This window comes from Podarcis tiliguerta, assembly GCF_965153285.1.
Source record: "Podarcis tiliguerta genome assembly, chromosome: 8".
Classification (NCBI taxonomy): domain Eukaryota; kingdom Metazoa; phylum Chordata; class Lepidosauria; order Squamata; family Lacertidae; genus Podarcis; species Podarcis tiliguerta.
The window spans coordinates 72,869,473-73,008,038 of record NC_139541.1 but is presented as its reverse complement, the minus strand read 5'-3'; the positions used below and the strand labels follow the sequence as shown (position 1 = coordinate 73,008,038).

The window sequence follows — 138,566 nt, the reverse complement described above, 5'->3', positions numbered from 1 at the left end:
ACCAGGGGTCCCCAAACTAAGGTCCACGGGCTGGATAAGGCCCGAGGGCCTTGTTTTTCTGGCCCGCAGCAACCCCCGCCACCTGCTGCTGCCACCTGCTCTTACCGGCACTGTGCTGCGCACTTCCGGGTCGGAGGAGCACCGGAAATAGCTTGTGCACATGTGCAAGTGTTATTTGGGCATGCGCATGTGCAAGCGTTATTTTTGCATGCACAACCATTATTTCTGGTGCACATCTGGGTCGGCGGAGGCCCATACACATGCACACACACTATTTCCAATGCTCCTCCAACCTGGAACTGTACCAGAAATAGCGTGTGCACATACATATGGGCACACACTCCCCCGCCCTCCGGCCCGCCGCGCGATCGATGCTAGAGACACCACCCTGAGGCATGGTAAGTTTGCTGACCCCTGGCATAAACTGATAACAACATGCAACCAATCAGCTACAACCAGCCATGCCCTGGCACCCGCTGATCTTTCGTTCCACTGGCAAAAATGAGAGACCTATCCACGGGACACTAACACAAAAACTCATACACTATGTAAGGAAACGAAAGTTTACTGTTGCTCCTCCTCCTTTCTTTTTCATCCTCCCCCCCCCCCCAATTTCTCTTTTCTCCACAACTCCACATTATGAACTTATATAATTTCCCCAAGTTGTAACGATAACTTCTCCAACTGAATGGCATAATTCAATTCACTACAATTTGAAAACAGAGACACTGAATACTACTGTTGTTACTCACGAAAACCTTTCATGAATACTGAATACTACTGTTTTCATTCAGTGAATACAATGAATACTACTGTTGTTACTCATGAAAATCTTTTAATAGAAACAAATTGGGCAGGGGAAGAGGCACCCTAGATTAAACTACATAAGGTCTAGTTGACAAGAACACAGAGACTCTGGCAGTTTATCTCAAGGTGTGCTTAGCTCCAAAGGAAGCCTGTTGAGCAAGCAGGGAGCAAGGGGGGGGGGGAAAGCTTTGCTATTGTGAGTATCTTTTTGTGCTACGTTATGCTATATACTTAGTAGCAAGAGACGTGTGTTTTAGCTATTGCTGGCCCACATGCCCTATTTGCATTGGTGAGAGTAAGTTAGAGAGTAAGCTCTGAGGTTTTTGTTTTTACAAGCAAGCGGTATAAAGATCTTACAAGACAAGTGGAGTGGAGGACTCCCTGGTCCTGAATGGGGTAACTGTGCCCCTGAAGGACCAGGTGCGCAGCCTGGGAGCCATTTTGGACTCACAGCTGTCCATGGAGGCGCAGGTTAATTCTGTGTCCAGGTCGGCTGTCTATCAGCTCCATCTCGTACATAGGCTGAGTCCCTACCTGCTTGTGGACTGTCTCACCAAAGTGGTGCATGCTCTAGTTCTCTCCCGCTTGGACTACTGCAATGTGCTCTACGTGGGACAACCTTTGAAGCTGGCCTAGAAACTACAACTAATCCAGAATGCGGCAGCTAGACTGGTGACTGGGAGTGGCTGCTGAGACCATATCACACCAGTCCTGAAAGACCTACATTGGCTCCCCGTATATTTCTGAGCATAATTCAAAGTGTTGATGTTGACCTTTTAAAGCCCTAAACCAGGTGTAATGGTTGCTCATGCGTAAGTTGCCGCCACTCCTGGCTAGGTTACCTGGTTGAACCCATTCTGTCAGGACAGCCTCAAGTTTCGTGGCTGCCTCAGTCGCTGGCAGAATCCGTCAGTGGGCGTTTCTTGAACCTCTTCCAGCATAAAAGCTGTTTGACGCTCAGTCTCCTCCTAGTCTCCCTGTGCGAAAGTCTTCTTCGCAGAGAGGGTGTGGGCAGCGGAGTACCCGTACTTTCTTCGCTGGTCTCCGGCGAGGAGTCCTGGAGCCACCTCTCTGATTCCCCCATCTGCCCCCCTTCTCCACTGGTGTTACGCTGATTTCCTTCTCCAGCGGATGAGCTGCCTCTCTCCCTAATGGGACCCTCTCCGGCATCCCTCTGGAGCCTTCTCTCCGCCTCCAGCTCTGATGGCAGTTCCCTGACACCAGGGCTCGGCAAACTTTTTCAGCAGGGGGCCAGTTGACTGGCCCCCCACAAGGTCAAGGAACAGACTATATTTTGGGGGAAAAGTATGAATGAATTCCTATGCACATTATGTGTTATAGCTAATGACTTGCAGTTCAAACCTCCTCATGTGTACAGTGGAAGTGGGCTGGATGCCAAAGCACTGTTGCTGTTGCAGCCAAGACAGATGTTCAACAGAACATCCAGTACATTTCCGAGCACAATTCAGCTGGACTTCTGAGAGATTCCTGCCCTGCTCCTGCACGCTCGCAATTAGGAGTGGGATCAGGCAGCTCAGCTTGGGAGAGCGAAGCCTCCACTCCACTTCTGAGAGATCCCCGCCTCCATTCCTGCTTGCACACAAGTAGGAGTGGGATTGGGCAGCTCAGCTGAGGAGTGCCTGGCTGCCTTCAGGTGCTGCAGGGGCTCTCAGCAACGATTCAGCCTGACTGCCTTCAGGGGGTTGCAGGGGATCTGAGGTGGAGGTGGGGGCTCCTTTAAACTTCTCCCTGGAGGGGAGTGCAGCTGCGAACCCCTCAATGGAAAGTGTGATGGAGCCTGCACCTCGGCAGTTGATGAGCCCCGATCCAGCTCTTGTTCCCATGCAGAAGTGTGGCACCCAAAACAGAAGTAAAATTACAATATAAAAAAACGACAAGATACATAATGAAATAAAGCTAGATCAAGCCTGATGTTTTCCTGCACAAACATTATTGAAACATTCTTAGTAGTGAGGTTGTGGTCGACGCAAGTTAAATCCTGTTAAGAGCTACCATCTACCCCAGTGGAGGCTGCGTTTGGACAGAGCACAATTTCTTTCAGGAACTGGCTGCTAATACACCATTTGGGAGTTCCCTCAGAACGAAATGTTCTTGCTGACAAGCATCTGTTGCTTCCACCTAAGCTGCTCATATTGTAACAAAACAAAGGGAGGGCTGAACTTAACAATAAGCCAGTTTTTCATAATGCAGAACTCAGGCCCCATCCAAACAACACATCTAAACAGTCCTGAACACAGGACTGTGGCAGTTTATCTCAAGGTGTGCTTAGCTCCGAAGGAAGCCTGTTGAGCAAGCAGGGAGCAAGGGGGGGGGGGGGCTTTGCTATTGTGAGTATCTTTTTGTGCTACATTGTGCTATATACTTAGTAGCAAGAGAAGTGTGCTTTAGCTATTGCTGGCCCACATGCCCTATTTGCATTGGTGAGAGTAAGTTAGCTCTGAGGTTGTTTTTGTTTTTACAAGCAAGCGGTATAAAGATCTTACAAGACAAGTGGAGTAGAGTGGAGGACTCACTGGTCCTGAATGGGGTAACTGTGCCCCTGAAGGACCAGGTGCGCAGCCTGGGAGTCATTTTGGACTCACAGCTGTCCATGGAGGCACAGGTTAATACTGTGTCCAGGTCGGCTGTTTACCAGCTCCATCTGGTACGCAGGCTGAGACCCTACCTGCCCGTGGACTGTCTCACCAAAGTGGTGCATGCTCTAGTTCTCTCCCGCTTGGACTACTGCAATGTGCTCTACGTGGGACAACCTTTGAAGCTGGCCTGGGAACTGCAACTCATCCAGAATGCGGCAGCTAGACTGGTGACTGGGAGTGGCTGCCGAGACCATATCACATCAGTCCTGAAAGACCTGCATTGGCTCCCCGTACATTTCTGAGCACAATTCAAAGTGTTGATGCTGACCTTTTAAAGCTCTAAACCAGGGGTCGGCAAATTTTTTCAGCAGGGGGCCAGTTGACTGTTCCTTGACCTTGTGGGGGGCCAGACTATATTTTGGAAAAAAAGTATGAATGAATTTGTATGCACATTATGTGTTATAGCTAATGACTTGTAGTTCAAACCTCCTCATGGGCACAGTGGAAGTGGGCTGGATGCCAAAGCACTGTCGCTGTTGCAGCCAAGACGGATGTTCAACAGAACATCCCGTACGTTTCCGAGCACAATTCAGCTGGACTTCTGAGAGATCCCCGCCCTGCTCCGGCACGCTCGCAATTAGGAGTGGGATCAGGCAGCTCAGCTTGGGAGAGCGAAGCCTCCACTCCACTTCTGAGAGATCCCCGCCTCCATTCTTGCTTGCACGTAAGTAGGAGCCGGATCGGGCAGCTCAGCTGAGGAGCGCCTGGCTGCCTTCAGGTGCTCTCAGCAACTATTCAGCCTGACTGCCTTCAAGGGGTTGCAGAGAATCTGAGGTTGAGGTGGGGGCTCCTTTAAACTTCTCCCTTGAGGGGAGTGCAGATGTGAACCCCTCAATGGAAAGTGTGACAGAGCCTGCAGCTCACCAGTTCTTGTTCCCATGCAGGAGTGTGGCACCCAAAACAGAAGTATAATTACGACATAAAAAACACACAAGATACATAATAAAATAAAGCTAGCTCAAGCCTGAGGCACAAACATTATTGAAACATTCTTAGTAGCGAGGTTGTGGTCGAGGCTGGGTTTGGGCAGAGCACAATTTCTTTCAGGAACTGGCTGCTAATACACCATTTGGGAGTTTCCTCAGAACAAAATGTTCTTGCTGACAAGCATCTGTTGCTTCTGTCTAAGCTGCTCATATTGTAACAAAACAAAGGGAGGGCTGAACTTAACAATAAGCCAGTTTTTCATAATGCAAAACTCAGGCCCCATCCAAACAACACAACTAAACAGTCCTGGCTTCCCCCACAGAATTCTGGGAGCTGTTGTTTGTTAAAGGTGCTGAGCGTTGTTAGGAGACCACGGCTCCCCTTAAAGAACTACAGTTCCCAGAGTTCCCTGGGAAGAGCAGTTGTTAAACCACTCAGAGAAACATAGCTCCATGAGGGGAACATATGTCTCCTAGCAACTCTCAACACTCTTAATGAACTACAGTTCCCAGAATTCTCAGGGGGGGGGGTACTGCTTTAAATGTATAATGAAGATGGGGCCTCATTGGGCAGAAGCCCCTTGATAATGAGGAATAGGGATGGAAAGATTGATCTGTTTCCGTTTCTTTCTGTTTCTCATTTATCCAGCCTTCAGTTCTACACTTTTCTGTACCAATTCAGAATTTAGCAGTGTCAAAATACAGACCAACCCCCCTTTCCAGGAAACTGCCTGGCAGAGGAGCCCAATAAACGAGAGTTTTGTTTCTGGATTGCAGTGGGAGAAATGTAAGATAAAGAAAGAAAAAAAAGTTGAGTTCTGCAAGTAGTTTGCAAGCTGGAGAAAGGGGTGTCAGAGCAACGTGAGCAGGCAGCTTGAACCCAACATTACATCCTGGGACTCATTTTGGATTCACAGCTGTCCATGGAGGCGCAGGTCAATTCTGTGTCCAGGGCAGCTGTCTACCAACTCCATCTGGTACGCAGGCTGAGACCCTACCTGCCCAAGGACTGTCTCACCAGAGTGGTGCAAGCTCTAGTTCTCTCCCACTTAGACTACTGCAATGTGCTCTACGTGGGGCTACCTTTGAAGGTGTCCCGGAAACTGCAACTAATCCAGAATGCAGCAGCAAGACTGGTGACTGGGAGTGGCCGCCGAGACCATATAACACTGGTCCTGAAAGACCTACATTGGCTCCCAGTACGTTTCCGAGCACAATTCAAAGTGTTGGTGCTGACCTTTAAAGTCCTTAACAGCCTCGGCACTGTATACCTGAAGGAGCGTCTCCACCCCCACTGTTCAACCTGGACACTGAGGTCTAGTGTCGAGGGCCTTCTGGCGGTTCCCCCACTAAGAGAAGCAGAGTTACAGGGATACAGGCAGCAGCCTTCTCGATAGTGGCGCCTGTCCTGTGGAACACCCTCTCATCACACGTCAAGGCAATAAGCAACTATCTTACTTTTAGAAGCCATCTGAAGGCAGCCCTGTTTAGGGAAGTTTTTAATGTTTAATGCTGAATTGTGTTTTTAATGTTCTGTTGGGAGCCACCCAGAGTGGCTAGGGAGACCCTATAAACTATTATTATTATTATTATTATTATTATTATTATTATTATTATTATTATTTCCTGGTGTTCCTCAATTTTCTAATGTCCTTCTTACCCTGCAGTACCTATTGCATTATAGAACTGAGGCATGTTGTCCTGAATTTCATTCACACCAGTGGCCAGTGTCACTGGACAACATCACTATTCCATCACTCTTTCCACATGCACCCAGAAGGAACTTAGTGCAAATACACTGCCTCAAAGTTTGTCACATTACTCCCACAATTTCTCTGGATGCAGCATGAGAGGAAGGGACTGGGAAGGAAGGGGGCCAAGCAAAGCAGGGAAGCCCCGGGCAAAAAAAGAGAGAGGTACACTGTGCTGGCATGTACCCCCTCAAAAAGCCAAAGAAATTCTTCTAGCCAAAGAAATGTTGGCTGGCGTGACATGGCCCACCGTCACTGCAACATGATTTAAAAGCAAGGAATTCTGGTAGGTCTTGTGAGCTATCCATATTCAACAGTAAGATTTTGGCTCCCAGAAGTTCTCATAAAAAACAGAGGGGTCAGAGGGCAGATGTTTAAAAATCTGGAGTGAAGTATAGCAAAAACTCACAAAGAACTGGGTTTGTCCAAAAGTTGGCTGCAGTAGTAGTTGTTGCATATTTCTCAGATTGACTTGGATGTGACCCTCGGGTTTCTGGCAATGCTCAAAACGGGGATTGCATTGTAGTAAAACAGAGAAACATTTTCAGAGGAGGTTTCAATTCAGAGAATTTAGAGGCAGGGCGGAGAACAGAAAGCAGAAGCACTCACCCTTCTTGGAGCCAGGGGTTAAAAAGTGTGAAGACGGGCAAATCTTTTTCTAACTTCAGAACAGCACAGTGCATTTCCGGAGAGAAAGCTTGTGCACTAATAAGCTTTCCAGTTGTCATAAGCCGCCTCGTTTTTGTTACAGGAGACCCACGCAGCTACTCCTCTCTAAATTGCTGATCACAGGCCTAGGAGACTTCCAGAACAATGGAGACGCCACTGCCTGTCTGCTTCCTTTCAATCTTCATTGTGACAGGTGAGTAGGCTATGCTGAGAAACTTTTGAGGCTAACGGGTTTTCAAGTCGTCTAAGAATAAATAAATAAACTAAGACACAGATGTTTCCTCAACAGAGCAAGCTCAGAATTAAACAAGGCTTCATATACGGCACACACTGAAAACACAAAACTTCACTGAGGGCATCCCCAGAACTGAGAACTGTAACTCCATGAGGAGTAAACTACAGTTCTGAGGATTTGGCATTGGGGATTCAGTACACAAAGTGTTCTTTAAATATCTGGTGGGTACGCAGCTGGAGATAATTTAGTTCTGAATGAGTTAGCTGATTAGTATTTGTGCCAGTATATTGCAATGGGGATAGGTATTGGCACTATGTCACATGAAGGGGTGACTTCAGGTTTGCCTACACATTACATTGAATGTACAATCTCTCTTTCTCTCTATGAATAGTTGAGCTGTATACTTGTATTCATATGTCATGTTGAACAAGTGTGGACTTGGTCTGCCTGTGTACACAATGGTTGAGCTGCACAAATATAGAAGAACCACACAACCACTTGTATGGTACATAGAGATGGCATGTATCTTATGGTTACCAGGCATCCCAGTTTCCCAGGGACAGTTCCCGGATTTACAAATCTGTCCCTGGACAAAATCTGTCCCCGGAATGTCCCCGGATTTCATTTAATGTCCCCAGATTTCTATGTTAAGTGGTGTAGATTTATTAGTAGGGAATGAATGTTGCGTGATTGGTTCAACGGCACAAGACACATCATATGGGGACTTCCGGTGAGGCAAAATGGTGGGTGCCACAGCAGTGAGCAGCTCCTGAAGCCAGCCAGAGCCAACTGTGCTACCAGGCAGGCTCCGGGCTGCTGAGACGGTCACTGCCACTGCCGAGGGGGACTGGGGATATTTCTGGTACATTGCCTTCAAATGATTGTGTAGGAGGTGGCTGATAAACTGATGCTGAAAACAATAATAGACTTTAGGTGACCCCCTTGAACGATTCTGGTTTGCATGTGAATGAGGTTCTCAGGATGGTTCTTCTGATTGGTATGTTTGCTCAGTTGTAGACCATCAAGACTAATTTCATATAGCAGAAGGTAACTGGTTTAGAACATTAGAAGTGCCTGCTGCTGGACCAGAGCAATAGTCCTCTTGATACTATCAGCCCTAGCATCCTTCTGGACTGCCTCTGATGGGTTTTCTTCTGTTGCATTTTGAAATGTCAAACTTTCTAAATTCCCCTGAAACAGAACTTGATGATGGGTGGTATTCAAACATTTAACAGTGATAAACACACATACACAACAAAGTAAACACAATCAGATTTAACTTTCTTATTTCCCCTGATTTTAGGGGCTTCTCTGGAATGCGAGACTTGTGCAGGCGTTGGGAATACCTGCAATGGACCTATGGAAACGTGCTCTCCTGGTTTTGACATGTGTGCTGTTACTCTGGCGGAGGCCAGACTGGGTAAGTGAATGGCACCACCAGGGTCCTGTGGACAGAGAATGGCTCCAAATACTTTCGCAGCTTCCTCTTCCATGGCCAGGCCCAGTTTCATCATTCACAGTAGCAGCTCTGCAGCGTAGTAGACCAACGCAACTGGGGCAATAGCTTTGGCTTGATTATCAGGAGTTTGTGTGCCCATCCTCCTCTTTTAGCACAGGGTTACCTTCCCCAATCCTAAAACAGGGAACTAAAAGCCGCTCCTTCAATTTGAGAGAAGTTAACATCATTGGTGGCCTAGACAGTATGAGGACCAGGACTTTCACACTGGTATTTATTATTATTTATCTAATTTATCTAATACCCTTCATCAGGAGACCACAGGGCAGTTTACAACACAGGACACATAATAAAAGGTCAATATCCCTACACATAAAAAGGCCTTAGATTGATTAACAACCAATATATAAAAGGATGTCACATAGAGGAGGGAGAAAGGTTGTTTTCTGCTGCTCCAGAGGAGCGGACACGGAGCAATGGATCCAAACTACAAGAAAGAAGATTCCACCTAAACATTAGGAAGAACTTCCTGACAGTAAGAGCTGTTTGACAGTGGAATTTGCTGCCAAGGAGTGTGGTGGAGTCTCCTTCTTTGGAGGTCTTTAAGCAGAGGCTTGACAACCATATGTCAGGAGTGCTCTGATGGTGTTTCCTGCATGGCAGGGGGTTGGACTCGATGGCCCTTGTGGTCTCTTCCAACTCTATGATTCTATGATTCTATGATTCAAAGTCCTGGTTAAAGAGGAATGTTTTCACCTGGTAGCTTCATTACCAGGTGAGCCGCCCTGGGGAGAGCAGTCCACAAATGGGGAGCCACAGGGATAAGTAGAGAAACAAATCTAGTTTGTAGTTGCTTTTGTAATTAGGCTACATTTGCAGCATATATTTAAGCACTTTAAACAGTTACAGGCTCTCTCCGCCCAAATAATTCTTTGCTAAGGATATGGAGAGTTGTTAGGAGACACCCTCCCTATTCTCCTTCCTCTGGGCTACAATTCCCAGAGTTGCCTGTGCAGAGGGATTGATTGTTAAATCGCTCTGGCAATTGTAGCTCTGTGAGGGGAATAGGGTCCCATAACAACTCTCAGCACCCTGAACAAAGTACAAGGGTATCATAGAGCTTCAGATGTATGCCCTGACAATAGTGCTGGTCTCACCCATGAAACAGTAGTAAAATCAAGTAATATCATATTATATCAAGTAAGAGTGCTCTGAAGACATACAGTAGGCTGGATCCAACGGTAGTCATTCAAAACAAAACCACCAGGATGCATCCAACTAAAATTCATGGCCCTATGGTAGTGATATCCAACCTCCCCACTCACTTAGAAGAGCCTGGATGAGAATAATAGAGGCTATAAAAGTCAATTTTCTGGAGCCCCAGTTCCATGCCACCAATTTCTAGCATCCCATCTGTAGTTATCCTTATGCCTCCCTCCATCCTTTGCCTGATTAGAATGTAGTTCGACCATCCCTTCAAGGAGCCAGGATGACTCTCTTCTTAATAACCTATTGCACCACCCTAATGCCTCATAAAAAAGCTCCAGCTAAAAGGATAGCACACTGGTCATCTGGGAAGGACCTCTGTCCTGGACCCTCAGTATCTTCTGCCACCAGCTGGACTTTCCCAACCTGGTGGCCTCTAGATGTTTTGGATTCCAGCTTCCATCAGCTCCAGTCATCAGGGTTGATGAGAGTTGAAGTTCAGAAATATCTGGAGGACACCAAGTGGTGGAAGACTGCAATAGCTTTGATCGACCAAGGAAAGTGAAATGATGACTGAAGCTGGAATCCAAAACATCTAGAGGCCACCAGGTTGGGAAAGTTATTGCTCAAGATACTGAGAAGTAGGGTCAACACCACTGTGATTCTTTTTCACACATCCTGTTCTTCTTTTAATGCTTTCAGGAATGAAGATGAACTCCGTTGTGAAACACTGCGTGCAATCCAAATCCTGCAAAGATGGCACCTCCATCATCAATTTGGGCAAGACAGGAGGACTACTGAGCCAAGTGTTTTGCTGCGTTGGAGCCGAGTGCAAGACAATGACCCCTACCTGTATGTTGCTGCCATGCTCCTCTTGCCTTTCCTCACTCTTATCTTACTTCTTTTCTTTTCTTTTCTTTTCTTTTCTTTACTTTACTTTTCTTAAACAGAAACAACAATCAAAACCTAATTCCTCTATTCCTTCACTCTCACAATGCTCCTGTTTAATCCAATGAACTCAATATTGGTGCATTTCATTTATTTATTTCTGTTCAATTTAATAATGGCAGAAGAACCCCCAAGTACAATTCCGTAGGGTGAGTTTTGGGATCATTCTTCTGCCCCTTGAGAATTGTATCCCTTATTCAAGAAGCAAGAGCCCCCTCAAGTCCAATTTTAAGGGTTGTCAACCTTTGGGGGCCAGTGGGCATACCTGGAAATTTTAGGAAGTGCCATGGATGACAGCCATAAATGGCTGCCATGGGGAGTGGAATGTCACAAAATGGCTGCCGTTGCACAAAATGGCAGCTTCATCACAAAGAGCAGATAAAGCAACAGACCACAGAATAGTGCAGATGTGTACCACCCACCATCCATGGGGGGGAAACAAACCACCTATAGCAGCTATCATTAGGTATATTCATAGAGAGAAACTCCTCACAAAGAAGTGAAGGCAAGGTGGTTGTCTGATCCTCGGATCCTATGACATGTCGCCATGTTTAAGGAGGCATGTTTAATGTAGGAGAGGCTGAGCCGGTACAAACAGGAACCATGCAAAAATCGCAAGTTCTGAAGAAGACATTTAAAGAGATTTTTTATGGGCCCCAAATGAGATACTGGCAGGCACATTGGAATGTGTGAGCCTCAGGTTGACAGCCCCTGCTGCATTTAAATTCAGCTTGCTGGTCATGAGCAAAGTGAGGACTGGTTTGGAAACAACCCTGTTCCCCCCTCAAATGTTCCGACCAACTAAAACAGAATTATAAAATGTCTGGTCAAACAAGTGTGTGACATTGTCTTCCTGATTATCTTGGTGCTGTTTTTCTGTCATCCCAAATGTATGCAGTGACACACACAAGAAGCAAACCAAATGGGAAGTTTTGCCCAGCCTGCTATGCTATGAACAGTGAATGTGAGGAGGAATGGGTTGAATGCAATGGAGAGGAAAACTACTGCCTTGATGTTTCCGGAACTACAGACCTAGGTACCTAAACACATATGTATATACAGAAGCAAATCTATCACAGAAACTCATACTGACCATTTTTGTTTCCCCATCCCAAACAGTATAGCACCCAGGATCTCAGGCATTGCCAACATTTTTGGACTTGCTTTAAAAAAAAAGGGGGGGGGATGAAAACTCAGAGTCTGGGAAACCTGACAGTAAGTGATACCTCTGATGAAACATTTCCACTGTCTTGCCCATACGCTACAGGTCGAAGGATCTCATATTTGGTCTAGGACACCTCAAAAGCCTCTTCTATCCCAGCTCACCACTGAGATCCTGTGGAGGAGAGTTGCTAGTTGTGCCCCATGATTCAGAAACCTGACTGAGGCTGGATCTACGTTGGTCTTCTAAATGCCATTGAATAAAACATTCTATAATGCTAAATGGGCAGTTTTCCATTGCCAGTGGCTCGCAGCTCTACAGCGCCCTCTGGTGTCACATTTTAATGATGCAGTTTTTTACGTTATAAGTGTAGATCTGCCCTGGCTTCAACTAAAAGTTGGGCATGTAGCGTTGCCCAGCGGTGGAGCAAGCCGATTGGGGCGGGGCCAGCTGTCTGCGGGGGTGGGGCCATCCGCCCAGGGGGCCTCTGAGGAGTCTGCCTGCCTCCTCCCACTCAGCCGCCCTACAGCTTAGGGGGAGGCGGCTGGTGGACTTTGGGGGGCAGCAAGGAGCCTGCAGGCACCCAAGCCACCGCGTCACTCCCAGGAGAGACACATGGCTTGGGCGTGCTGCAGGTCCCACGGTGAGTGCCGCCTGGCATTTTGTCACCCCCCCCAGTGGTGACACCTGGGTCAGCTCGCCCCCTTCCTCCCCCCCCCCTGGTATTGCCTAGTCCAGTACAGAATCAGCAGGCATTCTAACATGCAGAAGCCTTTTTAAAAAATGTCAGCAGTCCTACTTTTAAGATGAGCTAGCCATTTCTTAACTGTTATGAACTGGATTTTGGTATGGGGAGATGCCCGGTAGCATTTTGACGAGGTTGGCATCAGGCGGATGTGGCGACAAGCCTTGCAAGCGTGAACAGCACTGAGTCCACAAGAAAATGTGACGTGGAAGTTAGGTGTGATAGCTTTGGTCCTCTCTGCCATGCCCAAAATCAGGAGAGATTGGACTTCTCTCAGTTCAATTTGTATCCCATCACCATAGGAAAGGGGTAGATGGCTATCACAGTGCATCACATATTGTTGACTGGCAATCTTCTGCAACCCTCTTTTTAGGAACATTAGCTGTTAAGACCACCATGAAGGGCTGCACGAACTCTCCAACCTGTGAGGAACTGAAAGAACATTCCGGCTCTATATCTGGGATCACTGTTACTTCCTCAAGCAGTTGCAGGCCAGCTGGCAACACCTCCGGAGGCCACAGAATCGTTCCAGGATCATTTGGACTCTTCCTTGCAGCCCTTGCTGGCTTCCAGTTTGTGATGCACCTCCCATGATTTTGCCCCCTAGGGTGTTTGGCTTGAGGAATTCCTTGCTGCCGCTTGCTTGCTTGCATATGCAGACTATAGGCTTTCCAGAGCTCTCACTGACCTCAGCAAACACCAGGGATAGGGCACCAAATATGGGCCTTCTAGGCCTCTCTATGTGGCCCTTTGCTCCCTAACCTTCTTGAGTGTTTTTGTCTGTCTGGAATGAACTTAGCTCAAATACAGCGGCAACACGTGGCTAATAAGTATGGTAAATGTATTATTAGTTGTCGTTAGAATATAATCCAAAATTTACAATTCATAAACATCGTTATATAATGTATGTATAAGTCCATAAACAAGAAATAATCAACATAATGAATTGCTGTCAGGGAACACCACGACGCAGGCAGAATCCCTTTCAATAGATAATGTCCAACAGTATTGTACTGGTGGTTGCTCCCGCGTGTAGAATTCAATAATGAATAGCAAACAAGCAGAACAGTGTTTCTGGATTAAATCAACTGTTTCGAAAATGAATCTTCATCAGCTAATAATAAAATTAAATACGTTACATACAATGTATGAAAACAAAAATAGTAGCGACCAACCTGAATATTAGATAATAAATAAAAAATGAACAAATGTGGAATACATACCAAATAATTTCTAATAAATTATCCATTCAGGTAAATGTGATACTTATAGACCAGCGCTCACTAACCAGTGTAGCCAACTGATGCTGGTAATACAGATGTATTGAACTTTTAAGGCTGTTTACAGGTGTATCAAATAACATGCAGTTAAAGGAGATTTAAAGCTACAGTGTATCAAATTTGGCATCACAATGCAAACTAAAACCATATGTCACAGACTTTAAATGAAATGGAATGAACTTAGGGCCTGATGGTGGATAGGGAAGGGTGAATAAGTATGTGCAGAGAAATTAACTGAATGTACTATGGTTCATACCCACTGCACTGCCCATTCTTGCCGCAGCTGATATGTGGTCCTCAGAAGGCTACCCAGAATGGAATATGACCCTTGGGCTGAGAAAGCTTCCCCACCAATTCTTTGGCTGACCACTTCTGGCCTCCAGCGATCACAGATAATGAAAAGGGTGGTTCTTGTTTTCAGGCTGTAACTGAGCAGTTATCTACCAGCGGTTCCTAAATATCAGGTATAGCTGTACCTTGGTTCTCAAAGAGAATGCATTCCAGGAGTCCATTGGACTCCCGGAATCATTTGAAAACCAAGGTATGGCTTCTGATTGGCTGCAGGAGCGTCCTGAAAATTGTTCAGAAACCGAAACACTCACTTCCAGGTTTCGCTCATTCTGGAGCCGGTTTGTTCGGGAGCCAAGGCATTTGAGATCCAAGGTATGACTGGACAATGCACATACCCAGTATTTTTGTTGGGGGGGGGGCAGGACTTTTGTTAGAGGGGCAGAGTCGACATGATTGGTCAGTTCGTTCAGTATTTCTATTATTTTACTTGAGGGGGGGCAGCTGCTCCCCTGCCCCCCCCCGTACTGAACCAGGAACTTTCTGCAAACAGTACATGTGCTCCATCATAGAGCTGCAACTCCACCCCCCCCCAGTTCTTCTCTACCTGCTGCTAACTGCACAAACTAAACTCACAAACTAGCAAATCAGCTGTTAACCTGTCAGACATTCCAGTGCAAAAAGCACACAGTTGGCATTTGATACTCATGTCCATTGGGAATCTAGGGGCAAATTCATCTCAGCCCTGTGCTCATCATGTTGTACCCAATGTAGTGTTAAATTTAACTCAGTGGTGCATTTCTTGCACTAGTGGGATGCTTTTGTGCAAAGGGAAAGATTGTTCTGCCAGAAGCTTCCACTAGCAATCTTGCTGCATTGGATTCCCTTGAACACATCCTTTAAGCTCCACCATCCTCTATCGCAATAGCTCTTGGCTACCTGGTGATTACTAAATACTGCCCATCGCTTTCCCCCTCCAGGCTGACTGTTTTTCCTGAGTGCGAATGTGGATTATTATTATTTCTGCTTTCTTTTGCATTTTAATGAGAAACCACACAATTTTCAATTCATGAGCCAGTGTGTTAACCAAAACAAATCTTTTTGAAATTTGTACTACCCTGAATTTTGCAATGCAGTTTTTCGCCCAAATTTATGTGCACAGCAATGCTTACATTAGGTGTGTGTGTGCATATATTACATATATTCATGGAAAAATGCCTTGTATTAGGGAAAATTGCTTGTAAAAAAAGGTGTATACTAGGGCAAACTACATACAAAAATGTATATATTGGTCAAAACTGCATACAAAAATGGCTATATTAGGAAAAGCTTTCATAATCAGGCAAATAAATTTGCATGTTTTTTGTTGTTGTTGCTGCTATAAATGCAAACTGCTATGGCAATGTGGAGAACAGAATTAAAGATTGGGAAAATGAGAAACAGATTGGCCTGCCACCTGCTTTTGTGGAAACCTCCCTCATGATTTAGAACTTTGGAGCTTGGAGTTTTTGGGCAGGAATATTGAGAAGGAAAAAATGCAACATTTTTGGTTTCCATCACGGTGTTCCGTTGAGCCAGAAGCGGTTTAGTCATGCTGGCCACATGACCCGGAAAGCTGTCTGCGGACAAACGCTGGCTGCCTCGGCCTGAAAGTGAGATAAGCGCCTCCACCCCAGAGTCACCTTTGACTGGACTTAACCATCCAGGGGTCCTTGACCTTTTTTTAAAAAACCAGTGGTTAAGTACACACCATATACCATATTTTTCGCCCTATAAGACGCACCAGACCATAAGACGCACCCAGTTTTTGGAGGAGGGAAACAAGAAAAAAAATATTCTGAATCTCAGAAGCCAGAACAACAAGAGGGATCGCTGTGCAACGAAAGCAGCAAACCCTCTTGCTGTTCTGGCTTCTGGGATAGCTGTGTAGCCTGCATTTCCTCCATAAGACGCACACACATTTCCCCTTACTTTTTAGGAGGGAAAAAGTGAGTCTTATAGAGCAAAAAATACAGCAGTTAAAGGGCACACACACAAAATCCTGGGAACTATAGCTTAGCCATCCCAGAGCTACAATCCCCAGCACCCTTAAACAATTTAAAGTTCCTAGGATTCTTTGTGAGATTCCTGCATTGCAGGGGGTTTGGACTAGATGATTCCTGGGTCCCTTCCAACTCTGCGATTTAGAACTCCATGATTCTATGATAATTGTGCAATTTAAGCAGTGAGGTTTAAACGTGGAAATGTTTCCTAGTCCTGCATATTTGGCCTGCACTGCTGCTCATCAGTTAATATTTCTTTTCCCTGTATACAAACCTGGGCAAAGTGCAAAGGACATGGAAGAATCTATTCTATGAGGACCAGGGTGGATGGAACTGCATTTCTGGTTTTCGGATAACTTGGCCCTCCCCTCCCCCACCCCACCCCCCAGCTGCCCAGTTCTTCTGCAAGATAGCATTCAGTGCATTCACATGTGAAGAATATTGCATTCGTTTTCCGGATTATGGGGCTAGTGTTCCTGTCTCATTTAATAATGCTCTTCTCAGCACTGGAGCACTTGTTGCTTTATGGAACTGTGGCATTTCGTCCTGAATTTAATTCCCACCAATGGGCATCCTATGGTGCAACAACGAACATCATTGGACGACATTGCTTCTTTCGCTCTATCCACACATGCATATTTCTGTCCCCCCATCAAAACATCAGAAAGGAATGCTATGCTGATATAGTACCTCCATCTATTAAAAAAAACTACTCCCACAATTTTCTGAATTAAATGAATTCATTTTTTTCTGGAATCAACCTAGCAAACTACATTCCACTGGTTTTCTGGGCTTTTACGGCCCATGAAAGCTCAAATATAATGTGAAAATCAACAGTTGCGGAACAGAGTGACAAGCTGTAGTTAAAAGCGTATTGTTGATCACTTCTCTCTCTCTCTTTAATAATAATAATTTTAATCAACGTTGGCTGGCGTGACGTGGCCCACCATCACTGCGACATGGTTGAAAAGCAAGGACTTCTGGGAGCTCATGGGAGCTATTCACATCCACCAGTAAGGCGTCGAGTCTCAGATGTTCTCATTGAGAGCAGGGAGGGCAGGGAATGGTTCTTAAAAAGTCTGGACTGAAGTATAGCAAAAATTCACAAAACTGGGTTTGTCCAAAAGCTGGCTGCAGTGATAGTAGTCATAGGAGCCAAATCCTAGGGGCTGGGGGGTCTTCACCTCTCAATAAAATATTTGAGGGGCCCACACACCCCAAGTTAATGGATGTTGCCATTGAAATAGTGTGTGTGTGTGTGTGTGTGTGTGTGTGTGTGATGTGATCAATTATGTGGGGTGGGGCTTACCTGCCCCCCCCCATTTTATTCAAATTGGCACCCCTGGTTGTTGTTGCATATTTCTCACATTCACTTGGAGGTGACCCTCAGGTGTCTGGCAATGCTCAAAATGTGGATTGCATTGCACGAAAATAGAGAAACATTGGTATAGATTTCTCAGTTGACTTTCAACTTTGGCAGCAGGACAGAGAATAGGATTATTATTTTTTTAAAGTGCCCTTGCCCTTTCTGAGAACTGTTTGCTCAACTTTGTAGAACACCCTCAGCTGAGTCACACAGAGCCAGTGGCTTCGCTAGATTCAGAAGAGCACTTTGTGCTTTGAAAGACATGGTTTGTAGCCCACAAAAGCTTCTGCCCTAATAAACTTTTTTTTTTTTAGGTGGCATAAGCCTCATTTTTGTTATAGGAAACCCCCGTGGCTACTCCTCTAGAAATTGCCGGTCCCAGGCCAGGAGACCTCTAAAATCATGGAGACCCCACTGTCTATCTTCCTCCTTTCAGTTTTCATCACTACAGGTGAGTAGATAATGCTAAGAAACCATTGAGGCTAATGAGTTTACAAGCCTTCCAAGAATAAACTAATTGCTACATCTCTTAAGAAAGGTCCATAGAAATAGAAATAGGCTGTGTACACGTCATACATTTAGAGGGTGCTTGGAAATGTAGTTCTGTGATGGGAAAACTACAGTTCTGAGAATTATTTGGGGGAAGTGGACACTTAAAATGTGCTTACATGCCTGCCGTTTTTTGCAATCTGAGATATTTGAGATCTGAATGATTAGTATCTGTGCCAATGTATAGCCATAGGGATAGTATTGGCACCGTGTCACATGAAGAGTTGCTCGTACATTGTATTCATCGAGGGCACAATCTCTCTCTGCGCACACAAATAGTTGAGCTGTACACTGTACAGCAATCCACATGCCATGTCTAACACATCCAGGTGATACTTTTTCTTTACCCTGTTTTTAGGGGCCTCTCTGGAGTGTGAGATTTGTGAGGGCCTTGGGCACTCTTGCAGTGGGCCTACAAACAGATGCCCCCCTGGTTTCGACAGATGTGCCGTTATGCTGTCAGAGACTACAGTGGGTAAGTCCATGGCAAAAGCTCAAAGACTGCCTCTTTCCATACAAACCTACCCAGTCCCTGAGATCATCTTCTTGAGGTCCTCCTTCATGTGCCTCCTCCTTGAGAGGTCTGGAGGGTGTCAACACGAGAATGGGCCTTTTCTGCAGTGACTCCTCGTCTGTGGAATGCTCTCCCCAGGGAAGTTCGCCGGCGCCTTCATTACACACCTTTAAGCGCCAGGCAAAAGCGTTCCTTTTTAACCAGGCCTTTGGTTAATCCCATGCCCTTTTAAAATGTGGCTTTTTTTGGGGGGGGGGTGCTATTGGGTTGTTGTTTTTATTCTGGTTATATATACAGTGGAACCTTGGTTCTCGAATGGCTTAGTTTATGAACAAATCGGCTCCCAAGTGCCAACAACCTGGAAATAAATGTTCCTCTTTTCAAACGTTTTTCGGAAGCCAAACTTCCGACGCAACTTCTACTTGAGTGTAGGAACCTTCTGCAGCCAATTGGAAGCCTTGGTGTTTGAACGTTTCAGAAGTTGAATGGACTTCCGGAACGGATTATGTTTGAGAACCAAGGTACCACTATATTGCGGGTTGTTGTTTTTTAATCTTTTCTGTGAACTACCCTGAGAACTCCGGGTATAGGGCAGTATAATAATAATAATAATAATAATAATAATAATAATAATAATGGCTAGGAAGGAGACTGACTAAACATTAGGAACAACTTTCTCATGGTAATAGCTGTTTGACAGTGGAATGGGCTACCCCAGAAGGTGCTGGTCTCTCATCCACTGGTAGTTTTTAAACAGAGAAGAAGAAGAAGAGAAGAGTTTGGATTTGATATCCCACCTTTCACTCCCCTTCAGGAGTCTCAAAGCGGCTAACATTCTCCTTTCCCTTTCTCCCCCACAATAAACACTCTGTGAGGTGAGTGGGGCTGAGAGACTTCAAGGAAGTGTGACTGGCCCAAGGTCACCCAGCAGCTGCATGTGGAGGAGCGGAGACGCGAACCCGGTTCCCCAGATTACAGGACTACCGCTCTCAACCACTACACCACACTGGCTCTCAGTTGGATGATCATCTGTCAGGGACTCTTTAGCTGAGATTCCTGCAATGTAAGGGGTTGGACTAGATGGCCCTTGGAAGTCCCTTCCAACTCTACAGTAATATGATTCCATGGCACTAACTGCCCCCCCAAAGGGGAACGAATCCAGAATCTTCCCAGTTTCATCTTGCATAGGCTGGACTGGCTTCATTCTTCACACTAACTCCACAGAGTAGGAGTCTAAGCCAATTGGGGCAATTGCTTTGGTTTAATTATGAGTGGGGTTATGTGTCCTTGATGCCCCTGTTAGCACAGGATTTCCTTATAGCTCCCTGCATTTCAGAATACAAAGGCTTCTGCTAAACATGAAACATGGAAAGAAAAGCCGTTTCCCCAACTTGAGAGACATTAGCAGTAATTGTGGCCTAGACAGCATGGACATTCACCGTGGTATAAGTAGAGGGACAAATCTAGTTAGTTTTGGTTTCTGACAACAACAACAACAACAACAACAACAACAACAACAACAACAACAACAACAATTTATTATTTATACCCCGCCCATCTGGCTGGACTTCCCCAGCCACTCTGGGCGGCTTCCAAAAAAATATTAAAATACTGTAATACATCAAACATTAAAAGCTTCCCTAAACAGGGCTGCCTTCAGATGTCTTCTAAAAGTCTGGTAATTGTTGTTCTCTTTGACATCTGGTGGGAGGGCGTTCCACAGGGAGGGCGCCACTACCGAGAAGGCCCTCTGCCTGGTTCCCTGTAACTTGGCTTCTCGCAGTGAGGGAACCGTCAGAAGGCCCTCAGTGCTGGACCTCAGTGTCTGGGCAGAACGATGGAGGTGGAGACGCTCCTTCAGATATACTGGACCGAGGCCGTTTAGGGCTTTAAAGGTCAGCACCAACACTTTGAATTGTGCTTAGAAACGTACTGGGAGCCAATGTACGTCTTTCAAGACCGGTGTTATATGGTCTCGGCAGCCGCTCCCAGAGCTATGAAACAATATTGTAAGGTTGCACCAAAAGTGTAAAGTGGGCTTTATCCAGTCATGTTCATTCGAAGTGGACACACATTAGATTGTGTGTCTTGCTAAAATTAATGGACCTAAATTAGTCATGTCCATTCATTTCAAAAAGTCTACTCTCAGTAGGAGTAACACCGGATTAAAATCCACTGAAGTTAGTGGGCAGCAGTACTCCACAGTACTTCTCCACAGTACTTGTCAGCTGTAGCTGAAGAGGATGGATGAAAATAATAGAAGGAATAGATTTAAATTATCTGGAGCCTCAGTTCCATGCCACTAACTTCTGCCATCCCAGGTGGAATTATGGCAGTGTCTCCCTCCCAACTTATTAAAAATGTAATTTGACCTTCCCTGCAAGGAACAATACGGGCATTCCTCTTAGATTAAGTTGACGGATTATGCCGAAATGGCAAAAATGTCCGGAAGAATCAGAAATCAAGAAGACTAAAATTTTAATAAGGAATGGGGGAAATTTACAATTTATCTTAAAAACCATTGCAAACAGTTAAAACTGTTAGTAGGATTGGAATAACACTTATACAGTGGTGCCCCGCAAGACGAATGCCTCGCAAGACGGAAAACCCGCTAGACGAAAGGGTTTTCCGTTTTGGAGGTGCTTCGCAAAACAAATTTGCTATGGGCTTGCTTTGCAAGACGAAAATGTCTTGCGAGTTCCTGCGGGGTTTTTTTTCCTCCCCCCCCTTTTTTCCCAAGCCGCTAAGCCGCTTAACAGCTGATCCACTAAGCCGCTTATCAGCTGATCTGCTAAACCCGCTAAGCTGCTAATAGCGCTAATCCGTTAATCCGCTAATGGGCTTGCTTCGCAAGACGAAAAAAACCGCAAGACGAAAAGACTCGCGGAACGGATTCTTTTCGTCTTGCGAGGCACCACTGTAGTTTAATGGTAAATTTTGGACATAATGGAGATGCAAAAGATTTGGATTACAGTGGTGCCTCGCAAGACGAAATCAATTCATTCCGCGAGTCTCTTCCTCTAGCGGTTTTTTTGTCTTGCGAAGCAACCCTATTAGCGGCTTAGCGGATTAGCGCTATTAGCGGTTTGGCGGCTATTGGCGGCTATTAAAGGCTTAAGGGATTAGCGGATTAGCTGCTAAAAGGCTATTAGCGGTTTAGCGGCTTAGAAAAAGGGGGTGGGGAGCGGAAAAAAATCTCAAGACTCGCAAGACATTTTCGTCTTGTGAAGCAAGCCCATAGGGAAATTCGTCCTGCGAAGCGCATTGAAAAACGGAAAACCCTTTCGTCTAGCGGGTTCTCCGTCTTGCGAGGGATTCGCCTTGCGGGGCACCACTGTATTATAAGAGATGCAGGAGGAAATGATTAACAATAGAACCCACAAAGGGAAGGAGGGAAGTCCAGGAGATTCTCTGGAATCTTGGTTTTTTTGTTGTATGCTGGATAAGTAATTTGAAAAACCAAATAATTTTTTTTAAAGTAATCGCTTTCCTCTTAATGACCTGGTGGGCCACCATAGTGCCTTATAAGGAATGCTCCATGATATTACATGGGGCATAGGGGAATGACTTCATTCCGAGATCCTTGATATCTTCTTCCATCAGCTGGGACAGAGAGCCTTTCCCAACCTGGTGCCCTTTCAGATTTCCTGGACCAACTTCCATCAGTCCCAGGCAGCATGGCCAATGACCAGGGAGGATGGCAGCTGCAGTTCAGAAACATCTGGAGCACCCCAGGTTGCAGAAGGCCGCAATAGCGAGAATTGGGCTTGATGGACCAACGATCCGATTCACGTGAAGTGACATGACACTTACTAAGGATGCTGAGAAGTAGGGTCAATACCATCATGGTCCTTTTTCAGACATCCTGTTTCCCTTTTGATGCTTACAGGAACAAAGTTGAAGGCCATTGTGAAGAGTTGTGTGCCATCCAGTGCCTGCAACAATGGCGTCACCGTCATCAATATGGGCCAGACAGGAAGAGTAGTGACCCAAGTTTTCTGCTGTGTGGGGGACCAGTGCAGGATGATGACCCCCACCTGTACGTTGCTGCTGTTCTCCTCTTTCCTTTCCTCTCTTTATCTTACTACGTTTAATTAGCTTTCTTTAAAAACAGCAAACAGCCGAACCCTAAATCTGTCATATTCCTCTGCTCCTTGACTCACACCACACTCCAGTTTAATGAGCTCACATTTGGTGTACTTCATTTATTTATCTGCAGTCCATTCAAAAACAGCAGGGGAATCCCTAACGCACAAGGAGCACTCCCAATCCTATACAATTAGTTTTAAAAAATCTTTCTTGTTTGCCCCCTGGGAATTGTATTTTTTATTAGAGAAGAACAAGCTCCCTCTATATCTATTGTAAGAATTGTCAATCTTTTTGGGGGGCAGTGAGCATAATCGGGACTTGGGAAAAGGGACATGGGTGACAGCCATAAATGGCTACCATGGGGACTGGCACAAAATGGCCTCCTTGGAGGAGGCATGGTATGACACAAAATGGCAGCCACAAAGGGAGCAGAGAAAGTAATGGACCACAAAATGGGACAGACATGCCCCTACTGCCCCATTGAGAGGGAAAAGGATGGGAGGGAGGGAGGCTGTCTGATCCTTGGATCCAATGAAATGTGGATATGTTTAAGGAAGCATGTTCAATGTAGGGGATGCTGAGCCAATGCAAATAGGAACCAAGCAGAAAATCCAAACCGTCTCTCCTGCCTGTGGGTTTCTGAGGAGATATTTACAGAGTCCTTTTGGGGCACCATAGGAGATGCTGGCAAACACTTTAGCCCTTGTGAGTACCAGGCTGACCACCCCTGCTGTATTTGAATTGATAAACGACACAGTTTGAGGTCTAAAGCAAAAACAACTGGTACACCTATTATTAAATTCCTCACCTCTTTCCCAAATTTGTACGCTTGTTTTACAAGACCACAACATGTGCCAGTAGGCCCCATTAATTTAATACTTGAATAAAGTCTTGGAGATGGCCTCTTTCCCCCTCAAATATTCTGAATTGAACTCATAATTGGTGAACGCCTCCACCCCACATGAGGGACTTAGAAACTGGCTGCTCAAACAGGGGCTCAAGCTGTGTTTTTCTTTCATCCCAAATGTATGCAGTGACACCCGCAAAGACAAAGCCAAATGGCAAAGTTTGCCCAGCCTGCTATGCTCTGCACAGTCTTGAGTGTGAGGAGGAGGAAGAGGTCAAATGTTCTGGGGATGAGAACTATTGCCTTGACTTGTCTGGAACTACAACTGCAGGTAGCTGAACGCATAAGCATATGAAGAAGCAAATCTACACTGTCACACAACAACTCAGACTGGTCTTTATTCTTTCACTACTTCAGTCAGTACAGCCACATTCTGAAAGGTACCCCATACCTCAGAGGTCACCAGCCCTTTTGGACCAGTGCATATATTTTGAGAAAGTGCTGGGGTGCCAGTCACAAAATGGCTGCCATGGAGTAGGCATGGCATAAGACAACCATCCCCAACAACCTTCTATTTACCATGGGAAGTCAGCTACATCTTGCTGGGCATTGTTATGGTGATCACACACACACACACACACACACACACACACACACAGGTTGTTGTTGTCTCATAAAAACAGCAAGCATTCTCAGTACCAGGGACTACATGCAGGTCTCGCTTACTGAACACAGTACATATCCTGGAAATTGTTTGTTTGTTTAAAGAGTGTTCTCATAATGAGCCCACAATTTCCATTCATTCCCATAGGAACATTTCTAATTGGGGATTTGTCCAATATCTTCCCATGCCCCTCTCTCCATGGTTTTTTGCTGAAATGGCTGCAGCCAACCAGCAAGAGAGAGACAAAGGAAAAACTGATTTGTCCAATCTCTCCTGCTCTCTCATTTGTTCAGTCTTCCTCCCTCTCTGCATATTTGCTGCCCAAAATGGCTGCTTCTGACCAACAAAGCACAAACAAGCAAGGATGTAAAGAAGTGGGCAAACTCTTGATGTTTGGATATCTGAATCCGCAGAGTGTATAGCAAGGGTCAGTCATAATTATTTACATTCCAATAAGTGAATTTTCACATAGTGTGAGGGAATAGCAGAACCTGAGTCTATACAAGATAGACACACCATTCTAATTTCACAGAAATTATTTAGAGGAGCACCTGCACTTTTGCTCCATGACTTACTTTCTATGAGGGCTAGATACTTCTTTTTTAAAAATAAATAAATAAATGAAAGCTGGTTTCCGAGCTGTTACCACATAAAATAAGGTACATTCTCAAGAGACTACACCATAAGATGTTACATCAAAAACAACCTGTTACCAAAAAATGTAAAAGAATTTTGTTTTGTTATGAATACCAAACAAACCCATATTTCATCAGGAATTGCCATCCTGTCATATACGTAACAAATGGCCTTGAAATGGAAGCAAAATCCATAGATTTAGCTACACCCAAAGATATTCTTCATTTATGAGTCAATTTTTCAGAAAGAATGATAAACATTACTTTTACAAACCATTAAAACAAAAACAAAAAAACTGAAGGGCTCTTTCCAGCCCGTGATATGGCCAAACGAGCAGCTACTAATAAATTTTTTTAAGTGGTTTACATATTCAGTCTGTATTTGACCCATCAAAAATTGATAAACAACACAATTTGACATCTAAAGCTAAAACTACCAGTACACCTATTATTTCAGAAATTTCCTGCCTCACCTCTTCTCCAAATTTGTACGCTTGTTTTACAAGGCCACAACAAGTTCTAATCCTTGAATTAATGTGGAGGGGGAAAGATTTTGGATGGCACTTTGATGACATCATGCAGACTGGGCAATAAATTTGCATGCATGATCAGTGCACAGCCCACAACAAAGCACCGTGGAAACAGAGTGTGATAGCCTCATCCCTCTCTGCCACACACAAGATCAGGAAAAGATGGATCTCCTAGATCCCTGCCTCCTCCCATCTTCTCTCAGTCAATACTGTAGAAGATGGGTAGGTGCTTATCACAGTTCATCCTATATTTCCCTGGTATTGATTGTTGACTTGGATCTTCTGCAATCCTCTCTTTTAGGAGCCTTAGTGGTTACAACCATCATGAAGGGCTGTACGAACTCCGCAACCTGTCAGAAACTGAATGAGCATTCCGGCTCTTTCTCTGGGATCAGTGTTGTCGCCTTAAGCAATTGCAAGCCAGCTAACAGCTCTGGAGGCCACGGGATCCTTCCAGGATCATTTGGACTATTTTTTGCAACCCTTGCCGGGCTCTGGTCTGTGATGCAGCTTCCATGATTTTGCCCCGTGGGACAGAGGCTGGGCTGTCGTGACATTCGCTTGGGGCTCTTGGAACCTAGGAGGACTGTAGGCTTTTCAGAGGAGACAGAACCTTCAGCCTACACTAGGGATGGGGAGCCACACTTGCGGGGACCAAATGTCTCCTCTTTCTATATTAGCCTCGGGACTCCCTCCAGGTCACATACCTCACCAACTGTGTTCTGTAACCTTCTCTTCTCCTCTCTTCTGTTCTCTTCTCTTCTCTTCTCTTTTTATTAAAGATTTACTTGGGTTACAGAAGTACATACAGTGGTACCTCAGGTTAAGAACTTAATTCGTTCTGGAACTGTTCTTAACCTGAAGCACCACTTCAGCTAATGGGGCCTCCCGCTTCTGCTGTGCCACTGCTGTGCGATTTCTGTTCTCATCCTGAAGCAAAGTTCTTAACCCGAGGTACTATTTCTGGGTTAGCAGAGTCTGTAACTGAAGCTTCTGTAACCTGAAGCGTCTGTAACCTGAGGTACCACTGTACATCATCTCTAGTTTCAGATCATAAAGTCTTTTTTTACAGATCATTTATATTTGATGTGAGCCTTTGATGCTGTGTGCGGTATAAGGTTGGGGAACAAGATAGGGGGGGGAGAGAGAAGGGGGGGAGAGAGAAGGGGGTGGTAGTCAGTTTTTATTCTTTTACATAATGTATGCGTGAGGTTTTGTGTCCGTGTCATGATGGGTAGGTTCTTTTTCTATGCATTTAATAATTTTCATTGGCAGTGGGGGGGGGCAGGGCCTGGTTGGGTGACCTTCACTTGATTGCATTGGGTTTTGTTTGTGAGAGGGTGGGGTTTTTGGGTCAAGTTAGCCATATCAGTTTGCATGCTGTCAGTGGGTTTATGTTGTTGGGCTGTGTGCCTCACCGGGGTGAAGGCATCCTTTTTTATTTGTCCCTGTGTCTGTTTCAGTCCACACCCAGCCCAAAGTGCACACCAAGATACCCAAAACATTACTATGTTCCTCCTCTGGTCTCTGAGCCCAACATCCCGGTTCCCACAGACAAGGGTACCATCAAAACTAAGCCCATTAGTGTATCAAAGCAAGCATATAGGAACATCTATGAGATCATAGCTATAGCAACTTCCAATTAATTGAAGGGTCACCTTGCCAAGAGGGCTTAAGCACAGCTTCCAGAGTAGTTTAGCTTTGGTACAACACATGCCTTCCCTTGCCTGATTCAGATATCACTTTAAAGAGCCTCGACTGCCTCCAAAGAATCCTGGGAATTTTGCTTTGTGAAGAGTGCTGGGGGTAGTGTGGAGCTATAGTTTTCAGAGGGCTTTGTCCGTCAATCCCACTTCCCAAGGAACTCTGGGAACTGCAGGGCAATTGCTGTGCCTGCAATTTGCAGATAACTTTCTCAGGAAATAAGCGTGGTAGGAGATGAAGTTACTGGGCATACCAACAAATTGCTGGGCCTGAATGGTATTGTTATAAGAAAAACTGCTCCCTTTCCCTTATGGGGTATTCCAGAGCCCATACACAGTCCTTAAGTGGGTTCCCTATCAGTAGGAGAAAATAACAGAGGCCAACCAGAGTATATTGAAAAGCAAAGCGGCTAGTAAGCCTGATCTTTGTTCATGGAACTGTTACAACAGGGTCCCCACTCACCACATGCAGGAGGGAGGAGAACCCTGAACAATGGTGCGCAAACCCCTATATAGACTTTTGAAATTGCCCACCCTGTAGCCCAAGACCACCCCCTAAAACATCATACATACATCACGGAAGGAGGCGGTCTACAGCAGAAACCCTGTTTGCCAGGATACCTGATAATGGTCTCTCACTGCATTACCAGGGCAGCCTGGCCATTCTTTTGTGATGCTTAATACTTTAGCTCCTGAATCCAGGTCACAGGCTCACTCTATTCCTGCACAAATATGCCCTTAAGACAGGATTTGCAAGCAAAAAGACATTGGGAAAGCTTTCCCCATTTGCCTACCTTACTGTAGAGGAATATTTGAGGTCACTGGGAGAGTCAAAATGGCTTCAGGATAGCTCTCCCATACTATTTCAGACACATGGTTCATATATTTAAATGTGTGCATTTATGAATATTTATTCTACACTTGAGACCTTAAGATTCTTATAACAGTATCCACTTGAGAGTTTTTTTTAAAAAAAACCCTCAGATGTGAATATTGTCATATGAACTGCCAATACCGTAATGCCTTTATACAATTCAAACTTGGGATACTGTATACAGCTGGGGGTCACTGCGTTGAACGGCACTGCAATGGGTGCCAACCATAAATTAAAGAACAGAGCCTTAACAACAAATAAATAGGTAAACGGCTGCTTAATGATTCATTGCTGGTAAATTCCCCTGGTTGATGACTTTGTTATATGCAAATATGCATTATGCAAGTTTCGGGTTGCACAACTCAGTATTTGACTTTGCAGTGCTCTGTTGCCGTACAATTTAATTATGGGTCTATGATACCAATGTGAATATTTTTAGCCATTTTAGGGAGATTAATGGCACAATGTGACTGAAGGGCAGAAAGGACGATTAAAGCCATTGTCACGGGCCCTTCTCAGGGTGATCCTATTTTTGCAGACTATGGGAACATCCCTATGCACATATGAACCAACTCCTAGGGGCCAAGGTCCCTTCATCCACCATAAAATATTTGAGGGGACGAGGGGTGGGGGCAAACTTGATCGGCATTGCCATTCAAATGGTGTGCATGAGCCACCATTTGAATGGCAATGGGGCTTACCTGCCCCCCCCCAATATTTCATTCACGTTGGAGCCCCTGCTTTTGTGCATCCACCACACATTTAAAGCACAACTTCCCAAGGAATCCTGGGAACTGTAGTTTGTGAGGGATACTGGGAGCTGTTGCTCTGTAAGGAGCAACTACAGTTCCCAGGATTCCTTGGGGGGGAGTCATGTGCTTTAAATATTCATTGGATGTGCTTTAAATGCATGGTGAGCAGATTTGAGCTGGTGGCAATTGACCAGGAAAGAGATCTTTTGGGGCATGGTGGACAGGTACTTTGATCCACTAATTGGCAGCTGTCAAAAGGAAGAATGCCACTCTGCGGATCGTCAGGAAAAGGACCGAAACTGCCAACAGTGCAATGCTTTCATTCAAATCTATGCCATTGCCACACTTGGGATATTGTGGCCACGTCTCAGAAAGTGTATGCTAGAGCTGGGAAAAATGCAGAAAAGGCAAATCAAAATTATTCAAAGGCTGGAGCACTCCGCTAGGATAGACATTTCATGACTTTTTCATTGAGAGAGGTGGAAAAAGGTAAATAAGATGGGTGTGTGATAGACATACCCATCAAGTGTCTCAATTTTCCTGGGACTTCCCAAAATTTGATCCTGATTTGATGTCCCATTTCCCCCCTCCAGCACCACCACTAAGCTGGGGGGGGGGGGGCAAGCACATCTTTTGGTGCCATGAATCAGCTGGTTCCCGTGTGCTGAGCACTGCACCAAAAGACGCGTGCATTTTGGTGTGGTGCACTCACGCAAGCCAAAAGACCCACATATTTTGGTGCAGCGTGTCTTGATTCACATCAAAGTAATGGTGGCGGGTATGGACACTGATTCTTGATACAATGCAGGCATTGTGCATTATGCAGAGAAAGAGGATAAGAGGCTCTCTCTCTCTCTCTCTGGCTCTCTCTCTCTCTCTGGCTCTCTCTCTCCATCTATCATGGTACTAGGAAAGGGGATAGTCCACTGAAGCTGAATGCTGCAATATTCAAAACAGAGGAAAAAGATGTAGTTGTTTTTTTCTCACAATGCAGCATTAAAACTATGGGATTCCACAAAGAGGTGGCTGCCAAGTTGGATGGATTTAGAAAGCGATTATACAAAAACATGGAGGACAAGGCAATGAGTGGCGGCTAGTCCTGGCTATATGCTTTCAGAATCAGTGAGAGTGTGCCTCTCTGAATGCCCTTTGTTGGGGAACAACAGTAGGAGAGGGCTACTGTGCTCATGCTTTGCTTGTGCATGTCCCCCAAGCATCTGATTGGCCACTGTGGGATACAGAATGTTGGATTGCACGGGCCATTGGTCTGATCCGTCAGGGCTCTTCTGATGTCATTAAGGCATTCTACAGCCTCAGTGCTATGACAGAAAAAGTCATGCTAGCAAGGAGGTGATGGGGGTTGTAGTCCAAAACATCTGGAGGGCACCAGGCTAGTGACAGCTGCTCTAAAGACCCCCACAAAGTCCATATGTGTCACCCACAATTGGCCTAGAATGGAAGACGAGTTGGGATGCTGCTTCGCTAGTGGTATTTCAGGGCAGCCCCCAAACCACAGAGACAATTTTTCAAGGTGGGTTTTGCACAAATGTAAGCCTTGCAGTCAATTCACAGCTGTCCAGGTGAAGCAAAATGAGAGCACACCAAGGAGTTTTTCTATCTCCTGACGCATCGCCTCGTGTTCTCCCTGAAAAAAACAGAGGGTTCCCACCCAGAAATTTATTTCTTATTTCCTTCTTCGTTGAGATGGAAGAGAGTGTCCCAGCTGGGTGATGGATAGCTGGGAGGAGCAGCTGAGGAGGAAAAAATGACATTGCATCTCTACTATAAATAGCCCGAGGAATGGTGCACATTCACTCAGCCTACGCAGTTGACCTTTGGCAACGATCGCTTCTGCTGCAGCTGCTTGGAGCCCCAGGTAAGCTCATCCTTCCAAAGAACAACGGGACCTGCCTTATACTGAGCCAGACCATTGGCCCATCTCTCTCAGTGTTGCCTACACTGGCTGGTTTCAGCTCTCCAGGCTTTCAAGCAGAGGTCTTCCCAGACCTCCCTTGAAATGTTGAGGACTAATCTTGTGGCTTTTTTTGTGTTTTTCATGCGGTCTACCACTGAGCTTTGTCTCTCCCTTTCTTTTATATCCTTCCTTTTCTCCAAGGAACTCTTGGTTCACCCCCACCCCCCACATTTTATCCTCACAACAACCCTTTGGAGGTAGGTTAGGTTGCATGGGTTACCAGTTTGCTACCAGGCCAGGTTCAAGGTTATTGTGTTGAATCACAAAGCCCTAGAAAACTTTGGCTCAGTTTGGTCCCAAAGTACCTTAAGGACTATGTGATTCCTTAAGTTTGAACCTTGATCTTTAAGGTCTAATGTTGGCCCACTTTGGGTGGTCCCACATGCCAGCTGGCCTTTAAGGTAAAGGTAAAGGGACCCTGACCATTAGGTCCAGTCATGGCTGACTCTGGGGTTGCAGTGCTCATATCGCTTTATTGGCCGAGGGAGTCAGCGTACAGCTTCCGGGTCATGTGGCCAGCATGACTAAGCCGCTTCTGGTGAACTAGAGTGGCTCACGGAAACGCCGTTTACCTTCCCACCAGAGCGGTACCTATTTATCTATTTGCACTTTGACGTGCTTTCAAACTGCTAGGTTGGCAGGATCAGGGACTGAGCAACGGGAGCTCACCCCGTCGCAGGGATTCGAACCACCAACCTTCTGATTGACAAGTCCTAGGCTCTGTGTGTGTAAAGTCCCTTCACTGTAGAGTTCCCTGCCAGCATCTCTGTCTACTTTCAAATGTCTGCTGAAAACCATACTGTTTAGATACTCCTTCTGAACGTGAGGTTCTTTGCAAGCACCTTTTACGGATGTGTTTGGTGTTCTTTCTTTCTTTTTTTCATTGCAGCATTAGGTTTTTAGGCTGCATACCACCTTGCTCTATGAAAGGGCAGTCTATAAACAGTTAAAGAAACAAATAAATTCATGGGGAGGAGGCAAGGCAGTGCTGAGAGTGCAGGGGGATCTCTGGGCAGCAGCTCCATGGGCTGCAAATTTGGAGCTTCTCCTGAATTGTGGCTGCTCTGTCACATCACAGCAAATGCAGCTCCAACCACCAGGAGGGGGCTACCATTGCCCCATGCTCCCATGGATTTAATAAGTTGGTTTTTTTAAAAAAAGTAATGGATCTGGGTGTCACTACTAAGGTGTTACTGCTGTGCAGCACTTTTCACAGGATGAAAAGATCGCACAAAAAACCTGGTGGGATTTTATTTCTTAAGCTTTGGACAGCATTCACCATCCATGCCAGTTCAGGAAATGTGAGTGTCTTGATTTATAATGGTATGCTACCACTTCTCCTTCTCTGGCACAATGTAATGCTCCCCTGCTGTAGTTTTTAGCTTCAATTCATTATGCTTCAACTAAACTTTTTTTTTTTAAAAAAGATGGTACATAGAGTTTATATATAAATAATTGGTTGCACGGTCTGTTTATTTCTTATCTCCCTTCTAGGCAACTCTGGTGAACTGAGTGTTTTGCACCTCTTTGTAACAGAAAAATCACCATGTGGTCTCTCCTTGGCTGCTTCCTCCTCGGTGCTTTCCTAGCTACAGGTGAGGAGACGTCTTACCAGTTTATGGAACTGTTCTGGGTTCTGGGTTCTGGGTTCTGCAAGAGTTGGTAGCTCCTGAGATAACAACAAAAGCCAATGCTTCTTTTTCCGGAGTCAATAGATTTGCTGATGGCATAAAACTAACATCTCCACCCATTCTGAGAAATTTGTGCAAGAAACTAGCCACCATTCTGAATATTTTGAATGTGATTCCCAGGTGGGATGGAGCATGGAATGGGACCAGAGAGATGGATAGCAAACCTACAAGTTCTCAACCAACAGCAGCAATGAAGTGTTCTCCAGATATTCCTGGACCCCAGCTTTCATCAACCCTAGTCAGTTTAGTAATTGATCAAGAATGGAGTTGTAGTCCAAATCATCTGGAGGTGCCCTATTCCAGATCCACCTGTGTCATGAAATATTTGGCTAAAACAAAGCCAAAAAACACATGGCTTTGCTTGTGTTCCTCTCTTATAGCCCTTGCTTTTGCCAGATTCTTCCTCCTTTGTCATTTATCTGTGACACTCTGTAAAGTGTGCATTGCATAACAATGGCAAAAATAATCATCTAAATTGTGGGCACAATTCTATGAATGGTAAAAACAGCTAAGTGTTTGTTTCTCCAGGTACTTGTCTTCAGTGTGAGGTGTGCTATAGCGGAGGCAACAACTGTACTGGTGAAATGAAGACTTGTGGTGCTGGTCAAGATACCTGCATTATCAGTCTGACGGAGTATTTACAACGTAGGTATTCTTGAGAGTCTTGGGCTGAGATATCACATAGGTGCTATGCTGAAAATTTCATATGTTGACTATTCATTGGGTGGATGTGGATGAAGCAAACCCCTCACAAAAACTATGTCTGTGTAGAAATTTCTTCAACATTATCAGGAGGGGGCTGCCCTATTCTTGACTCAACCTTTCCCTTCTCAATCACCTGTGCAGCTCCGGTGACAATCACATCTGTCGCTAAGGACTGTGGTTCATCCAGCTTCTGCAAAATTGGTGCTGAAGAGATAAATCTTGGGAGTGGAATGCAAGTGAGATCAAATATCGTCTGCTACAAGGAGAATCAAAGTGGAACAGTCTCATTTCCTGGTATGTACTGTCTTGTCTATAAGATCTAGAAACTTGCATGGCTGCCCTCTAATTGTGAACCCTAGTTCTCCAACATAGCTACAATTGCCAGAGTGGTTTAACAGTCTGTTCCTCTTCTTAGGGAAATCTGAGAACTGTAGCTCTGTGAGGGGAGTACAGAAGTTGCTTAGCAACTCTCAGCACCCTTAGAAACTACAGTTCCCAGGGCCCTTTGGGGGAAGCCATGACTGTTTCAAGTGTTATGATACTGCTTTAAATGTATAGTGCAGATGGGACCCTAGATTCCCAGGAAGAATAATGGGCTCAGTCCATTATGTAGGAGCAGCCAATGTAGAACCCTACTGACACCAACATTGTTGCCACTTACCAAGATGGTGGCAACAAGGTTGGGATGGTGCAGGTGCCCTGATGGGGGAGCATGGGCTTGTTCTCCTGGTATACCTTCACAGACCCAACCTCACCACAGCCCTGACCCACCAGCCCTGCACAGTACTAGTAAGCATCATCAACAACAGTATAGGGATGATGGCTCCACATCAACACCTTCCCACTGTAGCCACTTCTGCTTATAAACCTTACAGCCTTGGAGCCATCTTTAAGAACTCAGCAGCCATGGTAAGCCTCCTTTCACTGAACCGAGAACTGACTGGCAAAACAGGAACTCAACTTCCTAGTGGAATTAAAATAAAATTGCTCAGTGGAGTTAAATTTAATAGACTGGGGCATCACACTGAGACAGATTTCTAATTTGCCAATACCCTCCGATCTGACTGCTCTGCCCCCTAACCCCAGGGATGGAGAAACTGTGCCTCTGCAGTTGAAGTTGGACTTCAACTCTCATCAGCCTCAGTGGGCATGGTCAATGGTCAGATATGTTAGGAGTTGTAGTCCAGCAACACCGGAAGACCCCAGGTTCTCCACCCTGGCTGTAACTCTGTGCTTGTTTGTTGTCACTTCTTAGTGGGGAGGGAGCTTTAGTCCATACAATCTTAAGAACATAAAAAGAGTCCGGTGGATCAAGACAATGGCCTATCAAGTCCAGCATACTTAAATCACCAGCTAGGTGCCTGTGAGAACCCCCAAGGACCTGAACATGAGAGCACTATCCCCTCCTGTGGTTTCCAGCAAATGGTATTCAGAAGCTCTGAGGATGGAGATAGAACATAGTCATCATAGCTACTGGCCACAAAAGCCTTGTTGTCTATGAATTTGTCCAATCCTCTTTTAAAACCATCCAGGTTGATGGCCATGACTGTCTCCTGTGGCAGCAGGTGGCACTGTGGTCTAAACCACTGAGCCTCTTGGGCTTGCCGCTCAGAAGGTCAGTGGTTTGATTCCCCACAACAGGGCGAGCTCCCGTTGCTCTGTCCCAGCTTCTGCTAACCTAGCAGTTCGAGTACATGCCAGTGCAAGTACATAAATAGGTACCGCTGTGGTGGGAAGGTAAACAGCATTTCCATGCGCTTTGGTTTCCATCATGGTGTTCCATTGTGCCAAAAGCAGTTTAGTCATGCTGGCCACATGAATCCAGAAAGCTATCTGTGGACAAACGCCAGCTCCCCTAGGCCTGAAAGTGAGATGAGCGCCACAACCCCATAGTCACCTTTGACTGGACTTAACCGTCCAGGGGTCCTTGACCTCCTTTACCTTTTTAATGGTGCTGCATGAAAAAGTGCTTCATTTTATATGTCCTGAATCTTTCAAATCTTCAAATGTTCTGAATATTTACAAATTCAGAACATTAATATTTAGTATTTAATTCCTCTGGCGAGAAGCCAAGTTACAGGGAACTAGGCAGAGGGCCTTCTCAGTAGTGGCGCCCTCCCTGTGGAACGCCCTCCCACCAGATGTCAAAGAGAACAACAACTACCAGACTTTTAGAAGACATCTGAAGGCAGCCCTGTTTAGGGAAGCTTTTAATGTTTGATGTATTACAGTATTTTAATATATTTTTTGGAAGCCGCCCAGAGTGGCTGGGGAAGCCCAGCCAGATGGGTGGGATATAAATAATAAATTATTATTATTATTATTATTATTATTATTATTATTATTATTTATTATTTCATCAAAAGAGCTGAGGATAGTGAAAAGAGTTGCTTCTTCCTCAGCCCCTTATTGTTTCAGAGCTGAGGCCAGGCATTGGTAACAGACATCTGATGGCTGACCTTCCATTTCTCTCCATAGTGCTGCCACCACCAGACACCAAACCCAATGGTCTCCAGTGTCCCGGCTGTGTTGGGATGTTTTCCACCAAGTGCAATGCAAAGCCTGTTGCCTGCAATGGAGAAGAGACCAAGTGCATCAACATTGCAGGGAACGTCACAGGTAGAGAGATTCAGTGTTTTCAAAATTGTCTTTCCATCATCCTGATCTTCAAATGTGCTGAAGAGTGGGGTAACCAGAGTGATCCCCATGGCAACTCCATAACCACCTGGTTTAGGTAGGCTGCTAACCCAGCAGTTCGAAAGCACGTCAAAGTGCAAGTAGAGAAATAGGTACCGCTCCGGCAGGAAGGTAAACAGCATTTCCATGCACTGCTCTGGTTTCACCAGAAGCGGTTTAGTCATGCTGGCCACATGACCCAGAAAAACTGTCTGTGGACAAACGTCGGCTCCCTCGGCCAGCAAAGCGAGATGAGCGCCACAACTCCAGAGTCATTTGAGACTAGACTTAACTGTCAAGAGTCCTTTACCTTTACCTTTTTTAGACTAACATGTGGGTTAAAGCAGCTATCCTCCAGTTTTCATGCTTCTCCAAATTTTGCATAGAATCCTCAGCTTTTTTTAAAAAAAAAGTACCTGTAAAGTATCTGTAAAATTCATACAGATTTTTTTGAATTTTAATGCATTGAAAAAGATCTGCAGAATGACACAGAAACAGGAAAAAAAGCTTATGAATACATGAGATGATAACATGAACCAGAAACTGACTGTGACCCATCCATTGCTAATCCACATTTTCTCCAAAATTTCATTTTGAAAGGGTGGTGGCAACTATAATGGGCAGAGAGCGCTGTTCATTGCAGGCTTGATACTAACCAACATGTTGGCCATTTCTTGCAGTGGTTCAGACCATGGATTTTTCCTTAAAGGGATGCGCTAATGAGGCTTCCTGTACCATGCTCAAATTGGGGCCAAGAACGTTTGCAGGAATCAGTAGGGATCTGGCTACGGCTGAGTGCAGTGCAGCTGTTTCCACCAAAGCTCAATAACCAGCTGACTCTTACATCGCAGAATGTCATTGCCGCACCACATCTTTCTTGTCTAAATGGCTTGCCCTTCTTCGCATGCTTTCTTATTGATTAGTTGATTAGCTTCTCCCAAAATCATATCAAATCAAAAAATAAATAAGTGAAGAACTAGATTATAAATAAATCCGTGCAGTGCAATACCTGTGTCCACCACTTGAGGCAGCATATGCTCCTTTAGAATGAACCCACCAATATAATAGAGAGGGAGATATTTTGTGTATGGCAGTTTAAACTCTTCCTTGAGTTTAAAAATCAAGTGAGTAAATGACCAGATCAACAGGGAATCACGTTGGATATTCTCTCTGTGTGTGTGAGATTCATTTGTTCCAGAAACAGAGGATTCAGAAGTTTAAAGAAGCAGCAGAATGCTGAGATTGTATTGTCTATGCCAGGACATTTTCTGTGGGAGCTTTTTCTTTGGACATGTGCAGTGTGACCGGAAGCACTGATAACAACAGTTTTGTGTAACTTGTTGTAACTTGTTGTGAGTCTTTTGCTTATGCTTTGTGATGAGAGAAGCAGAGTGAGTGTCTTGGACTCTTGTTGGATTCTAAACCTGCCTTGACAGTGGTGAATGTCTGTGTATCTTTGCTACCAATATGCTTTTATGCCTGTCAAGTAAACCTCTACACTTGACTGAATCTTTAAGGTGTCCATGGGTGTTTATTGCCTCCTTTGTGTACCTTCAACCCCAAAGATGCTTCCAAGGAAGGAGCTGCGTTGAGATGTAACTCTGCTGGGTATGGATACTGACACACACACACGCAGCGAAAGTGATGCCGGACCCAATTCTTCTAAATCATCTATCAGAGGTTGATGGATTGATCCAACAAATCAAAGGTAGCCATGAGACTTAATAATAATTTATGGAAGTAAATGTCCCAACTTAAGAGGGATATATTTTCAGTGCAAATTCTCTGCAACAAAATTCTGATGGAATGGGAAGAGCCACATTTTATTACAAAATGTGCATCTGAGCATACACAGGATGCACTTTCTCAAGAGTAACAACATGTACGTGTGTGCCAAGTATCCTTAACCATGTGCAGAGTGTCTATGATCAGGTATGATCCGGCCAATGATAAGCAACATCCGGAGAGCTGGTGGTTAACCACCTTTGAGATAGAGGCTTCCATCGTATATCAAAGGGTCTCCAAGGTGGGCTAACTGGCAGTGGTGGGCATGTGTGACAACAGCAGCACTCCAATCAGTGTCAAAAGGCTCAGGGAGGCCGTTTAAATTTCCCACAAGTCCCTGGGCTGAGATATGACACCACAGAGGCATTATGGGAAATTTAAATGGCAGCTCCCAGAACCAACTGCCTGGTGCTAATGGCAGGAAGATATTTTGAAGAAGTTTGCTCTGCTCTGCTGGAGAACAAAGTTATCGGCAGGTGAACATTGCTGACATGAAAGAAAACCGCCAAACTGCAGACAGATAGGCATTGGAAGCTTTTTGTGCTGGGACTCTTCAAAACTGATTACGAAGAGGAAGCAAAAGGTAAATAAAAAAAGTGGAGACCAAAGGAATTTACACCACCAGCAATACACCCCTGTGGGGATTACTTAGAGCAACAGAGGTGTGTACAATTATTCAGGGATGTGGAGAATGTGGATAGAGAAGATGGCTTTAAACCATGCTTTACTCAGAGTAGACCCCATTTACTCAGAATAGGACATCAAATAAAGCTGAATGTCGGCAGATGCAAGGCAGACAAAATAAAGTCCTTCTTCCCATGGCACTTATTTACACTATGGAATTTGCTCCCACAAGATGTAGCACCAACTTAGAGGACTTTGGAAGGATCAGATGAATTAATGGGCAATAAGGCTCTCAGTGGCTTCAAGTCACAATGGCTGCGCACACTGCCAGAACGGTATGCCTCTGAATACCAGTTGCTGAAAACTGCAGGAGCAAAGAGTGCTGTTGCACTCAGGCTGTCCTTGCAAGCTTTCCACAGGAATCTGGTTGGCCACTGTGAGAGCAGGATTCTAGACAAAATGAGCCTTTTGCCTGATCCAAGCGGGCTCATCTTACATTGTTATAACAATCTAATTAACACGCTAACTCTAAAACCTGGCACAAACAAATGCTAACTGGGGGGGAAACAAGACAGATGTGGGTGGCATGATGAAAATACAATAATGAATGCAGGCTACAGTGGTACCTCAGGTTACAGATGCTTCAGGTTACAGATGCTTCTGGTTACAGACTCTGCTAACCCAGAAATAGTACCTCGGGTTAAGGACTTTGCTTCAGGGTGGGAACAGAAATCGTGCGGCAGCAGCGGGAGGCCCCATTAGCTAAAGTGGTACCTCAGGTTAAGAACAGTTTCAGGTTAAGAATGGATTAAGTTCGTAACCTGAGGTACCACTGTATTGCTTTTTGATCATCAGAAATGGATTGGAAACGGTGGGGTGGGAGGTTTCAAACTAGTCCAGCATTCTTTTTAATATCCTGCTCCCAAGAGACAGATTTTGAAAAAGAGCAATGAATGAACCCACCAAGCCAACTATTTCCATGAACACAGAATCATAGAATTGAAGAGCTGGAAGGGACCATGTGGGTCATCTAGTCCAACCCCCTGCAATGCAGGAATCTTTTGCCCTAAGTGGGGCACAAACCTATGACACTGAGATTAAGAGTCTCGGAATCTACCGACTGCGCTATTCCTCCAAAGCACAGTGATTGGAGAACCTTGATGAAATAATTCTTTCTCATTGAAAGCTAGACCTGTCTATCAAAATGATTTATCTCCGCCTCTCTCTCTCTTCACTCAAGTTGCATCAGGGCATTTCTCTTACAGTCAGCTTGCTTTCGCTTTTAATAGCCACCACAACAAAAAATTCTGTGACTTCTGTGAATAGTGCGGCATGAAGCTTTGCGGGGGGTAGTTAATCGGTGCAACTCAAAGGACTTTGCTGACATTGTGATCTTATTTGATCAAGTAAAAGACACACACACACACCACAATTCACTTGTGTGTCATATTTCACACAGAGCCAATGCACGGCTATGGAATCCAGCTTGTAATTTCCTTAGCTCCACTTGGAGCTGTCTGTGGTCCTGCTTTTTTGTCTTAGCTCCTACACACCATTTGTCAGAGCTTTCCTCTAGAACATAAGTACATAAAAAGAGCCTGCTGGATCATGCCAATGCCTCACCTAATCCAGCATCCTGTTCTCACAGTAGCCAACCAGATGCCTGTGTGAAACCCACAAGCAGGATTCAAACACAAGACAACTCTCCCCTCCTGTGGTTTTTCCAGCAACTGGTATTCAGAAGCATTGCTGCCTCTTACCATGAAGGAAGAGCAAAGCCATCATGGCTAGTAGCCATCAATAGCCCTCTCCTCCATTAATTTGTTTAATCCTCTTTTAAAGTCATTGTTTTTTCCCTGTGGAAGTGAGTTCCATAGCTTAACGATCTGCTGCGTGAAGCAGTGCTTGGCCTAAAACCTGATTTAAAACAGGATAAGCAATGCCGGCTGCACCCAGTGAACTCACCCAGTCTGTTAGCCCATAATAGACAGCACTCACCACCATCCAGAAGCAGGATTTCAGTGCCAATACTCTTCAGCTACAGCTGATGTATTTTATGTCACGGCTAAAATGGCCGCTGTTTCTTTAATGCTTAAAAAAGCTGGGTCAGCATGAGTCAGCGGCCTGCACCGGGTTGTATATATAGAGTGAGAAATGTTAGTTTGGGTTGATTGGTTGGTTAGTGAAAGCTGGTAGTGTTGAGGTGTGTACAGTTAGTCAGTCGCTTTTGTAGAAAGACTTTTAATAATAAAAACAGAAAGTACTCTGCAAGGATATTTTTCTCGCGGACTCTTTTATGCCGACAAGGGTCCGAGGACCAGGCTGAGGCAACAAAGGGAGGTCAGAACCTTTTTTGCTTTTTACAGACACTGACATTTTATTTGTCACCTACTAGTATTATCAACTGGTCGCTGCTTGATGACATCACTTGAGTGCCACCATGCTCTGCTACTGCTGGAGGTCATGGCGGAACATAAAAAAATAGACACTAGTGTATCTTGGGCAATTTGATCTCTTCATTCACTGTAAAGCCCAAGGCCTATAAATAACTAAAGGCCACAAAGCAAGTAAGGAAGGAGGAAGGGCTCAGGCAGGATCTCTTGGTCTTCGTGCCAGAAGAAAATCAAGGAAGGATCTTCATATGAAGAAGGCAGGCAAGAACTGGGAGAGAAAGTGCAAACAACTCTGGAGTGTAGCCAAGCTTTCCAGAGATGGTCTTCATGGGAAGGCAAGTGCCTTCTCCATGTACATGAACCCCAGCAAAAAATACCATCCCTTTTTTAAAATCATCACAGACAACCTTGTTTACACAGCCCTTGATAGCCACTGGTGGTCCTGTGGAGGGAATAGAAGGAAAGGACAGTCAGCATTTAGGCTAGAAATTGAATCCATCTTAACTGGTTTCTGCTCCAGATTTTGAAGTTCCATATTTCTGAAATGGTGGCTAGGGAAACCCAGCCAGATGGGCAAGGTATAAATAGTTGTTGTTGGTGTTGTTTCCAAGGCAACTTGGAGAAAACGGGAGGAATCAGGTTGGATTCTGGAGTTTCAGAATCTTTCTGAGAGGGAAACTTAACTGCTAAATTTTATAATGAAGCTTCTAATTTCCCTCCTTTATTCTTTGGAAGTTATGAAATCATAGTGCACGCATAAAAGGATGACATGGTGCAGTGACTGTATTTTATCATCGCACCATTTTGCAAATTAGACTTTTTAAAAAATTAAAAAGACTGGGGAAAATGGAACAAGATTCTCTTGGGTCAATTATCTCATGAGAAGCAAAATTCTATAAAGTCTACCCTAATTCATATCCTAGAAAAATGAATCCCAGTGGGAGACATATATTAACAGATTTTTCCCATGCTGTCATAGTAAGTCAGGTTTTCCCAGAATGAAAAAAATCCTTTTGTTATTGTCTCCCCTCCTCATCCTCCTCGTCATCTTGCTATCCATCCTTCCTCCTCTGCCTCAGCTTTTAGCCTCCTTTCCTCCTCCAATCCTTGCCATTGCCTCCTCCTAACTGTCATCATGGTGTCATTCACAGGGTTAGTGCCATCTGTCTGCAGCCATGTGAATTACACCTTGACAACAGTCTTATACAAATATATATATTCGAGAAAGTGTGTGTGTGTGAGAGAGAGAGATTGTGTACTTTACATAGTCAGATTAGAGTAAGTCATACTCAGAGTAAATCCACTGAAAACCAGTATGCATGTTTGTGTATGTGTTCCAATGAAGTTGAATGATGAGAAGTTCAGGGCAGCATAAGGGAGTACTTCGTCATACAGTCCCTAAACTGAACTATGAAGGTGAACAAGATGTGCTGATGGTTGCTAACTTGGAGAGCTTTAAAAGGGGGTTGGACAGGAGGATGTGGCTGTCAATGGCTGCTAGTCGTGATAGCTCTATTAACTTCTGTAACTGAATATCAGCTACTGCGGATCACAAGTGGGACAGAGCTATTGTACTCATGCACCCCTTGTAGGCTTCCTGTAGGCATCTGGTTCACCTCTGTGAATTCTGGAATGGCTGGGCCTCCAGTCCAATCCAGCAGAGCCATTTATGTGGTTACTTACCTGTCCTTGCAGTCCCAGACATGTCAAGGCAATAGTCCTGGTCTCCAGTACAATTGGCAATCACTTCTTCCTTGCATGTATAGTTCTCCAGACCAAAGCAGGCTGGGCACTTTATTCCATTGAATGTAATGTTTATGGGTGGGACTGGGAGAAAGAAGAGACAGTCCAGATTTGGGAGGAAGGAAGAAGAGAGCTCTAAACACAAGGGTGGAAATCACAAATCCACCTTCTCCCACAGAGCTGAGTGGCTAGTAAGTGCAAGCCAGGTTTTCTCTAAGTCCATTAAGTTGTTACAATACAACAGCCTTTGGTTGCTTTGCCTTGATATTCTCGTAGTACTGGAGAATTCAGTGGGGAAAATGCTGATGTGCCTATCGGAGCACTTTGATATGCAAAACTTGCACTTTTACAATTGCCATGTAATATCTATTTGCATTTGGGAAGAATGGTACCTTCCGTGCAGCAACATCCCTGCCTTTGGCCATTCAGGCAGAGGCCCTCAATATTTTGCTCTTGATGCCTGCTCAAAACTTTCCTGCATTTGGAAAGTCTATCCAGACACCTGATTCATAGAATCATAGAACTATAGAGCTGGAGGATCATCTAGTCCAACCCCCTGCAATGCCAGTCATTTTAGACAATATTGAGTTGGGTGTGCAATATTTTAGACAGTTGAATATGGTCAGACTCAGTAGAAGACACCTTCCTATGGTCCTATGATTCAGTGACCAGCTCTTCAACAGTGCTCTCTGGGCCTTGTTAAAACACACACAAGTAAGGAAGTGGCTCGGTGATAGAACCGAGATTGATTTTGCAAATCACTCTTCCCCAGCCCAAGTAGGAAGCTGGTGGTTTTTTAAAAAAATGACACCGTAGAATGTGGAATGATAGAATGGGCAAAGACAAAGGGACACGTCAGTGACTTACCATCAGGAATGTAATCACTGCACTCATCCTCCTTGCAGCAGAAAAGCCTGCTTGATACAATTCCTGACTTGCCCACATTAAATGTGGAAGGGCCTTTGTAGATGCAGTCGCTGGGGAGGTAGCAAAACTTGTGAATAGTCCTTGGTCCTGTTGGGATCAAGGAAGAGAAAGTTTTAATCAGAAGAGAGGTCCCTGGCATAAATGATTAGCCCAGTAATCCAAATTATACTGACCTGGAGAGAAGATGTATGCTACATTTTGGAATATACCTTCAAAGCCATGGCTTCCACCATAGAATCCTGGGAACTGTAGGTGCTGGTAATTGCTAAGAGACCCCTACCCCCACCACAGAACTACATGTCCCAGCGTGTCCTGGGAAGAGAGATTGATTGTTAAAGCACTCTGAGAATTGCAGTTCTGTAAGAGGAATGTAAGTCCACAAACTGTTGAGAGTAAGGCAACAATGGCTGCAACAAGTAACTTGATCCAGTTGGGGGTGACAGACAGAAAGGCAGTCTGGTCTTCCTCCTCCCTGATTCATTCTCTTTTAGTAACTTTTTTTGGTAAAAGAGATCCCTTCCTTCCAGTCTTTACTTCCTTCCTACCCTTTTCCATGTTCATTCATTGTAAGTTTCCATGTGTGAGTGTTAACTTCTTAGCTGCATCTTGGCAACAGGTAAAATCTTAACTCAATGTTTTTGGTTGCCACGAGTAATAAGCCTTATGTTTTCTTTATCCGTTCAACCAGCAGTCTTACCAGCCTATTTCTTTCTGCATACTGCTATAATATATTTACCAAACTCCAGCATAAGCACCCCCTCAGCACCCTCAATCAGCAAGAGTTCCCAGGATTCTTTGAGAGAAACCAGGATGATTGAAAGTGGTATCATGGTGCTTTTAATGTATAGTGTGGATGTTGACCCAAGTCCCATTCACCTCATACATGTAAAGCACTATGAAAAAACTCTGAACAGACAAAGAATTCTGGGAGCTGTAGTATGTTAAGGCTGAGAGCTGTTGGGAGACACACACACCCTTTCCCTTCACAGAGTTACAATTCCCAAAGTTACCTATGAAGAAGGTTTGACTGTTAAACGGCTCTGGAAATTGTAGCTTTGTGAAGGGAATAGGAGACTCCTAACAACACTCTCAGCCCCTTTGACAAACTCAAAGCTCCCAGAATTCTTGGAGGAAACTGACAGTTTAAAGTGGTTCTCATAGCATGTATGGTGTTCATGTGGCCTCGGTAAACTCAATATGGTTGACTTCTGAGTAAATCTTCTTGGGCCTGGTCAGTAAGACCACCCAGTCCATGGAAAAGAAAACTATAGCCTTGCCTCATTCCTGCCATCCACCTTATTGGCTGGAACCTGTGGGTGTGTGACATCTTATGAAACTCACCTGTTGTGTTCACGGTTCGTGCTGTGCCACATTTGATGAGCCCACCAGGGCAAATGATCTTACTGCCACTACAACTGTCCCCAACAGCTGAACATGACTCACATGGCAGACATCCCCCTAAAGCAGGAGCAAGTAAAAGCAGACAAACGGCATATTCACTGTGGCCAGGACCCCTGGAGGGCATCTTTTATCCCTAAGAGCCAACACAATACTCATTGGATGGGTGGGTGGTAGAGGACTCCAACTCCCAACATTCCTGACTATTCCTTGTGCTTACTGAGACTGATGGGAGTTGGAGTCTAAAAAACACCAGGAGAGTCCTGGGCTCCCCATCCTTGCTGTAAGTAAGCCTTTCTCAAACTTGGGTCCCCATATGTTGTTGGACAACAACTCCCATCATCCCTAGCTCCCAGGACCAGTGGTCAGGAATGATGGGAGTTGTAATCCAACAAGATCTGGGCAACTAAGTTTGAGAAAGGCTGCTGTAAGTGAAAACCCAAGTAAGAGCTGGAAGAAAGGCATTCCATTCTCACAATGGTCTACCTGATACAAGCACAAGTCACCAACCTACCAATTGTAGTTTTAGGCTACAATTCCCATCAGCCCCAGGTAGCACCTTTTGTGTCATGTTGGACAGGGATGCGGAACTGGATCTTGCCAGTGGGCCAGATCCTTACCTTCCCCACTGCCCATGAAACAATTTTGACAGGCGGTGAGGCTGCCTACCTGTCAGTCATCTGCCATCATTATGTTGTCGGGCAACACCGTCAAAGGAAATCGCTCTTCAGCAGCCCTCTTTGCTGCATCTTTACCTACCCTACAGCCGATGAGCTATATGGGGCAGGTGAAGATGACCTCATAGGCCAATGGAGAGTCCTGCTAAATCTAATTAGAAAGTCCATGTGCTGCTGGTTACCCACCATTGGTTTAGAAGTTGTATATATTTCTTTTGACTTATTTAATCAAGAACATATAATTCAATTACATAGTAATCTAAAGAAATAAAAAAGAAAACTATGCAGCTAATGCAACTGAATGAAAATCGGACACACAGATAATTTTTAAAACGCCAGTTGAGGTAATTTCGTTCACAATTCCTATGATAAGTAACAATAATTATTTTTGTTGGGTGGGGGGTAGGATCATTTTTATTTATTTATTTATAAAAATGAGGAAGGACCTTGTCCTTGAGGTTTTAGGATATTCTCATTTGAAGCAGAAAATTGATTTTTTTTAAAAAAATCAAAGAAAAAGTCAAATATAGCCACCATGGCTAAGTAGCCGTCAGTAGCCTTGCCCTCAGATTTGGAACACATTTTGTTAGCACAAGGAAGCTTTCAGAATGTTAATATGCATTAATTTGAATCCCTGGATGATCCTCATCTCATAAAGATCTCTGCATTTCAGGGACCTGGACTAGATGATCCCCGTGGTCCTCCCAATGCTGCAATTCTATGATTCTAATAACACCAGGTTCCACCTGCGCTTACCTTTCCTTGTCAGGAATAGTAGCATTCCTGCATGAAACCAGCAGAGGGCAAAAACATGCATCAGAGAAGCCCAGTTCCCTAGGTAAGTCTCTGGGAGCTTGTGGGATCACAGCGCTGCAAGAGAGGTCAGGCATGGCTCACCTTTCAAGGAGTAAAGGCAAGGTACACAGAGATGCATGCCAGCGATAAATCGCTTTGGCTCCCTCTGCAATTTAGTGGGGAGGGAGTAGATATGGAGAAACGGAAGCCATGGACTCAAAATTCAGTCTGACTTACTTTGACCTAGAGCTGGGCTGATATTGTAGCCAGGTTCTCAGATTGTGCGGTTGTTGCCACCCTCTCAACAAATATTCCACTTCTGTCAATGATGAAAGGAGGCACACGTGCTTGAAATTACCAGCACCTGATCACTACAGCCCACCACAGTGGACCACCCCTCCACTGGCGCTTTAAATTATGCCATAATGAATTAGCTAGCCTTTATAACCAATGAACAGCCATGTCATGCTAAATTCCATTCATGCCAGTCGTTGCCTTGTGACACAATGATAACCCTCATTGAAGAACGACCCTACCTCTCCCCTCCGCTTTTCCCACACATGCATGCTTCTGTTTACCCATTAAAACAGTTGGGAAGAATCATATAGCTGTATACTGCCTCAAATTTCATAAATTAACTCCCACCATTTCTGCGTTGATAGTAGTAGTAGAAGTAGTAGTAGTAGTAGTAATAATAATAATAATAATAATAATAATAATAATTATTTATACTCCTTCCAACAAAACACTAAAATGCAATAACCTATTAAACATTAAAAGGTTCCCTAAACAGGGCTGCCTTTAGATGTCTTCTAAAAGTTTGGTAGTTATTTTTCTCTTTGACATCTGGTGGGAGGACGTTCCACAGGGCTGGTGCCACTACCGAGAAGGCCCTCTGCCAGGTTCCCTGTAACTTGGCTTCTTGCAGCGAGGGAACTGCTAGAAGGCTCTCAGCGCTGGACCTCATGTCTGGACAGAACGATGGAGGTGGAGACGCTCCTTCAGGAATACTGGACCGAGGCTGTTTAGGGCTTTAAAGGTCAGCACCGACACTTTGAATTGTGCTCGGAAACGTACTGGGAGCCAGTGTAGGTCTTTCAAGACCAGTGTTATATGGTCTCAGCTGCTGCTCCCAGTCACCAGTCTAGCTGCCGCATTTTGGATTGGTTGTAGTTTCCGGGTCACCTTCAAAGGTAGCCCCACATAGAGCGCATTGCAGTAGTCCAAGCGAGAGATAACTAGAGCATGCAGCACTCTGGCGAGACAGTCTGCGGGCAGGTAGGGTCTCAGAATGCGTACCAGATGGAGCTGATAAACAGCTGCCCTGGACACAGAATTGACCTGTGCCTCCATGGACTGCTGTGAGTCCAGAATGACTCCCAGGCTGCACATCTGGTCCTTCAGGGTCACAGTTACCCCATAGGATTGCAAATGGATATTTTTTCTGAAAGCATTTAACATGGAACTGAGCAATTAAGTGTCCACTACATTCCTTTGTTGTTTTTGATGCAAATAACACACACAATACACATTTACATTGCCCCCTCGTTTCATCCCCTCCAACCTCTTTGCCTCCCCATCTTTTCCTTCAAGAAGTGTGCTGTGCAGTGCCGGATTTACGTACATATAAGCTAAACAAGCTATAGCTTAGGGCCCCACTCTCTTAGGCCCCCCCCCAAAAAAAAAAAAATAAAGGGGAGAAAACCCTAGATGTATTATTCACTATTGTTTTTCACTATTAATATACTTCTTCTTAATTCTATTTCAGTTCAACAATTACTTCGATAAAATACATATTTTGTTATGTGCAAATGGCTTTAGATACCTATTAGGTCCATAAATTACCATATAGCATATATTCAACACAAAAAACCAGTGATAATTTGTTGTTGACAAAGGACAGCTGGAGATATAAAGGGCCCCATTACCTTCAGCAGCTTAGGGGCCTCATCAAATCTAAATCTGGTCCTGGTGCTGTGTTCAGCCTTGAGTCCCGTTAGGGGAAAAGGTGGGGTATAAATAAATAAAGAAGGTTTATTTTTACCATGTCCAAAGTGCCCAGATATTTAGCTCCTCCTTTCTCCATTGCTGGGCATGGGAAGGACTATGTATGCGAGCGTCATTCAGGTGAGCACTAAGGAAGCTGATGGAAGGATGAGCCCCTCTACAAATCTCAAGCGAGATAAGCAGGCACACACAGCCCTGAAAAGTGGTGGCAGCTGAGGGGGCTGAGCTTGGCCAAATAGCACATGGGGCTAGAGGCAGCGGAAGTCTTCAGCAGGTGTGCTTTAGCATCCGCATGCCAGTAGTGGCTGTCACTCCTAAGCTTCTGTTGAAAAAATATGTCAGCTGATGAGCATGAACTCCTATTCTGATGTGATGCCCTCTATTGTGATGCCCTCTCTCTGGTGAGCCAGTCGGCTGGGTGTTTGGCGATGCATTAGGCACAAGCTGGCTTTGGTTTCTGGGCCTTGGGCATGATGCCTGCAGTAGACCCCCTTTCTTAGAGTGACTTCTCCTGCTTGCTGTTGCTCCTGCTGCTGTTGCCCTCCTCCTGACAGCCGAAACTACAGAGCTAGTCATGGGTGTGTGTGTGTAGCAGAGCAGTAGTGGCTGTTGTGATGGGACAGAGCTGCCTTGATACCCTCTCAGGTTCACCCAGTGGCAAAGCTGCATGCTCCAGCACCGGGGGCAGAGAGCAGGCGGGGGCATGGCACGCATCCCGGGCGAGTGGCACATCACCTGTGGGGTGTGGCATGTGTCCCGGAGGTGTGGCATGCCACATGCAGGGGTGTGGTTCCAGGGGCATGGCACGTCACCCGCAGGGGCATGGCATGAGTCCGGGGGCATGGCACCCGGCACGGTGGGGGTTGCGCAGCATGTGTCCGGGGGGGCAGCTGCGATGGTAGCCCCTTTCCCAATGGTGCTGGGGGCAGTGCACCCCACCCGCCCCAACCCCCTTCCTCCACCAGTGGGTTCACCTAGATGGGGCTGTGGCCAGGTTGGGTGATGTTGAGATTGGGGCTGTGCAGAAACACCTGCAGTGCCACCCTAGTGCTTCTGCCATCATGCAGCCCTGATGCGTTATTCATTCATTGTGGAACTTACTAAATGCCTATTTAAAAACTATCTGATCACTGCATGGACTATGCTGAATCATATTATTCTGCGACTCTTGTAAAAAAAGTGCTGACTACATAAACCCATGATGAATGTACCCTTCCTCCTTGAGTGAGGTTATCGGGGCCGCTGACACCTATCAGGAATTAATAGTACAAACAAATTAGGAAATGCACAATAAAGCTATGCAATTGCAGCAGCATCACAGGTGTTCAGGCATTTGCCTCTCCTCTGTGAGGCAGGAAGTGCGATTGGTGCTCGCTGGCTGTGCCTCCTTTGCTGCATCATAATTGGCTCAACTCCACCTTATCAGCACCAGGGTGAAGGTCTCTAAGCAGAAGGCGTGTTCTATAGACATAGGCCCCACCACACATGATTTGGAACCCTTACCGTGCAAAGTTCTAAATGATATCAGGAATGTCATTGCGGAGAACAGGATCTGCCCTTCAGACCATCATATTTTTTCCCCCATTAGCTTTTGTTTGGTTGTTGACAGGGAAGGAAAGATTATTATAGTAGGAATTCCCCTCTTTTGCATATATTTGCCTTCTGACTTAGATTCTGAACAGGCACCTACAGAATAATAAGAGATTCCAACATTTTGGGTTGCAGTCCACCACGCTCTACTTAGAGTAGAACCGTTGAAACTAATATTACCATTAATTTCAGTGGGCTTAGTTTGAATAGGTCTAATGTTAGATGCAACCCATTGCATTCCAGTAGAGTAAACATAGGTAGCAATTGAGATCTTCTCTTGCAGAAGCAGACACCAAAAACATATTTAGAAAGTTCCAGACATATTCTCTCTCTCTCTCTCTCTCTCTCTCTCTCTCTCTCTCTCTGGGTGTGTGTGTGTGTGGAATGTGTGAAGAAAATAGTAATCACTCTTTCTGAAGAATGTGCCTTGAACAAAGTTGCAGAAGAGAATGAGAATTTAGTTGTTTGTGGGATTATTCAATTAGGTAAAAACAGTGCTTTTTCTGGGGGGATGCAGGGGTGCGCATACCCCTAAACATTTTGTGAATCTTTGTACTTTTGTCCAGTTGCTGTATTTATTTTCCCCAATTTTAACTATAAAATGGTGGTTTTCTTGAGTCAAAATGAGAGTACCCCAAAATATATATTTTTAGGTGGGAAAAAGCACTGGGTAAAAAAGGTAAAGGACAGTTAAGTCCAGTCAAAGGAGACTATGGGGTTGCGGCGCTCATCTCACTTTCAGACCAAGGGAGCCAGCATTTGTCCACAGACAGTTTTCCAGGTCATGTGACCAGCATGACTAAACCGCTTCTGGCCCAATGGGACACTGTGACGGAAACCAGAGCGCACAGAAACACAGTTTACTTTCCCTCCTCATGCTTTCAAACTGCTAGGTTGGCAGGAGCTGGGACAGAGCAACAGGAGCTCACCCCATTGTGGGGATTTGAATTGCTGACCTTCTGATCAGCAAGCCCAAGGGGCTCAGTGGATTACACCACAGCACCACCCATGTCCCTTTTTTCATTCAATTACAGAGCAAGAGGACATGGATTTTGATAAGTGATGGCAAATCCAAGTGACCTTACTATGCAGAACAAAGGTGTGGTATGTCTGTGCTGGTGTGCTTGCTAGTATATAAGAAAGAAAAGCCTAGTAGCAGGGACCTGCAACCAAATGCTGTAGTATATCCTTGGTGTGTGGTATCTGAACCAGTGACTGTAGGGCTGAGAGAGCTAAAGTTGCCTCCAAGACCTCCTCTAACTTGGGTCTTCCTTCATGTGCAAGATTTTATTTTTATTTTTACCAAAGTAAAAATTTAAATATTTATTTAACTGTTTTATGTTTGGTCCTTATCTTCTGTGCCACTGAATTGCTACAGTGTTTCAGCTGCTGTGCACAATGAGGCTTTGCTAGCACACCCAAAATCAGAGTCAGGAGACAGAATTGTGAAATAGCTAACTTGTTCTTTGTTCAAACTTGGGTGGTATGTTGGTGGTGAGAGAATGGGGGAAATCAAATTGGTACTGATATAAATGATAAGCTAATCTTTCTTTTGCGTCATGCTAAAGTCGTCGTCTTCTATTTAAGCCTGGGCATGCTTGAGCCAATGCTTCACAAGTGAAATCGGGTTGCCAGGAGAAGACATAACTACCCAGTTTGCAGTCCTTGTGGTAAGTCACATATGCCATCCACTTTGGAGCACCAGACCTGAGCACATTCAGGTTGCATCCACATCATCCATCTAAAGCATTGTGATGCCCCTTTAAGCAGTCTTGGGTCCCCCAAAGACTCCTTATTAAGTGTGCTGAGAGTTGTTGGGAAAACCCTATTCCTATACCAGAGCTCTAATTGCCAAGGTGGTTGAACAATCCGGCCCTCTTCACATGGGTTTCTGAGAAGTGTAGTTTTATGGGCAGATAAAAGAGATGTGTTGGGTTGGTGTTGGTGGGTTGGTGGAGTTCTAGGAAAGTACCCAAGGAACATACACGACACAGTTCTACATGGGGTGGAGGACCCCGCATAAACAGGAGGCGAGTCCTATAGTCTCTCTGTCTTGATTTTTAACCCTTCCCTCCTTGTTTTGGCTTATGAACAAGTCTGGGATAAAAGAAGCTTTTTCCTGAGATGGGCAGGGAGCTTTCCAACACCCGAAATATGTGTTTGGCTCATCCCCACACAAGATCCCTGTGCCACCCAGTGAATTTCTAACAGAATTCAGAGTGGAGGGGCGTTTGTGTTGATGGACCCCAGACCCCAGCAGGAAGTGGCAGACATCTCATTGTACTGAGAGATTTGGCTTTTTTAAAAAAAATCATACATACTTCCTCTCATGATTTATTTATTTATTGCAAACAGCAGGCTAAAATAATTGCTTCACAAAAAAACTGAAACTTTTTGAGCTCATTCCCACTGCGCACTTCTTCCCCAGTGCCATGCCGGTTCCCTTGGGACTTCTTCTCTTCTCTGTGCTTCTAACCCCAGGTAAGCAGTCGTAATCTTCTAGGGCCGGTGTGTGTTGCAGTGGGATGCTTGGGAGTAAGCTATTCAGTCTCTTATGCTTAAGCCAAGAAATTGTCTCTTCGATGATATTCAGCACTAGTAGATGCATCAATGGCACGAGACAACCGAAGAAGGCCAGAAAATTGTGCTCAGGGAGTGTGCTATCCGCCAATCCCAACAAATGGGCCCCCACCAGGGGCGGAACAGCACTCTCTCAACTGTATGGACTGCTAGGGCGAAACGGGGATATAATAATAATAATAATAATAATAATAATAATAATAATAATAATAATAATAATAATAATTTATTTATACCCCACCCACCTGGCTGAGTTTCCCCAGCTACTCTGGGTGGCACCCTGTGTTTTTTATAACTTCATACGCTGGTTCATCAGCACCTCACAGCTACTGGGAACAACATTGGACTCATCTTTTTCTTGAATTTTCTTGAACTTATTTAAAAACAAGAAAAAATGAAAAACTGAGTCAAGAATTTGTAAGAATCTAGTAAAATCAGATATTGCAAGTTCACTTTATTTTATGTAGTTTGGAAGTTTTCGCGTCACTTTGCAAGTAATTGTCTCTTTCTCACATATTTGATAAATGATGTAAAATTATTCTTGAACAACTGTGTGAATATTTCTCGCCATCGTGCTGCATGAGTTGTACTTTCTAACCCCAGGTAAGCAGTAGTAATCTTCTAGGGGTGGTGGATGATCCAAGTTGGAAATTTTGGAAGAGTTGACTGGAAGTGGAAACCACTGTATCTCCTTCATGCTTGTTGAATGTTGCATTACACTGGGGAAGGCAAAGAACAGTGTTGCACTTGACCGACTTTTCTGGGATCCAGTGGACAGGTAACGTAGGGAGATGTCTGTGCATGGACCCTTCTAAAGAAATCTTTTGTCTTCCCATCCACAGGTGACTCATTAGAGTGTGAAACCTGCCCAGGGTTAGATGGCAACTGTAATGGCACTATGGAGCGTTGTAGTGCTCATGAAGAGACCTGCTCTGTTGCTTTTGTGGAAGCTACAGTAGGTGAGTGAGAAGGACCTCTGCCTCTTGCAAAAGGTCTATCAAGATGCCTTATTGAGAGTCAGGCCATCCATCCATTTACCTGCAGTAGTGACTGCTTAGACTCCACATGCACTGGACTACAACTCCCATTATCCTCCACCATTGGTAACGCTGACTTGTGATGATGGTCTAAAGCAGGCACGTCCAACTCCCAAGAGACTGCGATCTACTCACAGATCACAATCAACCTGTTGGACATGCCAGGTTTAAAACATCACAAGCACACTGCCTCTAGGTTTCCACGCAGAAAGCTATATTTCCCAGCCTCTTGCTACCTGAGGTACCTTAACTCTGAGGTGAGGGATTGGTGACCTTCCAGATGTTTCTTTTTTATGTAACAGATTTTTTATTTTATTTTGACAGAGTAATGGTCATAAATAAATAAAAATGTGCGCCCCACCACCCAGAACATTCCATTAAACCTATCCAGCTCCCAAAATTTCAACACCTCTAGCAATGGTTTGACCCCTTTCCATATCTCCTCAAAGTCGTTTCTCCTGCATATTCCCTGTCTTACCTCAATGGTACATGTTAATTTATCATTAATAGCTATACCTCACACCTCTTTATAACATTCTTCTGTTTTATATTCTGCTTGCCCCTTCCACTTCCTAGCTATAATAATTCGTGCAGCTGTCAATAAATGTGTGAGCAAGTCCTTCATAGCTTGTGAACTTTCCACCCCATCGTAACTTCCAGATGTTTCTTACCCTTCACTGTGCTCGCTAGGGCTGAAGGGAGTTGGTAGCCCAGCCAACCCCATGTTGTGGAAGGCTGGCTTAAATACTTTCCTTATGCCTTCTCTGCAGCTGAAGTAACAAGTCAGGAAATAATAAAAGGATGTCTATCCACTCACGCCTGTGGACTCGCACCATTTTATCTGAATTTGGGCAAGATGTTTATTGCCAGAGGAAAGGCTGTCTGCTGTAAGGGGGATGACTGTGCATCTGTTTCTCCTCAAGGTAGGTATAGTTTTGCTCCCATCCTCTTTTCCTGCTCTGTGCCCCAGGGGCCAGGTTGTGCCATAGTGTGCGTACGAGTACAATTCTTCCCCTTTTCTTATACTGTGTCTTTGCTTTTTTCAGTGCCCCCAATAAACAACACGGCCAATGGGAAAAAATGCCCAGCCTGCTTGTCTCTAATGGGCCCCTGCTCTTCAGAGCTGGCAGAATGTACAGGCGCAGAGGACTACTGCCTGGATGGAATCCTCAAAAGTGGTAATTCTGATTTGATATGCTCTTCTGATTTTGAAAAGTAATTGGTCTAGCAGCCAATTCTGTCCCATTTTAAGTCAGAGGGATCTGTTCCATCCTGCTCTGTCCAGTTGTCTGCATTTTAAATCCATTTCAGGTTCACTTTTTACATGAAATGTGCACCTTTTGTGTGCAGAGTTGTAGCCAATGTTAATGGTAGCCAGGGCTGGCCCAAGACTTTTTGGCACCTGAGACGAACCGCAGAATGGCATTTGCCTCCCCACCAAGGAATAAGATGCGAGTGATGATCTACATCAGGAATAAGTGGGCAATAAAGATCTGCATGGGGATCTGATGCCCCTGTGAATTCTTGCCCACCTGAGGTGGTCGCCTCACCTTGCCCCATGTGTGGGCCGGCCCTGAGCATAGCATAGACTAATTAAAATTAATGGGTATGGCTAAAGTGTACTCTGAGTAGAATTCACTTGGAAAAAACGCATGCTTTTCAATGAATTTACCCGTAAGAAGCACATTTTGTGCATGCTTTCTTCACATTTAAATCACCTTACAAAATCTAGAGAAGGGCCCAATCCGTCTGGGAGATGCATTCTAACTGAAATCTAAGTCTAGGTGCAGCAGTTTGGGTGGCTCTATTATGAAAAGTGGACCAAATGAATTTCTCTCCTACCACTGATTTTGTGGTTCTTTCTCCTGGCATGATAATTGATTTTACCTGCAGTCATTGCCAGCTTCAACATTGTGGGAAATGAAAATGCTGGCTCACGGACCCGATACCGGGGTGTCACCATTACAATTAGGACCCCAATGACTTCTTGAGCACCTCCCCTGGCAGGAACTTAGCTGAAAGCTTGGATCTTCTGAGGCCCTTCTCCAGGTCACACCTCTGAGAGAAGCTTGGAGGTGGCAATAGGGAAAAGGAGCCTTTTCTGGCTCAGAAATGCTCTCTGTCGCAAGGTCTACCCTGTCCCTTTGTTGGCACCTTTTCGGTGCCAGGTAAAAACTTACATTTCCCCCAACTTTTGATGGACTGAGCTGATGTAGTTTTATTCCTAGTATGTTGCAAAATGTTTGATGCTCTTATGGGTGCTGTTTTCCATTTTATGGTACAACATAACAGTTTTTCAAGCTTTAGAACATCTTGTAAGTAGCTTGAGGAGCTGCAGGTGCAAGCAACTAAAATGCCTCATCATCATCATCTCCACAGATGGGGATAATAATGGACAAATGTCATATCAGGAACATTGTAGACTTGGCAGGCCTTCAAAGAGGACACCTTAAAAAGTGGGCTGCTTCTGATAGCCCTTCTAATAGAGGACATTCCTACATGGCCAACCTACATAAATGCCAACATTGGGGTCATTGCAGCAACATCCCCATCAATGGGTTATATCCAAAGCTAGTCCTTCTCAGAGGAGGCCTTTTTTTTGCCAGTGTTGGGGAAAATCTAATCAATAATAATAATTTCACAATGTGTGTTGTCCTTTTGTTCTTTTTTGTTTTGCTTTTTCTTTATTTTACTAGTCACCTTGACCCATGGCAATGGTGGGAGGCAAATAAACTTATTTGGGGTGGTGATTACTGGGAAGAGTGAACCCCTGATCTCCCATCTTTGCTTTTCAGCTCCAGGATGGTCTGACTTCATCATAAGAGGTTGTACTACCAAGTCTTTCTGTGCTACTTTAGAAAAAAATTTCGGCCCAGCCAACATTTTTGGATCTGTAGTTGGTAAATGTGAACCAGCAGACAAGACACCCCCATCATTATGAGTTCCGCTGTCATGGCTTCTGATGGTGAAGATCTTCTGGTGATGAAGACCTTCCTGTGACTCAGTCCTGAGGAAGATCTTCCTTTTAATGTCCTTCTTTACTTTCAATTTGTCATTTTCCAGAGGGATTTGTTTTCCTAGTTGTTCTACTGAATTAGAAAGAAATTCTACTGAATTAGAAATAATCTTTTTAAAAGAAATCATGAAGTTCTGTAGTGAAGGTCGGTTGGCCGAGGAGCGGGAAACCTTTTCAGCCTAAGGGATGCATTCCCTCATGTTGACCTTCTGAGGGCCAACAGCAAAAGTTTGTGGAACAACGGCTTCTTCCTGTATAGCCAATGAAACAGAGGACTTCTGCAAACAGAGGGCTGTCCTCTAGCCAGGCATGGCGTGTCCTGTTTTGCCACTTGAGGTGAAACGGAAATGTACCACCCTTCCCTGCTGCTGCCCCACTCTCCCACTGAGGTGCCCCTTCCCTGTGTTCCATGGCAGCACTTGTGAACCACTGCCAGCAGCACCGGCTTCCAGAGAAAGCTCATGAGATCTCACCAAAATCTCAGTGGGTGACGTCCTGCGAGATCTCTCCAGAAACTGGTACTGCTGCCAGTGCCACTTCTCCATGGGTGATGACAGCTGTGGGCTGCTGCTGCGCAAGGCGGTTACCTTATCTTGCTTCATGGGTGGGCCCACCTGACAGCCCACTCAAATAGAGGACTATATTTACAAGGTGCACATGTGAACCCATTTACGTGTCTACTACATGTAGAGACCTGACGTCTTCCACTATTGAGATGAGCTGTACCTTCTGCATAGATTCAGGAAGTGCATTCATTAAAAATGCCTTTATACATTTGACCTTTATGCCTAATAAAGAACTTCACACAGCAGAAAATGGACAGAGATTCCTTTATTACATTGAATCTGTCTAATCCTCTTTTAAGGCCATCTAGGTTGGTGGCCATCACTGTGGCAAGAAGTCCCACAGCTTAATGTGACGCTTGAAGACGTACTTTATTTTCTCTGTCCTGAATCTTCCAACATTTGTTGTCATTGGAAGACCATGAATTGTAGAGTTACGAGAGAGGGAGAGAAACATTTCTCTATCTGATTTCTTCATGCCATGCATAATTTTACAAACTTCTATCATGTGGCCTCTTACTCACATTATATCTAAACTAAGTCTTAACTAAGTCCTAAGTACTACAGCATTCCCACCCCCTCAATCTATCCCCTTGTCCCCTTGTCCAGTTTGATTGCCATTTTCCGAATCTTTTCCAAGTCTACAATATCCTCTCTCTCTTTAGGTGAGGCAACCACAACTGCATACAGTACAGTGATACCTCAGGTTAAGAACTTAATTCTTCCGGAGGTTCGTTCTTAACCTGAAACTGTTCTTAACCTGAGGTACCACTTTAGCTAATGGGGCCTCCCACTGCCGCTGCACTGCCACTGCATGATTTCTGTTCTCATCCTGAAGCAAAGTTCTTAAACAGAGGTACTATTTTTGGGTTAGCGGAGTCTGTAACCTGAAGCGTCTGTAACCTGAAGCATCTGTAACCTGAGGTACCACTGTATCTGAAATTTGAATGAAGGCATTTCAGACCCCTTAAATGTATTTGTGAAATTAAGATATTTTGCCCCATCGTTCATCACATTACATTTGTTTATGCTGAATTTCATTTGCCATTAAAAAATCAAAGAATTGTAGAGTTGGAAGGGACTGCGAGGGTCATCTAGTCCTACCCCTGCAATGCAGGAATCTTTTGCCATTTTACTGTTTGGAGAAGTCCTTTTGGAGAACTTCGCAATCTTGGCCACCTCACTGCTCTCTCTTAACTCCATGTTGTTAAACTCCAAGTTAAAAAGCACAGGTCCCAATACCTATCTTTGGGGAACTCCACTTTCTACAAATTTCCCTCTTTCCCCTCTTTTCTTGGCCCAATGGCAGAAGAGCGGGCTGGAGTGATATTCCTCCAACATTGTACAGCTTGACAGAGGAGCAGTCTGCTTGCGTCCAGCACAGTCACTGATGAGATACATGATGTGATTCTAATGTGATTTTGGTTTTCATCTTTTTGTAGCATGGGAAGGTTTTATATATGTCTGTCTGTCTATCTGTCTAGATCTGGATACAAATCCAGATCTAGATATTGTTCTTGCTATATTATCATTGAACACTGTTAGTATTATGCATGATTCCCGTGCCAGCTGATCTTATGTGGAAGGATGTGTGGATCCAGATTTGGCCTCCATGGCCACTTAGGGACACACTGTTAAGACCATATTCATAGAAGACAATCTTACTTGGCAATGAGTGATTGCCGAAGAAGAAAGAAGATCTTACGAAAATTTTGTATTTTAAATCTTTGAAGTCACTCTAATACTTTTTTAAAAAGTGAAAAGTACATTTAATAAATAGTAAATGTACCCTTCCTCCTTGAGTGAGATCACCAGGGCAGCTGACATCCACCATGAAGCCGTAGGACAAATGAAACAGTAAATTAACAAAAAGGCAATCAAATTCCAGTGTCCCTACTGTATACCGAAGCTCTGTTCAGGCTTTTGCTTCTCATCTGTGAGAAAAAAGGTATGGTTGGTGCTCACTGACTGACTTTTCCTCCTTTGCTGCATCACAGTTGACTCATCTCCACCTTATCAGCAGGTGGGGGGCAGGTTTGAAGGTCTCTAAGTGAAGGGAAAGGGACTTGGGTGGTGCTGTGAGTTAAACCACTGAGCCTAGGGCTTGCCGATCAGAAGGTCGGCGGTTCGAATCCCTGCGACAGGGTGAGCTCCTATTGCTCGGTCCCTGCTCCTGCCAACCTAGCAGTTCGAAAGCACATCAAAGTGCAAGTAGGTTCCACTCTGGCGGGAAGGTAAACGGCGTTTCAGTGCGCTGCTCTGGTTTGCCAGAAGTGGCTTAGTCATGCTGGCCACATGACACATGAGGGAGTTGTACACCGGGTCCCTCAGCCAATAAAGCAAGATGAGCACCGCAACCCCAGAGTTGGTCATGACTGGACCTAACGGTCAGGGGTCCCTTTACCTTTACCCTTTAAATGAAGGGAGTGTTCCATAGACATGGCCTCCACACCCCATAATTTGGAACACTCGTGGTGCAAAGTTCTAAATACTAAGGGGATTGTCTTTGTGCGGAATAGGCTCTCTGCTTCAGACCTTCCAACATCCAGTGATCATCTCCAGCAGTGCCCACCACCCATTGGATTTTGTTGCATTTATTACAGGGAAAGAGAGCTGAAGTGCAGATTCCACCCCTCCATACATATTTGCCTTCTGAATTGAACTACTATTTATTTATTTATACATACATACATACATACATACATACATACATACCCCACCCATCTGGCTGGGTTTCGCCAGCCACTCTGGGCAGCTTCCAACAAAATATTAAAATACAATAATAACTAATAGATCCATATCCATTAATATCAATAAGGTGATGGGAAACTTTCCCGTTGTCTTCCAAATGTACTCAGCCAGTTGCTCTCCAGCACACAGCCCTAGTTATATGGATCACTTCTCTCCCTGTCTCTTACTAGGCCCCTTTGCCAAATGGCTTCCTGGACCCAGAAAACTGGTCTCACCTGTATTTTAGCACTTTGCCAGCTTCAACATCTCCAGGCATTTGATACATTTAAGAACTTTGGGGAATCTGTCACCACCAAAAAACACCTTATAACAAAATTTTAAAAAATTGATTTCTGTCCTTTGGTTCCAACAACTCCATTCTATCCCCCGCCCCCCGGCTACACTGTTTTCTGTTTCTATTTTAGTGCTTTATACTTGGCCCTTATCTTCTGTGCCATTATGGGGCTGTGTCTGAGCAGCTTTGACCCACAGAACTTTGGTGACACACCCCAAACGAAAACTCAGGAAGCACAAGTATGGCGAACAAAGGTCCCATGTCTAAATGGATCTAACTTCAGTTGCAAGCAGATGGTGCAGTTATGGTGGAAATCAAATTTGCAGAAGTGATATGATAATCTAATCTATATCTTGCGTCATGCTACTGCTGCCGCCGCCTTCTTCGTAAGCCCACATATACAGGAGCAAAGGTGCCAGAAGTGAGTTTTAGCAGCCAGAAGAAAACATTCTCATTGAGGAGTGCCCGCCCTTCAGTTCTTCGCAACTCAGGGTAAGTCACATTTCCCAACGATTATGGAGCTCGAGACCTGCAAGCTCTTAGATCACATTCACACCATCCACTTAAGGCATTAGGATAGCACTTTGAACAGTTAGGGGTTCCCCCAAATAATTATGGAAGCTGTAGTTCGTTAAGGGCACTGAGCCCTGCCAGGGCTCCCATTTCCAACTCGGTTGAACAATCAATCCCTCTTCACAGGGAATTCAGAGATTGTAGCTTTGTGGGCAGGAGGAAGAAACAAAGAGATGTAGCCTCTCTCCAATATTTCTCACCTGGAAGAGAACAGTTGGTTTGCCCTGCTGGGGAAGGCTCTTGAGAAGCATGTGTGAGCTGTACTGGTGTGCAGTATAATCCTACCCCACCATGATTCACTCACCTGACAGCTATGTCTCAGTTCTACATGAGGGTGTGCAAACCTGGTTAAATATGAGGTGAGCCTTACCACCTCTGTGCCTTGAATCCCTCCTTGTTTTGCTTTATAATCAAGTTTGGAATAAAGTTTTTTGCCGAATAGTGGGGGCAGGGGTAGAATAGCTTCCCAACCTTGCTAATAATATGTGTTAAGATGAGATCCCTCTGTTATACCATGAATTTCTCAGGAGATTCATGCGAAAGGAAGGCTCGTATCACTGGTGTCCAGATTCCAGCATCTGACTGTACTGAGAAATTTGGTGGTGTGTTTGTTTGTTTGTTTTTTAAAAAATGTGCATGTTTCCAATCTGGATTTTTATTTATTTATTTTGCAGACACCAGGCTGGGAAAAAATGGTTTCACAAGGAAGCAAACTTTTTGCATGTGCTCCCGCTGCGCATTTCTTTTCACACACCATGGCGGTTCTCTTGGGACTTCTTCTCTTCTCTGTGCTTCTAACTCCAGGTAAGCAGCCGTAATGTTCTGGGGTGATGTGTGCTGCAGTGGGATACCTGGGAGTAAACGAGATCCAAGGCTTTGATTTCAGAAGGGCTGACTGGGGTGGAAACCAAAATATCGCCTATAAGCTGGTGAGTGTCACACTACATAGAGCAGGATCAGTGTTGCGCTTGACCCACATTTGTGGGATCCATCCCCTTTCACAGGCGGATGACTTAGAATGGCGTCTGCACATAGGCTCTGCTTTGGAAAACTTTTACCTTCTCTTCTACAGGTGACTCACTGGAGTGTGAAACCTGCATAGCGACAAGCAGCAGCTGCAGTGGCAACATGATGACTTGCAGTGCTAATGAAGACACCTGTGCTGTCTCTCTTACTGAAAGCAAAGTAGGTGAGTGAGAAGGATGCCCACCAAATGCAGTCTAGGCCAGAGGTTTGTAAAAGGCATATCAAGATGCTTTATAGGAAGTCATTTGATTCATCAACTGACTGGTGGGGGCATGTGCGCATGGCCACTGCACTTTGTGGGTGCCCTGTGCCCCCATTAAAATGTTGTGGGGTCTAGAGCACTTGTGGTTCTGGGGAGTTGGCATGCATGACAGCTTCCTGACAGTTAACTGAGGCTGATAGGGATCAGAGAATCATAGTCAAAATCATTTAGAACACACTGCGTCTAGCTTTCCAAGCTGAAAGCTCTACTCCCTGGAGCTGAGCTAGCTTAAATCTGGGATCAAGCCCCAATGTCCTTCCAGATGTTGCTGGACTCCAGTTCCTGTCATTTCTGAGTCTTCACTGGGCTCTCTGGGGCTGGTGGGAGTTGTAGCTCAGCAACACCAGGAGGGAACAGTCTTGTGAAGGCTGCCCTAAATGCTTATCTTTTTCTTTCATTCTCTGCAGATCAGATATCAGTTCAAAATATAGTGAAAGGCTGTTCATCCACTAAGGACTGCGGACAGGGACCATATTCCATAAATTTGGGCAAAATGTTTACTTCCAGAGGAGTGGCTGTCTGCTGCAAGGGTGCTAACTGCTCATCCATTTCTGTTCCACGTGAGTGTATTTTTCCTTCCAGCCGCTCATTCTATGCCCCAGAGGTCAGATTGTACCGTAGATTTCAATGGTGGAGTTCTGAATCACAGATCAGTCATTTGCCACTGTGCAGCACAGTGGAGGGAACCATTATGTCTGGGAGCCTATTGTGGCCCTCCAGACCTCTCGATCTACCAACGTTCTCTGATGTTGTTGAACTGCAGGTCCCATCTTCCCTTGTCAGAGCAACCAAGGGTCAGGGAAGATAGGAGTTCTGCTCCCACAACATCTGGGAACCCAAAGTTGAGGTACACCAGAATGCCCCATCTCTCCCAACAGCAGTCCTACTCCACAATCCCCTTGAATGTTTTTGGCTGGCAAGATCTGTGGTCCTTAAATTGTGATAGCATCTCCAGCCTGCCTGGATAGAGGGCAATGTGTGAGTGTACACTGTCTCTTTGCCTTTTTTTCCAGTGCCTTCAGTAAACAACACAGTCAATGGGAAAAAATGCCCAGCCTGCTATTCTATTTTAAGCCCATGCTCTTCTTCAGATGTGGCAGAATGTACAGGAGCTGAGGACCAATGTCTGGATCTTAGCGTCAAAAGTGGTATTTCTCATTTATGTTCTTCGGATTTTGAGGAGGGATTGGCTGAGGAATAGAAATTCTGTTCCATTTTGGTCTTGCTGGCACTCAGTCCAGCGGCGGAGCATGCTTTTCCATTGGGAGCGGGGTGCCAAGGGAGAACAGAGCCACCCAGAAATGACAGCAGCTCCGAGGCACTTTGTGAGACTGGAATGATCCAGCCATGCAAAACGAAGCTGGCTTGGGGATAATCATCATCATCAACAACAGCATTATCACCATCCAAAAATATCTGGAGCAGTAGAAGTCGTCCCCATCCCCTGTCCCCCCCCCCCCCCGCCCAAGCTTTAGCAGGCTATAGATTATTTAATCGCCAAAGGCCTGGTGAAGAGGAATGTTTTTGCCTACTGCCCAAATATATGTAGTGATGGTGCCAGGTGAGCTGCTCTGGGGAGAGCATTCCACAGTTAGGGAGCCACCATAGAAAAAATCTGTTTTCTTGTTGCCACCCTCCAAACATGCTGTTTTTCTTTTTCTTTTCTTTTTTTAAGAGACCTTTTTTATAAGTTGCTTGGAAAACTGAAGGTTTGAGCAGCTTTGCATCATCATATCAGTGCTATTTTTCAAGTAAAAAGGGTGCTAGAACTCATGGGGCACCCTTGTTCTCCTATAATGGCAATGGTGCCCACTTGAGAGGTGTAGGGACTCTGGTGAGTTCAGGCTGGTGGTGCTGATTATATGATATAATAGTATTATTATCCCACAATATCTGGAGCGATGCTTCATCAGGAGCATTGGAGACCAGACAAGCCATCAAACAAAGGATTTCTCAGATAGGCTTTCAAATAGAGGACTGTCCTTTATGAGGTCAAATACAGGGTCACCCTGCACATATCCCAGTAGAGTGGTACCTCGGGTTAAGAACGTAATTTGTTCTGGAGGTCCGTTCTTAACTTGAAACTGTTCTTAACATGAGGTACCACTTTAGCTAATGGGGCCTCCCGCCGCCACGACGCGATTTCTGTTCTCAACCTGAGTTAAAGTTCTTAACCCAAGGTACAACTTCCAGGTTAGTGGAGTCTGTAACCTGAAGTGTCTGTAACCTGAGGTACCACTGTAGAATGGCTACAACTGGGGAAGCTGTGAATGGCACTTGGGAGGAAAACATTTATTCTTTGTAATATATGACTTCAACTCATAGGAACATCCCCATCAATGGGTTATATACAAGACTAGTCTTAGATTAGAATCACTGAAATTAATGGACAAGGCTACACATGCACCTTTTTGCTTTGCCATTTTTATTTTATTTTGTTAGTTTAGCCAGGCCAATGTAAGGTTGAGAGCCAATTCAAACTTGTTTGTGGGAGGTAATTTTGGGGAATAGTGGGCCCCCTGACTTCCCATCTTTCCTTTTCATCTCCAGGAACGATTAACATCACTATGAAAGGTTGCACTACCAAGAGTTACTGCGATGCTTTATCACAAAATGCTAAGAAAACATTCAAGGAAGCTGCTTCTGGAATGATAGATGGCAAATGTACAGAAGCCAGTAAGGCACCTCCATCATCGAGATTTCCCCTTCTGGCCTTCTCATGGCTTCTGCTGGTGAAGATCCTCTTGTAATAAACCTTTTCCCGTAACTCTGCCCTGAGGATAACTTTCCTTTCCATGTTTGTTTTTTCAGAGGGGTTTGTATCCATAGATATCTTACAGACTCACAAAGAGTCAGTTCATTTTTTTAAGAAATGAGAATGAAATAGTGATGGTCAAGACCAAGGGCAAATGGTTCTGGAACAAAGGCCACCTTCCAACCATGCAAATGTCAGGAGTTTCTACACATAGAGACACACCCTCTTCGTCGTTTTCCAATGATGGAAACAAGTGTTGGATCAATCCATCAACCTCCGATGGATGATTTAGAAGAATTTGGTCTGGCATCACTTTTGCTGTGTGTGTGTGTGTCAGTATCCATACCCAGCAGAGTTACATCTCAACGCAGCTCCTTCCTTGGAAGCATCTTTGGGGTGGAAGGTACACAAAGTAGGCAATAAACACTTATGGATGCCTTAAAGATTCAGTCAAGTGTAGCAGTTTACTTGACAGGCATAAAAGCATATTGGTAGCAAAGATACCGTGGTCAAGGCAGGCTTAGAGTCCAACAAGAGTCCAAGACTCTTTCTCTCTGCTCCTCTCACCGCAAGGCGCAAGCAAGAGACTCACAACAAGTTACTACAAGTTACACAAAACTTGTGTTATCAGTGCTTCCTGTCACACTGCGCATGTCCAAAGAAAAAGATCCCACAGAAAACGTCCTGGCATAGGCAAAAAAATCTCAGCCTTCTGCTGCTTCTTGAAACTTCTCTATTTTTCTCTGTTTCTGGAACAAATGCTTTTGAAAAGTTTTACCTTCTCTTCTACAGGTGACTCACTCGAGTGTGAAACCTGCACAGCACTAAGCGACAGCTGCAGTGGCAAGATGATGAATTGCAGTGCCAATGAAGACACCTGTGCTGTCTCTCTTACTGAAAGCAAAGCAGGTGAGTGAGAAGGATGCCCACCAAATGCAGTCTAGGCCAGAGGTTTGTAAAAGGCATATCAAGATGCTTTATAGGAAGTCATTTGATTCATCAACTGACTGGTGGGGGCATGTGCGCATGGCCACTGCACTATGTGGGTGCCCTGTGCCCCCATTAAAATGTTGTGGGATCTAGAGCACTTGTGGTTCTGGGGAGTTGGCATGCCTGACAGCTTCCTGACAGTTAACTGAGGCTGATAGGGATCAGAGAATCATTGTCAAAATCATTTAAAACACACTGCATCTAGCTTTCCAAGCTGAAAGCTCTGCCCCCTGGAACTGAGCTATCTTAAATCTGGGATCAAGCCCCAATGTCCTTCCAGATGTTGCTGGACTCCAGTTCCTGTCATTTCTGAGTCTTCACTGGGCTCTCTGGGGCTGGTGGGAGTTGTAGCTCAGCAACACCAGGAGGGAACAGTCTTGTGAAGGCTGCCCTAAATGCTTATCTTATTCTTTCATTCTCTGCAGATCAGATATCAGTTCAAAATATAGTGAAAGGCTGTTCATCCACTAAGGCCTGCGGACAGGGACCATATTCCATAAATTTGGGCAAAATGTTTACTTCCAGAGGAGTGGATGTCTGCTGCAAGGGTGCTAACTGCTCATCCATTTCTGTTCCATGTGAGTGTATTTTTCCTTCCACCCCCCTCTTTATATGCCACAGAGGTCAGGTTGTGCCATAGATTTCAATGGTGGAGTTCTTAATCACAGATCAGTCATTTGCCACTGTGTAGCACAGTGGAGGGAACCATTATGTCTAGGAACCTACTGTGGCCCTCCAGACCTCTCGATCTACCAACGTTCTCTGATTTATGGCCCCCAGATGTTGTTGAACTGCAGCTCCCATCTTCCCTTGTCAGAGCAACCAAGGGTCAGGGAAGATAGGAGTTCTGCTCCCACAACATCTGGGAACCCAAAGTTGAGGTACACCAGAATGCCCCATCTCTCTCAACAGCAGTCCTACTCCACAATCCCCTTGAATGTTTTTGGCTGGCAAGATCTGTGGTCCTTAAATTGTGATAACGTCTCCTGCCTGCCTGGATAGAGGGGAATGGGTGAATGTACACTGTCTCTTTGCCTTTTTTTCCAGTGCCTCCAATAAACAACACAGTCAATGGGAAAAAATGCCCAGCCTGCTATTCTATTTTAAGCCCATGCTCTTCTTCAGATGTGGCAGAATGTACAGGAGCTGAGGACCAATGTCTGGATTTTAGCGTCAAAAGTGGTATTTCTGATTTATGTTCTTGGGATTTTGAGGAGGGACTGGCTGAGCAATGGAAATTCTGTTCCATTTTGGTCTTGCTGGCACTCAGTCCAGCGGAGGAGCGTGCTTTTCCATTGGGAGCGGGGTGCCAAGGGAGAACAGAGCCACCCAGAAATGGCAGCAGCTCCGAGGCACTTTGTGAGACTGGAATGATCCAGCCATGCAAAACGAAGCTGGCTTGGGGATAATCATCATCAACAAAAACAGCATTATCATCATCCAAAAATAACTGGAGCAGTAGCAGTCGTCCCCGTCCCCCCCACCGCCCAAGCTTTAGCAGGCTATAGATCACTTAACAGCCAAAGGCCTGGTAAAAAGGAATGTTTTTGCCTACTGCCCAAATACATGTAGTAATGGTGCCAGGTGAGCTGCTCTGGGGAGAGCATTCCACAGTTAGGGAGCCACCACAGAAATGTTGTTGCCACCCTCCAAATGTGATATTTTTCTTTTCTTTTTTTAAGAGACCTTTTTTATAAGTTGCTTGGAAAACTGAAGGTTTGAGCAACTTTGCATCATCACATCAGTGCTATTTTTCAAGTAAAAAGGGTGCTAGAACTCATGGGGCACCCTTGTTCTCCTATAATGGCAATGGTGCCCACTTGAGAGGTGTAGGGACTCTGGTGAGTTCAGGCTGGTGGTGCTGATTATATGATATAATAGTATTATTATCCCACAATATCTGGAGTGAGGCTTCATCAGGAGCATTGGAGACCAGACAAGCCATCAAACAAAGGATTTCTCAGATAGGCTTTCAAATAGAGGACTGTCCTTTATGAGGTCAAATACAGGGTCACCCTGCACATATCCCAGTAGAGTGGTACCTCGGGTTAAGAACGTGATTTGTTCTGGAGGTCCGTTCTTAACTTGAAACTGTTCTTAACATGAGGTACCACTTTAGCTAATGGGGCCTCCCGCCGCCACGACGCGATTTTTGTTCTCAACCTGAGTTAAAGTTCTTAACCCAAGGTACAACTTCCAGGTTAGTGGAGTCTGTAACCTGAAGCGTCTGTAACCTGAGGTACCACTGTAGAATGGCTACAACTGGGGAAGATGCGAGTGGCACTTGGGAGGAAAACATTTATTCTTTGTAATATATGAGTTCAACTCATAGGAACATCCCCATCAATGGGTTATATACAAGACTAGTCTTAGAGTAGAATCACTGAAATTAATGGACAAGGCTACACATGCACCTTTTCGCTTTGCCATTTTTATTTTGTTAATTTGGCCAGGCCAATGTAAGGTTGAGAGCCAATTCAAACTTGTTTGTGTGAGGTAATTTTGGGGAATAGTGGGCCCCCTGACTTCCCATCTTTCCTTTTCATCTCCAGGAACGATTAACATCACTATGAAAGGTTGCACTACCAAGAGTTACTGCGATGCTTTATCACAATTAGCTAAGAAAACATTCAAGGAAGCTGCATCTGGAATTATAGATGGCAAATGTACAGAAGCCAGTAAGGCACCTCCATCATCGAGATTTCCCCTTCTGGCCTTGTCATAGCTTCTGCTGGTGAAGATCCTCTTGTAATAAACCTTTTCCCGTGACTCCGCACTGAGGATAACTTTCCTTTCCATGTTTGTTTTTTCAGAGGGGTTTGTATCCATAGATATCTTACAGACTCACAAAGAGTCAGTTCAATTTTTTTAAGAAATGAGAATGAAATAGTGATGGTCAAGACCAAGGGCAAATGGTTCTGGAACAAAGGCCACATTCCAACCATGCAAATGTCAGGAGTTTCTACACATAGAGACACACCCTCTGCATTCTCCAATGATGGAAACAAGTGTTGGATCAATCCATCAACCTCCGATGGATGATTTAGAAGAATTTGGTCTGGCATCACTTTTGCTGCGCGCGTGTATGTGTCAGTATCCATACCCAGCAGAGTTACATCTCAACGCAGCTCCTTCCTTGGAAGCATCTTTGGGGTTGAAGGTACACAAAGGAGGCAATAAACACTCATGGACACCTTAAAGATTCAGTCAAGTGTAGCAGTTTACTTGACAGGCATAAAAGCATATTGGTAGCAAACATACCGTGGTCCAAGACTCTCTCTCTGCTTCTCTCACCACAAGGAGCAAGCAAGAGACTCACAACAAGTTACTACAAGTTACACAAAACCATTGTTATCAGTGCTTCCTGTCACACTGCGCATGTCCAAAGAAAAACATCGGACAGAAAACGTCCTGGCATAGGCAAAACAATCTGAGCCTTCTGCTGCTTCTTGAAACTTCTCTATTTTTCTCTGTTTCTGGAACAAATGCTTTTGAAAAGTTTTACCTTCTCTTCTACAGGTGACTCACTGGAGTGTGAAACCTGCATAGCACTAAGCGACAGCTGCAGTGGCAAGATGATGAATTGCAGTGCCAATGAAGACACCTGTGCTGTCTCTCTTACTGAAAGCAAAGCAGGTGAGTGAGAAGGATGCCCACCAAATGCAGTCTAGGCCAGAGGTTTGTAAAAGGCATATCAAGATGCTTTATAGGAAGTCATTTGATTCATCAGCTGACTGGTGGGGGCATGTGCGCATGGCCACTGCACTTTGTGGGTGCCCTGTGCCCCCATTAAAATGTTGTGGGGTCTAGAGCACTTGTGGTTCTGGGGAGTTGGCATGCCTGACAGCTTCCTGACAGTTAACTGAGGCTGATAGGGATCAGAGAATCATTGTCAAAATCATTTAGAACACACTGCATCTAGCTTTCCAAGCTGAAAGCTCTGCCCCCTGGAACTGAGCTATCTTAAATCTGGGATCAAGCCCCAATGTCCTTCCAGATGTTGCTGGACTCCAGTTCCTGTCATTTCTGAGTCTTCACTGGGCTCTCTGGGGCTGGTGGGAGTTGTAGCTCAGCAACACCAGGAGGGAACCGTGTTGTGGAAGGCTGCCCTAAATGCTTATCTTATTCTTTCATTCTCTGCAGATCAGATATCAACTCAAAATATAGTGAAAGGCTGTTCATCCACTAAGGCCTGCGGACAGGGACCATATTCCATAAATTTGGGCAAAATGTTTACTTCCAGAGGAGTGGATGTCTGCTGCAAGGGTGCTAACTGCTCATCCATTTCTGTTCCATGTGAGTGTATTTTTCCTTCCACCCCCTCTTTATATGCCACAGAGGTCAGGTTGTGCCATAGATTTCAATGGTGGAGTTCTTAATCACAGATCAGTCATTTGCCACTGTGCAGCACAGTGGAGGGAACCATTATGTCTAGGAACCTACTGTGGCCCTCCAGACCTCTCGATCTACCAACGTTCTCTGATTTATGGCCCCCAGATGTTGTTGAACTGCAGCTCCCATCTTCCCTTGTCAGAGCAACCAAGGGTCAGGGAAGATAGGAGTTCTGCTACCACAACATCTGGGAACCCAAAGTTGAGGTACACCAGAATGCCCCATCTCTCTCAACAGCAGTCCTACTCCACAATCCCCTTGAATGTTTTTGGCTGGCAAGATCTGTGGTCCTTAAATTGTGATAACGTCTCCTGCCTGCCTGGATAGAGGGGAATGGGTGAATGTACACTGTCTCTTTGCCTTTTTTTTCCAGTGCCTCCAGTAAACAACACAGTCAATGGGAAAAAATGCCCAGCCTGCTATTCTATTTTAAGCCCATGCTCTTCTTCAGATGTGGCAGAATGTACAGGAGCTGAGGACCAATGTCTGGATCTTAGCGTCAAAAGTGGTATTTCTCATTTATGTTCTTCGGATTTTGGGGAGGGATTGGCTGAGCAATGGAAATTCTGTTCCATTTTGGTCTTGCTGGCACTCAGTCCAGCGGCGGAGCATGCTTTTCCATTGGGAGCGGGGTGCCAAGGGAGAACAGAGCCACCCAGAAGTGGCAGCAGCGCCAAGGCACTTTGTGAGACTGGAATGATCCAGCCATGCAAAACGAAGCTGGCTTGGGGATAATCATCATCAACAACAACAGCATTATCATCATCCAAAAATATCTGGAGCAGTAGCAGTCGTCCCCATCCCTTGTCCCCCCCCCCCCCCACCGCCCAAGCTTTAGCAGGCTATAGATTATTTAATGGCCAAAGGCCTGGTGAAGAGGAATGTTTTTGCCTACTGCCCAAATATATGTAGTGATGGTGCCAGGTGAGCTGCTCTGGGGAGAGCATTCCACAGTTAGGGAGCCACCATAGAAAAAATCTGTTTTCTTGTTGCCACCCTCCAAACATGCTGTTTTTCTTTTCTTTTTTTAAAGAGACCTTTTTTATAAGTTGCTTGGAAAACTGAAGGTTTGAGCAACTTTGCATCATCACATCAGTGCTATTTTTCAAGTAAAAAGGGTGCTAGAACTCATGGGGCACCCTTGTTCTCCTATAATGGCAATGGTGCCCACTTGAGAGGTGCAGGGACTCTGGTGAGTTCAGGCTGGTGGCGCTGATTATATGATATAATAGTATTATTATCCCACAATATCTGGAGCGATGCTTCATCAGGAGCATTGGAGACCAGACAAGCCATCAAACAAAGGATTTCTCAGATAGGCTTTCAAATAGAGGACTGTCCTTTACGAGGTCAAATACAGGGTCACCCTGCACATATCCCAGTAGAGTGGTACCTCGGGTTAAGAACGTAATTTGTTCTGGAGGTCCGTTCTTAACTTGAAACTGTTCTTAACATGAGGTACCACTTTAGCTAATGGGGCCTCCCGCCGCCACGACGCGATTTCTGTTCCCAACCTGAGGTAAAGTTCTTAACCCGAGGTACAACTTCCAGGTTAGTGGAGTCTGTAACCTGAAGTGTCTGTAACCTGAGGTACCACTGTAGAATGGCTACAACTGGGGAAGATGCGAGTGGTACTTGGGAGGAAAACATTTATTCTTTGTAATACATGACTTCAACTCATAGGAACATCCCCATCAATGGGTTATATACAAGACTAGTCTTAGAGTAGAATCACTGAAATTAATGGACAAGGCTACATATGCACCCTTTCACTTTGCCATTTTTATTTTATTTTGTTAGTTTGGCCAGGCCAATGTAAGGTTGAGAACCAATTCAAACTTGTTTGTGTGAGGTAATTTTGGGGAATAGTGGGCCCCCTGACTCCCCATCTTTCCTTTTCATCTCCAGGAACGATTAACATCACTATGAAAGGTTGCACTACCAAGAGTTACTGCGATGCTTTATCACAAAATGCTAAGAAAACATTCAAGGAAGCTGCATCTGGAATGATAGATGGCAAATGTACAGAAGCCAGTAAGGCACCTCCATCATCGAGATTTCCCCTTCTGGCCTTGTCATGGCTTCTGCTGGTGAAGATCCTCTTGTAATAAACCCTTTTCCCGTGACTCGGCACTGAGGATAACTTTCCTTTCCATGTCCTACTCTACTCAATTTGTTTGTTTTTTCAGAGGGGTTTGTATCCATAGATATCTTACAGACTCACAAAGAGTCAGTTCAATTTTTTTAAGAAATGAGAATGAAATAGTGATGGTCAAGAACAAGGGCAAATGGTTCTGGAACAAAGGCCACCTTCCAACCATGCAAATGTCAGGAGTTTCTACACATAGAGACACACCCTCTTCATTCTCCAATGATGGAAACAAGTGTTGGATCAATCCATCAACCTCCGATGGATGATTTAGAAGAATTTGGTCTGGCATCACTTTTGCTGCACGTGTGTGTGTGTCAGTATCCATACCCAGCAGAGTTACATCTCAACGTAGCTCCTTCCTTGGAAGCATCTTTGGGGTTGAAGGTACACAAAGTAGACAATAAACACTTATGGATGCCTTAAAGATTCAGTCAAGTGTAGCAGTTTACTTGACAGGCATAAAAGCATATTGGTAGCAAAGATACCGTGGTCAAGGCAGGCTTAGAGTTCAACAAGAGTCCAAGACTCTCTCTCTCTGCTTCTCTCACCACAAGGAGCAAGCAAGAGACTCACAACAAGTTACTACAAGTTGCACAAAACCATTGTTATCAATGCTTCCTGTCACACTGCGCATGTCCAAAGAAAACGTCCTGGCATAGGCAAAACAATCTCAGCCTTCTGTTGCTTCTTGAAACTTCTCTATTTTTCTCTGTTTCTGGAACAAATGCTTTTGAAAAGTTTTACCTTCTCTTCTACAGGTGACTCACTCGAGTGTGAAACCTGCACAGCACTAAGCGACAGCTGCAGTGGCAAGATGATGAATTGCAGTGCCAATGAAGACACCTGTACTGTCTCTCTTACTGAAAGGAAAGTAGGTAAGTGAGAAGGATGCCCACCAAATGCAGTCTAGGCCAGAGGTTTGTAAAAGGCATAACAAGATGCCTTATTGGGAGTCATTTGATTCATCAACTGACTGGTGGGGGCATGTACGCATGGCCACTGCACTTTGTGGGTGCCCTGTGCCCCCATTAAAATGTTGTGGGGTCTAGAGCACTTGTGGTTCTGGGGAGTTTGCATGCCTGGCAGCTCCCTGACAGTTAACTGAGGCTGATAGGGATGAGAGAATCATAGTCAAAATCATTTAGAACACGCTGCATCTAGCTTTCCAAGCTGAAAGCTCTGCCCCCTGGAACTGAGCTATCTTAAATCTGGGATCAAGCCCCAATGTCCTTCCAGATGTTGCTGGACTCCAGTTCCTGTCATTTCTGAGTCTTCACTGGGCTCTCTGGGGCTGGTGGGAGTTGTAGCTCAGCAACACCAGGAGGGAACAGTCTTGTGAAGGCTGCCCTAAATGCTTATCTTTTTCTTTCATTCTCTGCAGATCAGATATCAACTCAAAATATAGTGAAAGGCTGTTCATCCACTAAGGCCTGCGGACAGGGACCATATTCCATAAATTTGGGCAAAATGTTTACTTCCAGAGGAGTGGATGTCTGCTGCAAGGGTGCAAACTGCTCATCCATTTCTGTTCCACGTGAGTGCATTTTTCCTTCCACCCCCTCTTTATATGCCACAGAGGTCAGGTTGTGCCATAGATTTCAATGGTGGAGTTCTTAATCACAGATCAGTCATTTGCCACTGTGTAGCACAGTGGAGGGAACCATTATGTCTAGGAACCTACTGTGGCCCTCCAGACCTCTCGATCTACCAACGTTCTCTGATTTATGGCCCCCAGATGTTGTTGAACTGCAGCTCCCATCTTCCCTTGTCAGAGCAACCAAGGGTCAGGGAAGATAGGAGTTCTGCTCCCACAACATCTGGGAACCCAAAGTTGAGGTACACCAGAATGCCCCATCTCTCTCAACAGCAGTCCGACTCCACAATCCCCTTGAATGTTTTTGGCTGGCAAGATCTGTGGTCCTTAAATTGTGATAACGTCTCCTGCCTGCCTGGATAGAGGGGAATGGGTGAATGTACACTGTCTCTTTGCCTTTTTTTTCCAGTGCCTCCAGTAAACAACACAGTCAATGGGAAAAAATGCCCAGCCTGCTATTCTATTTTAAGCCCATGCTCTTCTTCAGATGTGGCAGAATGTACAGGAGCTGAGGACCAATGTCTGGATCTTAGCATCAAAAGTGGTATTTCTCATTTATGTTCTGGGGATTTTGAGGAGGGACTGGCTGAGCAATGGAAATTCTGTTCCATTTTGGTCTTGCTGGCACTCAGTCCAGCGGCGCAGCGTGCTTTTCCATTGGGAGCGGGGTGCCAAGGGAGAACAGAGCCACCCAGAAGTGGCAGCAGCTCCAAGGCACTTTGTGAGACTGGAATGATCCAGCCATGCAAAACGAAGCTGGCTTGGGGATAATCATCATCAACAACAACAGCATTATCATCATCCAAAAATATCTGGAGCAGTAGCAGTCGTCCCCATCCCTTGTCCCCCCCCCCCCCACCGCCCAAGCTTTAGCAGGCTATAGATTATTTAATGGCCAAAGGCCTGGTGAAGAGGAATGTTTTTGCCTACTGCCCAAATATATGTAGTGATGGTGCCAGGTGAGCTGCTCTGGGGAGAGCATTCCACAGTTAGGGAGCCACCATAGAAAAAATCTGTTTTCTTGTTGCCACCCTCCAAACATGCTGTTTTTCTTTTCTTTTTTTAAAGAGACCTTTTTTATAAGTTGCTTGGAAAACTGAAGGTTTGAGCAACTTTGCATCATCACATCAGTGCTATTTTTCAAGTAAAAAGGGTGCTAGAACTCATGGGGCACCCTTGTTCTCCTATAATGGCAATGGTGCCCACTTGAGAGGTGCAGGGACTCTGGTGAGTTCAGGCTGGTGGCGCTGATTATATGATATAATAGTATTATTATCCCACAATATCTGGAGCGATGCTTCATCAGGAGCATTGGAGACCAGACAAGCCATCAAACAAAGGATTTCTCAGATAGGCTTTCAAATAGAGGACTGTCCTTTACGAGGTCAAATACAGGGTCACCCTGCACATATCCCAGTAGAGTGGTACCTCGGGTTAAGAACGTAATTTGTTCTGGAGGTCCGTTCTTAACTTGAAACTGTTCTTAACATGAGGTACCACTTTAGCTAATGGGGCCTCCCGCCGCCACGACGCGATTTCTGTTCCCAACCTGAGGTAAAGTTCTTAACCCGAGGTACAACTTCCAGGTTAGTGGAGTCTGTAACCTGAAGTGTCTGTAACCTGAGGTACCACTGTAGAATGGCTACAACTGGGGAAGATGCGAGTGGCACTTGGGAGGAAAACATTTATTCTTTGTAATATATGAGTTCAACTCATAGGAACATCCCCATCAATGGGTTATATACAAGACTAGTCTTAGAGTAGAATCACTGAAATTAATGGACAAGGCTACACATGCACCTTTTCGCTTTGCCATTTTTATTTTATTTTGTTAGTTTGGCCAGGCCAATGTAAGGTTGAGAGCCAATTCAAACTTGTTTGTGTGAGGTAATTTTGGGGAATAGTGGGCCCCCTGACTTCCCATCTTTGCTTTTCATCTCCAGGAACGATTAACATCACTATGAAAGGTTGCACTACCAAGAGTTACTGTGATGCTTTATCACAAAACGCTAAGAATACATTCAAGGAAGCTGCATCTGGAATGATAGATGGCAAATGTACAGAAGCCAGTAAGGCACCTCCATCATCAAGATTTCCCCTTCTGGCCTTGTCATAGCTTCTGCTGGTGAAGATCCTCTTGTAATAAACCTTTTCCCGTGACTCCGCACTGAGGATAACTTTCCTTTCCATGTTTGTTTTTTCAGAGGGGTTTGTATCCATAGATATCTTACAGACTCACAAAGAGTCAGTTCAATTTTTTTAAGAAATGAGAATGAAATAGTGATGGTCAAGACCAAGGGCAAATGGTTCTGGAACAAAGGCCACATTCCAACCATGCAAATGTCAGGAGTTTCTACACATAGAGACACACCCTCTGCATTCTCCAATGATGGAAACAAGTGTTGGATCAATCCATCAACCTCTGATGGATGATTTAGAAGAATTTGGTCTGGCATCACTTTTGCTGCGTGTGTGTGTGTGTCAGTATCCATACCCAGCAGAGTTACATCTCAACGCAGCTCCTTCCTTGGAAGCATCTTTGGGGTTGAAGGTACACAAAGGAGGCAATAAACACTCATGGACACCTTAAAGATTCAGTCAAGTGTAGCAGTTTACTTGACAGGCATAAAAGCATATTGGTAGCAAAGATACTGTGGTCAAGGCAGGCTTAGAGTTCAACAAGAGTCCAAGACTCTCTCTCTGCTTCTCTCACCGCAAGGCGCAAGCAAGAGACTCACAACAAGTTACTACAAGTTGCACAAAACCATTGTTATCAGTGCTTCCTGTCACACTGCACATGTCCAAAGAAAAACATCCCACAGAAAACGTCCTGGCATAGGCAAAACAATCTGAGCCTTCTGCTGCTTCTTGAAACTTCTCTATTTTTCTCTGTTTCTGGAACAAATGCTTTTGAAAAGTTTTACCTTCTCTTCTACAGGTGACTCACTGGAGTGTGAAACCTGCACAGCACTAAGCGACAGCTGCAGTGGCAAGATGATGAATTGCAGTGCCAATGAAGACACCTGTGCTGTCTCTCTTACTGAAAGCAAAGCAGGTGAGTGAGAAGGATGCCCACCAAATGCAGTCTAGGCCAGAGGTTTGTAAAAGGCATATCAAGATGCTTTATAGGAAGTCATTTGATTCATCAACTGACTGGTGGGGGCATGTGCGCATGGCCACTGCACTTTGTGGGTGCCCTGTGCCCCCATTAAAATGTTGTGGGGTCTAGAGCACTTGTGGTTCTGGGGAGTTGGCATGCCTGACAGCTTCCTGACAGTTAACTGAGGCTGATAGGGATCAGAGAATCATTGTCAAAATCATTTAGAACACACTGCATCTAGCTTTCCAAGCTGAAAGCTCTGCCCCCTGGAACTGAGCTATCTTAAATCTGGGATCAAGCCCCAATGACCTTCCAGATGTGGCTGGACTCCAGTTCCTGTGATTACTGAGTCTTCACAGGGCTCTCTGGGGCTGGTGGGAGTTGTAGCTCAGCAACACCAGGAGGGAACAGTCTTGTGAAGGCTGCCCTAAATGCTTATCTTTTTCTTTCATTCTCTGCAGATCAGATATCAGTTCAAAGTATAGTGAAAGACTGTTCATCCACTAAGGCCTGCGGACAGGGACCATATTCCATAAATTTGGGCAAAATGTTTACTTCCAGAGGAGTGGCTGTCTGCTGCAAGGGTGCTAATTGCTCATCCATTTCTGTTCCATGTGAGTGTATTTTTTCTTCCACCTCCTCATTCTATGCCCCAGAGGTCAGGTTGTACCGTAGGTTTCAATGGTGGAGTTCTGAATCACAGATCAGTCATTTGCCACTGTGCAGCACTGTGAAGCACAGTGGAGGGAACCATTATGGTTTTAACCTTTAAAGCCCTATACGGCCTAGGACCCTCATACCTATGGGACCGCCTCTCCTGGTATGTCCCACAGAGGAACTTACGATCTGCAAACAAAAACATCTTGGCAGTCCCAGGCCACAGAGGGTTAGGCTGGCCTCAACCAGAGCCAGGGCTCTGATCTGGTGGAACGCTCTGCCACAAGAGATTAGGGCCCTGCGGGACTTGACATCTTTCCGCAGGGCCTGCAAGACAGAGCTGTTCCGCCAAGCCTTTGGCCAGGGCACAGCCTGACCCCCTCCTTTGGCAGTCTTCACAGAACTCTACCCAATGGTTGGCATCAATTGGATTTGAAGTAAATTTTTAATGAAATGATTTTAAAATGTTGTCTTATTTTATTGTTGTTAGCCGCCCTGAGCCCGGCTTCGGCTGGGGAGGGCGGGATATAAATAAAAATATATTATTATTATTATTATTATTATTATTATTATTATTATTATGTCTGGGAGCCTATTGTGGCCCTCCAGCCCTGTCAGTCTACCAACACTCTCTGACGTATGGTCCCCAGATGTTGTTGAACTGCAGCTCCCATCTTCCCTCGTCAGAGCAACCAAGGGTCAGGGAAGATAGGAGTTCTGCTCCCACAATATCTGGGAACCCAAGGTTGAGGTACACCAGCATCTCTCCCAACAGCAGTCCTACTCCACAATCCCCTTGAATGTTTTTGGCTGGCAAGATCTGTGGTCCTTAAATTGTGATAGCATCTCCAGCCTGCCTGGATAGAGGGGAATGCGTGAGTGTACACTGTCTCTTTGCCTTTTTTTCCAGTGCCTCCAATAAACAACACAGTCAATGGGAAAAAATGCCCAGCCTGCTATTCTATGTTAAGCCCATGCTCTTCTTCAGATGTGGTAGAATGTACAGGAGCTGAGGACCAATGTCTGGATCTTAGCGTCAAAAGTGGTATTTCTGATTTATGTTCTTGGGATTTTGAGGAGGGACTGGCTGAGCAATGGAAATTCTGTTCCATTTTGGTCTTGCTGGCACTCAATCCAGCGGCAAAGCGTGCTTTTCCATTGGGAGCGGGGTGCCAAGGGAGAACAGAGCCACCCAAAAGTGGCAGCAGCTCTGAGGCACTTTGTGAGACTGGAATGATCCAGCCATGCAAAATGAAGCTGGCTTGGGGATAATCATCATCATCAACAACAGCATTATCATCATCCAAAAATAACTGGAGCAATGGCTGTCGTCCCCGTCCTCCCCCTCCCCCCACCCAAGCTTTAGCAGGCCATAGATTATTTAATAGCCAAAGGCCTGGTAAAGAGGAATGTTTTTGCCTACTGCCCAAATACATGTAGTGATGGTGCCAGGTAAGCTGCTCTGGGGAGAGCATTCCACAGTTAGGGAGCCATCACAGAAATGTTGTTGCCACCCTCCAAATGTGTTGTTTTCCTTTTTCCTTTTAAGAAACTTTTTTTATAAGTTGCTTGGAAAACTGAAGGTTTAAGCAACTTTACACCATCCTATCAGTGCTATTTTTCAAGTAAAAGACGTGCTAGAACTCATGGTGCACCCTTGTTCTCCTATAATGGCAATGGTGCCCACTTGAGAGGTGCAGGGACTCTGGTGAGTTCAGGCTGGTGATGCTGATTATATGTTATACATACGCTTCAGGTTACAGACTCCGCTAACCCAGAAATAGTGCTTCAGGTTAAGAACTTTGCTTCAGGTTGAGAACAGAAAACATGCCCCGGCGGTGCGGCGGCAGCGGAAGGCCCCATTAGCTAAAGTGGTGCTTCAGGTTAAGAACAGTTTCAGGTTAAGTACAGACCTCCGGAACGAATTAAGTATTTAATCCGAGGTACCACTGTAATAGTATTATTATCCCACAATATATTGGGGAAGATGCGAGTGGCACTTGGGAGGAAAACATTTATTCTTTGTAATACATGGCTTCAACTCATAGGAACATCCCCATCAATGGGTTATATACAAGATTAGTCTTAGAGTAGAATCATTGAAATTAATGGACATGGCTACATATGCACCTTTTTGCTTTGCCATTTTTATTTTATTTTGTTAGTTTGGCCAGGCCAATGTAAGGTTGAGAGCCAATTCAAACTTGTTTGTGGGAGGTAATTTTGGGGAATAGTGGGCCCCCTGACTCCCCATCTTTGCTTTTCATCTCCAGGAACGATTAAAATGACTATGAAAGGTTGCACTACCAAGAGTTACTGCGATGCTTTATCACAAAATACTAAGAAAACATTCAAGGAAGCTGCATCTGGAATGATAGATGGCAAATGTACTGAAGCCAGTAAGGCACCTCCATCATCGAGATTTCCCCTTCTGGCCTTGTCATGGCTTCTGCTGGTGAAGATCCTCTAGTAATAAACCTTTTCCCGTGACTCCGCACTGAGGATAACTTTCCTTTCCATGTTTGTTTTTTTCAGAGGGGTTTGTATCCATAGATATCTTACAGACTCACAAAGAGTCAGTTCATTTTTTTAAGAAATGAGAATGAAATAGTGATGGTCAAGACCAAGGGCAAATGGTTCTGGAACAAAGGCCACATTCCAGGTGTTATGTACTGAAGTTCTCACCCTGGGCCAGCAGGGGGATACTGTAGATAGTTTTCACTCAGGTCCACGTCAGTTATTTTAGGCCTGGGTTGTTGTTGCTACAATGTTGACAGCCGGCTGCCTATAAAAGCAGGCCAGCTGAGCTGTTTGCTGTTCAGTTCTGTTCCAGCTTACAAAATAAAGAGCTGCTTTGGAGAAATCGCTGTGTCGTCTGCCATGTCTACCCACTATTCAACACCAACCATGCAAATGTCAGGAGTTTCTACACATAGAGACACACCCTCTCTATGATGGAAACAAGTGTTGGATCAATCCACCAACCTCCGATGGATGATTTAGAAGAATTTGGTCTGGCATCACTTTTGCTGCGTGTGTGTGTGTCAGTATTCATACCCAGCAGAGTTACATCTCAACGCAGCTCCTTCCTTGGAAGCATCTTTGGGGTTGAAGGTACACAAAGTAGGCAATAAACACTCATCGATGCCTTAAAGATTCAGTCAAGTGTAGAGGTTTACTTGACAGGCATAAAAGCATATTGGTAGCCAAGATACCGTGGTCAAGGCAGGCTTAGTGTCCAATAAGAGTCCAAGACTCTCTCTCTGCTCCTCTCACCGCCAGGCGCAAGCAAGAGACTCACAACAAGTTACTACAAGTTACACAAAACCTTTGTTATCAGTGCTTCCTGTCACACTGCGCATGTCCAAAGATCCCACAGAAAACGTCCTGGCATAGACAAAACAATCTCAGCCTTCTGCTGCTTCTTGAAACTTCTCTATTTTTCTCTGTTTCTGGAACAAATGATTCTCACACACAGAGATAGGATATCCAACAACAAGAGGCATTATTACAGTTAAAGGATACACTATTGGACAGCACAGCTGACTGAGGAAGAAAAATAGCAGAACCAATGAGAGGTGTGGCCTGTGGAGTGGACCATCGTATCAGCTGAGTGTATGGTCTAGGGAGAGTCCTGAGGACCTGAGAAGGAGGCCAGGAGGCTTGTATCTGGCTCTCAAGCCTGATTGGAAATGAAAGTCAGAGTTTTTAAGCGTGCTCGTCATGGGCGTAGTCAGGGGGGCAGGAGGAGGAAAAAGAAGAGTTTGGATTTGATATCCCACCTTTCACTCCCCCTCAGGAGTCTCAAAGCGGCTAACATTCTCCTTTCCCTTCCTCCCCCAACAACAAACACTCTGTGAGGTGAGTGGGGCTGAGAGACTTCAAAGAAGTGTGACTGGCCCAAGGTCACCCAGCAGCTGCATGTGGAGGAGCGGAGACGCGAACCCGGTTCCCCAGATTATGAGACTACCACTCTTAACCACTACACCACACTGGCTCACACTGGGAGGGAAGCTGCCCCCCCCCATCAGGTAAAACAATAGAAATACTTAACTAACTGACCAATCACGTTGGTTCTGCCCCCCCCCCCCAGTCCTGCCTCCTTCCAACAAAAATCCTGGCTACACCCATGGTGCACTTTTAGACAGCATGTTACAAATATACGGATAGCAAATTTTTTCTTTCCCCCAACAGCTGATTCCAACTCCACCTCACAATGTAACTGAATTTTCTTGCAGAGCTTTTTGTTTGCTATTTAATAAATATGGCTATTCTATGTCTCTTGAGTCTTCATTATGGGTGTGGGGGCAAAAAAAACGAGAAACAGAGAAACTGAAATGTACAGATTCATCTATCCCAATCTCCACATGAACCAGGAAGTGGCTTACATAGATAAAGTGTGGTTTCTGTACATTGGTTCTACCCACACCATTCTGTTCCTCCCAGACCATTTGGTTTATTTGGTTTCATTTTATTGTTCTATGTTTAGTTCTTATTTTCTGTGCCCTTTCGTTTTTATTTATTTATTGAATTTATATTCCGCCCTATACCTGAAGGTCTCAGGGCAGTTCACAGATTTATTTATTCATTTTGAGCTGTTTTACACAACCAAACTTTGTATACCCACATTCTATTTTATTTTATCTTATTATATCTACAAACCTTAAGCGCTGCATGGGTGGAGCAAGCAGGAGAACGTCAAAGTTCCTGGTATTAGCGTATGTAATTTGAATCACAAATATTTCTTGCACATCATTCCAAAGCCTTCCGGTCCTTCATAAGTCAGGGTAGTCTAGGATAGATGTGCCGTAAGCGACCTTTAGCAGCCAGGAGAAGACAATCTCACCAAGGAGCACCCAGCCAGCAGACCATAGCAGCTTGTGGTAAGTCACGTATCCCATCCATTATGGAGCTCTAGACCCACAAAGTCACATTCACACCATCCATCTAAGGCACTACAATACCACTGTTGCTTCTCCCAGCCTCCAATCACTTATGTCATCAGGAGGGGAGTGGATAAGAAGAAGCTGTGTGAGAGGGGATCTCAAGTCTTCCAGATTTGGCTCAAGTTCTAGCAGCATCCAGGGCATAGCTCTACTACTACTTAGCTGTGAATTTATTTATTTTCTAGATGTTCACGGATGGCTTAATAATCTGTAGGATAGGTTTGCCCAGTACTGACATCTAGAGAACTGGCCCGTAGGTTCCTGGATTCACCTTTTCCTCCTTCTTTGAAGAGAGTGACTTTATGCAGCACTAACATTGATCACTGGTGGAACACGTAGAATTATAGAATGGTAGAGTTGGAAAATAAGAGGGTCATTTAGTTCGACCCCCTGCAACTCCCTTCTTTATATTATGTAGAGAATTGTGGGGAGGAGATAGATATAGAGTCCTAGTGCATATCCGGTGCCTAATAAAAATCTAAGAAATATCATTATGTTATGTTTTTATTTATTCAAACTTTTATTTTCCTTTCTTCAGCCACATCTCCTAGAGCAGTGGTTTCCAATTAGGGGTCCGGGGGCCCATTCCTTGCCTTCCTCTCCCAACTAATTTTTTGTCATTTTTACATTGTAATATCACAAATCTTTTTTCTTTTCTTTTTTTAGTTTACCTAAAATCTTTTGTTTATTAGGGACTACTCCATATTTTGCCCAAAAAATTGCTTTGCAGAGGTAACTACCACCATATAGTTAGCAAAATTTCCAAAAGTTGCAGTTCCATGGCTTGGCTTTTGAAAAATAGGGGGGCTTCAGTAATTAGCTAATTGGGAACCACTGCCCTAGAGGCTTGCAAGATATATATATACAATATTATTTAACCAGTACTTTTTCCCAAAAATGTTTTGGGTACTCTCATTTTGACACGAGAAAATCACCATTTTATAGTTGAAATTCGGAAAAATAAATACAGTAAATAGGCAAAGGTACATGTGTAGGTTCAGAAAATGTTTAGGGGTATACATATCCCTGCGTCCCTCCAGAAAAAAGCACTGGATTTAACAGATAAAACACTAGGCAAGCAGTTAGTCTAGCCACAATACAAAGGCACAAAAAAGGCTAGAGCAGATAAAAAATATATAGGGGTGTGGATGGGTGTATACACACACACACACACACACACACACACACACACGGTGCCAAAAAGGAAATCTGGCTGGTGTCAGGAAGACCTTTGTGAAGAGTGTCTTCTACCCATTTTACGCTGTAACTTAGTTCAAATGGAAGAGTGGCCCAATCTTAATAGCTAGGTAGGTTCACGTAGGAGAAACTAGACAGAATACAAAGCCAGCTGTGTGAACCACAGCATTAGCCCAGGCAACCTGCCCTCTGATACCCAGCAAGAAGCAAGAAACTCTCTTCACTCCTCCAAGTTCAGTGAAACTTCCCATGTACATAAAAAATGAAGGCTGTTATCACGCAACCCCCATTGGAGGACTTGCAGTGCTGCATCACAATCGTGGATTTGGATGAAGTCAGGGTGGGCCAGGGGAGCAGAAGAGAAGACGCGTTGAACAGCAGCAGTAGCCATAGCATGCGAGTGAGGAGCAAAGGATACGGACAGTGGGAAAGTGATGGTTTTTAACGACAGCAGAAGTTTGAGTGCAGCAGGGATGGAAGGCAATGGCGAGGAATTGCAGCTTTAAACCATAGCAGAGGTCTGGTACAGCGGGATATTTGAAAAGGGGGAGCTCTAGGGGGTTAACACAAGGGGGTGACAGGCGGGTTGGTGAGTGGATGTACCATTGGGTCACGTTTCTGATCTGGGTCAGGGGCTATGGAGGTTGGAATTCAACATGTGGAGACATATGCATTCCCAATGCCTGCATTGAAAGCATGTGTGAAGGAATTGTCAAGGGTGCACAGGCCACAACACGATCAACGCATCTGACAGTTCTGGCCCCCACTGGCCACACACCCAGCACATGTGCAAAGTGACCTTGTGTACAAGTTGAGGAACATGAACGGCACAGCTCTACATGGGGGTGGGAGGATCCTGGTTAAACATGAGGTGGGCCTTACAGCCTCTCTGCCTTGAATTTTAACCCCTCCCTCCTTGCTTTGGTTCATAACAGGGGTAGGCAACCAAAGGCCTGGGGACCAGATGTGGCCCAATCGCCTTCTCAATCCGGCCCGCAGACTGTCCAGGAATCAGCGTGTTTTTACATGAGTAGAATGTTCCCTTTTATTTAAAATGCATCTCTGGGTTATTTGTGGGGCATAGGAATTCATTCATTATTTTTTCCAAAATATAGTGCGGCCCACCACATGGTCTGAGCTGAAAAAGGTTTCTGACTCCTGGTTTATAATCAAGTTTGGAGCAAAGAAAACTTTTTGTTGAACTGTGAGGGCAAATTATTATTATTATTATTATTATTATTATTATTATTATTATTATTATTTATTGCTTATATCCCACCCATCTGGCTGGGTTTCCCCAGCCACTCTGGGCAGCTTCAAACAAGAGATTAAAAATACATTAAAACATCAGTCATTAAAAACTTCCTTAAACAGGGCTGCCTTCAGATGTCTTCTAAACACCAGGTAGTTATTTCCTTGACATCTGATGGGAGGATATTCCACAGGGCGGGGCACCACTACCAAGAAGGCCCTGTGCCTGGTCCCTGCAACCTCACTTCTTGCAGTGAGTGAACCGTCAGAAGGCCCTCAGAGCTGGACCTCAGTGTCTGGGCTGAACGATGGAGGTGAAGATACTCCTTCAGGTATACTGGGCCGAGGATGAATTAGCTTCCCAACCTTGCTAATACGTGTTTGCCTCATCACCAGATGAGATCCCTCTGTTATCAGATTCACGGGAGAGGAGGGTTTGTATCTATGGTGTCCAGATTCCAGCATCTTACTGTACTGAGAAATTGGGACATTAAAAAAAAAATCATACATGCTTCCAATCTGGCTTTTGATTTATTAATTTTGCAGACAGTGGGCTGAAAAAATGGTTTCACGAGGAACCAAGCTTTTTGCACATGCTCCCGCTGCGCATTTCTTCTCACGAACCATGCCTGCTGCCTTGGGACTTTTTCTCTTCTCTCTGCTTCTAACTCCAGGTGAGCAGTAGTAATCTTCTAGGGCTGGTGTGTGTTGCAGTGGGATACCTGGGAGTAAACCAGATCTAAGCTGTTGATTTTGGAAGCGCTGACTGAGGCAGGGGCACCAACTACAGGAGGTGGAAGGGGCTTCAGCCCCCTCAATATTTGTGAGTAGGGGGCTGAGTCCCCCCAGTACTGAGGGGCCTGCCTTTTTTTGATACCAACACCCACATGCCGGGTGGGGGCAGAACACATGGAGGTTGAAGATTGCCCTCTGCCCACTCCATCCCCTGTCACCGTCATGCGTGCGCCAGGATGTGTGGAGTGGCACATGATGTGCGTATGATGTCACACATTGCTGGGCCCCTTCTAGTTGGGGGGGGGGTGCAATTTGGCGCCCCTGGACTGAGCTGGAAACCAATATACTGACTTCAAGATCATAGAATCATAGAGTTGGAAGAGACCACAAGGGCCATCGAGTCCAACCCCCTGCCAAGCAGGAAACACCATCAGAGCGCTCCTGACATATGGTTGTCAAGCCTCTGCTTAAAGACCTCCAAAGAAGGAGACTCCACCACACTCCTTGGCAGCAAATTCCACTGTCGAACAGCTCTTACTGTCAGGAAGTTCTTCCTAATGTTTAGGTGGAATCTTCTTTCTTGTAGTTTGGATCCATTGCTCCGTGTCCGCTTCTCTGGAGCAGCAGAAAACAACCTTTCTCCCTCCTCTTTGTGACATCCTTTTATATATTTGAACATGGCTATCATATCACCCCTTAACCTCCTCTTCTCCAGGCTAAACATGCCCAGCTCCCTTAGCCGTTCCTCATAAGGCATCGTTTCCAGGCCTTTGACCATTTTGGTTGCCCTCCTCTGGACACGTTCCAGTTTGTCAGTGTCCTTCTTGAACTGTGGTGCCCAGAACTGGACACAGTACTCCAGGTGAGGTCTGACCAGAGCAGAATACAGTGGCACTATTACTTCCCTTGATCTAGATGCTATACTCCTATTGATGCAGCCCAGAATTGCATTGGCTTTTTTGGCTGCCACAAAAAGGGGTGAGTGTGGCATTGCATAGGGCAGGAACCATGTTGCGCTTGACCCACGTTTCTGAGCTCCTGCCCCCTTTTTGCAGACCGGTGTCTGCACCTGGACACCGCTTATGAAACCTTTCATTTTCTCTTCTACAGGTGACTCGCTGGAGTGTGAAACGTGCACAGCGGCAGGCACCAGCTGCAAGGGCAGCATGACAAAGTGCGGCGCCGATGACGACACCTGTTTTGTCGCTTTTAGTGAAAGCACAATAGGTGAGTGAGAAGGATCCCCACCAAATGCAGTCCAGGCATAGAGGATTGCAAAAGGCATATCAATATATATATATATTGATGTCTTAACTGTGTTTTAATTGGTTGGAAGCTGCCTTAAGTGGCAGTCAGATGGGCGGCATATATAGAATAAATTATTATTATTGGCGGTGCTAACAGGCTGATATGGATCATAATCTCATTGAAGACCCTCCAGGTGTCCCTGTTTTCCAGAGACAGTCCCAGTTTCTGATTTGATCCCTGAATGTCCTGCTTTTTCTTAGGACATCCCTATTTTCATTGGATAAATGTTGGAGGGTATATTTTTATGTTTTATTTTATGCTTTATTATGTTTTTATGGATGTTGGAATCCCTCCAGAGTGGCTGGGGCAACCCAGTCAGATGGGCAGGATATAAATAATAAAGTTGTTGTTGTTATGGAATAGGACATCCCTGTTTTCATCAGAGAAATGTTGGAGGGTATGTCATAGTCAAAAACATCTGGGGCACACAGCCTCTAGCTTCCCAAGCAAAAAATCTCTCTTTCCCAATCTCCTGAAGTCTGAGATACCGTAACTCTGTGGTGAAGGACCAATGTCCCTTCCTCTAGATATTCCTGTCATTTCTGAGCCTTCACTGGGCTCTCTGGGGCTGAGGGGAGCTATAGCCCAGCAAAACCAGGAGGGCCTCATGATGTGGAAGGCTGCCCTAAATCCATATGCTATTCTTTCATTCTCTGCAGCTGGAAAATCATATCAGAGGGTCCTGAAAGCCTGTGCACCAGCTCTAGTCTGCAGTTTGGGACCATTTTATGTAAATCTGGGCAAGATGTTTACCTCCAGAGGAATGACTATCTGCTGCGAGGGTGCTGAGTGCCCATCTGATTCAGCTCAGTGTGGGTATAGTTTTTTTCTTCCATTCCCCCACCTCATTCTATGCCCCAGAGGTCAGGCTGTGCCATTGATTTCATCAGGGCGCTCCTGAATCACGGATTTATCATTTGCCACTGTGCAGCACAGTGGAGGGCAACATCATATCTGGGAGCCAATTGTGCCCCCCTCCGGGCCTCTCTATCTGGTCCGTGTGTTCTCTCTAGACCAAGGTTTTCTGACTGTGGTCCTCAGGTGTTGTTGAACTACAGTTCCCATCATCCCTCATCAGAGCAACCAAAGGTCAGGGAAGATGGGAGTTCTGGTCCCACAACATCTGGGAACCCAAGGTTGAAGTACACTAGCCTAGATCACACTCCCTCCTTGGCCATGCCCAATCTCTCCAGGCCACACCCAACAGCAGTCCTACTCCACAATCCCCTTGAATGTTTTTGGTTGGTGAGATCTGTGGTCCTTAAATTGTGATAATGTCTCTTGGCTTGCCTGGATGGAGGATAGAGAGGAATGTGTGAGTATACACTGCCTCTTTGCTTTATTTCAGTACCTCCAATGATGAAAAAGGTCAATGGGAAAACATGCCCAGCCTGCTATTCGCTGTCTCCTACGTGCCCTACAAAGGTGACAAAATGTACAGGATTAGAGGACCACTGTCTGGATGCTAGCATCCAAACTGGTAATTCTGATTTGTTATGCTCTTCTGGCAAATTCTGTTGCATTATGGTCTTGCTGGCCCTCCGTCATAAGGGTCTAATTCCACCCTGTTCTATCTAGTTGTTTGTGTTTTTTAATGCATTTTGGGTTAATTTTTTATTTGAAATGTGCACTTTTTAGGTAACGTATGCTGGGTTTTAGCTGATGTCAATCATAGCGTTGACCAGTTGAAATTAATGGGCAGGGCTAACTTGGGTCTGTTAATTTCAGTGGGTGTGCTCTGAGCCACTTTTAGTTGGAGACACCCATGCTTTCCAATGAATTCATCTGTCAGAAGCATATTTTGTAAGCACCTTTTCTGCATGTTTTTTTACCCCATCTAAAACACTTTACCAAACCAGAAAAGTGCACAACCAGTCTGGAGATGCATTTGAATTGAAAAGCAAGTTCGGGAACTTCAGATATAACAAAAAACATATTAACAGGCAGCATAATAATACGACAGTCATACCTTGAATCCCGAACACCTTGGCTCCCAAACAAATCGGCTCCCGGGCAATCGAAGTGAGTGTTCCGGTTTTCAAACGATTTTCAGAAGCCGAACGTCCAGCACAGTTTTGGTTTCCAAACGTTTTGAAAGTTGAATGGACTCCATTTGACTTCCAAGGTACGACTGCAACAACAACAACAACAGTCCCCCAAGCTTTAGCAGGCCATAGATTATTTAATGACCAAAGGCCTAGATAAGAGGAATGTTTTTGCCTGCCACCCTAATACATGTAGTGATGGTGGCAGAGCATTCCACAGTCAAGGAACCACCACAGAAAAGACCTGTTTTCTTGTTGCCACCCACTAAACTGCTACCCTCCAAACGTGTTGTTTTTTCTTTTATTTTCTTTTAAGGATGATGCTGATTATATAATATAATAATATTATTATCCCACAATATCTAGAGTAATACTTCATCAGGAGCTTTGGAGACCAGACAGGCCCATTAACAGAGTTTGTCTCTTAGAGCTTCTGATAGACCTTCAAATAGAGGACTGCCCTTTGCCAGGTCAAATACATTTCCACCCTAAATCTATGCCAGAAAAATGGCTACACTTGAGGTCGACATGAGTGGCGCCTGGAAGAAGAACATTCTTTGTCCTATACTGTTTCAATCCATAGGAACATCCCCATCAATGGGTTATATCCAAGACTAGTCTTACTCATAGTATATTCATTGAAATCAACAGACATGGCTCCACATGCACCTCATATATCACAATGTGGGACATTTTTGAAAGTTTGATTTATTTATTTATTTTGCTTTTATCTTTATTTTGTTTTTTATTTATTTTGTTAGACCGTTTGACCATGGTGGTAGACAAATCAAATTTGCATTGGGGAATACTGGGCAGTGGCGTAGCGTGGGGGGTGCAGGGGGGGCCGGCCGCACCAGGTGCAACATCTGGGGGGGGCGCTCGCACTCGCAGTGCTAAAATCCACGGGTTAGGGGGCGCAAATTGCTTGCCTTGCCCTGGGTGCTGACAACCCACGCTACGCCACTGATACTGGGAATAGTGCCCTCCCTGACCTCCCATCTTTCCTTTTCATCCACAGGAGGGTTTGGAATCACCATGAAAGGTTGCACTACCAAGACTTACTGCGATATTATACAACTAAATGCTTTGCCACGAAATTTTAAGAGTACCTTGAGGGCAGTTACTTCTGCAGCTCTAGATGGTAAATGTGAGCCAGCCAGTAAGGCACCCCCATCACTGAGATTTCCTCTTCTGGCCTTGTCATGGCTTCTGCTGGTGAAGATCCTCTTGTAATGAACTCCTTCCTGTGACTCGGCACTGAGGACAACTTTCCTTTCCATGTCCGTCTCTACTTTCGGTTTGGTTTTTCTCCAGAGGGATTTGTATTCCTACGTAGATATCTTACTGACTTACAAAGAGCCGGTTTGTTCTTTTGCAGAAATGACGGTGAAATGCTTTCATGAAGATCTGTTGGCCAAGCATCCTGAGCAGAAAACGGGGGACCTTTTTCAACCTGTGGAACGCATTTCATGGCTGCCAAGATTTCTCAGATGAAAATAGGGACATCAGGACATCCTCCCCTCCGTGTCCCCATATACACACACTGCTGGTGGAATACGGGAAAAGAGGAGGGCTGGCTGTGCTGCCTCAGCGTTACAGGTTACCACCCACACACTTCGGCTGTGCTTTTCTGCTTGTGTGGTGGCACCTCGATAAAACCACTTCTTACTGTTTGTAGCAGAGTTTTCCCCGGAGGCAGAGGACAAGAACAGGAGTCATACTCAAATTCAGAGTCAAGAGCTTCTTTACTGCTTGATGGTTGCACGAGCGTTTCTGTTACCTTTATATACAAGCTATTTACATTCCTTCTTTACCTCCCCAGCACGGTATAAACTCAGTCCTGTAATTAACAATCCTGACACAGCAAAACTCACAGTATCAGCAGCACACATTGTGTTACTTCCAACCTTGTTGTCACAGTGTATGCGTACAGGCTATTTGTGTGCTTTACTTGTGCAGAAATTGCAACTTCCTCCCTTTCTTTGCACCTCCAGCTAACACCAATCAAGCCTAGAGTGCCACTCCTACACACTAAAGAAAAATTCTGGAACCCTCTTTAAAGCTTCCAGGAGCTTTTATCTGTTTCTTAAAGAATGTTTTCCTAACACTCAGTGGGACAGATTTTTAAGCAAACACACATGGTTCAAACTGTAAGCTCATCCAAGTTCAAATACAAGTGTTCTCAGGTCTGAAATCTTACACATATGCTGTCCCAGTCCAGTTGGTGAGAGCACACACAGGAATCTGCAACCCTATTAAACTGTTAAAAGTGGGAATTTAAATCCCTTGGACTTCCAATGAATAACACTCAAAATGCTTATTCTGACCTGCTGAATTTCTGCCTACCTGTTAAAGGGACACTAACTATGCCAGTCCGGGGTGTGTGTGTCCTAGTCTATTATTATTATTATTATTATTATTATTGAAATTTGTATACTGCGGTCACAACATAAAACCACAAAATATATAATAAAAACAAAAACAACCCAATAACCCCCCCCCCATGCCAACACATTTTAAAAGGGCACTGGATGTCAATCAGACAAAGGCCTGGTTAAAGAGGAATGTTTACATGCTCAATGTTACTTTTGCGTTTATATACATGATGATGGAGAGCACACGCGCACACACGCACACACAGGGGATTAGCATAGGCAACACACCTACAGCTCAGGTACAATGCCTGCCTCCTAGCAATTGAATTCAGTTGGACAGCACACTAGGGCTGAAAACGTACAGGTTTCCCCAGACATATCTAGAATTTGGATGTCAAAAATGACATCCAGTATTCGGGTGTTGAAAACGGGGGAATTTTGGTGTACGGATTTTCACTTTTTAAAATATCAGCAAAATGTCAGGTAAAACCCAGATGGATGGCAACGCGATGGAAAAAGCAATGGGAACAGCTCAAAAGCTTAAAATCACTCGAAAAGCTTAACAATTTGCGTGGGTTTCTGAAACAACTTTGTGGGTGTCAGGAATTTTACTTTTTGAAATATGGCGACCCCAACACTCACACCCTTGCAGTGCATCAAAGCCTAACACAAACATTTATTTAGAACCTCAAAAGGGGTTAGTTATAATGCTTAACGCCTTATTCAGATCAGCCCAATGGAGTTTGTGCAATGGCTAGCCTTTTAGCCGGAACTCACCAGATCTCAATTCCGGCACCTCTTAGGTGGGTGCCATTGCCATTGCAAGAGAACGAGGGAAATATTTGTGGCGTTCCTTCACCTCTTTTTCTAGAAAAATAGCACTTCAAGAGACATGCCCTCTTCATTCTCCAGTGATGGAAACAAGAGACATTATTACAGTTAAAGGATGCACTATTGGCAGGCTCAACCACCTGAAGAGGACGAGAAGGAGAACCAGCAAGAGGAGTGGCCTGTGAAGAGGACCATGGTCTCGGCCAGGTTTATTGCCTAAACTAAGGAGAGTCCTGAGGACCCAGGAATGAGGCCTGGAAGCCAGCATTTGGCCCCCAAGACTGACTGGAAATGAAAGGCAGAGTTTATAGGGCAGTTTATAGGGCGTTTATAGGGCGTTGTTTTAGACATCATGTTACAAATATGTGGGCACATGTACACATTCACACAGCTTGAGAACCTCAGGACATGAAACGTGTCCTGCTGCATTAGCTCAATGGCCCATCTAGCTCAGAAACCTGCAAGAAGGATTCAGGCATCAGAGCTCTCTCCCCCTACTGTGTCTACTAATAACTGGTCTTAAGAAGTATTACTGCCTCCGATCATCAGGGCAGAATATAGCCATCATGACTTGTAGCCATTGGTGGCCTTCTCCTCCATGAATTTGCCCATTCCTCTTTTAAAGCCATCCAAGCTGGTGGTGATCTGGCGTCCTGTGGAAGCTAGTTCCATCATTTAACACTGTGCTGTGTGAAGAAGTATAGTCATACCTCGGGTTACAGATGCTTCAGGTTGTGTTTTTTCAGGTTACGGACCCAGCAAAACCCAGAAGTACTGGAACAGGTTGCTTCCGGGTTTTGGCAGTCGCGCATGTGCAGAAATGCTGAATTGCAACCTGCACATGCGCAGACGCGCCGCTGTGGGTTGCAAACACTGTATGTTGCGAACGTGCATCCTGCATGGATCATGTTCGCAACCTGAGCATCCACTGTACTTTCTTTTGCCTCCCACCAGCTGATCCAAATTCCACCAGAAGAAGAAGAAGAAGAGTTTGGATTTGATATCCCGCCTTTCACTCCCTTTAAGGAGTCTCAAAGCGGCTAACATTCTCCTTTCCCTTCCTCCCCCACAACAAACACTCTGTGGGGTGAGTGGGGCTGAGAGACTTCAGAGAAGTGTGACTGGCCCAAGGTCACCCAGCAGCTGCATGTGGAGGAGCGGAGACGCGAACCCGGTTCCCCAGATTAGGAGTCTACCGCTCTTAACCACTACACCACACTGGCTCCCAGCCCTTAAACTCACAAAGCAGTTCAATTTGTTGCAGCTCTTTTCCTTTGCTATATAATGAATATAAGTATTCCATCCAATGCAACATCTCTCCATTCTTCGTTATGGGGATATGGGCAAAAATGAGAATCAGAATCAGAAATCTACAGATTCATCTATCCCAATCTTCACATGAACCTGGAAGTGATATATCCAGAATAAGGTGTGTCTTTCTACCTTGATGTCATCTGGTTTTTGTACCTTGGTTCCCTCCCACACCATTGTCTCATTTTATTTCATTGTTCTATGCTTGATCCTTATGCTATGTTGCACTTCATTTTTATGAGGATTTTTAAAAAAGCTGTTTGACCCAACTGAACTTTGTTCTACCATATTTTTTATGGATGTATGTATATTTAAAAACCGTGAGTGGTGAATGGGTGGAGCAATCATGGGGAACATCAAATTGGTGCTATCATATATAGCATGAAATGCAAATATTTCTTGTGTGTCGTTCCAAAGCCTTTGGCTCCTACATAAGGCAAGGTATTCCAGAATAGATGTGCCATAAGTGACCTTTAGCAACCAGAAGAAGACATCCTGATTGAGGAGCACCTGCCCTGCAGTCCTTCACAACTTGTGGTAAGGCACATACTACATCCGTTTTGGAGCTCTAGACTTGGCAAACTCTTAGATCACATTTGCACCATCTGTTTAAAGCACTCTCAATACCACTTTAAATAGTCATGGGTGCCACCAAACAATTCTGGAAGGTGTGGTTTGTTAAGGGTGCTGAGAGTTGTTGGGAGCTTCAGTTTTCAGAATGGTTAAGAATCAATCTGCCTTCATGGAGAACTCTGAGATGTGTCACTCTTGGAGGGAAAAAGAGGCACTCCTAAAAACTCTCAGCACCATTAACAAACAACAACAGCTCCCAGAATTCTTTGGGTGAAGCTGCAACTGCTTAAAGTGGTATCAGAGGGCTTCAAATGGATGGTGTGAATGTGGCCTAAATCTAGAAATAATACTAGTTTGTATTTCTGAGAAATGGCAATGTTCTGGAAGAGGAGTTACCGCTCTCATGGTTAGGTTGCTATTTATTTTATTTAAGAAAAGATGTTTATTTCCTGTGCCGCTGAAAGAGGAATGAGGAACCTAGGGTGATATATAAAAACTAAACAAAGCTAAAACTAATACGTAGCTATAAACAGATTAAAATTAAATGGTGTTAAAACAATATTAAATGTTACAGCCCTGGAAGAATAGGAGGGTAGGTGCCATGCCCTTTGGATGTGAAAGGGGGCCACCACCGAAAAGTCCCCTTCTGTTGCTGCTACCCTCAAAATGAGGGGACACTCAGTCTGTCTGTTGAAGACAGAGAAGCCGGTCAGGCAATTTTTGCTGGGCTATGCTCATTGCCACACTTACTTGGGAGTAAGCTCACAACCACACATGTAAAGCACACTTCTCCCATAGAATGCTGGCAACTATAGCTCGTTAAGGGAGCTGAGCACTGCTAGGAAAACTTTAACATACCACAGTTACCCAATACTTTGCTGAAATCAAGGTGTTCCCGTGATCTACCACATGAGTAACACTATCTAAAAAGGAGATAAGGTTGATCTCACTTGGTTTACTAATGCCAGCCCCTGGTTATTAGGAGAGTGTGTGTGTGTGTGTGTGTGTGTGTGTGTGTGTGCGCACCCGCACAACACACATATACACACCGCTCTCGGATGGAACTGAGAAGAAAATGGCAGCGCACCTGACTGCTATGATCTCCACTGGCACATACATTGAGCACCTCCACATGACAGCAGGATTCTGATAAAATATGAGGTGAGTCTTACAGCCTCCCTGGATGGATTTGGCTCCTTAAATTGGTTGCTTATTAAGTTTGGGATTTATTTATTTTTAAAAACTATTTGTTGAAATGGGGGGGGGAATAATTTAGTTTTCCACCCCTACACGCACACCGAACCCCCAATATGTATACTTGATCCCATGAACTTCTCAAAGGATTAATTGGCCAGGAGATTTGTATCTACAGTTTGCAACAACAGGGGTGAAATTCTACTCAGTTCGTGTTTAGAGACCAGTTTACCTAATTTACATTCCCTGAAGCGATAGGAATAAAAATGCAGCTCTCCTTCAAAATTCACACCAGGCTGAAAAAAACTTTTGCACTCATTTCCACCTGTCATTTCTTCCCCAGCGCTATGCCGGCTCTCTTGGGACTTCTTGTCTTCTCTGTGCTTCTAATCCCAGGTAAGCAGTCGTAATCTTCTAGGGCCAGTGTGTGTTGCAGTGGGATGGTTGGGAGTAAAGGAGATCCAAGCTGGGAAATCTGGAAGGGCTGACCGGGGTGGAAACCAATATACAGTGGTACCTCGGGTTACATAGGCTTCAGGTTACACACTCCGCTAACCCAGAAATAGTGCTTCAGGTTAAGAACAGAAATCGGGCTCTGGTGGCACTGCGGCAGCAGGAGGCCCCATTAGTTAAAGTGGTGCTCCAGGTTAAGAACAGTTTCAGGTTAAGAACGGACCTCCGGAACGAATTAAGTACTTAACCCGAGGTACCACTGTATCACCTTCAAGCTGGTGAGTGTCGCGTTACACAGAGCAGGAACAGCGTTGCACTTGACACCACTGGCGGAGGAAGAGGACTGCAGGGGGAGTGCACCGCCCCCGGCAGCGCGAGCCTGGTGGGGTGCCCCCCTGCCCACGCTGTGCGCCACACCATGCCCCCAGGATGCACGCCACACCCCTGCTGGCAGGATGTCACATCCCTGCAGATGGCGCGCCATGCCCCTAGGATGCATGCCAGCCCCGCCCCTGCCTGCTCTCCGCCCCCCCCCCCCCGGTGCTGGAGCATGAAGCTGAACCACTGCTTGACACACGTTTGTGGGATCCTGGCCCCTTTTGCAGACGATAACGTAGAATGATGTGTGCACATGGACCCTGCTTAGGAAACCTTGCATCTTCTCTCCTGCAGGTGACTCCTTGGAGTGTGATACCTGCACAGGGCCAGGCTTGAACTGTATGGGCATGATGGTGAACTGCAGTGCTGCTGAAGACAGCTGTGCTGTTACTGTTCTTGAAGCCACAGTAGGTGAGTGAGAAGGATCTCCACCAAATTCAGGCCATAGGTCATAGGTTTGCAAAAAGGCATATCAAGATGCCCTAGTTGGAACCAGGCCATTCATTCATTCACCTGCAGCGGTGACTGCTTAGATTGCTAGCAGCTCTCGAAATGCAGCTTTGGAATGCCTTGGACTACAACTCCCATCATCCCTCACCATTGGCAGTGCCGACTGTGGCTGGTGGAGATTATAGTCTCAAAAACATCTGGAGAACACGGGCCTCTAGGTTTTCAAGCAGAGAGCTCACTTTTCCAGCCCTCTGCAGCCTGAGGTACCTTGGCACTGTGGTCAAGGGCTGGCATCCCTCCATATGTTGCTGGACTACAGTTCCCATCATCCCTGGCCCTTCACTGTGCTGGCGAGGGCTGATGGGAGCTGTAGCCCAACAACACCAGGGGGACAGTCCGTTGTAGGACACTTCCCTAAATGCTTATCTAGGAGTCCTCACAAGGGAGCTGGTCCTGGAGGAAGAACTGTGAGGGGAGAGACTTAGTCAGGCAAGGCCTCCTTCCACCTGTCTTGCTTCACCCGCTAGTCTCTGCTTCTCAATTTGTATTGTATTATTTGTATTGTATTATTATATTATTTTATGTACTGTGGCTTGCCATTGTTTTATTGATTATGGTTTTGAAATTATTTATTGTAACAGTTAAGTGGATTTCTGTTTAACTGTTATATGTTGATATTATTATTATTTTATACTATCCTAATGTTTGTTGAATGTTACTTTTGAGGTGTAGGTTGCTTATTTTAAAGTTATGTTTTGCATTGTTTTCATGATGTTAGCCGCTCTGGATACAAATAAAATTATTATTATTATTATTATTATTATTATTATTATTATTATTATTATTATTATTCCTTCTCTGCAGCTCAGTTAACAACTCAAGAAGTAATGAAAGGCTGCGTATCGTCTCACATCTGCGGACTTGAATCATTTTATCTGAATTTGGGCAAGATGATTACTGCCAGAGGAACGGCTGTCTGCTGTAAGGGGGATGACTGTGCATCTGTTTCTCCTCAAGGTAGGTATAGTTTTGCTCCCATCCTCTTTTCCTGCACTGTGCTCCAGAGGCCAGGTTGTGCCATGGTGTGTGTGTGTGTGTGTGTGTGTGTGAACATAGGAACATAAAAATGTTTCCCAATACCTCAAGGACCACCTGTCCCCATTTGAACTGACCATCCACGAGAGATGGCCACCCAACCTCTGCTTGAAAACCTCCAAAGGAGAGGCCAAACCTCATTGAATGTTTTTGCCTGGTCAGAATGTGAATTGTGATGACATCTCTCACTTGCCAAGATAGAGAAACTAGCCTACTGTATGAAAGTGAGGCTTAGCATTCATTGATCCACACACTTCTCCTTCAGACCCCATCTACGACTGGCATGTGCACCCCACGTGAGAACGCAGTCCTTGGGCTGGAAAATGGTCCCTGTCCCCAGTATATTTGCTTTTCTGACAGTGTCTCTGATTTTTTTCCAACCCCAATAGTGCCACCAATCAGTAGTAAAGCCAATGGGAAAAAATGTCCAGCCTGCTTTTCTCTATATCCCCCGTGCTCTACAGAGGAGGCAGAATGTACAGGAGATGAGGACTACTGTCTAGATGCAACCATCAAATCTGGTAATTCTGATAAGATCTGCTATGCTGATATTACTGATTATGAGCAGGGATTGGTTTTGCTGGCAATCAGTCACAGGGGTCCATTCCATCCTGCTCTGTTCATCTGCTTGCATTTTTTTAACCCATTTCATGTTTACTTTTTACATGAAATGTGCACATTTGATGTAACTCTTCAGGGTTGTAGCCAATACAGTGGTTCCTTGGGTTACAAACACTTTGGGTTACAAACTCCGCTAACCCCAAAGTAGATGCTCCAGGTTGCGAACTTTGCTCCAGGATGAGCCATTGAAATGAATGGGCATGGCTAACTTAGTTCTGTTAATTTCAGTGGGTCTACTCTGAGTAGAATCCACTTGGAAACAACACATGCTTTTCAATGAACTCACCAGCAAGAAGCACATTTTGTATGTGTTGTAAATGCCATTCAAAGTCCAGAGAAATGCATAAAATCTGTCTGGGAGATGTGTTATAATAATAATAATAATAATAATAATAATAATAATAATAATAATAATAATAATAATAATAATATATTCAGGAGCATCAGGTTGGCCTGACCCCTTGTGAGAAATGAACTGAATGAATTCCTAATTGTGAGAACTTTCCCTTTTCCTGGTTTGTGGGTTTAAACTGTAGTCTCTGCTTTCCATCTCCAGGTGTGAATGAAATCACTGTGAAAGGTTGCACTACCAAGTCTTTCTGTGCAGTTGTGCAAGAAATGATTGGAACGCCCTTCCATGCTTCTGAAACACTAAATGCTCAATGCAAACCAGCCAATAAGGCTCCATCATCGAGATTTCCCCTTCTGGCCCTGCTGGGGCTTCTGGCAGTGAAGATTGTCCTCTAATGAACCCCCTCCTGTTATTCAGCATCATGGGACACCTTCCTTTCCATGTTCTTCTCTATATTTGGTTTTTCAGAATAATTTGTTTTCCTAGTTATTTTACTGAATTGTAATGAATCATGGAAGAAAATAAAACAAAAAGAAATGAGGACGAGCTTGTCCATTGAAGATCTGTTGGTCAATGAGACTTAGCAGAGATGGAGAACCCTTTTTCAGCCCGAGTGATGATTTTCTTCATGACAGTCTTCGGAGGGGGTGGGGTCACCAGCCAGTGGTGGGCAGGGCTAAAGGCCAATGTTTGTGGAACAAATACTTTCTTTTGTGAAGTAGGCAATCTTCCAACCATAGGAAAGTCAGAGGTTTCTCTGTACAGAGACACACAATCTTCATCTATTGATGCAAGTAAGAGACATTATGAAAGTGTAAGCATGCGTTCTTATCTCCCTTGTGCTAGAGGAGGTGTGAAAGTTTTGCTATTGGATATTTGACACAATTTCATTACATAGGAAAGCAAAATAACGAAGGGGTGTACATTATATTGGAGCAAAGCAGTGCAGAAAATCAAGAATTTGAGACTTCTGTGGCTTCTGCAAGGGTTAAGCTCTCCCCTTCAGAAACCTGTGCCAGCAAGGAAACAAAGGTCTCTCATCCATTCATTTGGTCCCTGGTCCAGGGATATGTAGGTCCTTCAGATTACCTTAAAAGCGATCTTCACTGTCTGATTCCTGCTTATAGGAGGTTGATAAAGAGTAAACAGACCTTCCTGGAAAAATAGAAACATTTATGTTCTGATCTTCTCTGCAACTATTAGGATCAGGAAGTTAGCTGTTCTTTCCAGGTCCATATGAGATAGGAGCTTGTACCAAGGTCACAGAAAGTTCATGTGGGGAGGCCTTTCATATTAAACTTGTGTCAGCTGCACTAATGCCATGTAGAAATAAACCATGTAAAGAGTATAGACTACCACGCATTGTTACACTTGCCTCTATGAAGGCAGACATGTGGACACACTGCATATTTGCTAGTGAGATGTCTAAAATGGGGTGGACTAATGTGACCATCTATGGCCATATCTATCTGCTGTTGTGGACAAGTGCTTAAGCTGAAGCCCTCCAGATGCTTTGAACTATAGTTCCCGTCAGCCCCAAGCAGCACAGGTGATGGGAAATGCAATCCAAAACATCTGGAGGCTTCCAAGTTGGATAAGGTTGGGCAACACCCTTTGGCCAATACAGACTCATCTCTCTCTGCTCCTTATGACCAAGAAACTAGCCTATCTCACTGGACATTGAACCATCTATCCTCGTGGAACCCCTAAGCTCCACCACATATTTCTTCCCCCGAATCTTTCTATATCTAACCATCTTCCCCACCTTTCATCCTCAAAGGTACTTCCTCTTCACATGTGGTGCAATCCTTTAAAGAATTTTGTCGTTGTTGTTAGGGTTGCAACATTGACAACATTTATCTTTTGCTAGACTAAGGTGATGTAGTTTTGTTACTAGCATGCTTCCAAGCCTGTGGCGGTTAGGGGAGGGTTGCTTTGTTCTGTCTTTATGGTAGAATTTCTTTATGTTTATGTTTTAAACATGCCATAAGTCACTTGGAAACCTTCAGTTAACAAGCAACTGGCAATTTTAAATGGTACAGTGGTACTTTGATTCTCGAACGGCTTAGTTGTCGAACAAATCGGTTTCCAAACGCCGAAAACCCGGAAGTAAGTGCTCTGGTTTGTGAATGTTTTTTTGGAAGCCAAACATCCAAGGCAGCTTCCAACTGAGTGCAGGAAGCTCCTGCAGCCAATCGGAAGCCACGCCTTGGTTTTTGAATGGTTTCAGGAGTCGATTGCACTCCCGGAATGGATTAAGTTTGAGAACCCGGAGACAGTCCCCAGATTTACAAATCGGTCCCCTTACAAAATCCTATGATTCCAACTCATTTCAATGAAGAGCCCCCAGATTCATTGGAAAATAATCTGGTAACCTTACTGCAGAAGCCCTAGCTGCCCCATTCTAACTCCCCACCCATGACTGATCCAGCAAATGCCTTTTTCTCCCTGGGTGGGCCTTGAATACTTATACCAGGTGAGTGATATGTGCTGGAAGCCCCAAAAGCTAGTTGCAAAACAGGGACCCCACAGAACAGCAGATGAAGGATTGACCACTCTTAGAATCCACCGAACTTACACAAAGGTCCTGGGGGAAAGGTGCATAAGTGAGTCTGTGGGCAAGTTGGTGGTGTTTCTCACTGCTGTTTTCAGGACTCAACTAGGGATGGGCTGCAGCTCAGGAACAGAGCCTCTGCTCGGCATGCAGAAGGTTCCAGATTCAGTTCTCGGCATCTCCAAATAGGGCTGGGAAAAGCTCTGTCTGAAACCCTGCAAAGCCACTGTCAATCAGTGTAGACAGCACTAAACTGGACGGAACAATGGTCTGACCTGTTATAAGGCAGCTTTCTATGTTCCTGTGGAGGGGAGCCTCATCTACCAAACGTTTCTATGCTTAAAGTTTCCATTTTAAAATGTGTCTCCTTTATAACGGCAATAAATTTATAAACAAGGTTAAAACCTTTTTATTTGCTCAGGTGTTTGGGCCACGGACATTTGGGTGTGGTTTGATTGACATAATCACAGCTGGTTTTTGCCGTAGTTTTTATTATGATATTGTAGTTCTAAAAATGCTCTTTGTTCTATGGTTTATTTGTACTTTGCAATTAGCCACTCTGTGACTGAGGATGCAGGAAGGAGATGATAGAAAAGCACTGAGACAAACAAACCAAGGCAATTATCTGCTTTGTGGCCACATAGCTACTAGATGACAGTAAAGCTGACCCATATTACATGATTTTATAAGGTTAACTGGAGTGGGTGTGGCAAACTGGTTGTGAGGTCGGGAACTGCATATAAAAGCTAAAGAAACACACATACACACACATACTATATCCAATGTTAATAATAATAATTTATAATTTGTACCCCACCCATCTGACTGGGTCATTACTTACAGCAGACCCAATGAAATTAATGGGATGATTAACTTGGGTCCATTCATCTCAGTGGGATTACCCTGAGTGGAAATTGTTGGGTACAGCCTAATCATACAGTGAATTACAGCTGGACAGCTCCCCTGAAAATATAGACTTAGGTAAGTTTGCATAAGGGACTTGGGTGGCCCTGTGGTCTAAACCACTGGGTCTCTTGGTCTTGCCAGTCAGAAGGTCAATGGTTCGAATCCCTGTGATGGGGTGAGCTCCTGTTACTCAGCCCCAGCTCCTGCCAATCTAGCAGTTCAAAAGTACGCCAAAAAGTGCAAGTAGATAAATAGGTACCGCTCCGGTGGGAAGGTAAACGGTGTTTCCGTGCTCTGCTCTGGTTCACCAGAAGTGGCTTAATCATGCTGGCCACATGACCCAGAAGCTGTATGCCAGCTCCCTTGGCCAATAAAGCGAGATGAGTGCCGCAACCCCAGAGTCAGTCATGACTGGACCTAATGGTCAGGGGTCCCTTTACCTTTACCTTTATTATATGTGGGGGCTATGTAAGATGATAAAAGACTTCTGGGAAATTATATTTAATGAATTGGAAAAAAATGTTGAAAATAACTTTTCCTAAGAAACCAGAAGCTTTTCTTTTAGGTATTATAGGACCAGAGATCCCGAAGGACCAGACGAAACTATTTATGTACAAGAGCATGGCTGCACGGACTCTGTTAGCCCAGAAAGGGAAAGCTGGTACAACTCCAAACAAGGAAGAGTGGCAGACAAAATTGATGAACTATGCCGAGATGACGATGCTTACAGAAAGAATTAGTCACCAGGAAGAGTAGGTCTATAATAAAGAATGGGGAATGTTTATGATTTATTTGAAAAGCTATTGTAAACAATGACATACATTGGTAGGATTGACAGAAAACTTGTAGTAAAAAAACTGAACTATGGATTGACAAAGGATTTATAAAAATAGAGTTATGGAAGAGATGCAGAGGGGAAAATCATTACATTAAGATCCACAATGTGGGGGGGGGGAGTAAAAAAGGATTATATGTTAAATACATAAACATATTATCCTTTTTGTTTAAATGAATATAATTCATTTGTTTATGCAAAATAGAAAATGAAAAAAATAATTATTATAAAATAGTAAAAACAAAGTCACTCCCAGTTCCAGCTTCCATTGATTCCTGCTTGATGTTGCCATGTTCTGATACTGCTAGACACCGCAGTGGAAAATAGCACATGGGCACTTGCACACTTTGGGAGATCTGAGGTTGCCTTCCCTGTAAAGCCTTTGGTCTGCTTATGGCTTTTCATTAGCCACATGGGAAGGAAGGACTATTTAAGTGTGGTTCCCCTGGACCCTTTTGCTGGAGGGAAATCAAGCAAAGTTCATCACAAGGAGGAGCCCAACCAAGGCTCGAAGGAAGAGTCCAAAGAATTGTGGAGCGGCAGGAACCATGAAAGAAGCAAGCTGGCAATGACCTCTTGCAGTCACAACAAGCATGAAAGTATGGAAAACGCCTTCATAATGAGCATCACAGAAAGCTTTGTTCACGCAGCCCTTGAAGGCAATTACCATCACCAAGGCAGGAGATCCTGCAGAGACAAAGGAAGGAGAAGGCAGTCAACACCAGAGGAATCACAGCATCCCATGATTAGGAAGAATTTGCTGCAGTCCACCTTATTCAGCAAGCCAAATCAATTTGCACCTATCCCAGTCGGCGAACCCTGAAAGCTTAATCGTGGCCGGTTGGAAAACTGAGGAGTCGGTTCCTTCTGCTTTCCCTGCAAGAAGGATCCTGTCTCTGCTACAAGACGGGCAGGGTCAATTCCCTCTGTGATGGAGGCTGCTGAGGAGTCCTGTCTGTACATGCGCCAGTTCCCCGCTCCCTGTGAAACTGGATGGGTAGTCTGTCAGCAAAGTCTGGCACTCTTTGGAGAACTTGAGCAGTGCAGCTCTAGCACCTCCAAGTCCATCCTAGTGAGAGGCTGGCCCAGAAGCCGCAGCAACCAGCCCAGCGTGGACTTTAGCATCCTCAGGGCCTGTAACTCTGGGCTCCACATGCTTGGCTGCTCCTGAATTGCAGGGAATTAGGCTAGGTGACCCCTTGGGCCCCTTTCAACTCTATGATTCTATGAGTCCATTGGAAATTTTGCAGTTCTCTAAAAGTTGTGATACAGGCCTCATCTAAGAAAAACACATCAACATGTGGGTGGGGGGAGCACACTTTAAAAATACATTGTTTAATGAAATTTAAAAGTGTGTGGATTGAGATAAAATTTTATTGTGAGTGAAGCGTAATATGCATTCAATTATCACTATTTGCATTTTTTAAAAAATAACAGACCAGTGCAGAAACAGACAGCCTTAAGAATAAATACACGCAGAATGGAAATGGACCCAAAATGTAGACCCAAAATGGAAATGGACCCAATCCATCCCCCTGAAATAGCTCGTTAAGGACATTATGTCATCCGGCTTGGGGAAACTGGAGAGTGCCTAGTTTCTCTTAGAGGCCCTGCTATGCATGGTGACAGAAAAAGGTGCCACATTTAAAAAGGACTCAATTTTGCCTGCAAATGAAGGACTGCAAGTTTACATGCAGTGCCCTCCTGATTCTTCCTGCAGCTTGAATTCAAGCATGGAAGATTCTTCCTTTTCAGCCACAGATTGAAGTTACTTCATGTCACATGAAGTCAGGCAATATGACAGATGGGTGATTCCACCCACCCATCAAAGTGACCTGTTGAGGGCTGACCATTTCTGGATCCAGACCTTCAGCCAAATCCAGTTCCCCAGCCCTGCCTTACAGGGGTCTGAGATGAACCCTTTTCAAGATTCTGGTTGAATGTGTGAGGATTCAATCTGTGGCCCCAACATTCCCATGTATGCCAGCCTAGCCTCTTCCTCTCCCAAGATTCACTGAGTTTGGCTTCTGTTTTTGCTTAGCATTGCCAAGTTTTGATTGTTCACTTCTGTAAAAGAGAGGCAGACAATCTGTGGCAAGGGGAGGGGTTTTTTGTTGTTGTTTTTTTGAGAATTTTGGAAGAGAGCTTGGGAGGAATTTGGGAAAGCACATGTCACACTAATAGCCTCATGTACACCTGATGTCCCTATGTATTTGACCAGAATAGCTCCATAAGACAGATCCTCACAAACACCCTGGTAGATACGTTCTGTACCAATGAAATTTCTGGACTTGAGTGTGGTCTGGGTGAAAGGAGGTGGGAATGAGGAAGAGATGAATTACCAGCAAATATAGGGGATGGAACCTCTGCGAAGCCAGACACATCGGAACAATAGTGCTGGTCTCCCTCGCAGTTGGCAACCACTCCAGCAAAGCATCGATGTCTGTTGATAGCAAGGCACCCTTGGCATTTCCTCCCATTGGCTGTCATGTTTACATCTGGCACTGTGAAGGGGGTAAACGGAGAGAGTCAGGTTAGAAGGAGAACAGGCAAAAGTGGCAAGGAAGGAAATCGCAGGCATCAAATGCTTGCTCAACCAGACTCCTTTCTCAGTCCCTTCCATGCTAGAAGAGATTATGTCCATGATCATTCTTGCTTTGTTACTTGGGAATATCACAGCATTCATAGCAGGGATGGGGGAACTGGTCTCCCTCAAACTGTTGCAGCACCCCAGAAACAACTGAAGGGCCACAAGGCCACAAACCGTGTTTTACAGTGAAGAGTCCATGACTGCACAAGAGTGGCAATGACCTACCTATAGTCTCTGAGGTTAAACCTCTTCAGGGAACTGGCTGAATGTGAGAGGACTCAAACTGTGGTCCCAACATTCGCAGGCATGATGGCCTAGACCACAAATGTCTGAGGGAGATTATTACTATAGCAGGATAGTGAGTATTCTCCCTTCAGCCAGAATCCTATGTAGGGTTTCTACTTGCCAGGAAGTTTCTAGCTAGGTTCAGTTGAATGCCATCTGAGCCCCCTTTAGACATTTGCACTGACTGTGTGGAGGTTGAGAGAGGACACACTGGAACAGTGCACATGGGGGTCCCTGGTGGAGATGCTGGTGAGCTAGCTCTCTCCCAGACCCTAACACACTTGGAGTCCTCATATCATTGTCAGAGGCAGGAATAGGGCTGCAGCCTTGTCAGCCTTGCGGGAAACTGCTATTGCACTCATTAATGCGGTTAGAATTTGGGGTGCAGGTGGCACTGTGGTCTAAACCACTGAGCCCCTTTGGGTCGCTGTTTGTAAGGCTGGCGGTTCGAATCCATGCAACAGGGTGAGCTCCCGTTGCTCTGTACCAGCTCCTGCCAACCTAGTGGTTCGAAAGCATTCCTGCTCGAGTAGATAAATAGGTACCACTGTGGTGGGAAAGTAAATGGGGCCACACACATGAAGGCATTGGGGGCCATGTCATTGTGCATGCCACAGTCCCCATGCACTTATGTATCCACCTAAATTCCTGAAGAGGACAATGGTCTCATCACATTGCCTTTCAGAATGCTGCTTTCAGAGATTTTAACGGCTGCTACTTATGATAACTTTGCATTGCACCTACTGTCTAAGGCAGCATGCTCTGAATAAGGATGGGTGTAGCAGTCAATTTCAAATTATCTCTGTTTCTTATCTTTACAATCTTAATTTCAGTTCCCCACATGTCTACATCAGTTCTGAATTTATTTTAGCAACGCATAAAGTTTTATTGCGCTAGCCAAAGGCCATGGCATCACTCAAAGAAAGGAAAACAAAAAGGGGGGGAGGAATCAGCAGTCACTACATATGCAGTAGAACCACAATAGAATCCACCAAAATTCCTTGTTACACATTCTCAAATAAAATGTGCAAATGTTTTTTTTTATAAAAAAAATCTTTCATTTTAGTGCAGATTTCTGCTGATGTATTTTATCTCATAAAATATTGCACCACTTGGTTGAGGGAGGGACAGGACCTAAAAGTGCTTTACAAAAAGATAAAGCAATAAAATACAACCCTACTTTAAAACAAACTAAAGCAGATTAAAACTACCTCAACTTTCTAAGCATCAGGGTAGATGCCGCTGTTTTCAGCAGGCACTGTCAGGAATACAGTGAGTTTGCCTGCTTGATCTCAAGATAGAGCTATGCAGCTTATTACAACTAGAATGCAGGAGTTTATGTGCAAATATACAGTAGCAAGTGCCCTTTGTCCTCAGATACGATACGATATGATAATCTTTATTTTCTGGGTTTCAGGATGAACTACCAGGGGCATATGCAGAGAGAATAAAATAGCATAAAAAATAAATTCCCACCTCAAAAGATTAGCTGGCACCCCTCTTAACTACAGAGAGGAGTTGGAGGGTAACAAATGATGCAGTTTAAGGTGATATGATACACAGTTTGGACAACATAAGGGTATATAAATGCATAAAATACATGGTGGAGCAGCCTTATTGCAGCCATTCCCCTTGCAACAGGAAACCTTGGTGAACACTGTTTCTCCTTCAGCAAATTTCATGGCTGTGAAGCCTTCATAGCAGCTAGTGGATTGCTTGCAGGTTTTCAGCACGTATTGTTGTCCTGCAAGGATTAGAGAGAGAGAGAGAGAGAGAGAGAGAGAGAGAGAGAATTTTAAATCGAAAGGGAGGACATGATGTGGACAGGCTCTGATCAGCGGTGTAGTGGTAAATGTTTAAGTGCAGGAGCTCATAATGCTGAAAGCAGGCATCTGTGTTGTTCTAATATATCTTTATATATGATATATATTGGGGAGGTGGGCACTGAGCTTTGGTTCAAATCTAGGCACTTTGTGAATAGGCTGCCTTGGCTAAAGGTGCTCCATAGATTGCCTGCTTTGACTTATCTATCTGAATCCACTTCATTTTGCCTTTCCCAATTACACACACACACACACACACACACACACACAAACAGCATTCCTGCATTTGACAGAAGCGGATGAAATTTGCTGGCATCATAGCCCTTTCTGAAGGGAAAAAGCCTGAAAGAAGTACAGGCAAATAAGTTCAGGGGCCTTTGTTCTGAACACTTCTAAAAAAATAATAATAATTAAGGAGCCATATCTAGCTCAGGTGTCATGTCAAAGTGCCACCACACTGAATGCCCAATTCTTATATTCTGCAGAACAGACCTTCTGATAAGACAGTATCTGTAGGAGGCCTTCTTCTGCAGAGTGCAGTGTTGCATTGGGTATATTATAGATGAGACTATCTTTAAGGTATCTTAGTCCCAAGCTGTGAGCTAAGAACCCCTTAACATCACAGCTGCAGAATTAGGACCAGTGGTCACTGAACCCTGTCAGTGGTTGTTGATCTCTTGCACATACCTCTAATGTTGTATGATTGAACAATGGCACAACTGTCAAAAATAGATGAACATTTCTTCAAAGTTCCAGTGCAATCCAGTTCAATGTCATTACAAATCCAGCACTCCAGAGACAGCCCTAAAAGCAGGAGAGGAAGAAGAATCATCAAGATCCATTATTGTTGTTTGTTACCTTTTCTAAGGGTAATATTTGAATTGGCAGTACTTAGCCACATAGCATCATTACATTATTTATATTTTAATAGCAAGCTGCTTCCGAGTCTAGGTGAGCAATAGCTCCTAAAAGTGCAGACACAGTCAGGTGCCAGACACTGAAGTGCCAGCCTAAAGAATCGGGTCTCTCTGGGATTGAGGGAAGCTCCTCCTCATGAGTAGATCAAACTCCACAGGTGATGTGGACCTTTGTTTTGGTCAATTGTGCAGAGGGTCACCAAGATTATGAAGGTTCTAGAAACCAAGCCTTAGGAGAAACAGTTGAAAGAGCTGAGTACGTTTAGCCTGGAAAATAGGGGACTGAGAGGAGATATGATAACCATCTCCAAATATCTCACGGGCTATCACATGGAGGATGGAACAGGCTAGTTTTCTGCTACTCCAGAGGGTAGGTCTGAAACCAATGGCTTCAAGTTACAAGAAAGGAAATTCCAACTAAACATCAAGAAAAAATTTCTGATAGTAAGAGCTGTTCAGCAGTGGAACAGACTCCTACGAGAAGTGGTGGACTCTCCTTGCTTGATGTTGGATGCCCATCTGTCATGGATGCTTTAGCTGAGATTCCTGCATTGCAGGAGGTTGAACGATGACCCTTGGGGTCCCTTCCAACTCTAGAATTCTATGCTTCTATGATTGGCCGCTTTGTTGTAAGTTGCTTCGGGCAAGAGAAAGTGGCTAGAAATTAATAACAATCATCATCCGGATTGTCTGCTGCCATCTGACTGAGCTTTCCTGTGTTTTGACCTTGGGCTTGTTGTAACTGAAGCAAGACCACCTCCGCCTCCATTGTAACTGATGAATGCCATCTTGAGCCAGACAGCTGTCGTTTTGATATATTATAATCATTTATTCTTATTGTAATCAGTAGGCTAGTTTCTACATATTATCCTACACTCTGACCTCTATCCAGGGAAGAAGTGAGTTGGGCCAATGAGGGTATAGCCATAGCCGATTTAGGGCGACGTAGGCAGTTCCCCATGGACACAGGTGGTGTTGTGGTCTAAACCACTGAGCCTCTTGGGCTTGCCAATCAGAAGGTTGGCAGTTCAAATCCCCGTGACGGGGTGAGCTACTGTTGCTCTATCCTAGCTCCTGCCAACCTAGCAGTTCTAAAGCATACCAATGCGACTAGATAAACAGGTACTGCTGCAGAGGGAAGGTAAATGACATTTCCATACGCTCTGGCACTTGTCAGTGTCTCATGGCACCAGGAGCTGTTTAGTCATGCTGGCCACATGACCCAGAAAGCTGTCTGAGGACAAACACCGGCTTCCTTGGCCTGAAGTGAGATGAGTGCCGCAACCCCAGAGTAATTCGTGACTGGACTTAACTGTCCCTTTACCTTTAGGCCGTTCCCCTACACACAGTGCCGAGTGGAGGGGGCACAAAATTGAGTAGATAAATAGGTACTGCTCCAGCGGGAAGGTAAATGGTGTTGCCATGTGTGCTGCTCTGGTTTCGGTGTTCCATTGTGCCAGAAGTGGCTTAGTCATGCTGGCCAAATGACCTGGAAAAAATGTCTGTGGACAAACGCTGGCTCCCTCAGTCTGTAAAGCAAGATGAGCACCGCAACCCCAGAGTCGTCCACAACTGGACTTAACTGTCAGGAATCCCTTTACCTTTAGGCAGTTCCCCTACACATGGTGCTGAACGGAGGGGGCACAAAATTGAGAAGATCCATAACTGAGAAGATTCATTTGGGGGCACCAAACGTTGCCCAGACAGACACTGTTTTGATATATCATAACCAATTATTCTTATTGTAATCATGCTGAAATGCAATCTTACGAGAGGAACATAAAAAGAGCAGGCTGCAATAAAAGGCATAAAGGAAAGTTTTAGAAGCATGCTAAGGCATGGCCTTTAAACAGGGAAATGCCTAGCTAGCTGAGGTGTGGAAAGATCTGTCTTCACAGTTCAACTGGCAGTAGGACTGTATCACTGGGTTCCTTGCATGTCTATATGGCTATAAAAATGGTGTGTAAACAGAGATCAGGGTTCCAGCCTCTGATCACTTTCCTTATTGCTTGCTGTAACCTTTCCTGCTCAAGCAAGAAATAAAACTTTTGGAAAATTCTCAGGCATCACACCTCATTGCTAGTGAGTAAAGGACTCAACTGTGCAATTAACATTACGTGGGGTTTCCCCACATCAGAATATTTCTGGACCTTGCCTTTTATGTTGTTCCTGTGTTTTGAGTTTGGACCATGACCAGAACTTGATTTCTTTGATTGCCCCTGTGTGTGAATTTGGGACTGCTGAACTTGGTGTCATTTGCAGTAGGACAGCACCCAGATTTTGTATGGTGGGTTCCTGAGATGAGCGGGGGGGGGGGGGTTGTCAGTGTTTGGGTACAATCTGATGCAGCTTTGAAACAAGATGGTGGAGTACACCTTTCAAAACTTCACTAATTCTAACTGCTAACTTGAAAACTGCACTGATCTGGGTTTCCTGAGCAATGCTGTGTAAGAGATTGCTAGTACTTTATATAATTATAAGCTCTGAGTGTGTCAAGCAAGGTAATTGACTCTTGTCCCTTTTTCAGGGTTTTATTTTTTCCAAAGTTGCACTCAACATTGCATAGCTCCTATTAGAGGGAGTGATGGTAATGTAGAGAACCATGCCTAGTTGTTCACCTTGTGACCCACAAAATATCATTTCCAATTATTCGCATTCATAAAAATGTCATTTAGCACAATTAGCTTTTTAAAAGTTAAATTTTGCAAGCTGCCCCATTTCAGAGCCCTGGTTTAATAATGTAAGGGTCCTGCTTTGCTTACCTTTACCCGCCAGGAATAGTAGCATTCCCATATTGAACCAGCGCAGGGTGAGATAATGCATCAATGGAGAGGTTTCCTGGGCTGTTGGAAATTTTGCAGAAGAGATAATTTGGGCTGATACAGCTTGTTATACAGTGCTGCAGGAATGCCTCCATCCACCCTCAAAAAAACAAACAACAACAAGAAGAAAAAGGTAAAGCATGTAATAGATAAATCAGTTTGATTGAATTTCTGCTTTAGATTTGATGTAGGATTGGAAAGCGGGGGGTTTGGTAAGATGCAGGATGATGTGGAGTTGCTGGTGGGGAGGTTTTGACACCATGGACTTAACTTCTTGGCACCAATATCACTGACACTTACCCAGACAGTGTGGTTGCGTGCCAAGCTTGGTGCCCAGCAGTTCCCAAGTGATTAATTAACGCACGGACAAGAGTATTTAGGTTTATGGGATAAAATAGGCCACAACTTTATTGGTTACAGAAGTGAGCAGTTTGGCTTAGGCACTGAGTGAAGCCAGGCTATATCTCAACTCCTGTCCATCATCAGGGAGTCCAACTAAAGGTAAACCAACAATAGAGGGAGCCCTTGACTTATATCATAGGGCTAGCCCACATCCAGGCATCAAACAGAATCCACACACACCCCAGATCCCTTTAACAGGCTAACCTTATTGCAGAGAGGCAGGTGGAGGCTACAACCTCCCCTCCATTAAATGAAGGCTAAACCTCACAAAGTTGTTACCATTGCTACAAGGTAGGTGAAAACCAAATGGCTGGAGCCAATTCACCAAGTGGAAAAATCCCTACCCGGTCCCAACAATATGGCGGCCAACATTTGTCCATAGCAAGGTTTTGTCATACCAACACATAAAAAGAGGGTGGGTGGGCTGGAAAATCAGGCAAGGATGTGAAAGAGGGGAGCCCCCCAGCCACCACACTGCAGTTTAAATCTCCCACAGCAACGTTTAGCTGACGGGGCCACTAGGCGTGACGTAGCCGGGGGTCAGTGCAAGAGGGGGGGGAACTTCCCGCCCCCAAGCTGGATCACTGCCAGGAACTGGATGCCTGGCCGCAACACTGCCCACTATGAAAGGTGAGCGGACATTCAGGGCATTGCAGCAGCAAAGTGTGGTTGCAGCGGGAATACCAAAAGGAGCACTGGATTGGCTGTGCCAGTGTAGCCATGCCACCCCAACCTCACCGCTGCTGTGCCCTCTGCACCATCCAGGTTCATGGCACCAGCCCTTCCTGACAATGACCTAAATCAGAACGCAAACTAAAGTTTTAACTTTGCATACATCTTTGCTGCAAGATCAAGAACTGGTTTGTTTTTTACTATGCTCAAGTTGACTGAATGTCTAACATCTTTCTCCAGGGCCGGGGGTTGGAGGGCCTGGTATGGTAGCAGTATTTAGGTGAGGGATTAGGCTGAGGCTACACAAAATAATCCCCCCTCACCTAGCTCTGAGGTAGTGCTACATGGAGCATAGCTGTCAACTTTTCCCTTTTTTTAAGGGAAATCCTCTTGAGAATAAGGGAATTTCCCTTTAAAAAAGGGAAACGTTGACAGCTATGACATGGAGCTAGGGCAGAGAGCAAATGGAGACAGAAGTTGCAGAAGCCCTCATCAATGCCTGCTTCATTCCCTGCCTGCTATGTAGGGTTGCCATGTGTCCTCTTTTTCCAGGGCACATCCTTTTTTGGGGGGGGGGGGGTAAAATTTCTGTGTGGGTAGATTTTTAAAATCTTCCAAAATGTCTCAGGCTATACTTTCTGGGTGAGACATGGCTGAAGACTTGCTTTCGTCTTCTCTTCACCTGCCCCCTCCAGCAATATATCACAGCTTCTATAGCCTACATATAGTAGGGGTATTTAAAATGAGAGTCGTCATAAGGAAAAGGGACCCCTGACCATTAGGTCCAGTCGTGACCGACTCTGGGGTTGTGGCGTTCATCTCACTTTATTGGCCAAGGGAGCCGGCGTACAGCTTCGGGGTCATGTGGCCAGCATGACTAAGCTGCTTCTGGCAAACCAGAGCAGAGCACGGAAATGCCTTTTACCTTCCTGCTGGAGCGGTACCTATTTATCTACTTGCACTTTGACGTGCTTTCGAACTGCTAGGTTGGCAGGAGCAGGGACCGAGCAAGGGGAGCTCACACCGTTGCGGGGATTTGAACCACCAACCTTCTGATCGGCAAGTCCTAGGCTCTGTGGTTTAACCCACAGCACCATCCGCGTCCCTGAGAGTCATCATAGCATCCTCTTTTTTGCTCTTTAAAATATGACAACTCTATATAGTGGCTGCCAGCTCCAGGTGAAGCCCCAGCTTTGAAATGTGCCAGCTGTATGGGGGTCCTACTCTGAGGCAAGTCCTATTGTGACACCCTCTTTGGAGGAATCCAACAGATCAGCTTGGTGGTGTAGACAGTTAAGCTTACATTACTGGTGGGTGTTCTAGGCTCTGCTGTCCTGACCATGTAACCAATGCCATTCACAATGTGGATGTCAGAAATGGAGGGAATGATAAATGGTAAGTAGCAACCTCCATGGAGGATGTGTCATTCCTCTTCTTTGGGAATTATTGAACGCTTCAGTTCCACAGGCACCATGCACTTAAGTGAAATTGCAAATACCGTATTTTTTGCTCTATAAGGCTCACTTTCCCCCTCCTAAAAAGTAAGGGGAAATGTGTGTGCGTCTCATGGAGCAAATGCAAGCTGCGCAGCTATCTCAGAAGCCAGAACAGCAAGAGGGATTGCTGCTTTCACTGTGCAGCGATCCCTCTTGCTGTTCTGGCTTCTGAGATTCAGAAGATTTTTTTTCTTGTTTTCCTCCTCCTTGTGGTCTGGTGTGTTTTATAGAGCGAAAAATACGGTAATTGGAAAGCCTATTGAAAAAGCAAGAAAGCACCTCGTTCCGCTTCCTGCCCGTTTTTGTGATGTTTTTGGGTCACTTCCAGGGTGGGCGTGATGCATACATGCACATTCAAGCACATATGAGACATGCCTAAAATGGTTGTTGCCTGTATTCATTTACAAAGTCCAGAACAACGTAGGTCAAAGGTACCTTAGGGACCTCCAGAACCTCTATTTCCCTTCCATAAGCAACAAACAAACAAACAAACACATTTCTCATAAAATGAAATCAGAAAGTCTTAGAAAGCCCTACCTGCCTTTTCTTTACTTATCAGTAAATCAGTCCATATCTACTGTGGCCTAGAAGGCTGCAGCAATCAATGTATGAACCTGAATCCTGACTGCAAAAGAGCTATTGGCACCATAGCAACATCATCGCTATGACGACACAGTGTGAAGGTTAAGCAGGCTTCTTAGGCCTTTGGCAGTTTTGCGGGAGAGATGGTCAGGCAGTCACATGACTGTTGGAATTCCCTCTTCCTCCACAACTGTCAAAATAAGGGTTGGAAACCTTCCCTGTCCCCATTGAGGGCCATATTCCCTCAGGAATAATCTGTCAGGGGCCGCACTCCAGCAATGACCAGAGCCAAAAAATGATGATGTTGTTGCTACATTTATTGATATCCTATCTTTTTCCCTGAACCAGGACTCAAGGCAGCTCTCAACAAATAAAACAAGCATGACAGAAAAATTAATACAAACATGCGTTTGGGGATTTATCTGAAATAAAATCAATTTGTTGTTACAGGCAACCCTATATCAGGAAGATGTTAATATTTTGTGCTTTATGCTGTTTTTATATGTGTTGGAAGCTGCTCAGAGTGGCTGGGGCAACCCAGCCAGATGAGTGGGGCAGAAGTAGTATTGTTGTTGTTGTTGTTGTTATTTATTAAGTAGTGGGTGGATATAGCAAATGACACAGAGATTTCTCCAAGTAGTTCTTTATAAGTAAGCTGGAACTGAACTGAACAGCAAACAGCTCAGCAGGCTTGCTTTTCTAGGCAGCTGACTGTCAGCATTGTAACAACAGCAGCCCAGGTTTTCCTGCCTAAATTAACTTAGTGAGCCTGAGTGAAAACTATATACACAATACCCCCTGGTGGCCAGCGTGAGAACTTCAATACATAACATTATTATTATTATTATTATTATTATTATTATTATTATTATTATTATTATTATTATTAAATGCAATCCAGACCCTTTCTGTAGTCTTGTTATGTTGTCTTTTTTGTTGAGGTTTATAAACAGAGGCTGGATGACCATCTGTCAGGGATTCTTTTGCTATGATTCCTGCATTTTAGGGGGTTGGACTAGATGACCCCCGGGCACCCTCCCAGCTATACAGTTCTATGATTCTATTACTCCTGGACCTCTTAAAAAGTACCCACCGCATACACTCCCATTGGAACAAGTTGTTTCTAATGGATTTTAAATGCAGTCGTACTGTTTGCACTAATTTTCTAGGCAGGAAATGGATTTGATTTTTCACCCCAATAAAAAAATGTTTGAACATTTTAATGTGTTTGTTCCCTGCAGCTTGAACTCTCTGCCTGCACCCAATGCTGACTAGAAAAACAAAGTAACAGTATTCTAAATGAAGTTGCTCATGTGAGCTTCCACCTTTAATCTGGGTTGGTACTCAGACCAGATATAGTTCTTGCTGAGAACTAGATTTTACTTGCCCTAATAAAAACTGCTACCCACACCAGCTTTGTACTAGATCCGTTGTGTGCTTTTTCAGGCTGTATCCAGATTGGCATGGCAATTACAAGCATTAGTTGAGAAGACTCAGAATAGGGAAATGGCCACTGTTAGTTCTAATCTTTCTCAGAATCACCATTCCGCTCAAAAATCCCTCCCCATGAGACCCTAGATCAGGCGTGCAAAACCTTTTCCAGTCCCAGGGTCTTATTTTCTTCTGGGCAACCTTCTGGCAAATGCCAGTTTGTGGGTGTAGCCAGAGACAAAAGTGGTCAAAGCAATGGATGTGGATTTTATCTTCCTACAGTAGGCTAGTTTCTACATGTTATCCTACACTCTGTCCTCCAGCCTGGGAAGAGGTGAAGTTGGGCCAATGAGGGTATGGCCAATGCGATTTGGGGCGATGTAGGCAGTTCCCCTACACACTGTGCTGAGTGGAGTGGGCCCAAAATTGAGAAGATCCATAACTGAGAAGATCCATTTGGGGGCGCCAAATGTTGGCTTCACACAGAGCGTCATATTACAAAAGCATACCCTCCACCGTCCCACTGATCAAAATCAGGACACTTGGGTTTTTTTGGATCCTGAGCTCTCGTGGGAGCCAGCTGAGTGCGTGACCAAGAAATGAGTGACTTTTGGTCCAGTTCTCTGGTGCAAGCCAATGGACTCGCGCCAGACCCAAAAATGGAAATTCTGTGATCCAGTCAGAAGCTGAGGTGGCTTCTGTAATTCTGGGGTGTCCCACTTAAATCAGGATGAGAGAGCAGTATGCAAAAGATTACCAAAGTCCACCCATGTTATGGCCTGGGGAGATTTGTGAGGACCAGTCTGGAAGGCCTTATGGGGCCACACTTAGCCCCACAGACCTGAGGTTCCCCACCCTAGCCCTAGACCCTCTGGGAGTCCCTGTTTCTTTACTTAGTTGTTTCACAGCGCTGAGAAAACCCTAGAATTATGCGAGAGCTGCCACACGTCCGGACATTATCAGGATTGACTTCAGAGGACAATTTCTGAAATGTGGCGCTTTGTCCTGGATCTTTGGCAAATTGTGGTTTTTGGCATTTTTGTAAGAAAAAAAAAGCTTTGTAAATCAATTGTGGGGAACCTTTGACCCTACAGATGTTCTTGAACTGCAACTCCCATCGGCCCCTGCAAGTTGTAGTTCAGCAGCAACTGGGGAGCCAATGGTTCTTCACACATGCTGTAAAGAAAAGCCTCTTGATAGAGTTGCCCACTGGTTTGATTGAAAAGGAAAACTTTAGCGTGTCAGGCATATTATGAAACGTATTCCAAAAATTAAATAAATGTGTTTTTCACAGTTCAAGGATTTAGAATAGTCAACAAGTTTATAGAGTAAAAGCTAAGGTCAAGGAGTATAAGGGTGGTTTTGTAACAGTGCAAGCTGGTATAGGAAAATGTCAACACATGACTGGTAGGGATCCTAGGATAAACGTCCTATAAAAGGTCCCATGTTAGTCTGTGCAAGAACTCTCTCTCTCGCTCCCTCATCTTTTTAATCCTCAGGCTCTCCTACCATCAGAGACCATCCACACACAGCTTTAGGCTCTGGTAAGAAGTTGCCTACTAACTGGCTTGATCCACCGGTCTAGTAAGGTTTTGTGCTATGGTGGGATATGTTACTTAATATTTACAAAGTTGTTCGATTATTAGACTATGGAGATACATGTTTGAAGTATGATGGAGCAAAACCAATGATTTATAAAATGGTGAAGAAACAATGGAAAAGCATTCTGTGTATGTCATCTTAGGGCTGATTAGTATAGGATTCCAGATGTCACTGGGGCCTTTCAAAAGCCCTTTCTGGTGCCTTTTTGAAATCTTACTGTAGGGGGGATATTAAATACTTTGGGGAATCAATAATTGCTAATCATTAGGAAGACTTGACCCACCTTGGAACTATCCCTGAATTAATCTGGGAATTGGGCTAATGTTGAGGGTTTTTTTTAATATATTTAAAAATCCCAATTAAACATGTGGTTGGGATGGGGTTAGGGAAAGGAGGAGAAACTATGCCTCCAAGAGTAGGAGGGTTCAGTCCTGTAGGAGTTGGTTTCTTCAATGCCTTTCCTATGAGGAACATGCTGGTTAAGGAGATCCCTGCCAACTTGACAGCCCTGGGCAACCTGATTTGAGTCTGTCTCAAAAAAAATTTAATACAGTGGTACCTCAGGTTACAGATGCTTCAAGTTACAGACACTTCAGGTTACAGACTCTGCTTACCCAGAAATGGTACCTCGGGTTAAGAACTTTGCTTCAGGATGAGAACAGAAAATGTGCAGCGGCGACACAGCAGCAGCAGGAGGCCCCATTAGCTAAAGTGGTGCTTCAGGTTAAGAACAGTTTCAGGTTAAGAACGGAACTCCGGAACGAATTAAGTTCTTAACCCGAGGTACCACTGTAAATAAATAAGTAAATAATGCTCCACTGGAGGTTTTCACGCTGCAGTAATCTGACATAAAACAAGAGTTGATGTGGTGATTTTGAACCCTTTTCAACAAAACCAAACTCTGAATTCACAACATGTCCTTTGCATCTAATGATGAGAGAAATGCTACGACATGCCTCCTATGTTAATCTAGTGTTGGTTCTGTTACTAGAAATGGTTTTCTAACTGAGCTTGGAGCTAAAATCTTGCCCCAAATATGAATTCACAATAGCCATATGGGATTCTAATATGGCAACTGCAGTCACTGCTTTCCCAGATGGGCAATATAACTGTTTGGTCATGTTTTGGATTCTGCTCCTGCTGACAAGCTTACTCTTCTTGTTTATTGCTCTGAATGGTTTTGCAGCTACCTCAGGCAACACGGATAAATATTTTGTGCAACCACTCTTGCACCGTGTATTTCCTGTCACCATGAAAGCTCTCCTGGAACTCTTCTTCTTCACTCTGCTTCTTACTATAGGTAAGGAATGTTTCAATGTCCCATAGGAAAGGGAATTGTTCCATTAGGATCAATGGGGGCCAAGCTAGATGTCATTTGATGCCACCTCATTGGTGTGAATATCCAGAATAGCTTTACAAGACGGGTATGCAACTGGATATGACTGGTTGGCTGGATCCTTACCTCCACCACATGGGCCAAGTCAGACAGGGCTCCCCACTTGCCTATCACCTGATATCACAATGGCATCAAGTGATCTGCTTTCGCCTGTATGAACTATCTGGTGATAGTTGCAGTTTGCAAAAGTTCCCTGGGGAAAGGGACCAGCTGGAATCCCTTGAAGGTGTTTAGATAATGTCTACAGAAGCTTAGAATCTTCCAAATGACTTTGGTCAGATTTCCACCGGGCACCACTGGGATTCAGTGCATTGCATTGTTTGTCGATCTTCTCCATGGCTAGCTAAACCAGAATAAATTGTGCAAAATGATTACAGCAGGGGTGGCCAACTCCCAAGAGACTGTGATCTACTCACAGAGTTAGAGACTGACAGTGATCTACCAGGTCGAAGTTGTTGAGCTTTTTTAGGGAGGAAAGCCCCTTCTTGGGGGGTGCAGGGCAAAAATGTTGAGCTTTTCTTAGGGGAGCCAAAGTTGTTGAGCTTCTTTGGGGGAGCCGGTGATCTACCAGTGATCTACCACAGGTGGCCAGTGATCTACCGGTAGATCACAATCTGCCTGTTGGACGTACCTGGATTACAGAATGCAGAATGGAAAAGAAATTGTACACATTTGCTCAGTTTGCATAGCTGCTATTGATCACAGAATTGGAGCTGTCTGTCCCTCTGTGTGTAGCAGATTTTTCTACAGAGTCTTCCTTCTAGGAACAGGCTCCTGATTTCTAGAAACAGCCACAGATGGTTTAGAGGGACATCACTTTAGCTACCAGTGGGTGGGTTTTGCCCTTTTATTGAATTTGGAATTCTATCTGTCCCATATACTTTAGCTTGCCTTTTTTGCTTCCCGCATCCAGGTGCCTCGCTGGACTGTGAAACTTGCATAGTCTTCAACACTGACAACATTGAGTGCCAGAAGAAGACTTGTGATGCTGGGCAAGATACTTGTGTTGTTGGTGTGAGCAAAACCTCAGTAGGTAGGTGAGAGAGATCATAAGCCAAGCCCTGACAGTGAATTGGCCACAGGTCCTATGCAAGCTACATGGGCTTAAGAGCTGAAGATGCCTTATAGTAAGCTGAAGGTGCCTTATCCCCCTGCTCCAAGGTCCACCTGTGGGAACTGATAGGTTGGTGACTGCCAGGGACAGGGCCTTTCTTTGTGGAGGACCTATATTTCTAGAATATTCTCCCCAAGGAAATACATGTGATCAATTTTTTTCAGTCTTTAGGAAGGCCTTGAGGGCTTTCTTGTTTCAGTCCACATTCTTTTGTTGTTGTTACTGTTGTTATTTTTATTTGGTCCATCTAGAGATCACTTAGTGCCTGCAGATCTTGAAGAAATAAAGAATTCCTTTCAAAGAAATAAGCGAAAGTACATATAAATACAATGAACACAGTTTCAGGTGATTTGCATTTTAAAAGTCCAAATACATGGATATGCAATATACATATTTATATTTATAAAAAGAAGAGCAGAAGAAAATGACTAGGCAGCATCAGAGATCCTCCAAGTGTTCCAGTTTTCCAGGGATAGTCCTGGATTTACACAAGTCCCAGTTTCTGATTTGATCCCAGAATGTCCCACTTTTCCTTAGATTAGGACACCCCTCTTTTCATTGGAGAAATGTTGGGGGGTATGGTAGGACATCCTTATTTTCATCAGACAAATATTAGGGGTATGGAGCTATGAGGGCCCCAAGTTAAAGGCATAAGTAACTATATAACCTTTAGAAGACATCTGAAGGCAGTCCTGAATAGGGAAGTATTTTTAATGTTTAATGTTTCAATATGTTGTTATATATGTTGGAAGCTGCCCAGAGTGGCTGGGGCAATCCAGTAAGATGGGTGGGGTAGTAGTAGTAATAATAATAATAATAATAATAATAATTTTTTTAAATGTGACTTTGGTAAGAGAGGGGGATGGCTTGCAGAGAGCCCAACATGAACTAGGACTCTTAAAAACTAGATGGCCAGTGTTGGCATAGCCTTAGAATCATAGAATCATAGAATCATAGAATCATAGAGTTGGAAGAGACCACAAGGGCCATCGAGTCCAACCCCCTGCCAAGCAGGAAACACCATCAGAGCACTCCTGACATATGGTTGTCAAGCCTCTGCTTAAAGACCTCCAAAGAAGGAGACTCCACCACACTCCTTGGCAGCAAATTCCACTGTCGAACAGCTCTTACTGTCAGGAAGTTCTTCCTAATGTTTAGGTGGAATCTTCTTTCTTGTAGTTTGGATCCATTGCTCCGTGTCCGCTTCTCTGGAGCAGCAGAAAACAACCTTTCTCCCTCCTCTATGTGACATCCTTTTATATATTTGAACATGACTATCATATCACCCCTTAACCTCTTCTTCCCCAGGCTAAACATGCCCAGCTCCCTTAGCCGTTCCTCATAAGGCATCGTTTCCAGGCCTTTGACCATTTTGGTTGCCCTCCTCTGGACACATTCCAGTTTGTCAGTGTCCTTCTTGAACTGTGGTGCCCAGAACTGGACACAGTACTCCAGGGGAGGTCTGACCAGAGCAGAATACAGTGGCACTATTACTTCCCTTGATCTACATGCTATACTCCTATTGATGCAGCTCAGAATTGCATTGCCTTCTTGACTTACAAGCTGCTAGGAAGAGCTGGGCAGGTGAATATCTCTAATAAAGTGCTTGTGTTTCTTCCTCATCCTCAGATGGACAAAGCATTCTGAGCTCAGTGAAAACCTGTCAATCTTCCGACATCTGCAATCTTTTGGCACCGGTTCATATGCATTTTGGCAAGGATAGGGTCATCCAGGCAAATGGCGGCTGTTGCACAGGAGATGCCTGTATCACAGCTTCTCCTCAGTGTAAGTACAGGACTGCTGTTTTTCTCCTGACTTCTTCTAACTCAGTGCTAGCAGGGCTACATCATGGTGTTTGTGACATAAAATAGAAGGATGCAGTCTGGGGTGGGAGCTATAATAGCAATGACTAAACATCTAAACCTCAAATAACAAATAACAAATAGGACTCAGGAAGGCTGGTCAACCACTGCCAACTTTAGGAGTCTGAAATATCTGCATGACAGGTGGGTCAATGGGTGAAATTGGGCATGCTGTAAACATCTGACATGGGAAACTGCCTTACATCAAACCATTGGTCCATCAAGCTTGGCACTGTCTATACTGACTGGTTGTGTCTCTCAATGGTTTCAGACAAGGATTATCTCCCAGCCCTACCTGGAGATGCCAGAGATTCAACTTGGGACCTTCTGCATGCAAAGCAGATGCTCCAGGGATGCTTGGTCTAACAATCACCCCTGCTTGAATGAGTAGAACCAAAGTGGGCATGGCCCATCTCAAATGCCATCTAGCTCAGTATTATTAGACTGACTGTCAGTGGCTCTCAAGCAGGGGTGCCAACAGGGGGGGGGGGTCAAGGGGTGTGCGGAGGAAGGTAAGCATCCTGTCTGTCAGGGACTGTGCTGAGGAGGAATGGTGGGAGCCACCCCCTCCCCCTGATCCTGAATCTTCCCAGGAGCAGGAGTGCAGTGTAGATTTGGAACAGTGGTTTGCAGAGGGGCACAGTTCAGAAGGCAGAAGCTGGGAAATACTGGATGGGGAACAGCTAGAAGAAGAAGCCCTCCCCAAGGTCGAAAAGAGCTCAGAAAGTCTCAGAACAGAAAGCGCAGAGGGTACAAGCTCAGATTACAAGACGTAGGAGTGACGTAGATTAATAGGGACGGAGGGGGGGAGTGAACCTTAATTGGGAGCACCGTTATTTCTAGAGAGACATGTTCTTTTCTGTGATTATTAAAACATCTATCTGGTAAGATGTTTCTATCATTGGATCTTCTTATTTACTGCCACGGGGAAGGAAGCCGATTCCCCGAAGCCTGACACTGTCCCACCAGCCAGGTCCAATTCCCCATCCCCTGGAGACTTGAAGCTGAGAATACCTTGTCCTCTGGCCAAGAATTTTATGGCAGCATCAAAAGCTGAACCCAGGACTTCCTGAATCCAAGTGCAGTCTCTTGCCATCCATGCTACACTTAAACTGTTGGTCTCCCTTTGCTTTCCAGTGCCACCAGTCAACACCACGACCAATGGAAAACAATGCCCTGCCTGCTTTTCTTTGGCAAGCTGCAACCCGGAAATGGTAAATTGTACTGGCTCTGAGGACTACTGCTTTGAGGTGGTCACACAACTCATGGCAGGTAATTGATTTAATATGAAACATTGTGTCAGGGAACTGCCATCGGCAGGACAGGAGGTGCAAAGGCTCTCTGAGGTAGAGAGAGACGTAACAGCTGAAGAGGGAACCAGTAGGGGGCGAACAGGAACGTCAAGGGAAGGAGAGTCGGAGGAATGGCTCAGAGACGCTTCCAGCGAAAACAGTGGGGAGGTCTCAGGACCTCCTATAGGGACACCTGTTCCTCGCCGGAAACTGTCACGCAGAGAGTCCAGAAGACGTGTTTCCGTTAAGGAGCTTTTATGTTGGAAACGTTTCTGAAAGCAACCACTTTCGGATTCTGCTAGCGATTGACGCAGCCATGCTGGAGGGGCTCCGTCACAGGCAGAGGTTTGAGAACTTGTTCAAACTCTGAGGGACTTGCAGTTTACGCACAAGCAGCTCTTCATCCCATCACAGCAATCCGAAAGTCACCGAAAGCTAGCTTGTGCCAGGGAGAGGCATCATGAGCGAACCAGCCGGAACCGGAGCAGCTGGAGCAGCTGGAGGAGGTCCAAGCCTGGAGGAAAGGTATAGGACGTTGGAGATCCAGCTTGCCTTGCAGACGGCGAGGCTGGAGGAGAGGAGGGCTCAGGATGCAGAAAGGGGGAAGGAGAAAGCCACCCCGCTCACCAGAAAGATGGCAGGATTGGTGCAGAAATTTGGGGGGGACCCCAGAAACTATCATGCCTTTAGGACAGAGATGCAATACGCTCTCAATCTGCAATTTGATGACTTCCCTGATGAGGAATCGCGAGTGGCTTTTGTAATTAGCCATCTCGAATCAGGGGCGAAGGACTGGGTTAGACCCTTGATGGCAGCAAATAATGAGATCCTAAAGGACACGATGAAGTTTTTTCGTGCCATGGAACTGATGTTTTCCAGCGACATTGAGCAGGGAGGGGTGCGAAGGCAGTTAATGGCTTGCAAACAGGGGAACCGGACTGTCCGTGAGTACTGGACTGAGTTCACTATGTTGATTCATAGATTGGGGTGGGACCTGTCTGCGGAGCCCATTCAGATGCTTTTCGAAGAAGGGCTCTCTTCGTCCTTAAAAGATGAACTTTCCCGGGCCCCCAGAGCGGAGTCTATGGACCAGCTGACTAAATCCGCGCTGGCCATAGGAACGCGCCAGGAAGCGAGGGCTTTGGAGAAGAGGGAGGGGAAAGGAGAACGTTGGAGGGAGCTCCGCATTCCAGACATTCCAGAGCAGCCTTTCCCGCCGGCAGAGCCGATGGAAGTTGGAACAGCGCGGGCGCGCGCAGTTTCAAACCTCGGTGAAGGGCGGAAGAAGGAGGGAAAGAGCGCCAAGAAATGTTATCTCTGCCAACAGCCAGGACACTTTGCCAGAGTCTGTCCACGAAGAAAGGAATGGCAAGGCATGGCAGGAGCTGTTGGGGGAGAGGAGGAGGAAAGCAAGGAGCAAGTAAAAGCCAACGCCTGGCTGCCACCGTCGGGGCACAGCAGCCAGGCCCAAAAGCAGTGAAAGTGCCCTCACCAGAACCTCCCAGACCTGCTCTAGTGATAGAGGTGTTGCTAGAGCTGCCAAACGGACACCCCCTACAGATCAAGGCCCTTCTGGATTCAGGCAGCTCCTGTAATTTCATGAGTAAGGAGTTCGCAGCTGAGCACCAGATACAAACCCTCCCCTTAAGTAAACCCCTGCAGGTGACCACGATTGACGGCAGAGAGCTGTTGGGAGGAGAAGTGAACCAACAGACAGTCCCCATGATAATGAGGGTGGCAAGGCACACCGAGAGGATAGCGTTTAATGTGGCCACCTTGGGAGGAGCTCCCATCATTTTGGGGATGAGCTGGCTGGCACTACACGATCCTCTAGTGGGCTGGCATCAGAGGGTGGTCTCCTTTGGGTCAGCGCATTGCCTAGAACACTGCAAGCAGGGGAAGGATCCAGGGGGAGCCAGGCTCACCCTAGCTGGGATGGAGGTAATGAATAAAGGGGAGGTGCCTCCGCAATATGCAGATCTGAGCAACGTATTTAGCGAAAGGGAAGCGGACAAACTGCCGCCGCATAGACCCTTTGACTGTCAAATCAACCTACTCCCTGGGGCTCAACTCCCAGTGGGCAAGCTGTACGCCATGTCAGACAGGGAGATGCAGGAGCTGAGGGAGTTCATTGACAAAAACCTGAAGCGAGGTTTCATCAGAGAGTCCCGAGCGGTGGGGGGCAGCCCAGTGTTTTTTGTGGACAAAAAAAACACAGATAAGCCGAGACTTGTAGTTGACTTCAGGGCCCTAAATGCCGTGTCGGAACCCCTGGCTTTTCCTATGCCCCGAATTGATGACATTCTGACCAGGGTGAGGAAGGGGAAGATTTTTACAAAACTGGACCTGAGGGGGGCGTACAATCTGATACGCATAAGGAAGGGGGATGAATGGAAGACCACCATGTTCACCCCTTTGGGAGCATTTGAATACCTCGTAATGCCCTTCGGTCTCCAAGCCGGCTCCGCATGTTTTCAAAGTTTTATCAACCACGTCTTGGGACCTTTGCTCTACAAGAATTGTGTGGCCTTTTTAGATGATGTGTTGGTGTATTCGGAAGATGAAGAGCAGCATGTGAGGGACGTGAGAGAAGTGTTGGGCCGGCTGCAAGCCAATCAGCTGTGGGTGAAACTGGAGAAGTGCCAGTTTCATGCCAAGGAGGTGGAATTCCTGGGGTACCGCTTGTCAGACAAAGGATTGGCCATGGATCCAGGCAAGGTCCAGGCGGTGCTGGAATGGAAGACACCGAAGACCAAGAAGGATGTGCAAAGATTCCTGGGGTTTGGGAACTTTTATCGGAAGTTCATCAAGAACTTTGCACACTTGACGGCGCCCATCACCGACTGCCTCAGTAGCAAGAAGAAATTTGTTTGGACGGTGGAGGCGGAGCGAGCTTTTGAAGAACTGAAAAGGGCTTTCGCCTCGGAAGAACAACTTCTGCATGTGGACCTACAGAAGCCCATGAGAGTGGAAACAGACGCGTCAGACCGAGCGGTAGGGGCGGTACTTCTTCAGCCGGGAAGGAATACGTCGGAGTGGAGACCGTGTGCCTTCTTCTCGAGGAAGCTGAATAAGTCCGAGCGGAACTACACGGTGTATGACAGGGAACTGCTCACCATTCACGAAGCGTTCCGGAGGTGGAGACATTTATTGATTGGGGCACAACACAAGGTGCAAGTGTGCACCGACCACAAGAATTTGGAGTATTGGAGAACAGCTCGAGTACTCAACCAACGACAAGTGAGATGGGCACAGGAATTTTCCAAATTCCACTTCGAGATTTGTTATGTACCAGGCCCAGAGAACGTCAGGGCGGACTCTCTCTCACGCAAACCAGAGTATTTGGAGGGGGAGGGGGCAATCGAAGAAAGACATGTCATTCCTGAGGACCGCTGGGTGTGTGGGGCGGCGCTGGTGGGGAGACGAGAACTGGTAGAGGAAACGGAAAATGACGAATATGCCCAAAATAAGCTCAGAGGTCTCAGGGGAGAGGGTGAGAGCCAGGAGGGTTTTGAGGAAAGAAACGGGGCATTGTATTACAAAGGGGCACTGTATATACCAGAAGGTGAATTGAGAGGGAGGGTACTCAAGCAGTTGCATGATAGTCCCACGGCGGGACATTTTGGACAACACAAGACCATGTGGATGGTCACCAGGGAATTTTGGTGGCCCAAGGTGAGGGAAGATGTAAAGGAGTATGTAAGAGGGTGTGACCAATGTCAGAGGGCCAAGGGGGAAAGAAGGGCGCCGGCAGGGTTATTAGAACCATTACCCACGCCAGAACGGCCTTGGGAGGCGGTATCAATAGATTTTATGACGGATCTGCCCAAATCCAAGGGGAAAACGGCCATTATGGTAGTAGTGGACCTGTTAACTAAGATGTGCCACTTTGTAGCATGTTCACATGCAGTCACAGCGGAAGAAACAGCGAAGTTGTTTGTAGAACACATCTTCCGGCTGCACGGCGCCCCCTTGAGGGTGATCTCAGACCGCGGCAAACAATTTACTTCCAGGTTCTGGAGGAAGCTCATGAGCTTGCTGCACGTGGAAGTCAATTTTTCGACTGCCCGGCACCCTGAAACCAACGGGCAGGCGGAAAGAGCAAATGGCATCCTCCAACAATATCTGAGGTGTTATGTCAATGACAGAGAGAATGATTGGGTCGAAAAGCTGGCGCTGGCAGAATTTGCCTACAACAATGCGGAGAATGTGTCCACAGGGATGAGCCCCTTTTTGGCCAATTACGGGTGTCACCCCAGGGCATTCCCAGGGGAGGGAGGCGAGAGATGGAGCGTCCCAGCGGCCGAACATTTTGTAGAAGAGATGGAAGCGATCCATCGTCAGCTTCAGCTCAACTTAGAAAGGGCCAAGGCACAATATAAGAAGCAGGCAGACAAGAACAGAAGGGAAGGTGAAACAATAAGGGTGGGGGATCAGGTGTGGCTGTCCACCCAAGGGTTGCCGTTCAAAGGGGGTTGTAAAAAATTAAGACCCAAGAGATTGGGACCCTTTGAGGTCATTCAGCAGGTCAACCCAGTGGCTTTAAACTCCGGTTACCCAGCCACATGAAATTGCACCCAGTGTTCCACAGGTCGTTACTGTCACCGTACAAGGGGGGAGGTGAAGGGGAATACACCAGGGGACCAGTCTTGGAAGAGAGGGAAAGCAGTAACCATGTAGCGGAAATCCTCGATTCCAGGTGGAAGGGCAATCAGGTGGAGTATTTGGTGGCGTGGGAAGGGGAACCGGAGTCAGAAAACACCTGGGTGACTGCAGAGGAGGTCAATGACGAGGTTTTAACAGAAACGTTCCACCAAAGATTCCCGAGGAAACCACAGCCGGTAGCAAGGTTTAGGAGGGAGTATTTCGGCACCACCGACGAGGAAGAGGAACTGGAAGGATTCGCGGAGTCGGAGTTGGAAGAAGGAACGGACTCAGATGACGAGGAGTACCGAGAGACTAGGAACAACAACAAGTGGAGAAAGGTGTTCGAAACTTCGGACGATGAGGAAGGTTCTTTCCGGGGTTTTACCTCCTCCCAACCCGTAGGGGAGGAGACGGGAGGGGGTGAAGGGGGCCCTGGAGGGGAGGTGGATGTCAGGGAACTGCCATCGGCAGGACAGGAGGTGCAAAGGCTCTCTGAGGTAGAGAGAGACGTAACAGCTGAAGAGGGAACCAGTAGGGGGCGAACAGGAACGTCAAGGGAAGGAGAGTCGGAGGAATGGCTCAGAGACGCTTCCAGCGAAAACAGTGGGGAGGTCTCAGGACCTCCTATAGGGACACCTGTTCCTCGCCGGAAACTGTCACGCAGAGAGTCCAGAAGACGTGTTTCCGTTAAGGAGCTTTTATGTTGGAAACGTTTCCGAAAGCAACCACTTTCGGATTCTGCTAGCGATTGACGCAGCCATGCTGGAGGGGCTCCGTCACAGGCAGAGGTTTGAGAACTTGTTCAAACTCTGAGGGACTTGCAGTTTACGCACAAGCAGCTCTTCATCCCATCACACATTGCTTATGAGTTCTCTCCTCTTTGGGACTGTGAACCTACCTAGTGGCCATCCTGGGACCATTACCCCACTCACCAGATTGGGAAGGGCAGCAGATTTGCACCCTCTCTCCCAGCAACCGCTGCCTAGAACCCTAGGGTTGCTGCAAAGTTGCCATGAGCACCCTTTCCAGGATGAACTCTACACACATATAAAAAACCACTCTGAAAATGCTTTTTTTTTTTAAATCGTTTTAAAAAATGCATTGAATTTGCCATAAGGCTCACCATCGCCATCTTGTGTCACATTGTATACAGTGGTAACTTGTGTTACGGACGGGATCCATTCCCGGGCCCATTCGTAACATGAAAAGCCTGCAACTTGAAGTACGACGTCTGCACAGGCGCACGGCGCGATTTGGCACTTCTGTGCATGCATGAGTGGCGAAACCCAGAAGTAACCCATTCCGGTGCTTCTGGGTTGCCACAGGATGCAACCTGAAAAATGCAACATGACGTGGACGCAACACGAGGTATGACTGTATTGCACTTAAAACGTTTTACTTGCAGCTGTATAGCTGAGTCCCAGGTTGGCTGATGGTACTGAGTCATCCATGCCTCATTCTGAGGAGGGGTCCTTCCTGAGAACAAGGCACTGTGGACGAGATGACCCTTGAGAGAACCCCTGCTGTTGCCCCTTTCACACAGCAAATATGGTTTAAAGTTTAACAGCAGTAAGCTCTTGAACATTAACGATCAGCCATTTGCTGCTTATAAAGTTTAAACAGCATTGGCTACCACAGTGGCGAAGCAGCAGCAGGATAGGCAGTCTTGGGGGCCACCTTACCTCACTCTGCAAGGACCCTACATTCTTGAAAGACCTACATTGGCTCCCAGTACGTTTCCGAGCACAATTCAAAGTGTTGGTGCTGACGTTTAAAGCCCTAAATGGCCTTGGTCCAGTATCCCTGAAGGAGCGTCTCCACTCCACTCCCAGACACTGAGGTCCAGCTCCGAGGGCCTTCTGGCGGTTCTCTCATTGTGAGAAGTGAGGTTACAGAGAACCAGACAGAGGGCCTTCTCATTAGTGACACCTGCCCTGTGGAACACCCTCCCACCAGATGTCAAAGAGAAGAACAACTACCAGACTTTCATCTGAAGGCATCTGAAGGCAGCCCTGTTTAGGGAAGCTTTTAATGTTTAACAGAATATTGTATTTTAATATTCTGTTGGAAGCAGCCCAGAGTGGCTGGGGAAACCCAGCCAGATGGGCAGGGTATAAATAAATTATTATTATTATTATTATTATTATTATTATTATTATTATTGCTTCGATGAGGAAGGCATTGCCAAGGGTGAAGCCCAGGAGATTCCCAGCATGCTCCTCATGCTGCTGCTTATGCAGAGGCAATGGCAACAGATGAGGGACCTGTTCTAGCCAGGAACCTGTCCTGAGTATTGGGTCTTAGCCTTTTACACAGATGATTGCAATTTTTTGCAAACCCCTGCCAGCTGGGGAAATTGGCTTTTAACCTTCACTCAAGTGAGATTTGGATATATTTTGGCTGGAGTCCTGCATAAAGGATGCTGCATAACAAAAGGGGCCACCGTAGAAGGCAAATGAGCCAAAACACATTTGGCACTGGTATTCCAGCTATCCAGAAAATCAGAACATTAAGAACACCCCACCCTGGCATTTTAGCCATTTAAAGAAAAGCATTGAAGAACCATGAGTGCAACTGTACAGAGGGTTTATCTGTATCCAAATAATTGCATGGCTCTTTACATGTTATTGAAATATTATTTGACATACATTCTGTTTTATCCCATTTAGTAACTGAAATACAGGATTTTTGCATCTGATATTCAGTTTTCTGGGTTGCTGTGTCTTCCTAACTTCTTTTATACCAAGGTTCAAGTCCTTCTTTTAATGTAGAAAAATATGTTAGCTTATTTATGGGCAGCACAGCGATAAAATTTTGTGCATATGCAGACTGATTATTAAGTTTATTTAAGTTTCCCCTTAACGTTTTCATTTTACATGTATGCTTTTTTAGTCAGGTGTTTCCCTCCTTCTTTTTGTTTGTTTTAGGCATTTGTCGTTCAAGGAAATAGCTGAGCACTTTGGCATCATTTCAATGTATTTTGATTTCCTTCACCTCTGTGAGCACGGCAATGGAAAAGGGGGCTATAAACTGGGATGAATGAGCTTGTTTGAGCAGAAATGACTGAAGAGCTATTTCTACCCTGATCTTTGTTTTTCCTCTTTAGGACAGTCTATGAGCACCACTCTGAAGGGCTGTACTACTGAGTCTTTCTGTACTGCAATACAAAGTTGCAAGGTGAACTTGGCCAATATTGGTGTTTCTCTTGCAAAAGCTGGATGTCAGCCAGCCAGCAGGGCTCTTCCCTCAGCGTGATCCCGATGAGGCAACAGGGTAAAGATTCTCCTGTAAGGAACCCAATGTGGCAACACAGCACCAAGGGAAACTTCCCTTCCTATTTCTATGCAACCTTCTCGGGAGCTCATCAGCTGGGTCTCTTGTCTTTTTATAATTATATTTTATTAATTTTCCATCAAAAGAAAATACAAATCACACCACATTACAATTTCTATAAATTTTTTCCATTTTTGGACTTCCTTCAGCCACTCTGCCAATCATCCAAATTATATCTTCTTTAATTACACATTTCCAAGTTTTGCTATTGCCTTTACGCCTACCCCCCACTTCTATTTTCCTTTTTTACAATATTTCTTATTTTATTACAGAGCTTCTTTAAATGCCACTAACGTTATTTCGTTATCACTTATACATTCCCAATACTCAACTAACTTTCCCCAGTCCTCAATGAACTTTTGATCTCGCAGATATCTGATCTTCCCGGTCAGTTTATCAAGTTCTGCATAGTCCATCAGCTTCATTCTCCACTCCTCCAATGCTGGTATTTGTTCTTGTTTCCATTTCTGGGCCAGTAATATTCTTACCGCTGTTACTGCATATTGGAAAAGTTTATGATCCTTTCTATTTATTTCATTTCCAATGATTCCTAAGAGAAAGGCCTCTGGTTTCTTAGCAAATGTATATTTCAACATTTTTTTTCAGTTCATTATATATCGACTCCCAGAAGCTTTTCACTTTCTTACATTCCCACCACATATGATAAAATGTACCATCCTTTTCTTTACATTTCCAACACTTCTTACGTCTCTTGTCACCTGCAATTTCTTGCATTAAACAAGATAGAGAAAATACATTGGAAATACATTGAGTTCAGTCTTGATTTGTGGGGTGGAGGGTGGGGAGCAAGGATTTTTTCTACAAATCGGTATGCAAAGTTGCGCATTTGTTGAAGAAAGGTCTTTCTCCTGTTTGGTTGCTTTCACGATCCACATTTAAAAGCAACACATTCTGATCTGTGTTGGATTTTTCCTCCAACGGCAGGTGTTTACACAAGGTCAGCATGCTTTCATTTTGTAAGGCAGGTGTGCCTCCTCATCATCATCATTATCATATTTATTACTCACCCTTCGCCAGCAGGGTGGATGACAACAATGTGAAAATCGAAATTAAAGCAGTTGAAACAGATTACAATCACAGGAATGGGGAGGGGCTTCAGTGCTTCAGGGGATGTATGGGGATGGGGCAAAGCCCCCATCTGCTGGAAACCTAACTGTTTCTGCTCAGAGGTGTCCCGCTGAATCAGTGGGGCTTACTCCCAGGTGAGCCTTTGCACATCTAGTCTCACTGTTAAACAGAGTCATGGAATCATAGAGTTGGAAGGGACCTTGAGGGCCATCCAGCCCAACCCCTTGCTATGCCCACAGCCATCCCTAGGTGGGCACAAATAATCAACCTTCTGGTTAACAGCCAGGTGTGCTGACCCATTGCACTAGCTATTGTCTAGTTAAAGTATACAGTGGTACCTCAGGTAACAGACGCTTCAGGTTACAGACTCCACTAACCCAGAAATAGTACCTCAGGTTAAGAATTTTGCTTCAGGATGAGAACAGAAATCACGCTGCGGCAGCATGGCAGCAGCAGGAGGCCCCATTAGCTAAAGTGGTGCTTCAGGTTAAGAACAGTTTCAGGTTAAGAACGGACCTCCAGAACGAATTAAGTTCTTAACCCTGTATTGCATGTATAGCCTTACAGCACAATGCTCACCATGTCAACAGAAGTATAGTGCCCAGATCAAGGGAAGTAATAGTACCACTCTATTCTGCCTTAGTCAGACCACACTTGGAACACTGTGTTCAATTCTGGGCACCACAGTTTAAGTTGGATGTTGACAAGCTGGAACGTGTGCAGAGGAAGCCAACCAAGATGATCAAGGGTCTGGAAACTAAGCCTTATGAGAAGCGCTTGAAGGAGCTGTGTATGTTTAGCCTAGAAAAGAGGAGATATGATAATCATCTTCAAATATCTTAATGGCTGTCACATGGAAGATGGAGCAAGCTTGTTTTCTCCTGCTCCGGAGGGTGGGACACGAACCAATGGCTTCAAATTACAAGAAAGGAGATTCCGACTAAACATTCAGAAAAACTTCCTGACACTAAGAGCTGTTCAGCAGTGGAACGGACTCCTTTGGGAGGTGGTGGGCTCTCCTTCCTTGGAGATTTTTAAGCAGAGTTTGGGTGGCCATCTGTCATGGATGCTCTAGCTGAGATTCCTGCATTCCAGTGGGGTGGGACTAGATGACCCTTGGTGTCCCTTCCAACTCTTAAGACTCTATGATTCTATGAAATGAAATGCCAGAAATGCAGTTAGTGACCATTCAGATTAGAGCTACCATGTAGACAGGATAAGCACAGGGATCCTCTCAAACAAAAGGGAATGTGCCGGGCTACCTATGTGCCAGACTATCTGCTTTTAAAAAAAGACACTGGCTTGACCATTTAAAACAACAACAACAGCCCAACCCATTCTCTTCTGCAGACTCAACTCTTATAGCTGTAAAACTATAAGATTGGAAGGGACTCCCAGAGAGCATCTGCCCAACCCTAGAACAACATAAATCACAACACTTGAATTTATTTATTTTTAATCTGGAGGAGTCGGAATTGGGCTTGGCTTAACCAAAGGAGGAACGGCCGCTGGGAGGAGCACCGAAAGAAGAAACACCATTATACATCTGCATCACCACAACCAGATGCTTACATCTTCCCCAGCTGCAGCAAAACATGTCTCTCCCGTATTGCTCTCTGCAGCCACGGCAAACACTGTAAACTCTCCCAACGGTTTACTTCACTCCCGAAGTCTCACTCTTCAGTTGTCTCCCGAGACAGATGGATGTCGACTGCAACAATCTTTAGAGATAACTCTCTCTTTTTCCAACTTGAAAGAATCAGCTTAAGGAAGAATTATTGGGTGCATGGCTTTAAAAGAGCCCTAGGACCCTACGGCCTAGGACCCTCGTACCTACGGGACCGCCTCTCCTGGTATGCCCCACAGAGAAACTTACGGTCTTCAAATAAAAACATCTTGAAGGTCCCAGGCCACAGAGAAGTTAGGCTGGCCTCAACTAGAGCCAGGGCTTTTTCAGCCGTGGCTCCGATCTGGTGGAACACTCTGTCACAAGAGACCAGGGCCCTGCGGGACTTGACATCTTTCCGCAGGGCCTGCAAGACAGAACTGTTCCACCAGGCCTTTGGCCAGGGCACAGCCTGACTCCCTCCATCGGCAATCTTCGCGGAGCTCTGGCCCAATGGTTGCCAGTGGCTTGAATTAATTAATTTTATAATGAATGATTTTAGAGTGTTGTTTGTGCTGTACTTTTGTACTGTTTTATTGTTGTTAGCCGCCCTGAGCCCGGCTTCGGCTGGGGAGGGCGGGATATAAATAAAATTTATTATTATTATTATTATTAGACAAATTCATGAAGGATAAGGCTGTCAGTGACTACTAGCCACAATGGCTATGCTCTGCCTTCAAAGTCAGGGGCAGTAATGCTCTGGATATCGGTTGCTGGAAACCACGGGGGGGGGCGGGTTGTGCTGTGGCCCTTCTCGAGGGTTTCCCACAGACATCTACAGTAGGTGGCGTCTCTGAGGGTGCTGGATGAGTTGCTACAGTAGGCTGTTCTGACATTCTGTGCAATTCGACAGGAGCTGTCCAGCCCAGCCTATGACACTAGCATCCAGAATCTGCAACCGATAATATCCTCCCCTTTCACAGGCCTTGTAGTTCCTAGATCACCTCCTAACCTGAAACAACAACTTCTCAGAAGCAAAAGGATGCGTAACAGACACACAGACAGAGGAAACATCCCCAGCAAATAAACCCAAATGCCCTACTCTGCCCCCACACCTTCCTCTGGCAACTTTATTATAGGACCTAATAATGTCAGCCGTGACATCAGGGGTTCATTCACCTGGCGTTGTTCTTCTTCCAGTGTAATAAATGCTGTAATCTTCCAGTGTCATAAATGCTATGCAATTCTGCATAGGACAAACACACTAGTCACTTTGCAACCGAATCAATGGATGCAAATAAGTTATCACCCAGCGTGGGAATACTGTATCCATTAAGCAGTACAGCAGTGTTTCTCTTTTTAAAAAATAATAGTTATTGAAGTTTAGACCCTATTTCCTTGCTCATCGAGGTAGTACTGTAGAAACATTGCTGCGGGTTATGAAAGCATTAGCAATATACCTGCAGACGGATTAAAAGAGCTTCCTCCTATCAATATACACGTGTTTCCATACAACCCATGTGCACATTAGCCCCATCCATTGGCTCATCTAGCTTAGCGTTGCCTGTGCCTGGACTGAGAAAAAAAAACCCACTGTAGTCCTCTTGGTGTTCTTGGACTTTAACTTCCATCAGCCCCAGGTTCTCCAGGGTTTCAGAGTATGTTTTCTCTCAGCTCTACCTGGAGATGCCATTGAAGATTGAACCTGAGACCTTCCGCATGCAAAGCAGAGGCTCTGTACCACTAGGGTACAACTCCAAACATTCCAATCTACCAGGGCACCGCCAAAGACCTAAAGGTGGGCCTCTTGAATAAAGGGCTTTCAAAGGGCAGATTCACCACGAAACTGCAGTTACAATTAAATCAGGAAGTGCATTTGGGTCTGGACAGAGACAAAGATTTTCATTCTAAGTTAACTCTGTCAGTGCTATTGAGTTGTTGATTTTATCAGATGTCACAACATATATATATATATATATATATATATATATATATATATATATATATAATATTTTTATTTATTTTTCATTTAATATTATACATTCACATCATCTTTATCCACTATACCACCTTGGCTCTTAGAGCCTCTCGACTTCCTTCCCTCCCGCCTCAGACAACCCTACTAGTGATGTTAATTGCTTGCAATAATCTTTCAGATATTATATGAATTTATTCCAGTCTTTTTTGAATACTTGATTGTGCTGGTTTTGGATTTTTCCTGCCAGCTTTGCCAGTTCTGCAAAGTCCATCGTCTTCATCTGCCACTTTTCTTTCATTAGTACTTCTTGTTGTTTCCATTTTTGGGTTAAAAGAATTCTTGCCGCAATTGTTGCATAAATAAACAGTCTTCTATCTTCCCTTGGTATCTCTTCACCCACTATACCCAATAGGAAGGCTTCTGTTTTTTTAACAAAAGTATTTTTAAACACTTTCTTCAACTCATTATATACCATTTCCCAGAAAGCCTTTCCCTCTTTGCAAGTCCACCACATGTGGTAAAAGTTACCTTCCCTTTCTTTACATTTTCAACACTCATTGGTTCTTGTCTTGTACATTTTAGCAAGCCTTGTTGTTGTTTAGTTGTTTAGTCATGTCCGACTCTTCATGACCCCATGGACCAGAGCACACTAGGTACTCCTTTCTTTCACTACCTCCCGAAGTTTGGTCAAACTCATGTTCGTAGCTTCAAGAACACTGTCCAACCATCTCGTCCTCTGTCGTCCCCTTCTCCTTGTGCCCTCAATCTTTCCCAACATCAGGGTCTTTTCCAGGGAGCCTTCTCTTCTCATGAGGTGGCCAAAGTATTGGAGCCTCAGCTTCAGGATCTGTCCTTCCAGTGAGCACTCAGGGCTGATTTCCTTCAGAATAGATAGGTTTGATCTTCTTGCAGTCCATGGGACTCTCAAGAGTTTGGCTGGTGTTTAGCAAGTTTAGCTTCTATACACCTATACATCATTTTCGTAACATTTTCTTTAAGTGCACTGCATGCAGTAAAATTAATGCCTTCCTTCCACAACCTTTCCCAAGATTCTCACTGAACATTATATCCAAAATCTTTAGCCCATTGTATCATCACCCCTTTAACCTCCTCATTCTTAGTGTGCCATTTCAATAGTAATTTATATATTTTCAATAACATTTTCTTCTTATCATCCAATAGTTATCAGAGGTCACAACTGTTGCAAAGCCCCACCCTGGTTTCCACACTGTTCTGGAGCTAGTTCAAGGTGCTCATGTTAATGTTTAAACCCTCAAATGGCTCAGGCCCCCAGCTGCCTCTTCCCTGACAGACCCCCTTGAGTACTAAGACTGGCAGATGGTGTCCTTTTGGGTGTCCCACTACCCTCAGAAATTTGAGGGAGTGGTGGTCAGGGAGAGGACATTCTTTGTAGCAGCCCCTAAACTGTGGAACTCCTTCCCCACAAAGGACCCACCTTATTTCTGTACTTTGATTTTTTAAATAAAAAACCCCGGTTTTAATCTTATGCAGTGCCAGATTTACATATAAGCTAAACAAGCTATAGCTTAGGGCCCCACTCTCTTGCCCCCCCAAAAAGGAAAAAAACTGGATGCACATTTCCAAAACTGTATTTCAGTTCAACAATTACTTTGGTAAAATACCTATTTTGTTATGTGCAAATGGCTTTAGATACCTATTAGGTCCATAAATTACCATATAGCATATATTCAACACAAAAAACAGCAACAATTTGTTGTTGACAAAGGACAACAGGATATATAAAGGGCCCCATTACCTTCAGTAGCTTAGGGCCTCATCAAACCTAAATCCGGCCCTGATCTTATGTAACATTGTGGTTTAATAGTCATGTTGTGCTTAAATTGTTGTAACTTGCCCAGGGACATTAGGGCGAAGTGAAACTGTAAAACGACAAGAAGAACACAATCTTCAAAGCATCATAAAAAAACCTATTCCAGTACAGATGCAGACTGGGAAAGCTCAACGTAAAACACTTGTTGAAAGATTCATTGACCATCTAACTTACACCCTGGCTGTTGCTCCTGATGGAGATTAACTTGTAAGCCTCCAGAGAAGGCTTGCAGATGCTGTTGGAAAGCCCACAGGGAGGGCAATCAGTTGTGGTTCTTCCTCTGATCTTGCCTCTAATTCTGGACGGAATCCACTGCAGTCGTGACAAGTAACCATTGAAAGGCCTATCCTCCACATATCTGCCTTATTCTCTTATAGGGCCATCACCACATACCATGGAAGCAAAGTAACATTTTAACATGCATAATCATAGTAATGCCAGTGGCCTGATGGGGGGCTAGAAGAGACCCCTCCCCGGTTATCATGTCAGCTGCGGAGAAGGGTTACGTTCCTCTGTGTGTGTGCAACCAGGGCTCTATTTATAGATTACTCCTATTGCATGCATGTGTGCATGCAAGATTTGATCCAGTTTCATGGAAACTAAACTGTGTAATGATTAACAATATGTATGGGAATAGCTAATAGGAAGACACTGAAAGAATCACCAGCCACACAATGACTCACTTTATAAAGGTTGGCATCTGAGTTCCGTACCTGATGTTGGGAAGTTGGAGAAAGACATCCTGTCTAACTTGCACTGAGAAACACCCTACCTGCACTCCCGGAAAAATTGTGGTAAGTTCAACCATCCCTTTTATATGACTCTTTCTCCCTCTCTCTCTCTCTCTCTCTCTCTCTCTCTATATATATATATGTATGTATGCAATCATTACAGAAAAGAGAAAAATACCTACATATAATTGATATATTATAATAATTTGTTTAATGTACAACATAGAAAAA

General features: G+C 45.0%; 10 protein-coding genes and 3 long non-coding RNA genes across 24 annotated transcripts in view; 11 read left to right on the top strand and 2 right to left on the bottom strand.

The window, feature by feature from the left end:
* Positions 1–6,553: 6,553 nt before the first annotated feature.
* LOC310684672 (phospholipase A2 inhibitor gamma subunit B-like) lies at positions 6,554–15,572 on the top strand. Of its 2 annotated transcripts, XR_014514782.1 has the most exons (6): positions 6,554–7,003; positions 8,349–8,465; positions 10,410–10,559; positions 11,554–11,691; positions 12,936–14,049; positions 15,293–15,572. XR_014514782.1 is itself a non-coding variant. In XM_083456135.1 (5 exons), exons 1-5 carry the CDS (start codon positions 6,955–6,957, stop codon positions 13,154–13,156), a joined length of 675 nt encoding a protein of 224 aa, XP_083312261.1. In that variant the 5' UTR covers positions 6,554–6,954; the 3' UTR covers positions 13,157–15,572. The 2 variants fall into 2 exon arrangements, 1 of the variants encoding a protein (XP_083312261.1); XM_083456135.1 differs by having other exon boundaries at positions 12,936–15,572.
* Positions 15,573–16,162: 590 nt separating this feature from the next.
* LOC310684669 (phospholipase A2 inhibitor and Ly6/PLAUR domain-containing protein-like) lies at positions 16,163–26,167 on the top strand. Its single transcript, XM_083456130.1, has 5 exons — positions 16,163–17,989; positions 18,446–18,562; positions 22,491–22,640; positions 23,725–23,868; positions 25,668–26,167. The coding sequence occupies exons 1-5, from the start codon at positions 17,941–17,943 to the stop codon at positions 25,883–25,885; spliced, it is 678 nt and encodes a 225-aa protein (XP_083312256.1). The 5' UTR covers positions 16,163–17,940; the 3' UTR covers positions 25,886–26,167.
* Positions 26,168–29,864: 3,697 nt separating this feature from the next.
* On the top strand, positions 29,865–37,553 carry LOC310684722 (phospholipase A2 inhibitor gamma subunit B-like). The gene is made up of 6 exons (XM_083456211.1): positions 29,865–30,571; positions 32,165–32,265; positions 32,890–33,006; positions 33,208–33,360; positions 35,545–35,685; positions 36,423–37,553. Exons 2-6 carry the CDS (start codon positions 32,217–32,219, stop codon positions 36,569–36,571), a joined length of 609 nt encoding a protein of 202 aa, XP_083312337.1. The 5' UTR covers positions 29,865–30,571; positions 32,165–32,216; the 3' UTR covers positions 36,572–37,553.
* A 2,614-nt stretch (positions 37,554–40,167) lies between these two features.
* On the bottom strand, positions 40,168–48,433 carry LOC310683474 (phospholipase A2 inhibitor and Ly6/PLAUR domain-containing protein-like). Of its 2 annotated transcripts, XM_083453408.1 has the most exons (7): positions 48,129–48,433; positions 46,046–46,159; positions 44,556–44,672; positions 43,155–43,301; positions 42,228–42,371; positions 40,540–40,986; positions 40,168–40,216 (listed from the first exon to the last, which is right to left on the bottom strand). In XM_083453408.1, the coding sequence occupies exons 2-6, from the start codon at positions 46,104–46,106 to the stop codon at positions 40,775–40,777; spliced, it is 681 nt and encodes a 226-aa protein (XP_083309534.1). In that variant the 5' UTR covers positions 46,107–46,159; positions 48,129–48,433; the 3' UTR covers positions 40,168–40,216; positions 40,540–40,774. The 2 variants fall into 2 exon arrangements, with proteins under 2 accessions (XP_083309534.1, XP_083309535.1); XM_083453409.1 differs by lacking the exon at positions 44,556–44,672.
* Positions 48,434–50,193: 1,760 nt separating this feature from the next.
* LOC310684733 (phospholipase A2 inhibitor 25 kDa subunit-like) lies at positions 50,194–57,130 on the top strand. Of its 2 annotated transcripts, XM_083456230.1 has the most exons (7): positions 50,194–50,780; positions 51,269–51,351; positions 52,110–52,162; positions 53,104–53,220; positions 54,069–54,221; positions 54,345–54,476; positions 56,094–57,130. In XM_083456230.1, the coding sequence occupies exons 3-7, from the start codon at positions 52,114–52,116 to the stop codon at positions 56,237–56,239; spliced, it is 597 nt and encodes a 198-aa protein (XP_083312356.1). In that variant the 5' UTR covers positions 50,194–50,780; positions 51,269–51,351; positions 52,110–52,113; the 3' UTR covers positions 56,240–57,130. The 2 variants fall into 2 exon arrangements, with proteins under 2 accessions (XP_083312356.1, XP_083312355.1); XM_083456229.1 differs by having other exon boundaries at positions 50,194–51,351.
* A 2,960-nt stretch (positions 57,131–60,090) lies between these two features.
* LOC310684350 (uncharacterized protein) lies at positions 60,091–72,144 on the top strand. The gene is made up of 14 exons (XM_083455360.1): positions 60,091–60,394; positions 61,150–61,279; positions 61,548–61,664; positions 62,171–62,323; positions 62,777–62,911; positions 64,314–64,439; positions 65,311–65,427; positions 65,934–66,086; positions 66,556–66,690; positions 68,061–68,186; positions 69,028–69,144; positions 69,652–69,804; positions 70,274–70,408; positions 71,809–72,144. The coding sequence occupies exons 2-14, from the start codon at positions 61,168–61,170 to the stop codon at positions 72,006–72,008; spliced, it is 1,779 nt and encodes a 592-aa protein (XP_083311486.1). The 5' UTR covers positions 60,091–60,394; positions 61,150–61,167; the 3' UTR covers positions 72,009–72,144.
* Positions 72,145–72,851: 707 nt separating this feature from the next.
* LOC310684495 (uncharacterized protein) lies at positions 72,852–79,910 on the top strand. The gene is made up of 8 exons (XM_083455734.1): positions 72,852–72,927; positions 73,434–73,586; positions 74,056–74,190; positions 75,590–75,715; positions 76,585–76,701; positions 77,208–77,360; positions 78,314–78,448; positions 79,677–79,910. The coding sequence occupies exons 1-8, from the start codon at positions 72,867–72,869 to the stop codon at positions 79,871–79,873; spliced, it is 1,077 nt and encodes a 358-aa protein (XP_083311860.1). The 5' UTR covers positions 72,852–72,866; the 3' UTR covers positions 79,874–79,910.
* Positions 79,911–83,874: 3,964 nt separating this feature from the next.
* On the top strand, positions 83,875–90,690 carry LOC310684623 (phospholipase A2 inhibitor gamma subunit B-like). 4 transcript variants are annotated; one of them, XM_083456031.1, is made up of 6 exons: positions 83,875–83,977; positions 85,348–85,471; positions 86,643–86,759; positions 87,500–87,652; positions 88,189–88,320; positions 89,904–90,690. In XM_083456031.1, exons 2-6 carry the CDS (start codon positions 85,360–85,362, stop codon positions 90,116–90,118), a joined length of 729 nt encoding a protein of 242 aa, XP_083312157.1. In that variant the 5' UTR covers positions 83,875–83,977; positions 85,348–85,359; the 3' UTR covers positions 90,119–90,690. The 4 variants fall into 4 exon arrangements, with proteins under 4 accessions (XP_083312157.1, XP_083312158.1, XP_083312156.1 ...); XM_083456032.1 differs by having other exon boundaries at positions 83,884–84,064; XM_083456030.1 differs by having other exon boundaries at positions 83,901–83,946.
* Positions 90,691–93,863: 3,173 nt separating this feature from the next.
* On the top strand, positions 93,864–96,377 carry LOC310684944. Its single transcript, XR_014514993.1, has 3 exons — positions 93,864–93,939; positions 95,513–95,565; positions 96,295–96,377. It is a non-coding gene; the product is annotated as an uncharacterized lncRNA (long non-coding RNA).
* A 1,368-nt stretch (positions 96,378–97,745) lies between these two features.
* Positions 97,746–98,935, top strand: LOC310682701. Its single transcript, XR_014514111.1, has 3 exons — positions 97,746–97,841; positions 97,935–98,066; positions 98,723–98,935. It is a non-coding gene; the product is annotated as an uncharacterized lncRNA (long non-coding RNA).
* Positions 98,936–102,746: 3,811 nt separating this feature from the next.
* Positions 102,747–114,452, bottom strand: LOC310684664 (phospholipase A2 inhibitor and Ly6/PLAUR domain-containing protein-like). Of its 2 annotated transcripts, none has more exons than XM_083456115.1 (6): positions 114,358–114,452; positions 111,191–111,271; positions 108,199–108,315; positions 107,289–107,432; positions 105,156–105,317; positions 102,747–103,500 (listed from the first exon to the last, which is right to left on the bottom strand). In XM_083456115.1, the coding sequence occupies exons 2-6, from the start codon at positions 111,249–111,251 to the stop codon at positions 103,283–103,285; spliced, it is 702 nt and encodes a 233-aa protein (XP_083312241.1). In that variant the 5' UTR covers positions 111,252–111,271; positions 114,358–114,452; the 3' UTR covers positions 102,747–103,282. The 2 variants fall into 2 exon arrangements, with proteins under 2 accessions (XP_083312241.1, XP_083312240.1); XM_083456114.1 differs by having other exon boundaries at positions 111,191–111,350; positions 114,358–114,437.
* LOC310684656 (phospholipase A2 inhibitor gamma subunit B-like) lies at positions 113,539–131,122 on the top strand. 5 transcript variants are annotated; one of them, XM_083456088.1, is made up of 6 exons: positions 113,539–113,719; positions 118,622–118,735; positions 119,745–119,864; positions 121,575–121,730; positions 122,945–123,079; positions 130,853–131,122. In XM_083456088.1, exons 1-6 carry the CDS (start codon positions 113,674–113,676, stop codon positions 130,999–131,001), a joined length of 720 nt encoding a protein of 239 aa, XP_083312214.1. In that variant the 5' UTR covers positions 113,539–113,673; the 3' UTR covers positions 131,002–131,122. The 5 variants fall into 5 exon arrangements, with proteins under 5 accessions (XP_083312214.1, XP_083312218.1, XP_083312215.1 ...); XM_083456089.1 differs by lacking the exon at positions 113,539–113,719 and adding an exon at positions 114,449–114,503; XM_083456090.1 differs by lacking the exon at positions 113,539–113,719 and adding an exon at positions 114,549–114,810.
* A 7,152-nt stretch (positions 131,123–138,274) lies between these two features.
* Positions 138,275–138,566, top strand: part of LOC310684814 — a 6,416-nt gene continuing 6,124 nt past the window's right edge. The window contains exon 1 of the long non-coding RNA XR_014514816.1: positions 138,275–138,398. This is a non-coding gene — a long non-coding RNA (uncharacterized lncRNA). The remainder of the gene's footprint in view (positions 138,399–138,566) is intronic.

Bases quoted from the DNA above. Each gene is read 5' to 3' on its own strand.
- LOC310684669 (XM_083456130.1), top strand. From the start codon at position 17,941: ATGGAGACCCCACTGTCTATCTTCCTCCTTTCAGTTTTCATCACTACA. The intron at 17,990-18,445 runs GTGAGTAGATAA...CCCTGTTTTTAG, and splicing joins TTCAGTTTTCATCACTACAG to GGGCCTCTCTGGAGTGTGAG. The intron at 23,869-25,667 runs GTAGCTGAACGC...CCTCTCTTTTAG, and splicing joins GTCTGGAACTACAACTGCAG to GAGCCTTAGTGGTTACAACC.
- LOC310684495 (XM_083455734.1), top strand. From the start codon at position 72,867: ATGATGAATTGCAGTGCCAATGAAGACACCTGTACTGTCTCTCTTACT. The intron at 74,191-75,589 runs GTATTTCTCATT...TTTCATCTCCAG, and splicing joins GGATCTTAGCATCAAAAGTG to GAACGATTAACATCACTATG. The intron at 78,449-79,676 runs GTATTTCTGATT...TTTCATCTCCAG, and splicing joins GGATCTTAGCGTCAAAAGTG to GAACGATTAAAATGACTATG.
- LOC310684623 (XM_083456029.1), top strand. From the start codon at position 84,367: ATGAACGGCACAGCTCTACATGGGGGTGGGAGGATCCTGGTTAAACAT. The intron at 87,653-88,188 runs GTGGGTATAGTT...GCTTTATTTCAG, and splicing joins CCCATCTGATTCAGCTCAGT to TACCTCCAATGATGAAAAAG. The intron at 88,321-89,903 runs GTAATTCTGATT...TTTCATCCACAG, and splicing joins GGATGCTAGCATCCAAACTG to GAGGGTTTGGAATCACCATG.
- LOC310684722 (XM_083456211.1), top strand. From the start codon at position 32,217: ATGTGGTCTCTCCTTGGCTGCTTCCTCCTCGGTGCTTTCCTAGCTACA. The intron at 33,361-35,544 runs GTATGTACTGTC...TTCTCTCCATAG, and splicing joins TGGAACAGTCTCATTTCCTG to TGCTGCCACCACCAGACACC. The intron at 35,686-36,422 runs GTAGAGAGATTC...CATTTCTTGCAG, and splicing joins CATTGCAGGGAACGTCACAG to TGGTTCAGACCATGGATTTT.
- LOC310684656 (XM_083456088.1), top strand. From the start codon at position 113,674: ATGCCATTCACAATGTGGATGTCAGAAATGGAGGGAATGATAAATG. The intron at 118,736-119,744 runs GTAAGGAATGTT...TCCCGCATCCAG, and splicing joins CACTCTGCTTCTTACTATAG to GTGCCTCGCTGGACTGTGAA. The intron at 121,731-122,944 runs GTAAGTACAGGA...TTTGCTTTCCAG, and splicing joins TATCACAGCTTCTCCTCAGT to TGCCACCAGTCAACACCACG.
- LOC310684672 (XM_083456135.1), top strand. From the start codon at position 6,955: ATGGAGACGCCACTGCCTGTCTGCTTCCTTTCAATCTTCATTGTGACA. The intron at 7,004-8,348 runs GTGAGTAGGCTA...CCCTGATTTTAG, and splicing joins TTCAATCTTCATTGTGACAG to GGGCTTCTCTGGAATGCGAG. The intron at 10,560-11,553 runs GTATGTTGCTGC...AAATGTATGCAG, and splicing joins CAAGACAATGACCCCTACCT to TGACACACACAAGAAGCAAA.
- LOC310683474 (XM_083453408.1), bottom strand. From the start codon at position 46,106: ATGCATGTTTTTGCCCTCTGCTGGTTTCATGCAGGAATGCTACTATTC. The intron at 44,673-46,045 runs GTAAGCGCAGGT...CTCCTGCTTTAG, and splicing joins ACTATTCCTGACAAGGAAAG to GGGGATGTCTGCCATGTGAG. The intron at 40,987-42,227 runs GTAAGTAACCAC...TTCCCTCCACAG, and splicing joins GTCTGGGACTGCAAGGACAG to GACCACCAGTGGCTATCAAG.
- LOC310684664 (XM_083456115.1), bottom strand. From the start codon at position 111,251: ATGCATTATCTCACCCTGCGCTGGTTCAATATGGGAATGCTACTATTC. The intron at 108,316-111,190 runs GTAAGCAAAGCA...TCCTGCTTTTAG, and splicing joins ACTATTCCTGGCGGGTAAAG to GGCTGTCTCTGGAGTGCTGG. The intron at 103,501-105,155 runs GTAATTCATCTC...TTGTCTCTGCAG, and splicing joins TCCATCCCCTATATTTGCTG to GATCTCCTGCCTTGGTGATG.
- LOC310684350 (XM_083455360.1), top strand. From the start codon at position 61,168: ATGGTTTCACAAGGAAGCAAACTTTTTGCATGTGCTCCCGCTGCGCAT. The intron at 64,440-65,310 runs GTAAGGCACCTC...TCTCTTCTACAG, and splicing joins TGGCAAATGTACAGAAGCCA to GTGACTCACTCGAGTGTGAA. The intron at 68,187-69,027 runs GTAAGGCACCTC...TCTCTTCTACAG, and splicing joins TGGCAAATGTACAGAAGCCA to GTGACTCACTGGAGTGTGAA.
- LOC310684733 (XM_083456230.1), top strand. From the start codon at position 52,114: ATGCCGGTTCCCTTGGGACTTCTTCTCTTCTCTGTGCTTCTAACCCCA. The intron at 54,222-54,344 runs GTAGGTATAGTT...TGCTTTTTTCAG, and splicing joins TGCATCTGTTTCTCCTCAAG to TGCCCCCAATAAACAACACG. The intron at 54,477-56,093 runs GTAATTCTGATT...TTTGCTTTTCAG, and splicing joins GGATGGAATCCTCAAAAGTG to CTCCAGGATGGTCTGACTTC.